The sequence below is a fragment of the Rhinopithecus roxellana genome, chromosome 12, assembly GCF_007565055.1.
Source record: "Rhinopithecus roxellana isolate Shanxi Qingling chromosome 12, ASM756505v1, whole genome shotgun sequence".
Lineage (NCBI taxonomy): Eukaryota > Metazoa > Chordata > Mammalia > Primates > Cercopithecidae > Rhinopithecus > Rhinopithecus roxellana.
Window position 1 is genome coordinate 22328239 of NC_044560.1, and position 117245 is coordinate 22445483.

The 117245-nt window shown below is 56.9% G+C and overlaps 3 protein-coding genes and 1 long non-coding RNA gene across 6 annotated transcripts; 2 read left to right on the top strand and 2 right to left on the bottom strand.

Annotated features, from left to right (window-relative positions):
* Positions 1 to 1881: 1881 nt before the first annotated feature.
* Positions 1882 to 88358, bottom strand: TP73 (tumor protein p73). Of its 2 annotated transcripts, none has more exons than XM_010361777.2 (14): positions 88112 to 88358; positions 58112 to 58209; positions 57398 to 57518; positions 26741 to 26983; positions 12154 to 12340; positions 11343 to 11458; positions 8156 to 8265; positions 7612 to 7754; positions 7112 to 7200; positions 5889 to 6010; positions 5186 to 5334; positions 4269 to 4407; positions 3790 to 3883; positions 1882 to 2649 (listed from the first exon to the last, which is right to left on the bottom strand). In XM_010361777.2, exons 2-14 carry the CDS (start codon positions 58174 to 58176, stop codon positions 2317 to 2319), a joined length of 1911 nt encoding a protein of 636 aa, XP_010360079.1. In that variant the 5' UTR covers positions 58177 to 58209; positions 88112 to 88358; the 3' UTR covers positions 1882 to 2316. The 2 variants fall into 2 exon arrangements, with proteins under 2 accessions (XP_010360079.1, XP_030797473.1); XM_030941613.1 differs by lacking the exon at positions 1882 to 2649 and adding an exon at positions 2687 to 3312.
* LOC115900661 lies at positions 76824 to 82243 on the top strand. Its single transcript, XR_004060313.1, has 3 exons — positions 76824 to 76965; positions 78110 to 78222; positions 81380 to 82243. It is a non-coding gene; the product is annotated as an uncharacterized LOC115900661 (long non-coding RNA).
* A 2265-nt stretch (positions 88359 to 90623) lies between the features above and the next one.
* On the top strand, positions 90624 to 111509 carry WRAP73 (WD repeat containing, antisense to TP73). 2 transcript variants are annotated; one of them, XM_010361812.2, is made up of 12 exons: positions 90625 to 90820; positions 93297 to 93449; positions 94001 to 94117; positions 101104 to 101176; positions 105359 to 105462; positions 106260 to 106346; positions 106992 to 107126; positions 107212 to 107289; positions 108839 to 108944; positions 109973 to 110098; positions 110632 to 110823; positions 111149 to 111509. In XM_010361812.2, the coding sequence occupies exons 1-12, from the start codon at positions 90752 to 90754 to the stop codon at positions 111289 to 111291; spliced, it is 1383 nt and encodes a 460-aa protein (XP_010360114.2). In that variant the 5' UTR covers positions 90625 to 90751; the 3' UTR covers positions 111292 to 111509. The 2 variants fall into 2 exon arrangements, with proteins under 2 accessions (XP_030797474.1, XP_010360114.2); XM_030941614.1 differs by lacking the exon at positions 110632 to 110823 and having other exon boundaries at positions 90624 to 90820; positions 111149 to 111508.
* Positions 111510 to 112138: 629 nt separating this feature from the next.
* On the bottom strand, positions 112139 to 117028 carry TPRG1L (tumor protein p63 regulated 1 like). The gene is made up of 5 exons (XM_030941616.1): positions 116739 to 117028; positions 116511 to 116602; positions 116139 to 116315; positions 114588 to 114741; positions 112139 to 113837 (listed from the first exon to the last, which is right to left on the bottom strand). Exons 1-5 carry the CDS (start codon positions 116937 to 116939, stop codon positions 113643 to 113645), a joined length of 819 nt encoding a protein of 272 aa, XP_030797476.1. The 5' UTR covers positions 116940 to 117028; the 3' UTR covers positions 112139 to 113642.
* Between the last annotated feature and the right edge of the window lie 217 nt (positions 117029 to 117245).

Below are 117245 nucleotides of genomic sequence, written 5' to 3' on the forward strand. Positions count from 1 at the left end.
TCGGGAACCCCGAGTGTTGGGATGGGCCCCTGCGGCTCTAGAAGTGGAGCATGGGGCAGAGTGGGGCTTCAGGAGGTGGACTCGGGTAGCAGTGCTCAGCCCCCAAGAGATGGGCGTGATGCCTGGGGCACGGGTCTTAGCCTTTCTGGCCTCAGCTTCCTCATCTACGAAATGGCAATAAGATGGAGAGTTGAGGTGACATGCAGCTGGGGTGGCTGCGCCACCCTGGGAAAGCCCTGAGTCCGCTGCTGTTGCCCCTACTGACGGATGCCCTGGGTGTGGGCACCTTTCTAGGGAGATGGAACCCTAGAAGCTGAGCAGCCAGAGCCTGCCCTTCGGCTAGAAGGAGCTAGAAGGAAGGGCCAGGCTCTCGCCCTGGCTGCAGCCAGATCCCCTGACAGCCAGCAGCCCCGTTCTTGCTGCCCCCACAAACATGCACCCAGGCAGCTGTGCTGTCAGTGGCCCCCGGGGAGGTGGACAGTGTGGGAGAGGGATGCCTGCGTCTTCGTAGACCAGGCACCTGTGGCAACACCAGTCACTGCTTTTAAATAAGGGGAGGCTGGTGACGGTGATGCCACTTAGCAAGATGGAGTCCTGATCTGGGGATGGGGGCTGTGTCTAACCTTGCCGTGCCCTGGGGGGCTTAACTGCTTCTGGGAGATGTTAGTGGGGGAAGCTCCTAGCTCTTAGGAACTGATGCCACACATACCCTAGGCAGGGGGTGTGGAGCTAGCTGTCTCAGAAGGGGCCAGGCAGCCTGCACTCTGGGTGGTGTCTCAGCTTACGTGAGTGAGGCGGTCCTGCAGAATACAGTGTGCTGGGAACAGAGGCCACTCCCAAGTCCAGCAGAGAGCGTCGCCAGCCCCCGGCACAGGCAAGGTGCAGTTAGGGACATTCCCTGAAAATACATGGTGTTTCAGACACAGTCACTTGGCTGCTCACTACTCTCCATTGGCCCACCTGCCTGGAATGAAGGGCGTTGTCACACCTGTGAGGCTCCCTGGGGGGCTCTGGTTCCTTGCCCTGGAACTGTGCTCCGGGACCGTCAAGCTCCAGCCACCAAGGCTCAGGCTGCTCCTCGTGGATGGAGGTGGCCCCAGTAGGGGCCTGTGCAGACACTGCCTCTCTGGGGCCCACTAACTCCCTGGGGTGCTCCACGAAGGCCTAGACCCCCCCCCCGCACCTACCTCTCAGTCTGTTCCCTGACTGCCGCTGCTTGGAAGAGAAAGTATTGCCCTCTGGACCTCGCAGTGGTAGAGAAGGTGGCAGCGGCAAGGGAGGAGCTGCTCCCACGGCAGAGCGTTCCTGTGAACTTGCCCTTCCCAGTGTTCCCTCTAGGCTTCCTCCCCACCCGGCCTTCCTGGGGACAAGTCCCGCCCACCTGGCTTCTCACTCAGCTTCGGCAGCCCGGCTCATGGGCGCTAGGTTGAGCTGGAAAGCGAATGTTGAGGAAGGAAGTTTTAAAAAAAAAAAAAAAAGCTGACCCACTGTGTAGAAAAGGGTATCATTTTATCAAATATTGACAATTTCCGGTCCTCTAAGGACAGGCTGTCCCTTTCTGCCCAGCGGTCCCCAAGGAGAGGCGACTGTGGCCAGGCTGAGGGGCACTGGCTGAGGCGGTACCAGATGCTTCCCACACCTGGGAGGGGTTGCGCCTTCCCCAGTTTTCTCCAATTTCAGCAACACTTTGGTTGTTGTTAGGGGCAGGAAGGAGGCAATCCTGCAGAATACAGTGTGCTGGGGCCAAAGGCCACTCCCAAGTCCAGCAGAGAGAGTCCCCAGCCCCCGGCACAGGCAAGAGGCAGTTAGGGACATTCCCTGAAAGTACGTGGTGTTTCAGACACAGTCGCTTGGCTGCCCACCACGCTCCAGAACCGAAGATGTGGCAAAATACTTTTTGGCAGTCCACCAGAGAAGAGGATTCTTTCCTCTGGAAGGACCTTCTTGGTCGGCAGGTGACAGCGTCTCTAGGATGAGGCCTGGAGGAGGTCAGAGCCGACACTGCGGTCCTCACCCACGCCTGCCATGGAGCACGCGCGGCAGTGGCAGGGCTGAGAGTGGGCCGGCCCCTGCCCCGCAAGCCCAGCGCTAGGGCAGCTCCAGAAGGTTCTGCAGGTGACTCAGGCTGTCCGCAGGCGGCTCTGGTGGCTGGGCCTCTCCTGGGGCGGGTGAGGTGCCTGGGCATGGGCCGGACCTTGCCTTTCCCGGGGCACAGCCTGGAGGCCCTGCGCCCAGAGGCAGTTTTGGGCACAGAAAGGAGAGCGGAGGCGGCCTGGGTCTCTGGGCGGTGGCACAAGCCCTGGCCGGGCCGGGCCCTCAGTGGATCTCGGCCTCCGTGAACTCCTCCTTGATGGGCTGCTTGCGGGCCTTGCAGTCGGGCAGGTCGAAGCCGAAGTCCGCCCACTCGTCGGGGCCGGCGCCGGGGCCGCCGCGGTTGGGGATGGTGATGGTGTGGCGCACGCGGAAGTGCACGGCCTCCATGACCCGCTGGCGCTGCAGCTCCCCGGAGCCGCCGATGGAGATGGCGGCCGCGTTGCTGGAGCGGAGCAGCTGCTGCGCGGCGCCGCAGTCGTGGCCCTGCTTCAGGTCCTGCAGGCCCCGCCAGATGGTCATGCGGTACTGCTCGGGGATCTTCAGGGCCCCCAGGTCCTGCGAGAGGCCTGCGCGTTAGGGGCAGGGGGCAGTGGGAACAGGGAGAGCAGGGAGGGCCGCCCTGGGCCTGGAGGTCTGGCCACACCACACCCTGGCCCCACACCCCCAACCAGAGTAGGCAGGAGAGGGGCACGGGGGAGGGGAGAGCCCACCAGGGCTCCGAGCGTTAGACATGGAGCTCCCTGAGCATCTATCTACCTGGCCCTGGGGGAGGAACTGCCTCCCTGCCTCAGGGCAGAGCCTTCCTTGGGCTCCATGTCCCAGCCCCCCGGAGCAGACCCCCAGCTCATCCATGAGCTCCCAGCACCCTCTAGGCACCACACGAAGCACACACATGCAGGGGAGGCAAGGGTTAACATGTGACCTGGAGCTGGCTCAGCGTACTGGGGACAGGCTGCAGGGAGGGCGGTTAGTGGACACAGATGAGGCCACCCTCTGCACGAGGGACAGTTAGGCTGAGCAGCTGGCCCCAGCTCGCACTGACCCTCATCTCTGTCTGCAGCCCCAGGCTGGGGATGGTCTGGGACGGTCCTTGGACCTGGGCCGTGGCACTGGTTGGGGGCGGGTTTCCGGCAGAGGGCTTGCTCTTCCTTGCCTGACAGTGTCTTGTGGTTCACACTGTCCTAGGCTAGGAGCAGGCTTTGTGCACCGCTGGTCTCACTTAACCCAAAGACAAGTCGTGGCTGTTTAATCATGGTGCCTGCGATCAGCTCCCACAGGTGCCAAGAGCTGTGTGGCCTTGGGTCAGGCGCTTGGCTTCCCCGGGTCCCCTTTCCTCCGGGTGTAAATGGCGCTGAACTGGACTGACTCCCTCAGGGCCTTACATTCTTCTGTTCTTTGTGCCTTGGAAACAGCCCATCCCCTAAAATCAAAGGCACACTGGCTGCTGGGAGCCCGAAAAGGCCCAAATGACCAATTCAGCATCTGGAGGCCTGGGCCTGTGTCCTGCGCCACCAGCCGCCTGCCTGGCTGTGCCTGCCTGAGCTCTCAAGAGTCAAGTCATCACATCTGCTTGCCCGTGGGAGAGGGTTTCCAAGTTTCCCAGCCACGAGAGCAAGGAAGAGAAGGCTCTTTGCCCTCTGTTCAGGGGCCCCTCCAGCTACTGCCTGTGCGGAGCGGGGGTCGCCCGGGGGTTACCTCGATGGTCAGGTTCTGCAGGTGGTAAATGCTCTGTAACCCTTGGGACGTGAAATACTCGATGCAGTTTGGACACCCCAATCCTGTTAAAAAACTGCAGAGAGAATTTGAGAAAGGAAGCACCATTAGCTTCCCAGCACAGGGCTGTGCGAGCCCTCACCTCTGGGAGTGGCCTGGCTGGGGCGGAGACTGTCACTGTCTCCCTCCAGCCCACAGGTGGCCATGGCATCCCTCGGGGAGGGGACGGGCTCAGCTGGGGACAGGTCAGTGAAGACCCGGCTTTTTGTGTTTTTCCTCTAAGTGGACCATTTCCCCAGCATCTTCGATGCTCCTAGCCTGACTGTCCCCACCCGCCTGTCTGATCTGGGGTTGCGAGTGGTGAGCACACAGGGTGGGGCAGGGCAGCTGACATGGCCAGAAGGACAGAGGGGAACGGACAGGGTGACAGCGCATGCTTAGGCCCTCGGCAGCCCACACACCTGACGAGGCTGGGGTCGGCGTGGTAGGGGGGTGGCGGAGTGCAGTGGGACCCCGAGACCATGGACTGGGCGCCGTGGCTGCTGCTCATCTCGCCGTTGGCTGGCACTGCGTGGCCATGGTTGTTGAGCATCCCAGGGCCTGGGTGAGAAGCAGGTGGGGCATTCAGGGCAGCCAGGCCAGGCATCCCGGTGCAGGCTCCACCCAGGCTCCAGACACCTCTGGACACCAGGGGAGCCACCCCAAGGCCTGGCGATGTGATCCTTGGCATCACTCCAGCCAGCTGGAGGCTTGAGCAAGGGCTGAACACCTGGGGCCCTGTGTCCTCGCCCCGCCTAGTAGGGACGGCGATGACTGTGCCCACAAGGCACGGGGTCGTAAGAGCAATCACAGCTGGCACTGGAGTGCTCGCCGCATCCCGGGGCCTCAAGAAACACCTGGGGGTGCTTGCTGGCAGCACTGGGATCATGCCTGGTCCTGCCCACATGAGGACCTTCCAGGGGAAGGGGGCCCAAACTCTATCCAATGGAGCCCCCAGCTTGTGCTGGGGTCCCTGAGGAGGTCTTGCACCATTTAATCCTCACAAGGAGTGAGCCTGGTACTTCTGTGGCCATTTGCTGATGGGGAAACAGGCTGTGTAATGTTAAGAGCCTTCCGCAAGCTTCCTTGCCTGCCAAGAGGTGGTGTAGGTGTGTGGGTTCCACGCTCTTAACCATGCCCCCTCCACCGCCCACAGCCAGGAGTGGGCAGAGAGGGCTGTCCGTGGCTGCGCCTCCTGCCCAGAGGGTAGAACCGCTGGAAGGAGCCAGCCACAGAGACACCTGCCCTGGGTCCCGAGCTGGGTGGAGTACCCTGAGCCAGGCGCCCCCAGTGGGCCTCCCCGCCCTGCCCATGGGCCCCCACTGCCCAAGGGACTCACCCACAGGCCCCAGGTTGGGTGTAGCTGCCGAGCTGTGCGGGGGAGGCTGGCCCACCAGCTGATTGACGGAGGGCAGCTTGTTCATGCCCCCGTGCACCTTGTTCATGGGCGAGAGGACCGGCCCGTAGGATGGGGACTGTAGGTGACTCCTGCTCAGAAGCAATGGCTTGCATGGGTGGGAAGCAAGGCAGCCTCGTGCCCACCAACCACCCACACCCGCGATGCCCCCATGCTGCGAATGGGTGGAGACTCTGAGGTCAGAGAGTGGCTTTGTCCTCCTCTGATGTCAGAGCGTGGCTGGAGGATGGCCATGCACAGCCACTGGGCCTGCTCCTGAGAAGGACACTGGCCATGGCGGGGCCGGTAGGCAGGGGGATGACCTGTGCCACTGGAATTGGCCTCTGGTCTTAGTGGGTCATGGTCACTCTGGCCACCCCTCCTGGCCTTTCCACCCAGCAGACATTTACAAGACCCCTCAGTGGCAGAGGCATAGCAAGGGCCATGACCTAGGGTCCCAGGGCAGCCCCAAGTCCCACAAGGCTTCCTGGAGGAGGAGATGTGGGGTGGGCCCCTGAGCTCTGGACCCTGCTGCCTGTCCCTGGCAGATGATGCCTTCTGGAGGGGTTGCTGGTCCTCCTGGCCTTCTCCTGCGGGGTTGAGCCATGAGCTTCCCCACACCGATGGTGGGCTGGGATTGACTCACGGCCTCTGTAGGAGCTGCTGCTGCTGCCGATAGGAGTCCACCAGCGGCTGCGGCACCAACTCCATCAGCTCCAGGCTCTCCTTCAGCTTCATCAGGATCTCGAAGTTCTCCCGGCCTCGCACCTGAGCACAGAGGAGCAGATGCTCTGCCCACATGCCCCAGACCCCCGTGGGAGGGAGGCGGGCGGCCGCAGCCTCAGGAGGACCTGGGCTTGGCAAAGCATCTGTCCTTTGTGGGGGTTCCCCGGCACCCCAGAGGCTCAGGATCCCTTGACCTTCTTTCCTCTTCCCAAGAAGCAGGTCTAACCAGAGCCCATGACTCAGTGGGCAGGTCTGTCCCCAAGAACCATGCCTGCTCCTTGTGGTCCCTAAGCCTCCCTTTTCCTCCCCCACCAACAGATACTGTTTTTTTTTTTTTTTTTTTAGACCAAGTATCTCTCTCCTTCCTTTCTTTAAACAGAGTCTTGCTCTGTTGCCCAGGCTAGAGTGCAGTGCAGTGGCATCATCATAGCTCACTGCAGCCTTGGACTCCTGGACTCAAGCAATCCTCTTGCCCTCAGGTGATCCTTCTGCCTCAGTCTTCTGAGTAGCTGGGACTACAGGTGCATGCCACCACCACACTCAGCTAATTTTTGTAGAGATGGGGTTCTCGCTATGTTGCCCACTTTGGTCTCAAACTCCTGGGCTCAAGTGATCCACCCACCTTGGCCTCCCAAAATGCTGGGATTACAGGCATGAGCCACCGGCCCCAGCTGGGGCTCATTCTGGAGCTCAAAAAACTGAAAGCTTACATCATGGAAGACGAATCCTAGCCAAGCCTGTGCCGATTCAATTCACCTGTTGGAGGCCACATGTGAGAGGCACACTCAGGGGGTCCATGGCCACGGGTCCTGGCCAACGTTAGGGTCCTGGATTCCTGCTGAACTTCTACCCCGGTGGACTCCGCACCACCCCACCTGTGCTATGTACACATGGCTTCATTGTAAATGGCATGACACTGGGTTTTTGGGGCTGAGGGGACTCTCAGGGATGCCCTGCAGTTGGGCCCTGCTGGTCTGGCTCTTGCAAGCAGGTTCTGCCCTCTGGACCCTCTCACTCAGGGCTGGGTGCCTCCCGCCCCCTCCACCATGGTCTCCAGGGTCTCTCCCCATGGCCCAGCCTGGGCTCAGCAGACGACAGAGGCGAGGCAGGTCTCCCGGCCGCTGTACGGGAGCACACACTCACCTGCAGGTAGTACGTGTCCTCGTCTCCGTGCCGCCGCTTCTTCACGCCGGGACCCAGGGCGGGGACGGCAGGGGGGCTCTGCTTGAAGGCTGGAAGGCCAGGCAGGGCAGGTGGGGTGAAGCCACCCTCCGGGAGGAGGGAGACCTGCCCCACCCTTGGGGCCAATAGATTCTTCAGGTGGGTCCAGTGGTGAGCAGCCCACAGGGATGGGCAAACCTGCAGTGCCACCCAGGCCTTTGAGGTGCCCTTGGCCACCTCAGGACAAGCGACTTACTTGGGGGCTGCCCTCAGGCTCTGTCAGGGAGGATTCTGGGTCTGGGGGGCCGTTCAGGGGCTGGCCCTGTCCCTGGGGCATGGGCTCGCACTGTGTCCTGCCAGCGTGTCCCCTTCCCCTCCCACAGCATCTAGTTCCCCCCGGCTGGCTGCTCACCACGCTTGCTGGCAGCCCCGTGTCCCCTTCCCCTCCCACAGCATCCAGTTCCCCCTGGCCGGCTGCTCACCGCGCTTGCTGGCAGCCCCGTTCTTGGTAGAGCTCTCATTCAAGGCCTGCTGCTCCCGGTAGTGGTCCTCATCGGCTTTTCGGTCGCGGCCAGGACAGGCGCAGATGCGGCCCTCAAAGGACCGGCGGCCCAGCACCTGCCCACTGTCGGGTGGGCACAGCCAGAATTGTGAGCTCAATCCTGCCCACCCTCAACCTGCCCACCTTCCCTGCCCACCTCGGACCCTGCAGGACCGGCCTTGAGAGTCCTGAGTCACCGTGGAGCACCCAGTGCCGGCAGCGAGTGTTCCCACCAGAGGGAGCCAGAGGCTCAAAGCTGGGAGGCTGCCCTGAGACCTCGCCCAGGACTCCCGCCTCCCTCCAAAGGCCCAGCTCCTGCCCAGGCAGGCCCTTCAGGCCAGAGGGCAGTCCCTTCCTCCAGCAGCACAGCCCAGTCTCTTCCCCAAGCTGGCCTCGGCATGCAGGTCTCCATGACAGCTCCCCTTCTCCCCCAGCCGTGCCTGCCCAGCCCTGTCCCACCTCCACCCCGTGTGCCCGGGACTCACTCCCGCGTCTCCAGGGTGATGATGATGAGGATGGGCCGTCGGTTCATGCCCCCCACACAGCTGCTGTTACACATGAAGTTGTACAGGATGGTGGTGAATTCTGTCCCCACCTGCACACGGGGGAGCAGGGAGAGGGGGTCTAGCATCAGCACGCATCCCCAATCCACTAAGGTGGCAGCCCCCAGCTCCATGTCTGGTTCTGGCTCAAGGTAGGCAGGGGGTGCCCTGCTCTATAGTTTTTGCCATCTGTATATCTGTCCACTCATCCATCTATCCACCCACCCACCCCATCCATCCATCCATCCATCCACCCACCCACCCCATCCATCCACCAACCCCATCCACCCACCCACCCCATTAATCCATCCATCCGTCCATCCACCCATCCATCCATCCATCCATCCATCAACCCCATCCATCCACCAACCCCATCCATCCACCCATCCATCCATTTACCCATCTATCTATTGATTCATCCATCCATCCATCCATCCATCCATCCATCCATCCACCCACCCACTCCATCCATCCATCCATCCACTCCCCAGCATTTATTATCTATCCATCTATCCAACCATCCATCCACCCACCCATCCATTCAATATCAGTCCATCCACCCACCCACCCACTCCATCCATCCATCCATCCATCCATCCATCCATCCATCCATCCACGCATCTATCCATCCATCCACTCCCTCCATTTATTATCTATCCATCCACCCACCCCATCCATCCATCCACTCCCCCGCATTTATTATCTATCCATCTATCCAACCATCCATCCACCCACCCATCCATTCAATATCAATCCATCTATCCACCCACCCACCCACTCCATCCATCCATCCACCACCCACTCCCATCCATCCATCCATCCATCCACTCCCCCATTTATTATCTATCCATCCATCCAACCATCCATCCACCCACTCATCCATTCAATATCAATCTATACATCCATCCAGCCACCCACCCCATCTACCCATCCCTCTACCCACCCATCCATTCAACATCCCTCTACCCAACCATCCATTCACTCACCCACCCACCCACCCCATCCATCCATCTACCCACCCCATCCATCCACCCACCCACCCACCCCATTCATCCATCCGTTCACCCATCCATTCACCCGTTCACCACCCCATCCATCCATCCACCCACTCGTCCACCCGCTTACCTACCCATCCATCCATCCATCCATCCATCCATCCATCCATCCATCCACCCCAACCACCCCCATCCATCCACCCATCCACCCACTCACCCCATCCACCCACCCATTCATGAAGATCACTGAACACCAAGCACTGGGCTGGTTCTGGGTTCTGGGAGGGCTCAGACCTGGTCTCTGCTCTCAGAGCAGCACAGAGTCCTGCGGTCTGTTTGCCCCAACCTTCTCCCCTGACACAGGCTGGAGGTCAAGCCCAGATGCTGGGTGTGAGTGTGTGTGCCTGCACAGATTTTGGGGGCGTATGTGTGTGTTGCATGCTGTGGGCTCATCTGGGCAGAAAGAGGAACCAGAGCTGTCCCTAGCGAACCCACCCCCAGCACACTCCCGTTTCCCAGGGATTTTGCAGTACAGCTGCGACATGAACCAAAAATCTGTTTTTTTTTTTTGGTTTTTTTTTTTTTTTTTTTTTTTTTTTTTGAGACGGAGTCTCGTTCCGTTGCCCAGGCTGGAGTGCGGTGGCACGATCTAGGCTCACTGCAAGCTCCACCTCCCAGGTTCACACCATTCTCCTGCCTCAGCCTCCCGAGTAGCTGGGACTACAGGTGCCTGCCACCACGCCTGGCTAATTTTTTGTGTTTTTTAGTAGAGATGGGGTTTTACCATGTTAGCCAGGATGGTCTCGATCTCCTGACCTTGTGAACCGCCCACCTCGGCCTCCCAAAATGCTGGGATTACAGGCGTGAGCCACCGCGCCCAGCCGTGAACCAAAACTCTTGATCAATGAGTATCCCCAGACCACAATGTGGGCAGTTTTCACATCACCCTGGAGACAAATACAAAAGCCATTCGGGGTTTGGGAAAATCTTGGCCTTTCTCAGAACTGCTGTCACATGGCAGCCACCAGGGGGCGAGAGAGCTCTGCCTTCCTGGCAGGCCGGGGCAGGTGAGGGTGGGACATGGGTTTCAGGGAGCCCTCCTGGGCCCTGGTTCTGCTGACATAAGGGGCTGCTCTTAGAGGATGGTGGGATGGGGACCTCGAAGGGGGCCTGGGTACAGGGTAGAGGGTTGTGGAGGACCTGGAGACTGGGCACAGGGACAGGAGCCTGGGGTGTCCTGGGGGCCTGGTACAGGGATGGGACCTGGTGAGGGAGGCTGGGGCTGGGTACAGCATGGAGCCTGGTCTCAGAACCAGGTACAGGGAAGGTAGAGGCCTGCCATTGCCTGCTTTTCCCTGGGGGCCTGGTACCCACTCCTCACCTGTTCTGCCTCTGCCCCACCACCCTGCAGCAGCTTCAAACCCTCTGTTTCCTCTACCCCAGCCTTTCACACCAGTTGGGCCCCACATCAGCTCCAGAATGGTGTCCCGGAAACTTCTGCTGCCTTTGTGTCAAAGGTCAAACCCCCCAGCCTCTCCATGTCCCCTTCCCTCCAGCCTGCATGCCCCCCAGTTCCCTGCAGCCCCCACCCACGTGGTGTCCAGCGGGGCCTCCCGGCTCTCCGCCCTGCTGACCAGCCTCAGCCTCCTGCAGGCCGCCTCTTCTGGGCCCCTGGCCTGGCCTAGGAGTCTTTTCACCATCCCTCAACCCCCTTCATAGAATCTGCCACCTCTTCAGGCACTGTTGCTGGTTCGGTTCTGTCCCAGCCAGTCCAGGGTCTAAATGGGCAGGGAACTCCCATCTCCTGAATCCGTGTCTGGGAGCCCCAAGCCAGAAGCAGTGTTGGGCACCAACGGAGGGCAAGGCTGAAGACCCACTCCCCACTATGGAGCGGGGCACACTGAGGCCCTGAGAGGGCCTGAGGCGGATGTGGGGCCAGAGCACCAGTGTGCACAGTGGGCCTGTGTGGGTGAGGGAGTCCCTGACGCACACTTAACACAGAGCAGGGAGCCCCGGACAGACGCCGCGGGATGGGCAGATCAGCCAACTGAGGAGGGACGGGGGCTGCCTCAGGGGACCCCACACCCCGTACGGCTGACTGCAGGGCCCTGGGCACAGCCTGGCTCCCGGCCTACCTGTGGTGGCTCATAGGGCACCACGACGCTCTGCCTGCCGGTGACAGGGTCGTCCACATACTGCGAGAGATTATTGCCTTCCACACGGATGAGGTGGCTGGCTGGGGCAGACTGTCCTGCCGGGAGGGGGCAACACTTCAGAGAGGTGCACAGAGGTGCCCACCCCATGCCAGGTGCAGAGAGGTGCCCAGCCCTGTACCAGGCAGAGAGGTGCCCACCCCTGTCAGGTGCAGAGAGGTGCCCAGCCCGGTGCCAGGTTCAAAGAGGTGCCCAGCCCCTGCCAGGTTCAAAGAGGTGCCTGGCCCCATGCCAGGCACAGAGAGGTGCCCAGCTCTGTCAGGTGCAGAGAGGTGCACAGCACTGTGCCAGGTGCATCGCAGCAGAACTGAGACCACCAGGCCCAGTCCGTGGGCTTCCAGATGAGGCTCAGGCCGGCTGGCAGCCCTTGTGCCTGGGGGTGCCTGCCCAGTGGCTCTGTTCCCTGATTCTCCTGCTAATCCATGGGCTAGCCCATAAGCCTTGCCAGGCACACTGGAGAGAGGGGCTATGGCACATAAGATCTCTGGGGCCCCAGAAGGCCGCTGCCCCTCAGACTCTGCCCAGACCACTTGCCCCTGCCCAGGAGCATGGGCCCCGCAGGCCCCAGTCAGAACTGGGAAAAAGGGGGCTGGGGGAGGCACTGAAAGCCCTCCCAGGGGAATGCTAAGCCCATGCCATCAGCCCCACTCTCTCCCAGTTAGGCACCCCCCTGCTGTGCTGTGCAGGATGCTGGGCAAAGTGTCACCGGAGGGGAGGAGCTGGGGGCCCTCACCTTCGTTGAAGTCTCTCCCGAGCTCGTGGTTGGGGCAGCGCTTCACGATGTCGGTCACGTGCTCCGCCTTCTTGTAGACAGGCATGGCCCGGATGGCGGTGCCCGGGGGTGGTGGGGTGGACACCTTGATCTGGATGGGGCACGTCTTGGCGATCTGGCAGTAGAGTTTCTTCAAGAGTGGAGAGTACTGGGGTGGGGGAGAGGGAGCAGGTAAGACCGGTGGTCCCAACTGCACCCCTGTCCAGGCCACCCCCCATCGGGAGCCACGTTCTCCCCACGGGAGCCCCTCCACAAGCCCCAGATGAAGACTGCCCCGAGCAGCCCCTCTGTGAATCCCTCCAGGTGTCTGTCCTTCGAGGTGCGAATCCAGGCACGGCTGCCCTGGCACCCACTCCACAGCCATCAGGTCATTTGGGCCCCATGACAGCAGGGGTGTGAGTGCCGGTGGCAGCCAGGTGGAGAGGCTTTAGGTTTATGGATGGGGACAAGAAAGGCCAGGAGAGCAAGAAGGGGCTGCTGGAGAGTGAGGGCGGGAATGGGGACTGGGAGCCAGGCCTGCGGAAACCATGTCCCCCACTGCAGTGCTTTGAAGAGGTAGATTTGCAGCATTGAATCTGTTTTTAAGACCAGAGCTAGGCTTCTCTGGCATTTGCACAGAGCAAGTGTGATGGGCTGGGTGCCCACGATGCATTCAAGTTTCCATAGAGAGCTCTCTGGGTTGGTGTGTGTGTGAAGGCCTGTGAAGGTGTGAAGGCCTCTTATGCCCTCAGCAGCCCTGGTGACTCTGACACCCTCTCCTGCTGGGGCCACCAAGTCTGAGCAGCCGAGCCAAGCCTCAGTATCCCCAGCTTGGGACTCAAGGAGCTAAGAGGTCTGTCCAGGGCCAACATGGGCCCTGCTATGGGAGGACTGGATGACATCCTTCCTGATCCAGCCCCTGCAGAGGCCTCCAGCATCGTTGCCCCACAGGGCCTGGCTGCCCATCTGAGGACCCAGGCCGGCTCTCATGAGTTCTAAAAGGGATCCCGCTGAGGCTGCTGCAGGGGCGTCCACTCACTTCCAAGCTGGCTGATTTCCCAAGTGTCTGGCTCCTGGGCACCTGCTGGGAGTCCTCATGCCCTCTCCCCACAGGGCCATCAGGAATGATCCCTGGTCTCAGGTTCAGAGAATGACTTCTGCTCCCACCCCATGCCCTCTGCGCCCCTCACCAGCCCCCGATGACTCCGAATCACAAGTCACTGCAGCCGCAAATGCCCTGGAGGATGTCCCATCGCACTCCACCATGGAACAGTTGGGGAAACTGAGATCAGACACAGGGAGCTACTGGCAGAACCAGGGAAGCCCTTTGCCAAGGAAGATAGGGAGCCCTGACCCCCTGACCCCCACTGGCCACCTGTGCTGCCTCTCTGGCCATCAAGGGACACGAGGGGCTCTCAGGAGCCACACAGGTCCTTGGCAGGTGCAGGCACACGAAAAGCGAGGAAGGAAAAAGGAGGAAAGAGACAGGGGAGATGGAGCTGATGGAGCCTATGAGCCATGGTGGGTGGGGCCTGGGTCTGCAGCACCCTCAGTGCCCCTGTCTCTGCGCAGTAGGATCAGTCCCCTCTTTGATGAGTTACTTGGGCTCCCCGAATGGGACCCAGCCAGGAACGCTGGCCTGTCCCTGCCGTGGGTGTGAGGGGACTGGAGGGACAAGTGGAAGGGGGTCTTTCAGTGGCCTCCTCAGGATGGGAATTGGATACCAAAGGGCTGGCCCCTCCTAGATCCTCCATCCATCTGGAGCCCCTGGAGCTAGAGTGTCTCCATTACCCCTGCCTGCGACCCCCACTTTGGGCACAGGGCCTTAGGCAGGAAGCTGCCCATCCCCAGTCCTGTAAAAAATGCAGAAAGGAATCATCATGCACAACCCTGCAGGCGAGGCTGGGCGCTGTTTAGAAAAGCAGGAAACAGGTCGGGTGCAGTGGCTTACGCCTGTAATCCCAGCACTTTGGGAGGCCAAGGCAGGCAGCTGAGGTCAGGAGTTCGAGACCAGCCTGGCCAATACGATGAAACCCTGTCTCTACCAAAAATACAAGTATTAGCCAGGCAAGGTGGTGGTGGGCGCCTGCAGTCCCAGCTACTCAGGAAGCTGAGGCAGGAGAATTGCTTGAACCCGGGAGGTGGAGGTTGCAATGGGCCAAGATCTCACCATTGCACTCCAACCTGGGTGACAAAGAGACTCCATCACAAAAAAAAAAAAAAAAAAAAAAAAATGAAAGAAAGAAAAGGAAAGCAGAATCAACCTTGCAGAGCCAGCAACCCTCAGCCTCAGCCCTGTGTGGGCAACTGCCCTGAACAATTGGAGCTGCAGCCTTGGGCACGGCAGGAAGGACGGCAGTCCCCTTGCTGTGGGGTCAGTCTGGCTTCCCTGGAGGTGACCGCTGACATACAGTGTCCCCACCATTACAAATGCCCCCTTTGCTCCCCACAGCATCACTTGGGAGGATAAGCAGGTAGCCCTGTCCCCAGGGCACATGGGAACAGCTCACAGTTCAGATCCTCTGAGACTTAGACCCACAGGAGACTCAGGCAGGGCTCTCAGCCCAACCTTGGAGTGGACTGTGTCCAGACACTGGTCTCTTGGACAAAGGCCCTGCCTGAAGCCACACACCATGCATGGTCTCCATCTGTGCTGGGTGGGGACAGAAAGAGGAGGGGCCAGGTGGTGGCAGGCTTTTGTCTGCCAGTGTCCCAAGCAGGGGAGAGGAACACAGGGCCTGCAGCTGTGTCGCCAGGCTTCTCTGAGGCCAGGCCACCTGCAGGGCAAGCTGCCCATCGCTGAGCATTTATGGAGCACCTCTTGTGTGCAGAGAACACAGACCCCTGGAGTTCAGGCACCTGGCTCTGTCCCCCTTGTCTCTCCTCAGTAACGTGTAGCAGCTGGAGGTATGCAGTTGGTACTCAATAAATGCCATCCATCCTAGCCGCTCCCTAGGGAAACCACAGAGCAGGGAGGGGGCGACAGACCCCCCCTTGAAGCAGACCCTGGCCGGGGTGGCTCAGGTTAGAGTCTCAGGGGCATCAAAGGAGAAGGGCCTCTGAGATCTGGCCTTGCGGGTGGCAGTTTTGGCTCTGTGCCCTCCTGCTAGGACGCCTCTCCGCCTGCATCTGTGACTCACTGCGTGTCCCCTGGGAACACAGTGGCCTGCAGGTGTCAGTGGCTACTGCACCCTTGTCATTCTCAGCACCAGGTGAGGAGATGTTGGTTGCCAGGGGCTGGAGCTACACACGCCCCACTCCCCTGCAGTTCCCTCTCTGGGGCTGAGTCCCCCGAGGCGTCTTCCACCCTGGTGCCCCAGTCCACGGCCTGAGGTGGGGGGCATTAGATCCACCAAGGAGCCCCAGACACTCAGGGGGAGGGGAGGCCGCCTGGGCTCCTCAGTCGGTTGGACACAGATGGAGTAAGGCTCTGGGTGCAACCAAGCCTGAGGGCTGCCCCGGCAGCCCCCACTCCCTGACAGCCCCATGGAGTCTTAACGGCTGTTAAGGGGGTTTCACAGCTCCTGCCTGGCCCCTGCAGCCCTTCCCCTAGGCCCCTGCCCCACCACCCCCAGCCATAGTCCTCTGCAGAGCCTTAGCTCCCGCCCGCCCGGGCCTCAGGGTCAGCCGTGCTCCCATTTCGCAGACCTACGCAGCAGCGGCCTCTTGGCAGCGCCCTGCTGAGCCCGCCCCGCTCCCTCTGGGGCTCCTGGCAGGGTGAAGTTGCGATTCCTGCTCTGGAAGCTGCGTGGTGGGGCGTCCCAGGGCCAGGGCGCACGAAGTGGGTGCAGGGCCCAGTGCGTGCTTCTGTCTGCACTGTCGGAGGGACTCCCGTCTGCATGAGGTCTTGGGGGCCCAGGCGCGGGGAGCGCTATGGATGCCCCGCCCCGCCCCGGGGAGGGGCTTGGGCGCGCCGGGAGCTGTCCCTGGTACCTGGTGCAGGCGGCGGCCGGACCACTCACCCGGGGAAGTGGGGGCTGGGATTGGAGTGTGGAGTGACCTAGGGCGGGCAGGTCTTCGACCTGGGCCAGTGGTGGAGGGAGGCCCAGGCCTCAGGGTGGACAACAAGGAGGCCGCTGCCCTCAGGCGATGTGAGCACCTTTCCTCCCGTCTGGCCGGTAAGGCCACCAAGGTCCTGGGCTTGGCTCTCCTCCCCACAGGGGTGTCCCCAGTGCAGTGCTCACATGGCCTTCGGGGCACACATGCCTGGCAGACCTCACCCTGGCACCAACTGGACCCCAGGTGCCCAGCCTGGCCAGAGTTGGGTGACCTCGGGGAGGGATGTCTGTGATGTCCCTGCCCTGGCAGCATCTGGGGGTGGGACACAGGTGGCCACGGGAAGGAAGGGAGCCCTGAGAGATCCAGGTCCTTCCAGGGGGTGGCTGAGCCAGGACGGCTTGAGCGCTTCCCCAGCTCCTTCCTCCTATCTCCCCAGCAGGACTCTGGGCTTCAGGCCTGGGATTGGCCCTGTGGAAAACGGGCAGGAGGAGGAGGACTCCGGTGGAGCCTATTCTATAGGAAAGGTCACGTGGAGACGCTCCCTCTCTGCCGCCCCCCTCCTACCTTCTCCTTCCCTAGAACCGCTAGATGGATGTGTTTCAACAGATTCTGAGCTGATAAAATCGTATTTATCTTCGGCTGTTGACACGGAGCCGCCTGGACATGCCTGCCCAGGGTGCATGCGCCGTCCTGCTTGCAGGAAAGGGTTTGCCCAAACGCCACTGCACCCGTCCCTCCCCACGCTGCCGGCTCCTCTCCGACCCTCCTCTCCTTCCCCTCCTCCCCCGCCCCAGTCCAACGTGGGCCCAGCCTGGCTGGGAGCCCTGGGCCTGGCAGGGCTGGTGCGGGGGTGGGCGAGGGGCGGGTGCGGCGCGGGGCTGCTAATTTCCTCATGCCCGCTCCTCGCTCCCCGGCAGCTGGGTGCCTGGCACGGGCAGGTTTGGGCAGGAGGACAGCGGAGAGGTGATAATAACTTGTCTGTCATTTTCCCGGGACGTGTAGCATCTTGCAAACCGCAAATACCGTTAACCAGTGTGGGTGAATCTGTTGCGACAGATTCTGGAAGATGGGGCCTGCGGTGGGGGCTTTTATTTTCTAAATTATTTTTTTTGTTGCCCACTTTTATCCACTTTCGTTGCTTGTGTGTGCATGTGTGTGTTTAGGGGCGCGTCGCTCTCCTCTCTAGGGTTACGGGCCTCTTTGAGCCCACCCTCTGCTAAGGCCATGGACCCTTCCTCTCCCTAGAAAATCTCCTGGGGCTAAGCCACAGAACCCTTGCCATTAAATTCATGGGTTCACAGATGGACCCCCCAAAACACGTGCACGAGCCAGGGTCAACAGCCTGTGGATTAGGGTCCTCCTGGGTCCCTTTCTCCTTCTGAGAGAGGAAGGGTATCCTCAGGTGGCAGCCACAGGGCCCCCTCGGTGACAGCCCCCTTCATGGGAGGCTGTGGCCTTCACTGGTGCACAATGTCACTGTCACCCTCAGAGAGCTGATGGGAGCACAGGCTGGGCTCTGACAGATGTCAGGGAGGCCTGGCCGGATGTCACAGGGCTGGTCCCTCCCTGCCCCCAAGGAAGCCAGCAGCCTGGGGAGGGGGAAAGGACACATGTGGCAATCGCCCCTGTTTCAGGACACCCTGGTGTTAAGCGGGGGCTCCCATGGTCAAGGCAGTGACAGCTCACTCACCAGGACACCCACAGCCCACAGGCCAGGCAGATGAGAGGCTCAAGCTAGCTTCAGAATCCCTGTGAGGCCACAGCCAGTGCCAGGCCCAGCACTGCCCAAGAAAGCAGGCTGCTGTGAAAGAGCTCCTGGCTGGGGGGCTGCTGGGGACAGATGTGTCTGCTGCCAGCCGGGGCTCCCAGGCCAAGAGCTCTGTGGAGGATGAACCAGAGGCAGAAACATCCTCTGCAGATGCCAAGTGATCCTCAGCCATGACGGAGGCCTGGTAGAGCCCCAGAGGCTGTGGACAAGAAATCACTCCCTGGGGAGGGCGGGCCAGGGGCTAGAGGGACGCTCCGGAGCTGGCAGCCTGCCCCACCGTGACCTTGAGCCATGTCCTAAACAGGTGAGCAGCAGCCACACGGGGGACTCTCACAGCCTGGAAGCACGGCTCCCTGGGAGACACTGAGTACACCCCCTTCAGCCAAGGCCCAGAGGCCACGAGCCCCCAGACCACAGGAGCTGGAGCCAGCTCGGCCCTCGTCCCATGCACAGCTGCCTCTAGAGATCTCTGTCCTGGGCTGTGATCAGGGGAGGGGAGGGAAGCAGGTATGTGCTGAGCCCAGGACAGACTTGGTGGCTTTGTCTCCAGCGCATAGTGAAGGCCCAGGGGTCCGGTAGGAGACGAGGGCCACAGCCAGAGGAGATAAGAGGGGTCTAGTGTCGGGGGAGGCTGGAGGCAGCATTTGCCCGAGGTGTCTGCCTCTGCTGGTGTGGAGACCTGGGGAGACAGTGAGCGCTATCCACCTGCTGGGGAATGGGGCACAGCTATGCTGCCTTCTCCATGGGGCACCCAGGTCTACCCTCATGGCCACATCCACTGCCCATTGGTGACTGCCCTGTGCGGGGCCCTCATCCGACCTTGGCCCTGGGAGGTCAGGCACTGTCACTCCATTTAGCGACCCAAACCTGCCTGCTAAGCTGGGGTGAACCAGCACCCAGACCAGAGCTGTCTGACCTCCAGGCTCTATCTCCCAGCCCTTTGTCACTGCCGGGCTTGACTTGGGGCCTGGGGTCGGGATCTGGGCAGAGCACCCCTCGGTTCCAGGAAGACTGGGCACTGCAGAGGTGTCAGGTGGGACACAGGCTTCATACCCCGTGGCTGGGCTTAAGCTCGTCAGGGGTAAGGGGAACAACAGCCAGGGGCCTCACTTGTCCTGGTCCTGCTGGGGAGGAGTCTCCATGGACAACAGAGACTGAGACTCACACAGACTTCCTTGTGTCTGGCTGGGATTGGGTGGCCCAGCCTGGACAGCTCCAGCCTCTGCTTTGCTGCCGAGATGCTGTGTGAGGAGCTCAGGGCCCAGTCCACACCCGCTCGCTGCTGTCCTGATTCCCAGCGGCGGGTGCCCGGGTAGGTGCTATTATCACTATCACTCTGCCCAAGCCCAGGAAGGAATGAGCTGTCCAGGCAGGGTGAGGAACTCCATCTGCTCTTATTCCAGGACCCAGGTACCCCCTCTGGGGCCTTGGGGACAGAGGGGGTGGCAGGACAGTGCCCTGGGTCCGTGGAGACAAAAGCTGGGTTTGCAGAGGGCCCCGGAACGCCCACCAGCAGCTGCCCCTCCACTCTGAAGACACGGAGTGTTCAAAGCACCGCACTCAGCCTCTGCCCCCAGCTGGGACCAAGCACAGGGTCCTCTGCCCACAACTTGCTTTTTGACAGCGCCATCCTGTTGCCTGGCCTCTGGCAAGGACCTAGCTAGCGGGGCTGTGGGCCAGGCCCTGGAGCTGTCCCGCACTGTCCCACAAGAGGCCCAGCAGGCTGGCAGCAGACCTACTCTGCTCACTGCACAGAGGGCCCCTTAACTGCTGGGGAGGAAACCCCGCCATCCTCGCCCCCGCCATCCTCGCCCCCACCATCCTCGCCCCCGCCATCCTCACCCCCGCCATCCTCGCCCCCGCCATCCTCACCCCCACCCTGACTTGTGGCTTTGAGGAGAAGCCAGGATTAACCCAGCCTTTTGAGGCCCGGCTTTGTCAGCCGTGGGGATTGGAAGGGTGCCCCAGGGTCAGTGGGTGTCCTCTGCTCACAGGACACCCACTCTGGTCGTAGCTTCCTGGGATAGCCTTGGGGGCTGGAATTGGCAGCAGCTGGAGGTGGCCGGGGACAGTGGAAGGAGGGAGTAAGCTGTGGACATGGTGGTAGGGTCCCTCTTCAGTTTTAAGATAATAGTTGGCTAGAATCTAGGTTTTGCCGGGGACAGTGGAGGGAGGGAGTAAGCTGTGGACATGGTGGTAGGGGTCCCTCTTCAGTTTTAAGGTAATAGTTGGCTAGAATCTAGGTTTTGCCGGGGACAGTGGAGGGAGGGAGTAAGCTGTGGACATGGTGGTAGGGTCCCTCTTCAGTTTTAAGGTAATAGTTGGCTAGAATCTAGGTTTTGCCGGGGACAGTGGAGGGAGGGAGTAAGCTGTGGACATGGTGGTAGGGGTCCCTCTTCAGTTTTAAGGTAATAGTTGGCTAGAATCTAGGTTTTGCTAAACTTGTAGCTCTTCAGTGAAATGCCTGGGGGAAGGAGAACTTTGGCCTCTAAATCTCTGACCCCCTGCAGAGAGTGGGGTCTTCCCAGTGCCAGGTGCAAGGAGTTGGGTGCCTCGCTCCAGTGGCATGGCTGGGGGAGGGGTGGGTTTTCAACCCTTGGGGTGGTCCTGGGCTTTAGGGAACTCCCCTGTGCGGTTTCCCCATGGGGTCTGACTTCTGCTTCACTGAAGCCTGGAGTGCTGTTCACTTCTCCACAAGAGTGTTTCTGCCCTAAAATGCGCTGCACCGCTCACAGCCTCTGCAGCCCCATCACAGCCCCCAGCTGTGGACACCAGCCTCGGCCGCCACCTCGTCTCTGCACCTCACGCTGTCTGCCTGGAGTGCAGAGAAGATGCTTTTCTTTCCAGCCAGGACACCCTGGAATTGTCTGACCCCCTCTTCCTGGGGCTCCTTGGAAAAGGGACAGAAGGTCTGGAGGTGGCTCAGGGGCTTCTCGACCCAGAGGCAGGGGCTGGGCTTCCAGGGTCCATCCAGATACCTTGAGTGTAGCTTCTACTTTTGGAATCTCAGAAAATCCCAGAAGTGACCACTGGCCTGGGGTAGCAGAAACCCACCAGACCGGGAAGCAAAACTTTAACTCACTGCCCAGCTGAGCCTCTCACCTTGCCCAGAGTCCCACGCGGCCCAAGGTCCAGGTCACCCAGGACCGCATCTTGGCGTCAGCACTAGGTCCAGGAGAAGCCGGGGACAGTCCTCCCCTGCGGGCCTCTCTTTCCCCTGTCAACGGGAGCTAGTGGTACTGAGGCCAGGCCTGGGAGGGGCGAAGGAAGAGGGGGCAGGGAGGCACCAGGAGAGGCGGGTCCCCAAGCCTAGCTGCCTGGCTTCTCGCCCGTGAGGCTGGCCAGCCTCAGAGCAGTCCAGTGATAGAGTGTTCCCGAGGGATTTTCCTTTGTCACTAAAACCAAGCAGTGAAAGCAGACAGGGATGGACTCTCCACCCCTAGTCCCAGTTTGATTCACTGGCAGACAGCAGTGGAAGGCTCACAGAGGCCGAGGCACAGCCTGGGCTGCCCCCACACCCTGCTTGGTCCAAAACTTTCTCCCCTAGGGACAGGCAGGTCCCTCTGAGAGGCCAGCACCTCACTATCACTGGTTCCCCTGGGGGCCCTGGCGGTCATAGGGACCTGCCTGTGGTCCCTCGGGTAGCAGAGGGTTGGGCAGGGGGCAGGGGCTGCTCATGGGGACCTGTCCAGGGACATGCAAGGGCCGGGGGAGCCACCACATGGGCTGCAAGGGCAAGGTTAGGGGTCTGGCTGCTGGGGCCAGGCCCAGCTCTGCCCTCTGCTGACAGGTGACCTTGGTGTGCCCTCTGGGAGCCTCAGTTTCCTCATCTGTAAAGTGGGGAGCATGGGAGGCTCTGCACACAGGGGCAATGTTGCTGCCAATGCTACTAATCAGACATGCTGGGTCCACAGGGCTGTGGACTGGAGTCCTAGAAAATAGATGATGATTCTTCCTAAAACGTACATTGGATCATGCCTCTCCCACAACAGTCTCACGCCTATGGAAGGGAATCCTGTCCCCTGAGGGGTTCTCTCTCCTGTCTCCTCCAAGAAGCAGGCAGTGTGGGGTGGGGCAGCAGGACCCAGGGTCTCAGAGCTGGGGCCTCCGCAGCCTCACTCGGGGACTCCAAGGCTAAGTTCTGTGCCCTCCAGGGCCCAGGAGTGAGTTCCTCTGACTGCTCCAGAAAGTGGAGAGAGAAGAGCCGACCTGCCCCGGAGGCACCGACCGCAGCCGGAGCAGGCCTGCTGGAAGCTCCGTCCCTGCCGCAGATCCCTGCGCCGCACGATGTGAACAATTGCTGCAATCTCACCCTAAATACTCTTGTTTCCCCTAATAATCCATGTTTCATCTCCACAATAAACATTGTTAGAACTCTTCCCTCAGCTTTACGCACATATAATTGCTTCTGGTGCCAGTAAAAGGTATTAATTCCACTCATGCATTCCATAAACTTTTAGGATAACGCAATTGATACCACGATCGTGTTGGGACACCTCCGCTATTATTCTCCTGCTTGCAAGCCTCCGAGGCGCTGGGAAGGTTGCTCCAGACCCATTAGTGTTGACTCAGCCTCATTCTCCCCAAGAATCCCGAGCAAAGCCCTTTGTGCTTCCCTGACCATCCTTCCATATGTCCCTCCTGGAGGGGCTTTCCTAGACGTGGAGTCACCTCTCCCTTAAGACGAACATGTGCATTCGCGCACACACACACACGCGCACACACACACGCTGAGTCTGAGAGCAGCTGGAGGGCACTTAGGGGGCTGTGTCCAGCCCCCTGTGTCCATCTGTCTGTCTGGAGGGATACTGGGGCAGCCGGCCATCGCACCTGTGTGTGTCCTCATCCTCCTGCCATGGCAGCCTGCCTCGTGGGCTGTGGGTGGTGTCACTCAGCCTGCCCTGAGGTGCCCATAGATGCTGTGCTGGGCCAGGGCTTCCAACCCCACAATGCTTTCTTGCCTGACCTCAGAACCCTGTCCCCAAACTTCCCAAACACCAAGGACAGCCACCTTCCCCAATGAGGCTGAGCTGGGGGCAGAACGGCTGAGCCGGGGTGTCACAGCATCCGATGCCCATCGTCTTGGGCTGTTCCAACAGCTAGAGGAACTCCTGTTCATTCTCCTCCCCGAGGGCCTCCTGGAACCAGCTGTCTGAGCCACTGCCAACCTGCAGGGCTCCCAGGACAGGAGTGGCCAGCAGGGCTCAGAGGCCGGGCCATGCCCTGCAGAGAGCTCTGCCCATGCTCTGACCCCACACTGTCCCACAGGGGGTGTCGAACTGGGAGAAGGGTACTGGTGTCACCATCAGCCCTGCACTCACAAAGAGCACACGTGTGTGGAGCGCTCCCCAGGCACCCTGCCCTGCCCTAAGAAGTCCCAAGAGCCAGCTCCTTTGTCCCTACCATGGCTGGCAGGCCACACTCTCTCTGCAGGTGAGGATGCCAGGGCAGAGGGGCGAAGGAGCAGGTGCTCCCAGGCAGACCTGGGATCAGGACCCCAGCAGGTGCCAGCTCCACCCCTCTCACCATGCAGGGTCCCTCTCACCAAACGCCAGCCTTGCCCTGTCACTGGTCACTGGTTACACTCTCGTGGCTAAACACAAATCCTTCCTCTGGCTCTCGGTTACCCATGACCCGCCTCCTCCTCCTCCTGGCTTTCCATGGGTGGGAGCTCTAGAACCCTGGGCAGCGACGGGGGGAGGCCTGTGCAGGTACATGCACGGCTGTGTGTTTCCATGTGCCTGCGTGTGCATAATGGACTTGTGTATCCATGCGTGTGCATGCATGTGGGAGGGTGCCATGTCTGTGTGTGTATACACACATATGCACAGGCCTGTGAACCGCAGCCTCCAGACCCCTCAGTGCCCAAGGAGATCTGAAGTCTGAGGGAAGCTGCTTAGGACAGATGGACACCCCCGGGCCTGGGGAGACCCATCGTGGGCCTCAGCAAAGCAGAGGTCAAAGACCCCAGTAGCAGCTGTGGTCACCTGGGGACTGGCGAGGGTGTTTTTCCTGACTGGGGAGAAAGGAGGGCGGCAGCCAATGTGGAACTGTACTCGAGAAAAATAAGAATTATCCATCAGTTACCAGTCGGCTGGTGTGCCGGGAGCCCAGGGAGCCACGGTGCAGAGGCCGGACGCAAGTCCAGGCAGCAGGTCCGGGCAGTGCCCGCACGGTGGGACCCCAGAGCTGGGAGCAAGTGGGCTGCCTGGAGGCCCTGTCCCACACTGTGAGCCAACCACCTGCCTGCCCCTCCCTGGGCAAGGGAAGAAGCCCTGGTGGAAGGGGGTTCTGCTCCCAGAGAGCTGAGGTGCCAAAAATCTCATTATCAATGTTTGTTCCACCTCCACCCCCTGGATCCACAGGGCTTCGGAGGAGGAGTCCTGGGTGCAGGCGACAGCATCTCCTTCCCCAGCTCGCGCCCCAACCCCCAGCCCCAGCATCCACAAAGCCCAGCAGGGAGGGAGCGAGGAAGTGGAGGCATCGCTGCTCCTCTCCTGGGCACCAGGCACAGCCTTCCCCTCCCCCGGGTGCAGCTGACCAGCCCGTCCTGCAGAACAAGGCAATTGAGACAAAACCATGAAGTCCCTTGAACCTGATGCCACACACCTGGCAGGAGGTGGGGGTGGCAGACACCCCAGGTGGGGGAAGTCAGCCAGCAGAGGGCTTTGCTCCTGTCCTTCCAGGAAGATCAGCTCAGACCACATGCAGTGCATCCCAAGCACAGTGGAGACCCCAGCAGCATCCCCAGACCATGGGAGGAAGGGAGGCAGAGCTCCCAGAGCTGCCTGCCAGGACTTCAAGGGGACACTCTCTGGAAACCACCAGCATCATAAACCCCAGGGCAGGAGGTCAGTGTCCTTAGAGGGGAGAGAGTGGACTTAGGCAACAAGCCTGAGCGTGGGAGAGAAGCAGTGGAAAGGCTCCCGCTGCTGGAGTGTGCAGGTGAGGATGCCTTGGGGCGTTCTGACCTGGCTTCAGGTGGCCTCACCGGATCTTCAAGTGGGGTAGAGGGATAGTCCGGGTCTCCCTTGCCCCACAGGCAGGTGCAGCTGCCACAGAACCACTCATTTGGGAGGCCCAGGCCAGCATGCCCACCACCACCACAATTAAGACAACACATGGGCCTCCTGCTGCAAGCTAAGCGCTGTGGTGACCACGGCCCCAGCACGGTCTTCCCATCCTTATCTCCACCGTGTAGTAAGGAGCGTGGAGGGTAATTTCCAAATGGAGAAAACGGGGCGTTAGGGCTGGGGTCGGCATTCCCTGCCAGATGGGGATGGGAGGCCCTGGAGGAGGTGCCGGGTCCTCTGCCCCTCGGCCCAACAGCCCACGGACCCCCTTCCCATCAAGCCCAGGGAGTCTGGGCTGAGCCTTCTCTTAGCCCGGAGCCAGCAGTTGGGGGAGCCCATGGCTGGAATGAGAATCAGAAACAACCGCAGGTGGGGGCGGGCGGGGCCTGGAACCCAGACCCCAGACCAGCCCGGCAGGACTGTCCGGCTTCCTGCAGAGCCTGACAGGCTACCTTAGGCTCCGCCCTGCCCCTCAGCCCTCCAGGAGCGTGGGAAAACCGCAGCTATGGCCGGCAGCATAGTGGGACCCGGTTCTTAAAGTGGAAAAACCCGAGGGGCCCTTTCTCAGCACCCCCCACAGTGGGTGGGAATGCAGCCGCCCTGTGTGGACTTCAGGGAGCCAGCATTGAGCTATGCCCAGGGGAGGCGGGGCCTCGTGGGGGAGGGGCGCTGCCCAGTGGGCCAGACCAACCATGTGTCCCATAGAGCCCCTCCTGCAGCCACGGCCCAGGTGTCCGGGCAGGGCTCACTTGCCCCCTCCTCGGTGCAGAAGGGGAAACCCGGAGAGCTCTTGGGGCTGCTCTTCCCGCCCAACCCCTGCGTGCCCTCCACTCCTGGCTGGGGTCATGCAGCCTTCACCTTGCCCCTCCTGACAGACCCCCGCCCCGGAAGCCATCTGGGCAAGGCAGCTCAGTGGGTAGGAATACAGATGCAGAGGTGGTTGCCCCCACTTACTATGAGCAGAACTCTGGGCGAACCACTTCCCTCCCCAAGCCTCAGCCTCCTTGGCTGTAAAAGGGAGCAGTGATGGAGTCAGCCCTGTGCGTTGTTGGTGGGTGCAGGAGTTAGCTCAACTCAAAGCCCTGAGCACGGTGCCCCGCTCGAGGAGAGTGGCCGTGTGCACAGGTGATGTTATCAGAGTGAGCAAGATCCCCACCGCGGGCCAGGCTGTCCCCAGGGGCACCGCAGTGAGGACCTGAGTCCTCGGCATGGTGGTTCCACCCCATCTCCTCGGCGCATGCCAATTCCTGGAAATGCCACCCCAGAGACAGTGCTGGCAAAGCCCGAATCCACCCACCCGCAGATGCGTCTCGCTGCCTGGAGGAGGCAGGTTCTGCAGACCCTGGGCTGTGGGCCTGTCTTGGACAGACAACTCTTGGCAGCAGAGCCCCTGCCTCTGCCCAGGAGAGGATTTCAAACCAAAGTCCCTACCTGAGCATGGGGAAGCCGCGGGCCAGTCTTGGCGGAGACCTCATCAGCCGGGCCAAGTCCGTCCCCTCTGTGGCCCTTTGGAGGCTGACTTTCTCTGGCCACTCACGTCCAGAGGGGTGGGCACACCCAGACTGCCCGGCCCTGAGACCCGCCTCCTGCCCGAAGCTCCTCCCGGCCCGGGCCAGGTGGGAACCCCGAGCAGACAGTGGGGCGAGCTCGGACCTCTTGAGATGCGGGGAAGGTGGCCACCTCCTTTCCAGCCCGCAGCCCACAGCCCGCAGGGAGCAGGGGGACTCACCGTCCAGGTGGCTGACTTGGCCGTGCTGGACTGCTGGAAAGTGACCTCGAAGTGGTGGGGTCCGGGATAGTCGGTGTTGGAGGGAATGACAGGCGCGGGCGACATGGTGTCGAAGGTGGAGCTGGGCTGCGCGTAGGGTGAGTGGGTGGGCACGCTGGCGGTGTGCTCTGGGGTGTACGGGCTGGCCGAGGCCGCGCGGCTGCTCATCTGGTCCATGGTGCTGCTCAGCAAATTGAACTGGGCCTGGCGCGGGAAAGGGGAGGAGGAAGGGGGAAACACACACAGTCAGTCGTCCTGTCCCGTCTAGGAGGTGTCCTGTTACAGGAGCCTTAAAGGGCCAGCGGCTCCAGTCATCCCAAATATTTCCCCGGGTCTCTCCCCCATCCCAACAGGCCACTACTTGCGTTGGGATAAACTGACATATTCACCTCGCCCTCCCCTCCATCAGCCTCCCGGTGCCAGGGTTTCTGGGGATCCACCCAGCCGTTGATGAGGCGGAATAGACTCTCTGCACACCTGGAGGGGAGGCGTTGGGTGGGGGAGGCTCCCAGGCCCTGATGCCCACACGGGCTTCGCTGCACGCTCTGGGCAGCATCGGGGTCTGGACCTCACAGCTCAAAGTGGGGAGATCCAGCCCCAGGGAGCCAGGCAGTGGGTGAGGTGGGCCAGGCACAAGTGGGCCCTGAGTGCAGGGTGCACACACCTGGGCTTGGGTGCGTGGGTGCCTCTGAGGTGCTGGAGACCAGATTCGGGCCCTCACTAGGTCTGGCCCTCTAGGTGGTGGGATAGGGTGGGGGCTGCTGTTCAATGGCTGAGCCCAGTTTTTCCAGGTGGGTGGCCTCATCTCCCGGTGAACGGCCTTACCCCCGCTGGAAAGGCCGCTCCACGCTCAGGGGCCGGCGAAGCCCCACCCCTGCTGCCCCTGGCCCGGGGTTCTCTCGCTGGGCCCCTACCCGCAGCTCCCCCGCCAGGACCACACACCAAGGAACAGGAACCCCTGTGAGTGCGTCCCCTGCGCCACCCTCTGTGGGCCCCGGGGACCCCAGCACGGATCAGCCTCTGCCAGGAGCTTAAGGGAGGCCCCAGCTGAGGGAGGGGGTGCTGGCCCGGCCTCGGTGTCTCAGATCCAGGGCAGGGCAGACCTCACTTGGTGGGCCGCCGAGGAAGACCCTCCTTCCAAATCCAGAGGCGGGTACTGGAGGAAGACTGCAGACGCATAAACAGCTTTCCCGTGACCCCCGAGGTTCAACGCAAACAAACTCCTTTACCCCTCTCCCCGGGCCTACGGTGGGCCCCGTGACTGTCCCCATTTTACAGATGAGGAACCTGAGCTATGGGGCTGGAGACACGATTGGCCCCAGGGATCCAGCGGCCCCAGCTGATGGCACAAAGGTCACCAGTAGCCAGCAAGGTGCAGGCTGAGACCCCCAGACCGTGAACTAGGATTGCAGAGCAGGAAGGGGCAGAGCCAGGCGTAGGCGGGGGGGGGGGGTTCTTCTGCCCTGTGCCCCTCTTTAGAGAAGCTGTGGCGTGCTGTGAGCGCACTCCCCCGTCCCACCAGCCTGCCCCCTCCAAGCCAAAAAATAAAAGGTGCATCCCCCGCACACGAGGGTTTAGGGGCCTGGCCGGGACTCCCAGGCTCAGCCCCTTCCTGCACCTCAGCCTTCTCCATCAGAGGCGGTTAGGTTTAGTGACCCAGAGGCCCTCGGCTCTGCAGGTCCTAGGACACACATCCGCTGAGGTCCCTGATGAGGGCCACAGCCCCCGGCCCCTCCAGCATCCGATGGAGAAGGATACCGGGCAAGTCCAGAGTTTGCGTCCTCTCTGAGTCCTCTACTGAGTCCTCCACTGAGTGCTGTCCAACGTGGAGGCAGCTCAGCCTGGGATGCTGGAGGGGCAGGAGACAGGGGACTGGTGCTCACCAGAGCCATCACCACTGTTCCCAGGGCCACCAAAGCCCAGGCAGGCACTTTCCCTGGGTGCTCCAGCCCAGGACAGCTAACAGCCCCCAGTAGGCCTGAGCCGCCAGGTCCGACCCGTGTCCTAGCTCCAATGCAAGGGTCTTGGCACGAGGCCTCGGCTGAAGCCATCATCTGGCACCATTAAGCTGGCTGTGAGCTGTCAACCTGGGGAGCCCACCCACCAATGGAACGAACGGGGACCCCTGCAGCACGGGCCCTGCCCACCTCTCCAGCACCAGTGCAGCCTCCTTCCTGGTCTGTCGCACTCCCCACAGCCTTCCTAACTTCCTGCACCACAGGTCCTTCCCGGGAGCCCAGGGTCCACCGAATGGCAAATGGATAAAGAAACAGTGTGTCGCGCGCGGTGGCTCAAGCCTGTAATCCCAGCACTTCGGGAGGCCGAGACGGGCGGATCGCGAGGTCGGGAGATGGAGACCATCCTGGCTAACACGGTGAAACCCCGTCTCTACTAAAAAATACAAAAAACTAGCCGGGCGAGGTGGCGGGCGCCTGTAGTCCCAGCTACTCGGGAGGCTGAGGCAGGAGAATGGCGTAGACCCGGGAGGCGGAGCTTGCAGTGAGCTGAGATCCGACCACTGCACTCCAGCTTGGGTGACAGAGCCAGACTCCGTCTCAAAAAAAAAAAAAAAAAAAAAAAAGAAACAGTGTGTCTGGACAGTGGCCTCTTCCTCGGCCATCAAGACAGAAGGAAGCTCCCACAGGCTGCCACGTGGACGAGCCTTGGAAACATGGTGTCAGGTTAAAACTGTCACGGGGGGACGCCTGTAATCCCAGCACTCTGAGGGCCGAGGTGGGAGGATCTCTTGAGCCCAGGAGTCTGAGGCTGCAGAGAGCCAAGATCACGCCACTGCCCTCCAGCCTGGGAGACAGGGCAAGACTTTGTCTCAAAAAACAAAACAAAACATAATATCCCAGGGAAGGGTGACCCTCACCTCTCCCGGCTCCTGGGCTATTGTGAGGGGGTCTGGGGAAGCAGCCACTGCCCTGCTCAGAGAAAGGTGTAGAAAGGCCACTCCTGCTCCTCCTGGTGTCTGGCTTGGGGAGAACCTGCCACCCTGGGCACCAGCGAGCTGCCAGTAGGCTCCTGGCAGAGAGGATGGACCCCTGCCTCAGCCCCACACATGGGAGGTTGGGTGATGGTGGGGATGACACAGGGCAGTGCCAAGCTCTGGCTGCACAGCACAGGCTCCGTCCCAGAGTCCCCGGTTCCCAGACTCCTCACCAAGGCCCAAGAGGTCTCCGAGGTGTCTGAGACCTGCTCCTGACCACAGGCCCAGGCCCTGCCTGGAAGCCTCCACTTGTGGTCTGCACACGAATCCTCACCAGCCTTGTCTGGGCTCAGAGGTCCCTGTTCTGAGGGGTCATCCCTGGCCACACTGGCAGGAGCAGCCCCCAGGCCTCGGGTGCTCTCTCTCGTCACCCAGTTTGAGCATCTTAACAGCCACTCTCTGGAAGGCCAGGCTCGCATGTCCCCCAAGGCTTCTGTCTCCCCTACTTGAGCGTGAACCCACGAGGACCCTGGATACAGTGGCCACTGGCCACACAGGGTTGGGGTGTGTGAAATGTGGATGGAGCCGAGCCCAGTGTGTGAGCGCACCCCGATTCCAAGGGCTCAGGGCTACGGAAAGAATGGAAAACTCCTCACTCACCATTTCCTATTGATTACAAGCTGAAACCATCACAGTTAGGGGTGAATACAGGAAACAATTAAATGACTTCTGTCAGTTCCTTTCCATCTTTTTGAATGCGGCTACTAGAAAAAGCAGAATTACACACGTGGCTCCGAGCCAACACCGTCAATCAGTGCTCCATTAGAGCGGCTGCTGGAGAGGCTGGCTAACAAGTGAGCTGGTAGAACAAACGAACGAATGCTTGCAGGACGGCTCCCCCAGTCCAGCTGCCTAGGAGTGAGTACGGGACATGAGCCGGCCCCTCCCACCACTGGGTACCGGGTGCCAGCCTTCCCAACCCCCCCTCCGTGGTGCCCTCTCTCTTCCAAGCAACCAGAGGTGGCCTTCCTGGAAGGGTCTTCCCTGTTTTGGGCCTTGGGATGGCCTCAGGGATGCAGGACCTCCCCACTCCTGACTCATCTGAGTCCCCTGGGCAAGAACATCCCGGGACTTGAGGGGTGCCCAGCTGAGGCTGCTCAGGTCAGGAAGGCAGGCAAGGGCAGGCCCCAGGGTCCCCCCCAACTGCCGACTCCCATTCCTGCTCCATCCCTGAGAACAGGACAGCCAGTGGGGCAAAGAGCCCGCGCCTCCCTTGTTTGGGAGAAGCAGGACGCAGACCCACGGCAACGTGGTTCATATTTTAACTTGTCCACATTCTTGAATGATCTGAGGAAGGTGCCAAGGAATTAGTCATTGAGGCAAGAGGAGAAGAGCTGATAGGATCTCTGCACCTCGCACAGCCCAGCGGGAGTGAGCCGGGCCCTTGCAGCAGGCAGCCCCACGCGGGAATTCTAATTAGTGGATAAGTGTCCGGACAGCAGGCCTGAAGCCCTCTCGGCGCCGTTCTCTGGCCCGGAGCCCCAGGCAGGCTCCCTTAGCAGGGCTTCTCCAGGCAGGGCCCCGATATCGGTCTCTCTCTCTTGTCCTCTCTGATCCTCAGGCTCAGTGACACGGGTGGGGGCCTCTGAAGCCCCCTCCTCCCCAGGGTTACTGGGCCTGTCCTCGTGCCCAGGGGACACTGTCCTCTCCTGCTTCCAGGGGACCTCTCTCCCTGCATGCTGGCCCTGCCTGTAGTCACCGCCCCTGTCGCGTCCCCAGTGGGTGGCAGAGGCTTTGCAGCTGCAGCTTTGAGTGCAGCTGGGAACGCAGCGTCTGGGGAGTGTGGGTAGCTTTCTGGGTCACTGACCTCCCCAGGCATCCTCCACAGGCCCCTCCGCCTGGCTCGGAGGACTCGGGTTTTCCCTTCTGCTTCCTGCCTGGCAGCAAGGAGCTTTGCCTGGGGCCTGGCTCCTGCCCGGGGTCAAGCTGCTGAAACGGGGAACCCTGACCCTAACACAGGCCTGCACGGGAGCCCAGGGTCTCCCAAAACCAGAGGGCCCCCCGGAAACCGCAGGGAGGAACCCGGGCAAAAGCAGGACTTTTTTGGTTTGTTTTGCTTTCAACAAGAGCTCCCAAGATAGTGGGCTAATTAGGACACGCCCGGCCCGCGGCGGCCACAAGTGCCTACATGTGTGTGCAGGGCTCCTGGGCCTGACCCAAGGAGTGCGCGGGAGCCAGGGAGCCAGCGGGTGGCCTTCCCGCCTGCCTCCAGGCCACGGACGCTCCAGGCCCTGCTGGGGCCCCAGGGCCTTGTTGCGGGGCAGGAGTGCTCTGCCAGGGCAAATCCAGCAGCCCCCACCCACCCACCCGGGGGCCTCGTCTCTCCTCCCTGCACATGGGCTGGGGACCTCCCTGGGTGCACCTGCGCTCGAGATGAGCTCTGGGCTGGGGCTGGGGGCCGGGGCCGGGGCGTGGGCAGCAGGCAGTGGTGAACGGAGCTGCTCTCCAGCCTTGGCCAGTCACAGGCATCAACACAGTTCCCAGACCTCAATGGTTTGATCCACCCATGCCCCTGGGGTGGCAGCAGGCTGGTGACCTTGCTCCAAAATGAGGCATCAGACAGTAAGGCCACCCAGTAGCTGGGCCCCCTCCAGGAGGAATGTGGAGGGTCCCACTTGCCCCCTGGCCTGCCTGTCTGAGAGCAGAGAGGAGCAGTGTGGGGGAGGCCAGAGCTCAGCCCAGCCCTGAAGCCCCTGTCCCGCTGGCTGGACACCCCAATCCAAGCCCCGGCACCTACCGTCAGCCAAGCTGGGGATGGCGATGGCTGAAGTCTGGGGGTTCTCACAAGGTGGGCAGGAAGTGGTGGCCAGGGCTGCCCATCCCAGAACAGCAGGTTCTTCTGGGTCTACTGATGCCCCCGTGCCACCACCCTGGGAACCAGGCTTCTCTGTCCATCCAAGAGAGGGACAGGAGAGACCTCCCAGGGACCCAAGGGGGCCAAGCAGGGCTCTGAGGTCAGGAGTCCCGGGGCCAAGTCTCAGCTCCACCTGTGTGACCTGGCCTATCACTCCACCTCCCTAGGACTTCGTTTTCTCATCTGCAAAGTGGGGATGAAATCAACGTGTACTGGCCAGGTGCAGTAGCTCATGCCTATCATCCCAGCACTTTGGAAGGCTGAAGTGGGCGGATCACCTGAGGTGAGGAGTTTGAGACTGGCCTGGCCAACATGGTGAAACCCTGTTTCTACTAAAAATACAAAAAAAAATTTTAACTGGGCGTGGTGGTGTGTGCCTGTAATCCCAGCTACTTGGGAGGATAAGCAAGGAGAATTGCTTGAATCCAGGAGGCAGAGGTTGCAGTGAGCCGAGATCATGCCACTGCACTCCAGCCTGGGTGACATAGCAAGACTCTGTCTTGAAAAAAAACCAAGAAGAAATCAACGTGGACTTCGTAGGATGGTTGTGGGAATCAAGAGCGTCCAGAAACACAGTAACCTGAGACTTTTCATCAGGAGTGACTCTCACCCGGGAGGCCTCCTGGGACCAGCGTCCAGGAAGCTCCCATGCACGAGGCATGACCTTTACACCTTGGCACAAAAATCCAGCTAGGAGGAACTGCGGTTGGGCAGGCTCCACTGAGGAACAGGGACGGAAATCCAGATTCACTACTCAGAGGACAGTCGCTAAGCCCCGGGCACAGGGATGGATGGGGGAGAGCAGGTGCTCTCAGGGGTCAGGGTCTCTCCTGTTCCCTGAGGTGTCCGGGCAGCCAGCACCGAGAGGACGCCCAGAAACTGTTGGTCGGATGAAACAAACCCTGAAATCCACGCGGGCCGTGCAACTGGGGAAGTGGCCACGGTGTGCTACTGGCCGCCATGTCAGCCAGACCCCCAAGCCCAGACAGTGCCCAGGGTCCAGGCTGCCTTCCCCAGAATGTGGAGGGTGGGGACAGCCCCTTGAAAGACTCATTGTCTTTGCAGGCCAGGAGCTGGAGGGGAGCTGGGCCCCATCGTCACCCTCCCGCCCCATGGGTTCCATCCTATTTCAGATTAAGTTGGATTTTGTGGTTTTGTTACAAGATTCCCATTGCACCTGTTGACTGTTTAAAATGTGTAAACCGTCTCAAGTGATTTTTTTTTTTGAGACAGAGTCTCGCTGTGTCACCCAGGCTGGAGTGCAGTGGTGCGATCTCGGGCTCACTGCAACTTCCACCTCCTGGATTCAAGAGATTACCTTGCCTCAGCTTCCCCAGTAGCTGGGATTACAGGTGTTAATTTTTATATTTTTAGTAGAGACGGGGTTTCACCATGTTGGCCAGGCTGGTTTCGACCTCCTGACCTCAGGTGATCCGCCCACCTCAGCCTTCCAAAGTGCTGGGATTACAGGCATGGGGCACTTGAGTGATTTTATTTACATGTAGATGGGAAATACATTTTTTTCAAGTTTGTGTCCCTGTTCCCCGCTAGTCCGCTCCTCTCGCTTCCCGGTATCCACAGTGCCTTTTATTAGGGCCCGGGATATTAAGACAGAATGCAAAGCAAGAGCATGGGCGGTCATGGCTGTGCCGTGGGATGACAAAGGACAGATATGGTACTGTCCAGAATGGAACGTATTTTTTAGTGGAAATGATAACAGAGAAACCTGCCAGCAAAATTCACAATGACTCTGGCCATGTCTCCAAAGGCCATGATTTCAGCTGACTCCTCTGGCGGAGATGTGGGGCGAAGGCACCTCCAACCTGGTCCCTGCACTGGGTCCAGCAGGGGTGGTGGGGAGGGCGGGGCACAAATGCTCATTCGGAAACCATTGTCTCTGCCACAAGTGCAGAGGCACGAAAGATAGAGCTCCTGCCCCTCAGAAAATATCAGCTTCCCGAGGGATCCCATCCTGGGGGCAACCGAGGCAAGAGCTGCCAAGGATGGGGCCGCTTCCTGGGGCCCTGGGCTTGGCGGGAATCAGGAGACTGGGACCTGAGCCCACGGTCTGGCCATGCAGTCTCCCTTCTCTGTGGAAGTGGAGATTCCTCTGATCCTAATCAGTTAGGATCGCAGTCAGAGAGGGAGGCACGTGCAAAAGCATAGTAGGGACGTCAGCTGAAATCCTGACGCCCCGCTGGCCCCTCCCCACCTCCACCTCTGCCTCCCTCGCTTCTGTCACCTCTCTAGCTCCTGCACCAGCGCGAGCAGCCCTGCTCCCCGCCCAGCATTTATCCCGCACACTCTTGGTCCATTCTGTTCAACTGGGATGGGAGCTCCAGACAGGGCAGACATGCTCTGCTTCATCCACCCCTGGCAGCCACAGCGTGGTGCATGGTGGGCCCGCAACAGACATTTCCAGAAGGCAGCATGTTTGAGGGCTGGAGTCTGGCATGGGGGTCTGCCTGGAGTCTCCTGAGGGGTCAGCTGGCCTCCCTCTGGCCTCTTGGCCTTCTCCCTCCAGCTTGGATGGGGCTCTGAGCTGTGACCCCAGCCCTTGTAGAACAAGGAGGTCCGTGTCCCCACTCCCTGAAGAATATTGAGACCAGACTGTTGTGGTTTTTTGAGATTATGCAGCTCCTCAAACTCCCCGATCTCTCGCGGGCATGTCTGAACTTGGGCCCCAACCTCGCCCAGGGGTGAGTGACTGACAAGCAGCCCGGGCTCCGGAGGGAGAGAGCCCATCCCAGCGAGGCAAGACCTCCATCCTGCCGGTACTTCCCACAGCATCTCCCGGAGCCCGTGATTAAACGGATGGAAATGCCAACAAGATTCGACATGCGCCTGGGGGGAGGCTCCCTCTCCCGACAGTGCACACAGCACCCTCTGCTCTCACCCGGGGCTGAGGTAAGGCCTTGCCCAATCCCGTGCCAGGCCCATGTGGAACTTTCCACACCTCACACCGGAGAAACGCGCCCCCAGAAGCCCCGCACGGCTGCCCAGACGTGTGTCTGCAGGACTGCGAGGCCCAGAGCCACCGCTGCTATCCTGCCTGCACCTGCCTGCAGCGGCCGAGCCCGTCTGCAGCACCCACTCTGTGTTTAGCGCCACACGGGGGCCTTGCAGACGCGTCTCCCTCCACACCCCCAGGTGACTTCAGATGACTCCAGGGTAGCCTGGTGCCCCCTGGGCCTCCAGGGACTCACATTTGAGCCTCCCACTGTGGCCTGGTGCAAGGGCCTCGCCCCACCCTCTCCTCAACCCTCACTGCCTTCCACCTGCTAACCACCCTGGAGTCCCCTCACGGTGCCTCCACCTCCTCCCCCAGACCCTTCTCCACACCCCTCAGCTTCTGCCCCCTGCCTCCCAGATCCCACTCAGAGCCCACCTCCCCTGAGAAGCCTCCTCCAGAGGCCTAGCTTAGCAGCCCCTCCCTTCCAGGCCACAGTGAGGGGCAGCCTGGACCCTGAGTGTCTGTAGGAAGCCCCAGTGGGGTATGCAGGCCACACCTGCTTAAGGCCCTGTGCTGCTGCCTATGCGAGGCAGGCGGCCCACAGGATGCACAGACTTTATTTAACCACCTGGAAATGGGCTGGTCCAGGCCCTCCCACCCAGAGTGCCGAGTGCCTGGGAAGACAAGGGGGAAGGTACAGCTCACACAGGCTTCTCTCCCCTCTCCAAACCCTGCTGCCAGCACCCCAGAGCCCAACCCAGGTGTCAGCCTTGACATCCTATGTCCTTGAACACATGCCCCTGCCCATCCACCTGTCCATCCATCCAACCATCCTGCAGCTGTGAATCAGGCCCCACCTGTAACAGCCTCCTGCCTTGCTGGAGACGCTGACAGGTGCTTAGCAGGGCTTCCTGGACCCCTCCCAGCACACATTAGTGGTTGAGCTGAGAATTTGAATTGTGATAAGTACAGTGCAGGGCACTGGGAGGGGAGGCAGTTACGGGGCGCACTGCAGGGCGCCGGGAGGGGAGGCAGTTACGGGGCGCACTGCAGGGCGCCGGGAGGGGAGGCAGTTACGGGGCGCACTGCAGGGCGCCGGGAGGGGAGGCAGTTACGGGGCGCAGTGCAGGGCGCCGGGAGGGGAGGCAGTTACGGGGCGCAGTGCAGGGCGCCGGGAGGGGAGGCAGTTACGGGGCGCAGTGCAGGGCGCCGGGAGGGGAGGCAGTTACGGGGCGCAGTGCAGGGCGCCGGGAGGGGAGGTAGTTACGGGGCGCAGTGCAGGGCGCAGGGAGGGGAGGTAGTTACGGGGCGCACTGCAGGGCGCAGGGAGGGGAGGCAGTTACGGGGCGCACTGCAGGGCGCCGGGAGGGGAGGCAGTTACGGGGCGCAGTGCAGGGCGCCGGGAGGGGAGGCAGTTACGGGGCACACTGCAGGGCGCCGGGAGGGGAGGCAGTTACGGGGCACACTGCAGGGCGCCGGGAGGGGAGGTAGTTACGGGGCGCAGTGCAGGGCGCCGGGAGGGGAGGTAGTTACGGGGCACACTGCAGGGCGCAGGGAGGGGAGGCAGTTACGGGGCGCAGTGCAGGGCGCAGGGAGGGGAGGCAGTTACGGGGTGCAGTGCAGGGTGCAGGGAGGGGAGGCAGTTATGGGGCGCAGTGCAGGGCACAGGGAGGGGAGGCAGTTACGGGGCGCAGTGCAGGGCGCAGGGAGGAGGAGGCACTTACGGGGCGTGCCACCTCCGATGGCCCTAGGTGACAAGGGGACATTGGAGCAGGAGCCCAAAGGTGGAGAAGACAGTCCAGGACGGCTGTGGGGGGCCATCGAGGAAGAGGGCAGAGGCCCCGGAGCCAGAGGGACAGCAGCATGCTTGCTCAGGAATCTCCCAGCCCTGCTCTGCCTGTCCCCTCCCCAGTTAGTAGGCTCAGGAGTGACAGATGGTCCCACCCAGTGTGCTGGCCTCGGTCAGCTCTCACAAAGGCAGGTCAGCTCTTCACACCCATTTCCTAGGCTTGACATCCTGGCACCCTCGCAGGTGCAGGGAGACGGCAGCTGACACGAGACACGGCCCCGGCCCTCCATGCTGACAACAATAAATAAACCAGGCAGCAAACGTGCAGGGGCTCAGGATCAAAAGTGGTCTTGGAAACACAGAGCTGGCCACAGGGGCCAGGGCTGGCGTCCAGGCAAGGACGGGCTCAGGAAAAGGTGAAGGCCGCCCTGCAGGAAGGGAAAGATCTGCCCCAGGTACTGAGTGGGCCTGGGAGTGTTTCCAGGCTGGGGACCAGCAGGGCAGAGAGCCTGCAGCCAGAGGAAGGGCCGAGGGCCCGTGCAGGGAGAGACGGAGCCCTGGGGGACAGCGGGAGAGGCAGTCGGAACTGAGCAGAGACGTGCGGGTCTGCAAAGGGCTCCCTCTGGCTCCGGTGTTGAGAACACAGGGCGGGCGTCAGCAAAGGCAGCAACTGTGAGATGTGTCTGAGCAGCAGGTGTGAGGTGGGCTGTGGGTGCGTGGTGGGCTGTGGGTGTGAGGTGGGCTGTGGGTGCATGGTGGGCCGCGGGTGTGAGGTGGGGTACACGGTGGGCCGCGCAGGGGCCCCGGCTACGTTTGCAGGCAGGATTCACAGGACTTCAGGTGTGCCGAGAGTGCCTCCAGGGCTCTGGCCTGAGCAAAGGGGAGAATGGATTTCCAGCTAGCTGAGATGTGGCACCGTCCCCTATCAGGGGAAGATAAGGAGTTCAGTTTGGTCTAGCAAGTTGAGGTCCAACTAGGCTGGTGACTGGGGGGAGGCCCAATGGGGTACAGAACAAGGGAGACAGAAATAGCAGCTGGAGGAGGGTGGCGGGGGGGCCGGAGGCAGGCGTGCACTAGGCACAGCTGGCAGGTGAGCCAGGTGGCTCCTCTGATCCCTGGATCTCCAGCTAGGACAACTGGTCCCTCCCCTAGCCCCAGATAGCCCGAGCCCCACCACTGCTTGGGGTCTTCCAGGACACAAGTCCTGGGGAGGATGCTGGGGGCTCCCTGGGCCATGCTCAGCTCTCTCCTGGGAGGACGCCGGGGGCCGCTGAGGCTGCACTCAGTGATCCCATGAGCCGTTCCCAGCTGGGCCCTGCCCTCTCCAAACCACGGGAACTCAGCAGCCTCTGGGTTGCCAAGCCCCAGTCCCTTTTCTGTTCTCCCAGCCGGCCCCTCGTGCCTAGTCTCTCCTGGCCTTCCAGGCTGCCCCTCTGCATCTCCCCCTCTGCTCAGTGTCTCGGATGTTGGAGTGTCCAGTGCTTGGCTCCAGCCGCTGTCTCTCCCTGCCTCCGTGCAGATCCCCCAGAGCCCTGACTGTAAGCACCCATGCCCAGGACTCCCTGGAGGTCGTCTCCACAGCCTGCCTGCCCACAACAGCAACTGAGTGTACACGTGGCCGCTCCTGCAAGTGTGGCCCCAACTCCTTACCCACCTCCTATCTGGACCCTGCCAGCCTTTCCTGCCTCGGGGAGCAGCAGAGCGCCCTGCAAGGCTGCAAACAGAACCTCAGCATCTTTCTGGAATCCTCCCCTGTTCTTCCTCTAAGGTCACCTTCAAATACGACCCTACACCTGACCACCACCCACCACCTGCTCTGACACACACAGGTCTGAGCCACCAGGTGGTCACACTTCTCAGGCCCCAGGACCACTGGATACCCCTCCCTCATGGGGCTTTGGGAACTGCTCGCTCGTCGTCCTCCTCCCTGCATGCAGCTCTTTCTCAGCTGTGCAATGGCTGCCGGGCGTCTCCAGCACAGCCAAGGCCACGGCCACGGCCATGGCCACAGTCAATGGCCAACTATGGCGTTTTCACCCCTGCCCTGCTGCAGTTCTGCCCATCTCAGGGCAGAAAAGTGGGGGTCCCCCCACCCCTCCCCTCATATCCAGCCCATCAGCAAATCTTGCCCAGTATCCCACAGCGTTGCACCACCTGGCCAGTGGGCTGACCCCTCCTCTGGATGGCCCCAGCTTGTGAGCGGCTCCTGGCCTCGGCCCTGCCCCCCTGTGGTCTATCCCCAGCACTGCAGCCAGGGGCCCTCCCAGAACGTCTGCCAGCTGCATCCCTCCACTCCATAGCCCCATGTACACAGTAGGCGCCTAGTAACTGCAGCTTGCTGCACTGATTGGCTTCCCCCGGCCCCAGGGCCCTGTCCTGCCCCGAGGCTTCACTTTCTGCAGGAACAGAGCGGGCACCAGCTCCATGGGGCGCACAGGGGGTCGAAAGCTCTGGACCCGTCCATGCTGCTCCTTGGCACAGGGGTGGCCACGTTCCCGCAACGGATGGATGCCCGCCATGCGGAGGGGCAGGGTGAGAACAGGCCAAGCCCAAGGGTGGACAGCCCAGGCGCTGCAGTGAGACAGGCTGGAGCCCCTCCATACAGAGGGTGCAGGAAAGCCAGGGGTGTCTCCCATCACCCCGGCTAACCTCCTGAGACCCTAAAGCGGAAGAACAGCAGCCCCAGGTGGAAGTGGGGGGCAAGGGGCCATGAGTTGGAAATCTGGGAAGTCAGGGAGACTCCCAGGTGTGGGTGGACAGCGCCCAGCTCCGACGTCTCCAGCGCTCAGCCTCCTCTAGAGGGGCCCCACTCGTCCAGCTGTTGGCTCCTTCCTTGCTATAGACAGGAGAAGTGGGCAACGTCTCTGTGTCTACCTCAGGGTTGGGCATTGATCAACCCCAGTGTGTGGGAGCCGCAGACTCAGAACGTGGCCTTGTTTGGCCAGAGCCACCATGGGGTTATCCAGTCCCCCGTGCGGAAGGACAGTGTGGAAAGCAAGTGAAGAGCATGGCTGGGATTGCTGGAGGAGGGGCTGAGGCTGCATGACTGGGATTGCAGGAGGAGGGACTGAGGCTGCCTGGCTGGGATTGTGGGAGGAGGGACTGAGGTTGCATGGCTGGGATTGTGGGAGGAGGGGCTGAGGCTGCATGGCTGGGATTGCAGGAGGAGGGGCTGAGGCTGCAGCTCTCCAGGCCAGGCCTCCCTGCATCCCCATCTGCAGCAAGTAACCAGTGGCTCCCATTGGTCCCCACAGCTGAGCGGCTACAGTCAACTCTGTCCCCATCACAGAGGAGATTGAGGCTAGAGAGAGGTGTCACTGTCCAAAGACTCAGCTTGCAGGTGCCAGAGAGACAGACTCCGAGCCCACACCTGGAATCCTGTGCCAGGCTGGGGGCAATCGGTGGGCCCAGTTGAGGGCTCAGACAGTGTCCTGCAACACAGACGCCTCTTCCCAGGGCCAGGCTGGCCCAGCGGGCTCCAGAGCAGCCGCTGTACTTCGATAGGAATGACCAGGGCCGTACAAAACCACCAACTCCAATACAGCTCTATCCGCTCACTGTGGGTTTAAAACCCTTTGGGCTGAATACCATTTTCTCTCTCAAAACATGTTCCTGCAGTACGATGAGGTCATGAATACTCTCTCTGGCACAGAAACAGGGAAACTGAGTCGCCACCCAGCCCATTAGGATGGCCCCGCCTAGCCCGCCTCCCCCGAGAAGGAAGAGGTGTTGGAGACACGGCTGGCTCTGGGTACTGCCTCTACCTGCTCCTGGCACTCAGCCTAACACACAAAGGTGCCCAGTTGACACTTGCTGATGGGACAGATCAACAAATGAACAAACGAACCACAGTAATCCTCGGTCTAAAAAGAAACACAGTGATAGCACAGCGGGCCGTTGCTGATGCCCAGGGCACCGGGCAGCAGCAGCCGAGTGGACACCAGCAGCTCCTGCAGGCAGAGAAGATCTGCAGACCAGGGCAGCAGGGCTCCACCTCCCCACCCCTCCCGGGAATGGAGTCTGCGTGGCCGCATACTCAACCTTGGTGGAGTCCCCCAGAGAGTCAGTCACATGGTGACATCTGCTCCATTCAAGGGAAAAGATTGCACCAGAGTCCCCCCAAGTCCCCAGGCTTCTCGGCTGGCCAGGCAGCGACACTGGCCTCTCCACCTGAGGCTTCTGGCTCCACCTTGGGTTCCAGGCAGTCCAGCAGCCAGGAGACAGCCCCTCCCAGCTCAGGCACCGCCTGAATCAAGAGTCTGGGGGTACAAGTCTGCCCCCCAGGAGCCCCAGGCCTGCTGTGTGTTTCTAATAGCAATGTGTTGGTGGATACACGCATCAGTGAACAAGCGGGTGACAGCCAGACAAGGGAGAGAGGGACACCCCATGCCCGATGTAGCCATTGCCTGCTCTGGGCTGCAGTCCCAGCACTGGGTTTCCGATAAAAAGATCACGCAGGCATGTGGAGAGGCCATGGTGCCACCAGACTCGTGTGCATGGAGCCAGCATCCAGGCATGCTGTGCAGCTGGGTCACCCACACCCTCACCCACCCTCTGGGCCACACACACTGCCTCCCTTCTCAAAGCCTTGCCTGGGAACACACAGCCACAGGCACGAACATACATGTACCCATCACAACACACACACGGAAACACATGAGCACCTACCCACTTAAATCACACAATCACCCCTGCAGTACCAATCCGCACACACGAACACACACCACAACACATATGCAAACATGTGTACACACACACACACCAGCCCTGTACACACACCCATAACACACACACATCTGCACATATCCTCATCTGCGTATTGCATGCACATCCACACTGAGGCACACACATGCACGCACACCAATACCCACCTGCCACATGCACACTGATGTGCACACTGGCGTGCACACTCACACACATCGCTGTCACACACACCCTGGTCACACTGCCCATAGCCCATGGCTCCAAAGGCCTCCATCCCTAGATCTTTGTGCCTCTGCATCCCGGTGCCAGCAGAGCTTGGGGGCACTTGGACTCTGCCTGCTGCCCGCTATCCCCCGCCCATGGCTGAGTTTCCCATGTGGCAGAGGTACCCACGGCCCCAGCTGTCTGCTTCCCTGGGAGGAGGAGCGGCCCTGCATGGAGCAGCTGTACCCAGCCTTCCACCTTCTCAATTAGTAGCTGGTGCCTGCCTGGCACCAGGGACTTGGCAAGTCTGGAAGTGAGGCCAGGTCCCCAGGACTCAGGTTGCAGGGGCCAACCACAAGCTGCAGGCCCTTCCCTCCCCTCTGCCAGGCCAGCTGCCCACTGCACAGGGGACGGCGCGCGAGAGGCCTCGAGCCCAGTTTGCTCCAGGTCCTGGCCCTGGAGCTCAGACCCACGCGGAGAAGAGCCCGTGAGGCTGACAAGAAGCCCGTCTGCCACTGCTGTCAAATGAGCACATTCCCAGGTGAGGGCGGGGCAGCTTCACACCCAAGCCCAGGAGCAAAGGTGACTTCCAGGGCGCACTGAGCTCCTGGCGGCTGCGGCAGAGCAGGGCAGCTCGGAAACTCTGAGCCTGGACCAAAGCCAAGGAGCATCAGAGACCCCCAAGCACAGGGCAGAAGCACCAGCAGCCCCATTGGCACAGACCCAGCCTCCTCTCCCTGGCTGCGGGTCCCTGCTCAGCAGGTGGGCACAGGCTGTTGGAGCCCGAATCTGCCCTGCCTCCATGCCCGGGACCTGCCTCTGGCCCCTCAACGCCTCCCTTCCTACCTCTGCTCACCCCAACCGGCAGCAGACACCGGGCCAGGAAGGCAGGCAGAAGGATGCCCCTCTGAACCCTCCACTGCAGCAAAATCCCCTGCAAAGTCCCCGAAGAGATCCTGCGAAGGGCGCGTCACACCTACCGTGGCCAGGTGCCGTGTGGGGTCACCGACGTACAGCATGGTAGGCGCCAGGGGGTCTGCACACGCCAGGGAACTGGTGTCCCGCGGGATGAGGCATGGGTCTGGGCGGCCCGGGGAGAAGGGTCAGGGTCGTGGCCACCTGGCAGCGTGGACCGAGGGGGAGAGACTAGGCAGCTAGGGAGGCGGGAGCCGAGGATGCTCGGGAACATGCGGGCCGTTTGTCGGCATTTTCGCTTTTCCCATCTCCTCAGTTCTGTCAACTGGCTGAATCCAACAACAAAACCCGCGGCCCACCCCTTTATTCCTCGTGAGTATTCATCCAAGTCCGGGGCAGGCCTCAGCTTGCCCAGTGATGTGTTGGACCGCACCAAGGAGGCTGCGCGGGGAGGGCGAGGACGCCGGTCAGTGCCGGCTCCATAATTAAACCCACCAGGGCTCCTTCCAAGATGCTGCCTGCCTGGGGAAGACTCGGGGGGCCCCAGGCCCTCACCCAGCAAAGCAGCCTCTGTTCCCAGGCATGAGGGCTGAGCCCTGGCCCTGGCGATCATGGTAGGCAAGGCTGGGCTACCCCAAGGGGGAGAGATGGTGTTGCCTCCCTTGGCAACCCAGGTGGGGCGCATCTTCCCCCTGCGTGGGGAACTCGGTGGTCTGCCGGGACCAGTCCAAGGCCTGCATGGAGAGGAGGGGCTCTCAGGAGGCTGCAACCCTAGACCCCGGAGGGAGACAGGTGACGGGAGTGAGCAGCCCTTGTGGGGCCTGCCTTCCACCGCCTGCCCAAAGCAGGGGTGAGTCCAAGAGCCCAGAGCCGTGTGTCTGGAGCCTACCCTGGCACTGGTCAAGCCCCTAGGAAACAGAGACAAGCCACTGCTGCCAAAGAAAAGCCCGGTTGTGGGGCCCACTGCAGGCGTGGACGGCCTTGGCACAGCCAGTGAGGTGCAGTGGCTCTGCAGTGGTGCCCACACCTGACTAGTGGGGCCTTTGAGGTGACTGTCACTCCCTGTCAGGCCGTCTGAATTTCCATTGTATTTCAACAGTCTTTGGTACAAAGTTGCCCCTGGCAGAGGGGCCCGAGTCCCCCTGGAGGCAGGCAGGGCATCCATGCCCAGAGAAACCCGGGGACTGGGGCCTGTGGACCCGCACTTCCAGTCCCCAGGGCGCCGTGGCTCCCACGAGGGCTGAGAAATCCATGCGGAGACTCTTTCCTTCCAACCTTTTCCTGCCAAATTCCCAAACCACCTGCCTCCTTTCTCTTGTCTCCATCTCCCCAGCTTCCTTCCTCCCTGTCGTCCCCACCGAGAGCCGCAGGGGCCTCCATCGCTCCCCACCCTCACCTCTAGGAGAGCGGGCAGAGCTGGAGGAGGGCAGGGGAGGCTTGGACTGCAGCTGCCTGAGGAGCCCCGAGGACCTGCCCTGCCCCACCAGCAGGCCGGACTGAGGACGAAAGGACGATTCCGGGTACTGTGCCCCAAGGGGCTGGGGGCTGGAGAGCCCAGCAGTGGGCGAGTCCTGGACGCCCACCTCTTCCTGTGGCCGAGGATCTCAGCCCCCAACAGGCAGGGCGGCGGCACTCAGGAGGAGAGAACTGAGAAAAAGACAGTTTTGTTTGGTAGACCACGTTCAGGAAGGGCATCTCTGGGAAGCCCCCTGCAGGGGATCGGCTGGGGCCCAGACTGGAGGTTCTGGGGAAAGCAGCAGCCTCCTTGCAGGAGAGCCCAGGGTGACCCCCGGAGACTCCTGCTGGGATGGGAGATGTCCTGGGGGTGGGAGTGTCTTCTGCTTCTGAGCCTGGGACCCTTCTTGGGTTCGGGGCAGGCTCCCCAGGGATGGAGAGACACTCAGAGCCAGGCGGAGGCGGGGCCTGGGTTCCGCTCCCCACTCCCACGGGGTACATTCCCAGCCTCTGCACGCAGTGCCCTCACCTGCCAAAGGGAACGAAGGATTGAAAAGGAGACTCAGGCCAGTCCCGTGCGCAGGGCCAGACGGATGGTTTTATAAACAGCCAAAAGGAGAGCGCCAAGGGGAAGGACATGAGGAGGGAAGACAGCCTGGCTGCCTTCAGCAGGAGCCCCACCCATGCCCAGGGCACTGTGCCTGAGACCCCGCATCTCTCCACCCTTACCGTCTGGGCTGCAGGGGTCACAGCGCGGCTGAGCTACATTTTTCCAACTCGAAAACACCCCAAACCACTGGCCTCTGCCCCAGAGGAGCACCCAGCTTTCTGCAAATGTTCCCAAGGCCCAGCCTTGCAGAGGACAGGGACAGGGGACCTGGGGCCACCCTCCCTTGGCTTGGCCCTTAGCGCCTCCTCTAGGTTCCCTCCCAGCTGGGTCCTCCATTCCACTTTCATTCTGCTTCTGACTCACTAGGGATTCCACCCCACTGTTTCCGCGGGACCCTGGGCCGCAGGACAGGTGGGGAACCACGCTGCGGCAGCCCATGGTACTCTCCAGGCACCACGTCCGTGGAAGGGGTTATGTGCCAGAAGGGATAGGGGGACTTTGTTTTCTGGTGCCTGAGATGTGTCAGTTCAAGGCCAAACTCGCAGAACAGGGTCCCCTGGGCAGCTGGCTTCATCCCACCCATGAAAGAGGCCGCAGAAGCTGCAAGGCTCTGAGACCCCGGTGTGGGTGGGGCTCACTTCTGCACAGCCCCAAAGTGCTTTGTCACGAAAGCTCACCGAAGGAAAGGCCGAGTGGGGGCTCTCTGTGAGGGGGTAATGGGTGGGCTGGGGTCTCAGAGCTGACCATGGCGAGCTGAGCCCCCTCCCTACTCCCACGCCTGACCCTACCCTTCCTCCGGCTACAGATCCCCCTTGGCAGGGAGGGGTGTCCTTCACCCTCTGTCCGCCTGCTCCTTCCTGGGGGCCACACGCGCACAGGGCCCGCGCCCTTCCTTCTCCTGGGCATGAGGGGAATGCCTCTCCCTAAAGTCACCAAGGCCTATCTGGGGTGACCTCAAGCCCCCAAGTGTCCGAAGGGTCTGACCCAGGGCGTCTGTCCTACCGCTGGTTCCCGGGGCCCCCGGGGGTAGATCAGCCCGCCTTCTGCCCCACCAGCTATAGACCCTGCTCTGTGGCCCACCTGCCCACAACAGCTGTCGACAGAGAAAGGCGCCAGGAGAGGCGGGAAGGGGCACGGGGGAGGGGCCAGGCCTGGAGGAGGCTCTAGGGAGGTGAGGGGAGGGGAGGGGAGCAGAGTGAAGGGGAGGGGAGGGAGAAGACACCTGCCTCCCTCCTCTTTTCTCCCCTCCTGTGTCCTCCCTCCTTGCGGAGCATCCTGAGAGCCAGCAGGGGCCACAGGTCTCTCATTGCCCTGCGCTGGTTTTGTCCGAGGAGACACTGGTGCTCAGAGGGGCAGGGATTCGCCCCCAAGCCCAGGCCCAGCACTGCAGAGACTCCTCGGGTGGGTCCAGGTGAGGATCAGGACCCCCACCCCCACCGTCACGCCCACACTGCCTCCTCCCACCCTGTGAGCACATGAAAGAGCTTCATCCTCTGCAGCTCTTCCCAGATGGTGTGGGGGTGGCCGGGGGGGCGCCACCCACGTGGCATCCAGAACCCCATCAAGCCTTCCTCATGCAGGGAACCAGCCGGGGCACTGAGAGGGCAGGGGCTGGGCCAGTTTTAGCTGTGGCTCCTCGGCCCACCCTCCCCAGCCCACGGGGAGGCCAGAGCCACCGGCTTCCCCCTGCTCTCCTCTTGCAGAAGGGGGGCCTGTTTTAGAGTGAGGTCCCTGTGAGCCACGTAGGGTCTTCAGGGACAGCCAGAGCCTAAGGCACGGGGCAGCTCAGGCAGGAACTGTGCCGGGCAAGGGCAGCAGGCCCTGGTCCCAGATCCTATCCTAGGCCCTCCTGGCTCTGCTGTTCTGGTCTCCGAGGGAGTAGCTTTCTTAAGCACAGGGCCTCCCCTGCCCTCACCCTCACACCTAGCGTTTGTCACATGCTCCCGATGGGCCTGGCACTACTGGACATCCTCAAACCAGTGGGTGACTTGGAGCCTCTCAGTAGCACCATTTATAGACAGGAAACTGAGGCCCAGGGGGCTACATAATTCTTTAAGGGTTGCCCAGCTCAGAAGGGAAGGGGTGGGTCCTGAGCTCAGCGAATCTGGCCTCGGAGCCCCCAGTCACACCCACCTCAGCCTGCTGGACTTTCTGGGGCATCTTAGTCAGATGGCCACAGTGACCACGGGGTCTGCTTCCTGCTGTGGCCACACAGAGCTCACAGTCTCCCCAATAAGTCTGTGGCCTGGGACTCCTCTAAGGCCCACTGAGGGTTTGACTGCTCTTGTCCACTCCCCACTCTCCTGAACTGCCTAAACTCAGCCTCCTCTGCAGGGGCCAGTGTGGCAGGAGGGTTGTCCGAGGCCCACAGGGTTGGGCAGAGCCGGCATCCAGCACCTGGCACCCCAGAGGCTATGCCACCTCCCGAAGGACTCTCTGCTCTGGGCTCCTACTGAGAGAAGAGAGACAGACCCTCTCATATTGTTTTACACTCAGTAAAAATAAAGAAAACTAAAAATAAAGAAACTAAAGTCAGGTAGCCCAGCGCCTGGGAACCAGACCCGAAACCAAGGAACCAGACCGGAAACCAGGCCTGGGCCTGCCTGACCTAAGCCTGGTAGTTAAAATTCGACCCCTGACCTAGCAACTGATATTATCTACAGATTATAGAAAGACATTGTAAAACTTCCCGGTCTGTTCTGTTTCACTCTGACCACCGGTGCATGCAGCCCCTGTCACGTACTCACTGCTTGCTCAATCGATCACAACCCTGTCACGCAGACCCCCTCAGAGTTGTGAGCTCTTAAAAGGGACAGAAATTGCTCCCTCGAGGAGCTCTGCTCTTGAGACAGGAGTCCTGCCGATGCTCCCAGTTGAATAAACCTCCTCCTTCTTTAACTTGGTGTCTGAGGAGTTTTGTCTGTGGCTTGTCCTGCTACATTTCTTGGTTCCCTGACCGGGAAGTGAGGTGATTGGCGGATGGTCGAGGCAGCTCCTTAGGCAGCTTAAGTCTGCCCTGTGGAACATCCCTGCAGGGGACGCCGACCAGCCCGAGTGATGCAGATCCTGAGAGTGCTCCCGGGTAGGCATTTGTCCTGGCGGGACACCTCCCCAGAGCAGTGTGTGGCAGGCCCCCGTGGAGGATCAACGCAGTGGCTGAACACTGGGAAGGAACGGGTACTTGGAATCTGGACATCTGAAATATGGTAAGGCTAGTCTTGGGAAGTTGCCCACTCCATTTGAGTGGAAGCATGGCCTGATCACCCACGGCGTGCCTTTATCGGCACTTTGGTTTTGGTTTTGGTTTTGACTTGGTTTGAATTGCTTGACAGGATTGGTCTTGGGAACTTGCCTACTCCATTTGAGTGGAGTGTGGCCTGATTGCACACGGCGTGCCTGTACCGGCACTCTGGTTTTTGTTTTTGACTTGACTTGGATTGTTTGATGCTTTGGTTTTGGTTTTGACCTGGTTTGGATTTCTGGATATTCTGATTTTGGTTTTGATTTTGGTTTAGTATAAACTGCAAAAGTGTGCATGTGCCCTTTTCACCTGTTCCTTGTTCTGCAGTGTGTGTGTGTGGTGTGAGCGTCATGTTTTGTCTTGAAGAAGCATGGGTCAGGCACACATAAGCCCACCCTACTAGGAACTACGCTGAACAATTTCAAAAACGGATTTAAGAGACTATGGAGTACTACGACACCAAGAAAACTTAAACCTTTGTGTAAGATAGACTGGCCAGCATTAGAGGTAGGTTGGTCATTAGAAGGAAACCTGGACAGGTCCCTTGTTTGAAAGGTATGGCACAAGGTAACCTGCAAGTCAGGACACCCAGGCCAGCTCCTGTATATAGACACTTGGTTACAGCTGGTTTTCGACCCACCGCCCCCAACACAGAGTGGTTGAGAGAACAGCAGCATAAGCAGCTGGCAAAGGCAAGGAAAGACCAGCAGAGAGAGAGCAAAGAAAGAGACAGAGAGAAAAAGAGGCGAAGAGAAAAAGAAAGAGACAGAGAGGAAGAGACAGACAAAGAAGGAGTCAAGGAGAGAGAGAGAGAAAGAGAGAGGCAGAGAGAGAGAGGAAGAGACAGAGGCAAAAGGGAAGTCAAAGAGAGAGAGACAAAACCAAAGAGAAGAAGAAGACAGAAAGAGATATACAAGTAGTGAAGAAAAAAAAAGTCATCTATACCAATTCTAAGTTAATTTGGACAAAATAAGGTCTTACTAATAGCAAAGGATAATTAAAATCCCAGACTTACAAAGCTTTCAACAAAAGTAAAGTTTGTTAAAAGTTAACAGTGTAACATGTATTATAGTAACTTCTATTTTTGTGGCCTTAGTCTAGTCCACAGACATAAAAAAAAGTTCACTTTGGAAAAGAACAGTTATCGTCTTCAAAAAAAAAGGGGGGAGGGTGGAACTTATATAAAAAGAGTGTTATGTGGTAAATTCTTGTACTGAAATAAATTAACTGATTGTTTAAAGAAAGAAATGTTTGTAATAAGTCAGAAAGGTAAGGCATGTCGAAAAATTGCCTGTAAAAGTCGTGAAACAAAAACAAAAGTTATAAAAAAGTATGTTAAAAAAGAATTTATGCAAGAAATGTTGCATAATTTAAAAGTAACTAGGCCTCCTGAATGTAAAACTTAAAAAAAAAAACCAGTTTATGTGCAAGATGTGTAAGAAAAGTAAAATATACCTTTGATAAAAGAATTATAAGGAGGCATAAGAATATAAATTTTTACCTACATTGAAAGGTTAAAAATATGTATATTTTGTTTTAAAGGTTTAATCAAGTTTTAAAATGTTAATTGAAAAGAAAATTATGTGTGTAAACATTGGCTAAAATTAAAGAGGTGTCATCCAGTTTTTCTGTAAACTGGACATTAAAATAAAAGCATAGCAGGTTTTTCTTAAAGCACCAACCTGCTCTTTAGCAAAAATTATAAAAGGTTAAAAAGGGTCTATAAAATCTTACCTTATGGTCAGACATTAAAAATTAGATAAATATGTCTACAAGGTTTTATTAAAATTAAGTTTAACATTAATAACACACTAATATAAAGATAAAATGTATCTGGCATAAAAATTAAACAAAAAGCATTATTAAATATAAAATAGTGTTTAGCTTTCTTTGGTCTAAAAATTAATAAAAATAGGTGCTAAAGGAGATTTCTCAGTAAAAAGGCACTAAGGATTATAAAGTCCAGTCCATTGCCAAGGTCCCCACATTTAAAACAAAAAGTCAATTTCTTAGAAATTATATAGTTGGTTTATCTTCCACTTTCCTTTCCCTCAAAACAAAGTCTTTTAGCACATGTACCACTCCTAGAATTTCCGGTAAACCAGCATGAGCCTGAAGATCACATTCTTATTGAAAGGTAGAAAGAAAAACTCGAGCCAGCCTGGGAAGGACCCTACCTGGTGCTGCTAACCACCAAGACTGCTGTTCATACAGCACGAAAGGATGGACTCGTCACACCCGAGTCAAGAAAGCGCCACCCCCTCCAGAGTCGTGGGCCATAGTCCCAGGGGAAAACCGTACCAAACTAAAGCTAAGAAAAATCTAACTCTTTTCATCTAGTCTATCACTCTTTCTTCTTTCCTCGTTCTATTGCTGACCATCTAGTTATTAACATAACCAAGTCAATTTTCCCTCAAACTATTGCATGTAATGCTTGCCTTGTTATACCCTGTAAGGACTTGCCAAGTCAAAGATAGCTTTCTACTTCAGAAAAGTACTTCTGTCCCTCCTGACTCTTCAGACTAGGCATTAGCAAACTAGGACCATTTAATCCGGGGAGATTTCGATAAAGACCCCAGTGCCAACCAGGAGTCTTGCCCCCCAACATAGAGCTTTCATGCCATAGTTGGTACAACACTCTGTGGACCACTAAAGAGCAAGGATGGACTGCCCCAACTGTGTTTTGTAATTTCCTAAAACCATACATTCATTTTACTAGAGGATCATAGAAGTTAAAGACTTAAAACAAACTTTAGCAACTAAGACAGGATACCAAGATGCAAATGCCTGGTTAAAATGGATCAAATATTCCATCTGCACGTTAAACAAAAGCAATTGTTATGCTTGTGCATATGGCAGGCCAGAGGCCCAGATTGTCCCCTTTTCACTAAGGTGGTCCTTCAGTCGACCAGGTATAGGCTGCATGGTAGCTCTTTTCCAAGATTCTACAGCCTGGAGTAATAAGTCATGCCAAGCTCTCTCTGCTATATCCCGAAGTCCAGCACCCTGTGGGTCAGCCCCTGAAGGCCATCCAGCCTCCGTTTCCCAACACTAAGTTCACTTCATGTCTCTCACAACAGGGAGGAGACTTAGCACTCCTTGGAGACCTGAAAGGATGCAGTGAGTTTAAGAATTTTCAAGAGCTTATGAATCAGTCAGCAAGGGTTCATCCCCGAGCGGATGTGTGGTGGTATTGTGGTGGACCTTTACTGGGCACTCTGCCGAATAGCTGGGGTGGCACTTGTGCTTTAGTCCATTTGGCGATCCCTTTCACCCTGGCATTTCATCAACCAGAGGGAGAAAAAAATAAGACATTGTAAAGCGAGAGAAGCTCCTTATGGGTCTTTCAACTCTCACATCTATTTAGATGCAATTGGAGCCCGGCAAGGAACACCAGACCATTTTAAAGCTTGAAATCAAATAGCTACAGGATTTAAGTCAATATTTTAGTGGGTTACAGTTAATAAAAATGAAATTAGATAAACTACATCTATTACAACCAACAGCAACAAGCTTTTCATGAGTTAAAGAAAAACTCATGTTGGCCCCAGCCCTGGGGCTACCTGACCTGACAAAACCCTTTACATCCCATGTGTCAAAAAAAAAAAAAAAAAAATGGCAGTTGGAGTTTTAACCCAGACTGTAGGGCCCTGACCAAGGCCAGTGGCCTATCTCTCAAAACAACTAGATGGGGTTTCCAAAGGCTGGCCCCCATGTCTAAAGACCCTGGCAGCAACGGCCCTGTTAGCACAAGAAGCAGATAAGCTAACTCTTGGGCAAAACCTAAGCATAAAGTGCCCCCATGCTGTGATGACTTTAATAAATACCAAAGGACATCATTAGCTAATGAATGCTAGACTAACTAGATACCAAAGCTTGCTCTGTGAAAAATCCCTCCATAACCATTGGAGTTCACAACAACCTAAACCCCGCCACCTTGCTCCCGATATCAGAGAGCCCAGTTAAACATAACTGTGTAGAGGTGTTGGACTCAGTTTAAACTAGTGGGCCCAACCTCCGAGACCATTCTGAAACATCAGTAGACTGGGAACTGTACGTGGATAGAAGCAGCTTTTCCAACTCCTGCAAAGTGACTCTGAAGAAGACGACAAGCCCTTCCCCAGTCACACCCGGAAGCCGACTGTTCCATGCACGGCTGAAGCATGAGGAAACTCGTTGCGGGACTCGTTTTCCTTAAAATTTGGACTTGTAGAGTAAGGACTTCAACTGACTTTCCTCAGACAGAGGGCTGCTCACAGTGTATACATCAAGTCACTGAAGTAGGACAAAAAGTTGCTATGGTCCTATTATTTTATGGTTATTATAAGTGTACTAGAACTCTAAAAAGAACTTGTTTGTATAATGTTATTCTATACAAGGTATGTAGCCCAGGAAATGACCAACCCGATATGTGTTATGCCCCATCTGAGCCTCCCATGATCAGTTTTTAAAATAAGATTAAGAACTGAAGACTGGTGGGGCCTCATGAATGCTACGATTAATGTGTTAGCCAAAACAAAACAAAAAAAGTAGGTGCCCAAACAAGTCACCTTAAAATTTGATGCCTGTGCTGTCATTAATAATAATAAATTAAAAATAGGATGTGGTTCTCTTAATTAAAAAAGAGACTATATGGCCAAAAATAAGTACATTTATCATGAATTAAGACTATGTGAAAATAAATGTAGATACTGGTCTTGTGTCATTTAGGCCACTTGAATAAAAAAAAAAAAGAAAAAATCCTGTCTACCTTCAGCAAGGGAAAAGTGGCCGTTCTTATACCAGTGGTCCGTGTAACACCTCAGAACTAGTAATAACCAACCCCCTTAATCCTCGCTAGAAAAAAGAGAATGTATAACCCTAAAAATTGATGGAGCTGGGCTAGATATTCAGGTAAACATTGTGGTTTGAGAAAACACACAAACACTCTCCTGAGCCAGTATGTCAAACCTTCTATGATGAATTGAATGTGCCAGTACCAGAAATTCCAGGAAAAACAAGAAATTTGTTTTTGCAATTAGCTGAGCACATAACCCAGTACTCAATGTCACTGCATGTTACGTATCAGCACAAGTGTACTATATGAATCAGTATCAATCTGCACATTATCAATATTGCACAGGAAGACAAAAGTAGCGAAAATAAGAGTGAGAACTCCCGCTAATAAAAGTGAGAGTCTCAAAGGGGGGAAATGAAGGAAGAGAGACAGACCCTCTCATATTGTTTTATACTCAGAAAAAAAAAAAAAAAGTGCAACTAAAGGCAGGTAGCCCAGCGCTTAGGAACCAGACCCAAAACCAGGCCTGGTAGTTAAAATTCTGCCTGACGTAAGCCTGGTAGTTAAAATTCGACCCCTGACCTAGCAACTGATATTATCTATAGATTATAGAAAGACATTGTAAAACTTCCCGGTCTATTCTGTTTCACTCTGACCACTGATGCTCGCAGCCCCTGTCACATACCCCCTGCTTACTCAATAGATCACGACCCTCTCACACACACCCCCTTAGAGTTGTGAGCTCTTAAAAGGGACAGGAATTGCTCACTCGAGGAGCTCAGCTCTTGAGACAGGAGTCCTGCCGATGCTCCCGGCCAAATAAACCTCTTCCTTCTTTAACTTGGTGTCTGAGGAGTTTTGTCTGCAGCTCGTCCTGCTACACTCCCCTCTGTCACCCCAACTTCACCAGCAAGGACATGGAGGCTCAGAGAATTGTGGGAGCTTGAAACCACCCACTCTGCCTGTCTCCCACAGCTGCTAAGCAGGTGGCTAAGGCAACCCTCAGGCACCCTGTGTACAGTGGGAACCAATCTGCCCACTTGTGGTGTGGGGAGACCCACGTCCCCCAGATGGGGAAAGCACACCCCACTGCAGAGGACAGGCGTTCCGTACTCAAGCACTGTGCCTGCCCGAGCTGAGGCCCCTTTGCTGACCCACCCCCGAGTATGGGAGCGGCCAGATGTCACCAATACCCAGAGACAAGTGGCCAGAGGGAGCCGCCAGGGGCAGGTGGGGGCCGGTGCGCATGCAGCCACTTCCATAAGCAGGCCCCCCACCTGAGCCACGAACTCAGGACTGTCGGAAGCCCCAGAAACATCCAGCACCAGAACCATCTGTCTGGCCCCATGCTGGGCCTGTGTGGTGTTTCTTGTTCAAGGTCACCAGCCTCGTGGTGGGGCTAGAACTGGGCCCCTGAGCTGCAGATGGTAGTTTTCTGGGGGGCACTCAGAGAGTCCCACATGCCTGCATCCGCACTGAGCCAGGTCCAGGTCCCCGGCCCTGGCAGCACAGCAGCTTCCCTGAGCTCCCAGGCTGAACTTTAAAACAATGCCTCCCAGTTCAGCTCCAGCCCCACTCTGGGATCCCTGGACTCAGCGGGCCAGGGGCCATTCTTAGGGCAGCTAAGCCCTGGGCTCTGTGCCAGGCTGCCCGAGCTGGCCAGTTGGCACCCCTTGGAGTCACCCTGTTCTTTGCACCTGGCGCTCCCATGGGAGTCAGGGGTAGGGGACAGCATGCTCTTGGCCCAGCAGCCGCTGTTGTGAGGGGGCTGGGCCCTGGGGTCAGAATGAGGCTTGGCTCTCCCCACGCAGGCCTGGGCCAGCCTTTGTTCCAGGGAATCCCCCATCTCCGTGAGCCGAGCTGTGGCTTTGGGAGGAGGAATTTCATACGTGGCTTTGGGAGGAGGCGTGTCACTGCCCGACAGATCCGGCCACCTTGCTGTTTGTGGAGATTCGAGGCCCATCGTCACCCCGTGGCTGGGGAGTAGCACGTTCCAGCAGGTGGGGGCTCGGACCAGATCCTGATGTGGAGCTCAGGGAACCCTCCGGGGCTCCGGGGGGGACAAGCATTTCCCACCCACAGGAATGCGGAACTGCTCCTTCTGCCTCCCTGAGCCCAGGTCCTCCTCCTGACACAGCGTGGGTCTGTGCCATCTTAGGCACCTTCTGCCCTCTGCAGGGGGAGTGGGGGCTGAGCAACCTGGGGTCGGGAGGCTTCCGGATCTCAGGGGACAATCTTATGGGTCTTCCTCCCTCCCTCCCTGGGATCCAGCGGCCAGTTCCTGCCCCTCCCCAGATTGGAGGACACGGATGTCCAGAAGGGGACCTGGAGGGGGTGGGGTCAGGACCCTTGTCCCCAGAGATCAGCTGACAGAATTGTTCCAAAGGGAGAGAGGGGAGAGGTCGCAGTCTCACTTTCTTGCACTACCCAGCCCCATCCCTAGCCCACCCTTTCCCAGCATCTGCCTCGGTTTCCTCGCCCATAAGGGACTAGAACACGTGCGGAACACTGTCGGGCGTTTCCACTGGGACGGTTTCCTGAGCAGGGGTGGGAGGGCAGGGGTGGGTGGTTGAACCCTCAGATCCAGGCTGAGCAGGGGTGGGAGGGCAGGGGCGGGTGGTCGAACCCTCAGATCCAGGCTGAGGGGCTCCTCGGAGGAATGGACCCCCCTGGCGCTGTTGCCTTCCAGACGCCCCCCACCCTGGGACTGCGACTGCCCAAGGAGGTGACTTCTCTGGCCCCACATGGCTCTGTGCCAGCCCAGCATCTGCAATGGAGACACAACGGGCAATATGGCACCTCCACCTTCCCCACCCCACTTCACTCTGCTCCTTCCGACTGGAGCCCCACGGCCCCCACTCCCTCCAGTGCTCAGGGTGGCTGGGCCGCCCACCCCTGTGCCTCAGACAGTCATGCGCAGGGGCAAGGGAGGGGCTCCAGCTCCTGGAATGGGGACTTGAGGGAGGAGGAGGGCCAGGCTGGGTGCCCTCAGGCCCCCAGAGGACCAGCACTGCCTCCCTCCCTTGCGGGCTGAGCGCAAGTGAGGGAGGACCGACCCTGCCCCAGAGGCGCTGTTCCAAGTGTGTGTGTCTCCCCGTAGTTCACGTAGTTCGGGTTGTTTTTCCCGTAGCCGCACACAACTTCCCTACCTAGGAATCCCTGGGCCGGGGGCAGCCAGCCTACGGGCGGGGCCGAGCAGCTGACGAGTCCAGCGGGGTAGGCCCGGGGTCAGGATCTTTGCCCTCTCCTCGTGCGTGGTGCCCGCCTGCCATCCACCTCCTGGCAGAGTCGATGCCTTGCTATGGGTGGCCGGAGAGATAGGCAGGAGCGTGGCTCCCACCAGCTCCCACAGCCTGGCCTTTTCCCCCAGAGGAGCAGCCAATGGGGCAGGGCTTGAGACTCCCAGGAATGGGGGAGCCTGCCAAGATGGGGTGCCAGAGGCCTCACTGACCCTGTCTGCCCCCTGTCCAGTCCTCTTCGACTGGAAATAGCACCTCCATCTACCTTTGGGGGTTCCTGTGTGGGAGGCCCGCCCCACTCCATTCCATCCTCACCCTGTTCCAGGAATGGTGGAGCCCAGGCCAATCAGAGGCACAGAGCTGGCTCAGAGATGGGCCCTGTGACCACATTCAGATCAACCAGAGGCAGGACTGCTAGACTATGGGAAAAGAGGGATCTCCTCTCCACAGGGATAGGGCATGCTGGAGCAGCCTGGTCCTCTTCACCATGAGTGGAGAGGCTGCCTAAAAACAAAGCCACTGCAGGGGAAAGCAGGCCAAGAGACTGAGGGAGGCAGCTGTGAAGCACCTGGACCCAGTCGTGCCCGAAGTCTTTTCTATACCTGGATCCAGCTGTAGAAGCCCTTCCTACACCTGGACCCACCCATGTCCAAAGTCCTTCCTACACCTGGATCCAGCCATGCCTGAATCCATTCCTATCTCTGGATTGACAGTTACATGAGCGGATACATTTTCTCCTTTGCAATTTGAAGCATTCTGAGTAACCCACAGGGGAAGCTGTACAACCAAGAGGCTATCTCCTGGTTCTGCCAGGCTCCCAAGACAGGACAGGCCACATTTGCTGCCCCCACTCCAGTCCTCTACAGAGGGCAGTCCCCCACTCACCATGACAGATGTGGTCATGCCCTCTAGGTGGAAGACGTCCATGCTGGAATCCGTGCCGCCCACCACCTCATTATTCCCCCGGCTTGACTGGGGAAGGTCGAAGTAGGTGCTATCTGGTTCCCTGGGGCAGGGAGAGGAAAATAGAAGCTGTCAGTCCCCAGTCTGGGCGTCACCCCCATACCTCCCAGGCCCAGAGCTCAAGGATAGCTTGAGATTCCTGGTGAGGCCTATGTCTCCTGCTCTTCCTACTCCCTCTCATGCCATCTCTGTCCTCCACCTGCTCCTCCAGGGCTGCTGTGAGTGCCAGAGAGGCAGAGCCAGTCATGGCCTCTGTTATTCTGGGCCTCTGCTAGCCATGGGTCCTTTCCAAACCTGGGAAAAGAGTCTGAATTTTGGTCCTGCGTCCCCAGGGAAGGCCTAGGGCAGTGGTCTCCCTTCCCTGACCCTCTGACCCAGCCCTGTCCCCAAGTTGATGAGGGTGGCCAAGGTTAGCTGAAGACCAGTGTGGAGCCACCTCTTCTGCTCTGGTCCAGTCAGCCCAGCGAGGGTGGTCAAGGCTAGCCCAGAATCCCAGTGAGGGTGGCTGGGGCTAGCCCAGAGTCCTCCCGGGGCCACCCCTCCTGCTCTGGCCCAGTTAGCCCAGCGAGGGTGGCTGAGGCTAGCCCAGAGTGCCTCCCAGGGGAGCCCCAGGTCTGGCCAGCCGAGCACACTCACAGAGAGCTCCAGAGGTGCTCAAACGTGGTGCCTCCATCGGGGGAGGTGGCGGTGGACTGGGCCATCTTCCTCACGCCGGCCTCTGAGGGCAGCTCACTCTGCAGGAAGGAAGGAGTGACACCTGAGTGCCCCGGGAACTTGTGTTCTGTCCTCCTGTGACAGCCTCGGCGGGGGCGAGGGTGGGGTGGGCGGCAGGCAGGTGGGCCTGCCTGGGACGTCCCTTGAGCACTGGCAGGTGCCCCGCCTCACCCTCCCTGTGCCCTCTCCACTGTCATTTCGTCCACCCTGCTCCCTGCGGCTGGAAACCGAGGGCCAGGTGGGCGGCTCTGCCTTGGAGGTGGTGGGGCTGGATTAGACCTATCCGCGGGGGCACCCTGGGCAGGCAGGTGCTTCTCAGAGCCGCCACCTCAGAAGAGGGGGTGAGAGCAGCACCCCCTCCTGGGGCTGCCTTGAGGGCCTTCAGGAGAGCAGACTCTTTGAGATGCTTGGGCTGGGACAAGCGTGTGAGGCCTGTGGTCTGTTATGATCCACTGTGTCTAGGTTTGGCCTGGAGGATGCAGCCAGGTTTGGGGTCTCCCTGATGCCTGGGACCTGGAGGTGGTTCAGGTCCCAATCGCCCCATCTGGGGAACAGTGTGTGTGACGGATGCCCTGGAGGCTGCAGCCGAGCCCCAGGCCAGAGCTTTGCTGTGCCAACTGCTGGGGGACACAGACGTCCCCTCACCGTCTGAGCCAGGGCTCCTCCCTGCACCCCAGCCCCGCAGGGAAGCCTGGCAAGGCTGGGAACGTGAAGCTGCCCTGTCCTGGAGCCGGCCATCGCCTGGGTGGTCACACCTTGAGAAGGAGACACCCAGGGAATGGGGAGCCCTGACCCAGCACCCATCCGCTGGTCTTCATCTCCACCACTGCTCCCCGAGAGTCCCTGTGCCCAGCTCCCAGTGGCCCTGGACACCCATGAGGAGGTAGCAGTGTCCAGGGGGGGCACAGCTGGGGTCCCTTTTCTATGCTGGGGGGCAGGGGACAGGGAAACCCTAGCCCGCCCTGCCCACAGCCCCCAGCCCTGGCTCAGGTGACTTCTGCCCTGGGCCAGCCTCCTAGGTTCTCGGTGAGGTGCCATGGGACAGGCTTGGCCACTGCCCTGCAGTGCTCAGGCAGGCAGGCCTGGACCTGCCCACGGCCAGCGGGGTGCAGGCCACGGCCTGGAACCTGTCGCTTTTGTCCTTCCCCGGCAGGTGGGAGCTGATAGAAGCCCATGGCACACTCCTGGGCCACCACATGCCAGGCCCTGGAGAAATGGCACGGGCCAGGCTGGGGTGTGGCCAGTGAGCCATGATGGCCTGGGACAAGCAGCTTAGAGGGTGCTGGCCCAAGCCACCTCCCCCAGGTGGGCGTGACCACGCCACCCACTTTTCAGGAGCCCCAAGGCTCAGAGGGGTTAAGTGACTTGCCTGAGGTCACACAGTTGGTGATGAATGTCCCAGGGGCTCTTTCTCAGAATTGGAAGTTAATGTGGTTGCCCTGCCCCATGCCATTTCACCATCACGTGGCCAGGCAGGGATGCCCTTGCAGGCCTCCGATCCTGGGCTGGGCTGGGCTGTCTAACACCCCAGTGGAGCTGAGGGTAGGCATGGGGACTGCATCATCCTGTTCATTTAAAATGAGAGGGCGTGACAGGAAGCAGAACCGCAGGCTCAGTTGAGGCTGGCACAGGGCCCTGGGGGAGGGCAGAACCTGCCCGTGCCCCATGGTGGGTCCGTTTGGGCTGAGCAGTATGAGTGGGGTAGTCTCTTGGTGCAGGTGTGTGGGCCAAGGCTGGGTGGGAACGAGTGAGGGGCCCCAGGCACATGTCCTGAAGGACAGGAGCACTGGAGGGGCTGGACTGGGAGGAAAGAAATTCCCTCAGATCCAAGAGGACAAGCCTGGGAAGGTTTTGCTGCCAGAGGCCACTGGGTTGCATCCCCTTCATTTTGCAGATGGGCCACCTGAGCCCAGACATGGAAATGGACTTGCCATCCACAGTAGGTGGGTGACAAAATCCCAGCTCCCTTCACAGCAGCACCATTCCCGGTAGCTGAAAGGTGCACATAGCCCAGATGCCCATCAGCAGAGGGCGGGCCACGTGAGACATGGTGCCAGCAAACAATGGAACACTGAAAAGGAACAAAGCTCTGACATGCTACAGCGTGGGTGAGACCTGAAAACCTCATGCTCAGGACACACGACCTCATCTGTCAGCCTGTGAGCTGTCCCCTCCCAAAGGCTAAGGTGGGACAAAGACAGAGAGAGACAGAGACAGAGAGACAGAGAGAAGCAAGGACAAAGAAAGACAGGAACTGGTCAGTGAAACATTATTTGTGATCTTATGCCTGGGACATGGGCGTTGGCTGTATTTTCAAGTCGGCATCATTTGAACTCCCACTGAAGCCACACCCTCTCTTCCCACTGAACCCTGAATGAGGAACAGCAACCCTTCCTGTTGGCGCGTCCCTGCCTGCTGGAGACCCAGCTTCCACACCCCCGACCAGCATCCACTGTGCACTGCAGGACACCAGCTCGGCCTCTCGTCCCTGCCTGCTGGAGACCCAGCTTCCACACCCCCGACCAGCATCCACTGTGCACTGCAGGACACCAGCTTGGCCTCTTGTCCCTGCCTGGGCACAGGACAGAGGCCAGCGAGCGTGGTCATGGGTCCCCGGTCCCACCCGCCCAGCCCTCCAGGCCCACAGGACAGGCCACCACCAGGAGCGTGTGGGGTGGGAAAGGGGCTTTCTCTGCACCAGGAGTTGGGTCCCCAAACATCCCCCAGGCCTATCTGCCTGAGATGTGGGCAGTGGGCCTCCAGGTGCAGGCGTGTGGACCGGCCAGAAGCCCTGGGCAGATGCATCTTCCAGGACACCCCTCCCCATGGTGGGGCTGGGGCAGGGCCCAGGAATCTGCACTTTTAAGAAGCCCCCAGGGGAGTCATGAAGAGCCTGGGACAGGCCCCCCGAGGAGGACACTGTCATGAAGGCTGGCCTTGCCACTGCCTGGGGTCCTGCTGCAGCCACCGGCCTCCCCCATGGGAGTCACATTCCTCATCAGTCAAAACCAGGACCTGGAAACCTGCCCAGACTTAAAGCACATAGAGGAACTGGAACCAGAAGCCACCAGATGCCTGATTCCCAACTTCCTGGGAAAATGCCAACGCTGGTAGCATTGGCCCCAGGGCCCCACAGGAACACTGGTCACAGGCACAGAAGCCAGGCAGGGGCTCCCCCAGTCGGCCTCACACACCTGAGCTGGTGACCGGCTCTGTGGGCGTCTGGGAGTACCGGGCACGAGGAACAGGAAGCGCTGTTGCGGGTGCAGGGAGGCTGAGTCCCCCTCTGCGCTGGGGCAGGGGGAGTGTGTGCCCTCTGCCCACAGCCGCCTTTCAGGCAAGGATCCCAGTGGCAAGAAAAATAAATCAATTCTAAAACAACGGCCTTTAAATTAAGTCCGGTTTTCCTAACCATGTGCCTTTTAATTTGAAAATTCGTTCACAAGGGGAACCCAGTTCTGGGGCAAAATGGAAATTGCTTTTGAAACATTGCCAGTCATGTTAAACATCATGTGTGTCAATGGGGAAAAAACACCAGTTTCATAAGACATCTTTAGGAAGTTTTATTGACATTGTAAAATGCAAATACATTATTGGAAGTGTAAGTTTTTCTTTTCTTTTTTTTTTTTTGAGACGGAGTCTCGCTCTGTCGCCCAGGCTGGAGTGCAGTGGCCGGATCTCAGCTCACTGCAAGCTCCGCCTCCCGGGTCCACGCCATTCTCCTGCCTCAGCCTCCCGAGTAGCTGGGACTACAGGCGCCCGAGGCCACCTCGCCCGGCTAGTTTTTTGTATTTTTTAGTAGAGACGGGGTTTCACTGTGTTAGCCAGGATGGTCTCGATCTCCTGACCTCGTGATCTGCCCGTCTCGGCCTCCCAAAGTGCTGGGATTACAGGCTTGAGCCACCGCGCCCAGCCGGAAGTGTAAGTTTTTCTATGAAGATTTAGTCTAGGAGGAATGGGCTGGGTGGAGTGGTTCATAACTGTAATCCCAACACTTTAGGAGGCCAAGGAGGGAGGATCTCTTGAGCCCAGGGGTTTGAGACCAGCCTAGGCAACATAGGGATACCTCAGCTCTCCAAAAACTTAAAAAAAAAAAAAAAAAAGGCCGGGCATGGTGGCTCACGCCTGTAATCCCAGCACTTTAGGAGGCCAAGGTGGGCGGATCACGAGGTCAGGAGATCGAGACCATCCTGGCTAACACAGTGAAACCCCATCTCTACTAAAAATACAAAAAATTAGCCGGGCGTGGTGGTGGGCGCCTGTAGTCCCAGCTACTCAGGAGGCTGAGACAGGAGAATGGCGTGAACCCGGGAGGCAGAGCTTGCAGTGAGCGGAGATCGCGCCACTGCACTCCAGCCTGGGCGACAGAGCAAGACTCCGTCTCGGAAAAAAAAAATTAGCTAGGCATGATGGCATGTGCCGGTGGTCCAAGCTACTTAGGGTGCTGAGGATGGAGAGTCACTTGAGCCCAGGGGAGTGAGGCTGCAGTGAGCCATGATTGCACCACTGCACTCCAGTCTGGGCAACAGAGCTAGACCCCAGCTCTAAAAAAAAAAAAAAAGAGAGAGGAAGGAAGGAAATTAAATAAGTGAGTTCTCAGTTGTAAAGGGGGCATCCAGTGTGTATTTGCACAGGTCTTGCAGTGGAAGGCTTTTCCAGTTTAAGAAATGTGTGGCCACAACATTTGGGGGTGGCCACTGGGGAACTGCTGGCCGGCAACCCCCGGCCCCAGCACCATCAAGTCAGGGCACAGAACTGCAAAGGACAGTTGTGCTGGGTGTTCTTGGTTACGCTGTAGCCAGGCCATAGGCTGCTGGTACCCCCAGGAAGCAGGGCACCTTGTCCCTGCCCCAGCCCTACCCCAGTTTCCGTGAGGCCTCAGACAAGTCCCCTCCCCTTGCCAGGCTGTAAAGATGACCAGCGTTCCAGGTCCTACAGTGACCACAGCAGTGGGAGCAGGACAAAGACCAGCCACCGAGGGCCCTCCAGCAAACCCAGACCTCAGCCTGCTTGGATCCTCAACACTAGGGTCCGCTGCACCGGCTGCACCCCAGGGAGAGCCCCCACACACGTGTGACTCCGAACAGGAAGAGGCTCACACCAGCAGTTACGTCCCCAGAGACCACAGGTGGGCTGGTGAGCGGACTGTGTGGCCCAGAAAACCAGCCTGCCCAAGCTCCCTGGAGCTGAAAAACAGGCTCTCTGCTGACTCCTTGGTTTGACTCAACCTAGTAGTTCTCACCAGGGACAACTCCACCCCCAGGGGATGTTCCCATCTGGGGACATTTTCAACGGGGCCAGAGGGTGCTGGGGAATCTAGTGTGTGAGACAGGGATGCTGCTCAGCAGCCTATGTTGCTCAGGGCAGCTGCCCACAGCAGAACGCACACCCAGGTGTCGGGGCCACGGTGGAGAGGGGGTGCTGCGCCATCGCTCCGAGCTGAGGCTGGCCGGGCACTTTGCAGGGCCCCAGGCTCACACAGCAACCCTGCCCCAGTTCAGGGATGAGCAGGTGGAGGCTGGGAGGCCCAGTGGCTCGCCCAAAGCTACCAAGGGCTGAGGAACTGGGACTCCAGCCAAGCCCGGGTCCTCTGATGGCCTGGCCGCACCCGAATGGTCCCCTCTGCCCTGTGGGGAGGAGTCCGCAGCCCATGAGGGGCTCTCAGGCTCTCTCATCTTACCCTGCCCAACACCTCTGGCCTTGTCTTCCATAGCTTCCCATGAAAACCACAGCCCCCTGTCCCCATGCCCTGTCCCAAGCATCCCCTCCCTGTCCCCCATTCCTCTGTCCTCTCTCTGCTCCCCTGTCCCCATAGGTTCTTTCCCTGTCCCCTTTCCCTTTGTCCCCTAGCTCCCCATCCTCTGTCCCCTCCCTGTCTCCGTCCCTCTGTCCCCTCCCTGTCCCTTGTCCCCATAAGTCCCTGCCCTATCCCCATGGGTTCCCTCCCTATCCCTGTCCCTTTGACCTCTCCTTCTCCCATCCTTCATCCCCTTCCTAGTTCCTGTTTCTGTGTCCCCTCCCTGTCCCCCATCCTCTGTCCCTCCCCATCTCCTGTCCCTCTGTCCTCTCCCTATCTCTGTCCCCATGGGTCCCCTCCCCATCCCCTGTCCTCAGTCCCCACATGCCTGGCTATGTACTCTCTGTGTTCAGCCTTTGTCCACCACCTCCTCCCCACCCTGCCCATCTCAGCCCTATCCCTCCAGGCCAGGCCAGGACCCGGCTTCCTCAAGGAATCCCGTCTCCGGTTGACAACCCATCCTCTCCCCTCACCACCTGACAGGAGGTGGGAGCACAGACACCTCCTGGGCCATGGGCCCACAGGTAAGGCCTAGTCAGTTCTCCCACCCCTTCCACCTCTGCCCAGGCCCAGGGCAGACAGGGCTCCACGACCACCTCAGATAAGTCAGGACACCCCACCCTGGCTGAGCCCACTCTGGAAGAGGCGCTCCCCATGGGGACACCCAGTCCTGCCTGCAGGGGAACTGGCCGCAGGGCTGCTGTTACCCACCCTCCCCTCAGTGGAGCTCTGAGATCGAGCCGTCCGCACTCAGGCTGGGCAGGAGCCGTCTGCCCCATCTGGCCCGGCAGTCCCGGACACTGGCTCTTAAGGGGTATCATAGGAGGGGTGCAGGGTGTCCTCCTCCATCCAGGGAAGAGGGAAAAGCCCCCAGGAACTCCACCCGCTCCGGGCCACCCCTAAAGCAAACATCTCAATGCACTTTGGATTCCGGTGGTTCCCCATCCACCAATGATTTCACCTGTTATTTCAGCAAATCAATGGATTCCAATCTGAAGTGGCAAAGAAACCTGAGGCCATTGTGGGAGGAGACGGTCTCAATCCCCTTGTGCCCTTTACCCAGGGATTCAGGCAGAAGGTCCCAGGACCCAGAACCCAGAAGAGCCCCCGCCTGGGCAGAGGGGTCGGGCGGTCAGCGCTGGCCCTGTGTGAGACAGCGGCTCTCCCAGGCAGCGGCCCGGCGGAATTCCTGCAGGGCGGCGTCAGAGTCCAGTCTCCTGGGGTCCTCTGTGCAGAGGGGCCTCACTCTCCCTTCCCACTACCCCGAGAAGAGGGGCCACTCTCACTTGGTGGGCTGGGGCCAAGGACAGGGGTCCCCCGGAGTGAGGGCCAGGAGGGCCTCCCTCTCAGGGGCGAGGCCCTCTACCAGCATTGCCTGCCCCTCCCAACAGAGGCCAAGGACCATGTGGCCTCCCTCTGTCGGGAGTGGGTGGGATGGGGCCAGACCCTTCCGCCAGGGTTGCCAGGATGGCTTCGTCAGCAGGTCAGGGGCAGGGATGAAGACCTGTCCGCAGGGCCTGGTGAGGAGGGTGCGGCTGAGAGCCCCCCTCACTGCCACAGATGGCACGCCTGCTAGTCTGGGGGAGCCGAGCATGGGGATGAGAGACAAACACAGCCTCCCATGGTGGGGTAGTGTGCACCGTGTGAAATACGCAGACAACTGGAAGTGCCTGAGCAAGCTGCCCTCTCCCTCCTGGGCCATGGCCCACGGGAAGCCGGAGGAGAGGGGACTGTCTGGGGGAATACCTGAGCCTCACCGCAGAAGCTTGAGGCCATGACCAAACCAAAATGCCCGAAGCCCCATGGGTGGGGGTGCCCCGACCAGCTTCCCAGGTCAGTTCACACGCAGCCAAGTGAAACGAAGAAATGCCAAAGCATGGCTGATTCCCGGGGACTCCGGCCACCCCACAACGGCCCAGTGAGGCTGCGCACCACATGCCATGCCACCAGCCAGGAGACACGCAGAGAGGGAAGGCCAGCCCTCCACCGGCACACAGCTGGTCAGCGTGGAGGTAGAACCCAGCAGCCTGGCTCTACCCTGGCCTGGCCTGGAGCTGAGCATGGGAGGCGCAGGCCCAGCTGCAATCCCCTCCCCAGTCCGTGTTCCCACCGCACAGCCCCACCCCGCACCCAGCCTGGGAAGCCCCTTTCCGGAAAGCCCCCGCCTGTCCATCTTTCTTTGCCGGTACATTGAGGCCCAAGCCACACCCAGACATCCAAGGGGCCCACCCTGTCCTCTGCTGCCTGCCCAGGCCTTCTTGCTGTCATAAATGTGTTTGGGTCGTACCAGGACACACGATTCCTGCCCCACCGCTACCTGCCCTGAAGCCCAGCACTGCCGGGCACACACTCCAGTTCCCTCTCCTGCTCTGCCCACGCAGCCCCCCTCTGCCGCTCTCCAGCTGTGTGACCTCAGACAGATGTCTTGGCCATTCTGAGCCTCTGTTGCCTTGTCTGTACAATAGAGATAATTGTAGTGCCTCCCAGAAGCGCTGGGTGGAGTGAAGGAACTCTACGCACACAAAAAGCATAAAGCACTCCTTTACCTGGGCAGGCCACGGCAGATGCCCCACGAACAGTATCGAGCTGCAGTTGACCGACGGCTACTTAGTATCAGGTGGTGGCAGTGGAGAAAGCACCAATGAGGCCCGGGTCCCAAGGGCACCAGGCTGAGGAACAGAACTGCACACACAAGGGCCAAAAGGTGGGGTCTGGAGGCTGCTGGGTCCCTGGCTCCTGAGTGCCTCTCCATTGCACGGTTAGCTGGTGTGTCTCACCCCCTTTACAGCGGCCACCACGCCCTTTTGCAGGGCACTAGCCTATCCTCGGTCTCTCAGGGAATGAGGCACCTTTGAAACGGGTAGTGCCCAGTTGCAGTGGCAGCCCGGTGCCAGCTCCATGCCCGGAGACGTGCATCGTGGTAAACAGACACCGCTGGCCCACTGGAGGCAAATCATGTATGTCTGTGAGGCCCTCAGAGGCTGGGTATGAGGAGTGCGGCTGGTGGAAGAGGAGTCTCCACCCCAGCCCCAGCTTGCTTGCACCTCGGAGTGAGCGGTGCTCCTGGGGGTAAGCGGGTCAGGAGAGTTTGGAGGTGGGGGTCAGAGGCATGAGCGGCCTGATGGGCTGAGCATCCTCTAAGAAAGGGGCGGAAGGAGTGGGCAGGGACATGGCCCTTGGGGGGACGAGGTTGGCGGCGGGAGGGAACTGAGCAGGGCCAAGTCAGGGCACTGGAGCTGTGAACTTGGCGATGCTTCCTGCCAGGAGCCCACCTGTTAGAGGAAGGGCCACCCCGGTGGGGGCAGTGAGAGCAGAGCTGTCACAGGGAGGTTCAGACCAGCACGGTGAGCACAGGAAGAAGACCCAAGGGACCGACTGCCAAGGACGGGGAGTGGGAGGTCCAGGGCTGGGACAGAGCGGAGCTTATGGCCAGAGTGAGTGTCTGAGTCGATACCTGTGTTCACAGGTGGTGACTACAGCGCTGCCCTCAGCAGGGCAGGTGGCTGACGGGGCCGCAGCCGCCTTCGCTGGAGCTGCCACAGCCTTGCTCTGCTCAGACACATCCCTGTCCCCTGCCCCCTCCAATCCTCCTCTCCCACTCCCTTTCTACCCCAAGGATCACACCGGGGGTCACCAGCCCTTGTGTGGCCAGTGGCCATGTTGGAAGGGCCTGTGTTGTCCTCCAGAATCTTCTTTCTCTCCCCGGACAAGCACTTCCGCTCCTCCAACCAAGCGAGGATGACCCTTCCCAAGCTGCTGTCCCCACCTGGCCACTCTCCTCTGGACACCCCTCGGCGGGGATGCTCCACTCTGAGACGTCCCCACCCTGCACAGACCCCTCACCCCTGGCTCTGGGCTTTTCTCTAAGGGATCTGGGATGCGCCCACCACACCCATGGCCTTGTCTCCCTGCTGACCACTCCCCACCCTGCGGTCCGAGCGGACGTGCCCTTCCAGACAACTGTCAACCCCCTGAACTTGTCATGCATCCCGCTGAGTCCCACCCTGACTCAATGCGCAACACTCCCTCCTGGCGTGCTCCCTTCCTATTCTGGAGTCAGCTGCTCAGCCCTGTGACCTCCCTGGCGCGGCAGTGACGGGGTCCACCTGCCCCTCACTCCTTCCAGAGGCAGCCTCTACTCTTCCTCAGAGTGGCTGTCCGCTGGCCCTCAGGGTTGCCTTTCTGATACTGCCTCCCAGCATCCCCTGGGCCCTCACCCTGTGCCAAACCCTCCATATTTTCAAGCTCATTCAATCCTCAGAGGAACTCAGGAGGAGGTCTCCAGGTGTTCCCAGAGGCCCGAGAGGGCGAGCAGCCTGCCCAAGGCTACACAGCTCGGAAGCGCCCAGGCTGGCTTGGACTGGGCTCTGGTGAGCTCCACCTTCCCGCCAGGCAGCCCGTCCTCTGGAGGCCCCGGGTCCTGCAGGGCAGACAACAGCCCAGCCTTCGACCCTGGCGTGAAGGGGGCTCCGGACGATGGCCAGGTTAGCCCAAGAGCCGCCAAGGCCCTGGGCAGGGCTGTGATCTTGTGGGACTCACAAGCGAACGGAAGGGCGCTGGCCACGGTGGAGCTCGGCCAAGGGGCAGCCTGGGCAGCCCGTAGGTCAGGGAGAGGCAGGAACAGCAAGCTGGGGCTGGACAGGGTACAGGGCCACCTAGGTCACATGGCTCGTAGCCTCCATGCTACTCCAGGTCTCAGGGGGCTGCCTCCTGCCGCACTCCCGGCTCTCATACCCCACGCCTCTCCAGGGACAGGCCCACTCCTGGCCATCCCTGAGGCAGTTCCAGCTGGAGCCCTGGAACCCTGAAACCTGCATAGGTGCCAGCCGACCTGTGCTCTCAGCCCAGCCCTGAGGAAGGCTGTGCAGCCAGACCCCACTCTGACCAACACGGCACCCACGAGGGACGGCTGTCAGGAAGCCTCACTTCTCAGGGCCCCTGCAACCCCATTTAAGAGACGCTGGTCTCCCTCGGACCTGCCAGGCCTCCTCTCTCTCAGTACTCACCGCATGGGGAGACATTAGCTTGCTGACTCTTTGCGGGCCAGACCACCAAGCCCTGCCTGCTGTGCTCTGCACTGCAGCCCCAGCACCCACCTGGCACACAGTAGGTGCTCCGTGAAGAAGCGATGACAGAATCAATGAGTTGGTTTGAGCTGCTGGAGCCCAGCAGGTCAGGTCAGGACAGGACCAGGGTAACTGCTGGAGAAGCACCATGTGGGGTTAAACTGCTTGACTTCCTCCTCATTCCTCTTCACTTTTCTTTTTCTTTTCTTTTTTTTTCTTTTTTTTGAGATAGCATCTCACTCTATCCCCCAGGCTGGAGTGCAATGGTACGATCTCAGCTCACTGCAACCTCCGCCCTCTGGGTTCAAATGATTCTCCTGACTCGGTCTCCCCAGTAGCTGGGATTACAACTGGGCGCCATCACGCCCAGCAAATTTTTGTATTTTTAGTAGAAACAGGGTTTCACCATGTTGGCCAGGTTGCTCTCGAACTCCTGACCTCAGGTGATCCGCCCACCTCGGCCTCCCAGAGTGCTAGGATTACCGATGTGAGCCACCGCACCTGGCCTTCTTAAGGGGCTCCTGTATATCCCCCACCTGGACATGGGGCTCTTGAGTAAGTTCAGTCTGCGGGACCCCAGGGAGATGACACCGACATTCTAGAAGCCTGTGCCCGTGTGGTCCCCCTGGTCCCATCATCCCTGCTTCAGGATGGGCAGAGAGATCCTCAGAGCGGAGTGGAACGCACCCAGAGCGACACAGCAAGCCAGGAAGAGTCCACGGTCTCGCCCTCTGAGCCACATGTCCATCCAGGAGGTCAGGCTGGAGTCTTTGCTAAGAACCAAGGGAACAGGATCCAGAGGCCCTGGCCCCTCGGATATTTCCCCAAGACTTCAGGGAGGAGCCGGTCACTCAGTTTCCCTACCCACCGTCTCACCTCCAGCATCACACTTGCACACACGGGCACGCGCACACACCTATTCACATATGCGCACACGTATGTGTCCATAGGCATTGCCACGTACACACTCTGCCCTCCTCACAGCAGATGCCCACAAGCCCCTTCCCTGTCCTCCAGTTTGATGGGTCCCTGAGGATTCCCCAGCCTGGGAGTCCAGCCCTGGAAGCAGGACCCAGGCAGAAGGTACAGGACAAGCCCAGCCCCTTCCTGCCATCCAGGTCTGGGTCAGGCTTGGGAGTAGCTGCGTGAGTGCCAGGGAGGCCAGGGCATGGCTTGCTGTTGCTGGGAGAGGCTCCGGGGCCACAAGAGAGTGGGGGGCTGGGGAGAACTGGGAGGCTCTGGATCGGCTGTGTGAGGCTGAGGATGGCGGCCCCCAGCCGGGAAGCCCCTGGATGTGCCAGGCTGGGGCAGTCACTCTGCGCCTCCTTGGCAGGAAGTGGAAAGAGCTCCTGGCAGGTCCAAGGGGTGGAGGTGGCAGTACCAGAGCCACTTCTGCCCCCCAGCCCAGGGTCACACGAGGAGCCCTAATGTGCCACTTGGGGCAGATGGCTCCCCAGAGCTGTGGCATGTCCCATCAGGAGAACCATGGGCAAGGCCTCCCAACCCTGGCCTGAACAGGACTGTTTCCTGGCTGCCTCCTGGGAGGCCGTAGGAAGGGGCTCTGTGCACCCCAGGGTGGGCCCCTGGAGCCAGTGCACCCACGGTGGCAAGGAGACTCCCCCCGACTCAGGCTGAGAGGAGGGCGAGCCAAGCCCAAGCCTACCTTGGCTAAGCCTGGGCCCCGGAGGGTCGGTGGGGCCAGGTGGAAGTGGCCCTCGGCTGGCTCCTGGCTCCCGCAGGCAGGCGGTGGCAGCAGCGTCCCCGTCGCCTAGGTGATGACATTGGAGCTGCGAAACTAGGCGGCAGCGTGGCTGGCCTGGAGCTGCAGGGCAGCTGGGGGCGGAGCATGGCCTGGAGCTCTGGGGCTGGAGAGGGGCCTGGTGCTGCCGGCCACCCGGCATGCACGCGCCACCCTGCACCCCTGCTCCCCCCGACCCTCCTCAAGGCGACCGACGGGGCAGAGCTCAGGGCAGCCAGGACAGGGCTGTCTGCACCCAGATTTGCACTGGTTTCTACTCCTCATTGTGGACACTTCCAAGCACACTCAGAACTAAAGGGAACGGCCCAGGAACTCATCCACCCGTCCCCAGTTCTCGTCACTCTGACCTGCGGCTTTTTGTTTCCTGGGGCATTTCACAGCAAATTCCACCTATGAGACCATCTCATCTATAATATGCCAGTACATGCTTCCAGCAGGTAAGAACCTCTCTGAAAATATTAGGTAAAACCATGAAATTGCTGATAATCAACTGTTTTGGTCCTACCAACAACAACACACACACACGTGCAGCAAGTTCAGATAATTCAACATTATATGCAGCCATAACACCAAATTCTGAATCTTTAACGCTAGTCAGAGGATTTTGAGGAGCCCTGCCCCAATTCTGGAGAAAGGAATGTGTGTCGCTGCCCCGTGCCACCTTCCTCCCCCGCCCACTGCAGCAGCACGGAGCGGACAGGACGAAAGGGACTTGGCCGACAGGATGAAGGTGAGGATCTCAAGATGGAGAGATGACTCGGGATCTTCCACATGGCCCGATGTAACCACCGTATCCGTATAAGAGGGAGGAGCAAGGACAGGGAGGAGCGAAGGCGCCACGTTGCTGGCTTCAAAGAGGGAGGAAGGGCCCAAAAGTGAGGGATGCAGGTGGCCTCTAAGCCTAGAGAAAGCAAGGAAACAGGCTCTCCCCAGGGCCTCCAGAGGGAGTGCAGGCAGCTCCACCACACTTTGATCTCAGCCCAACGAGCCTGACCTCAGGTATCTAAGCTCCAGAACCAAAAGAAGATAAACCTTGATCACTATAAGCCACTAAGTGTGTGTAATTGGTCATAGCAGCCATAGGAGACTAATCAAATGCCACAAAACTCCAGCTTGGGAAACCTCTCTTGCAAGGATGTCCCCATTGCCTGGGGGCCCTGGAACAGGCCTAGAACCAAATTCCGTCTGAGCAGAAACCCTGCAGGTGCAGGAGGCTTTGCTGGGTAATGTGCACAGCTCACACCGCCCTGCCCAGGGACCAAGGGGCTGGCGTCTCTTGTTGGCACAGTCCCGAGGGATGCCTGGTGCTTTTCTCCGCTTCCTGGGCAGGCAGGGGAGGGCCCGCATCTGTGCCCCACACACAGCAGGAACACAGCAGGCTGTGCACTTGGGAAAGTGGCTCTCAGATCAGTGGCTGTTCCAGGTGAAGTGGCAGCGTGGCAGCTGAGGCTCCCCCACTCCCACTGCCCTGGGGGACACGTGCTGAATGCAGGCACACTGCTGCGGAGCGGTGTGTCTGTGTGCAGTGTGTGCGTCCGTGAGATATAGCGCAACGGCGGATGTATGAGTCATGGAAAGTCAGTGCATTTCTGCCTACGTGCCGCACGGATGTGTGTGTGACCGCTACTCATGGGTGTTGGCTCCCGTTGGGGAGATGGCCCCTCATTGCAGCCCGGTGACTCACTGGAAAGTGTGCCCATGGTTCATTCTCGAGTGCACCAATCTGGGTTCCTTGGCTGCGGTGACCTCCTAGCACGCACCCCTCCTCCCCCACCCCCAGTTCATAGGAAAGTGAGGGGAAAGACCCACACCCAGTGAGGTTGGTGCCTGGCTCCTCTCAACATCCTTGTTGGGGACAGAAGATGGGTGGGTGACAGGAGGAGTGATAGCAGCTGGACCCTGGCCACAGCCACGGCCAAGTTTGTTCCCTGGTCTGAAGAGCAACTAACACAGAGTGACAGTGGCCATGGGCTCTGGGGGAACACTCAAGGGGGAGTTCAAGGAGAATTTTTGCATACCTGTGCACCGTAACACAAGGGTTGAAAAGCTATTCCCTAACTCTCCTACCCTATTTTAAGCTGGGTGGTCCAGATGTGAACTACAGGGCAAGTCCTTGTTTATTTCTCTCTCTGTCTCTTTTTTTTTTTTTTTTTTTTTTTTTTGTTTGAGACAGAGTCTTACTCAGTCACCAGGCTGGAGTGCAGTGGCGCGATCTCGGCTCACTGCAACCTCTGCCTCCCAGCTTCAAGTGATTCTCCTGCCTCAGCCTCCCGAGTAGCTGGGAATACCGGCAGGCACCACCACGCCCGGCTAATTCTTTGTATTTTTAGTAGAGACGGGGTTTCACCATTTGGGCCAGGATGGTCTCGATCTTCTGACCTCATGATCCACCCGCCTCGGCCTCCCAAAGTGCTGGGATTACAGGTGTGAGCCACTGTGCCCTGGCCGCCCTTGTTTATTCCTGTCAGGCAAGAGCTGGAGAGGGGACTGTGCAGATGTGAGCACTGTCTGTTTTCCGCGGCTGCCGTAACCAGTGACCACACAGTGAGCAGCATAGAACGAGACAAATTTACTCTCTTACAGTTCTGTAGGTCAGAGTCCGAGATGGGTCCCAGGGAACTAAAACCAAGCTGTGGGCAGGGCTGGCTGCTTCTGGAGACCCCGGGAGAATACACTTTCCCCTCTTCCTGTCTTTGGGGGCCCTAGGAGAATCCCTACTTCCCCGTCTTCTCCCGGTTCTGGAGGCCCTGGGACAATCCCTACCTCCCCGTCCTCTCCGGCTTCAGGAGGTTGCTGGCATTCCTTGGCACGTGACCCTTTCCTCCATCTCTGAAATGCATCCCTCCAATCTCTGCCTCCATCATCAGCTCCTTCTCTGACGCGTCTTGTGGGGCCCCCTGATACACTGGACCCACCTGGATCCTGCCAGATGGCCTCCCCATCTCAAAATAGCTGAATCACGGTCCCCCTCTTTGCCGTGGGAAATAACATAGACACGGTTCTGGGGATTAGGACATGAAGACCTTTGGGGAGCCACTTTTTTCACCAGCCATAAATGTCCGTCATTGAAAAACATGTGGCCGGGCGCGGTGGCTCAAGCCTGTAATCCCAGCACTTTGGGAGGCCGAGATGGGCAGATCACAAGGTCAGGAGATGGAGACCATCCTGGCTAACGCAGTGAAACCCCATCTCTACTAAAAATACAAAAAATTAGCTGGGCGAGGTGGCAGGGCGCCTGTAGTCCTGCTACTCGGGAGGCTGAGGCAGGAGAACAGCGTAAACCCGGGAAGCGGAGCTTGCAGTGAGCTGAGATCCGGCCACTGCGCTCCAGCCTGGGCAACAGAGCGAGACTCCTTCTCAAAAAAAAAAAAAAAAAAAAAAGGAAAACATGTTTTCTGAGCCCTCTGTTTGGGGGTCAGTCTCAAAGCTGCCCCGGGAGAGACACCCACACTGGCACCGAGTTGCGTCTGCTCAGATGGGGCACCATCCCTACCACCAATGCTTACTCATTTCTGAGCCGAAGGGCTCCTGGGACGGTTTGTTCCTGCTCAGTGAGACACACAGGACAGGCCTCTCTGAGGTCAAAGGGCACCGTAGCCTGCAGCCAAGGCCAGGGAGGTGGGCAGGTGGTGGCGGGGAGGGAGCCAGCAGAGGGGCATTAAAAGTCCCCTGCCCATGCACCCACCTTCACCGTCAGACCCCTACCTTTCTCCCCACAACTCTTCAGTATTTGCCAGCAGCCGCCTATGTGCAACAATGAGTTCTTGAGGGCATGCACAGAAGTGAAACTGTCACTGTGACCCGTAAGTTATGCCCCACCCAACACCCAGCTTACTCTGCACCAGGCATCATTTAAGATTTTACATTCGTTAGTGTGGCAGACACAGCCAGACCCTGTCTCTAAAAGTAAGAAACAACAAAAGAACTGGATGTGGTGGTGTGCGCCTGTGGTCACAGCTACTCAGGACACAGGCAAGAGGATGGTGGCCCGGGCCCAGCAGTCGGAGGCTGTGGTGGTCGCTGTGACTGCGCTGCTGCACACCAGCTGAGGCTGCACATGCAGATTCTGTGTCTTTTTTTTTTTTTGAGATGGAGTTTTGCTCTTGTTGCCCAGGCTGGAGTGCAATGGCATGATCTCAGCCCACTGCAACCTCTGCCTCCTAGGTTCAAAAGTGATTCTCTCACTTCAGCCTCCCAAGCAGCTGGGATTATAGGCATCTGCCACCACACCCAGCTAATTTTTGTATTTTTAGTAGAGACGGAGTTTCACCATATGTTGGCCAGGTTGGTCTCGAACCCTTGACCTGGTGATCCAAAGTGATCCTTGGCCTCCCAAAGTGCTGGGATTACAGGTGTGAGCCACCACGCCTGGTGATTCTGTCTCTTAAAAAAAAAAAAAAATGGCTGGGCATGGTGGTTCACACCTGTAGTCCTAGCCACTCAGGAGGCTGAGGCAGGAGAATTGCTTGAACCTGGAGGTGGAGGTTTCCGTGAGCCGAAATCACACCACTGCACTCCAGCCTGGTGACAGAGTGAGACTCTGTCTAAAAAAAGAGAGGCCGGGCGCGGTGGCTCACGCCTGTAATCTCAGCACTTTGGGCGGCTGAGGCGGGCAGATCACGAGGTCAGGAGATCGAGACCATCCTGGCTAACACGGTGAAACCCCGTCTCTACTAAAAAATACCAAAAAACTAGCCGGGCGAGGTGGCGGGCGCCTGTAGTCCCAGCTACTCGGGAGGCTGAGGCAGGAGAATGGCATGAACCTGGGAGGCGGAGCTTGCCATGAGCCGAGATCACGCCACTGCACTCCAGCCCGGGTGAAAGAGCGAGACTCCGTCTCAAAAAAAAAAAAGAGAGAGACAAACCAAAGAGAGACAAACCAAAGGATCCAGAGGGGGTCAGAGAGTTATGAAACTTCAGAATATGAATAATTTACATAATCCCACTCATGTCGAGTCCTTCTGGTTTTAAAGTTCTGTTTTGCATAAATCTTGTACACTTCATTGCCAAGAATAGACTCTTCCTGTTATTCTAATACTTTCAAATATCAAATCAACCAGCGGAACATTAGACAATGTTCTTGGAGTTCTATTGGCCTCAATCTTACAATGGTGTATTTTGCTATTTTTATCAGAATTCATCATTTTCATATTAATCCAATTAGCATCCTGTTTACCAATACCTCGTGTTTTAATTTGCAGCTTCCTTCTAAAAGCTTGGGGGGGACTTTCACAATTCGACTGTCCTCCCTCATTACTGCCAAATAATTAGTCAAGGAGCTGTCCCTGATCAAAAATTAAGAACCCAGAAGCAAGTTGGAGCATGCCTCACTCCAGAAGAAAACATGACAGGAGACTCGTGCAAGCATGAGGGGACTGGTTGGTAGTCATGATGGCAGCTGGCAAAGACTGTGATAGCAGGAAGGAGAGACATGCACCAAATCGTGAGCATGGCAGACCGCAGCTCATTAACTAGCTCGGAGTTTGCATCTCCTGTTTAACTGACAATGACCGCAGAGCCTTTCGCCTGTAATTTGCGGGCTGACTCCACCCTGCATTGCGCATGGTGCAAACTGCAAGGACCACAAAGAGAAGATGGTGAGTTGCCTTACCTGCTAAATCGTGCACCTTATCTGGGTCATTGGATTCACAGGAATCACCTGCCTTTAAAGAGGGAGCACAGCTTCCCTTTGTAGCCTGACTGCATCTGGCAAGAGTGGCTGGGTTTTCTGCAGAAGACAGACCCCTCTCTTTGGCCCAGCCAAGGCCTCCCGCAGACTCAACAACCCCTGTTCCCCAACCGTCTCACAGTCAGGGAGGACCCACACTGGAGCAAGGCTGCTCCCCTGTCCCCCAAACAACCAGGCCCCGGTCCGACCGGTGGGCACCAGCCAGGTGGACCCTGAGGCCAGGAGGCTGTGGAAGAGAAAGCTGCAGGTCTGGCTTATGTGTTCAGGCTGGTGGAGAAAATGGAGCCAGGAAGTCATTGCTAAAATCACAGGAAATGGTGCAGTACAGGCGAGCGGGAGCTTCCCTGCCCTCTCCAAAGGACCCAGTGAAACATGGCACTTCTTCTGCAGGAGGGGCAGCCTGCCCCCTCAGCCCAGGCTTCCCCAGGTGCCATCCCCACCCTGCCTGACACCTCGGAGCAGCAGGTGAGCAATTAGAGCCCCCACCCCTCCTCACAGGCACCCTGAGCCACGGGGGGCCTGCCAGCTGGTACTGGGCAGGGAAACAGGTGGGTCCTTTCTGTCCAGTGCAGTGGCCCTGGCAGGGGGATACACCCTGGGCTGGGTGGGAGCCCTGCTGGCTCAGGTCCCGCATCTGGGCTGGTAGGAGGGTAGGAGTCGCAATGCCTAGGTGCCTGTGCCCGGGCTGGCAGGGCAGAGGGGCTGCACCAGCCTCACCTGGGCACTTCGAGTCTGCCAGTGGCACCCTTGGGGGTTCTCAGGTCCCACAGGCAGCTCAAATCGAGCTCACAGTGGGGACACAGCAGTGGCCTCCCCAGAGAGCCCGTGGCATGGAGGCAGGTGGGCCCGCCACTGACTGAGGTCAGGACATACCACTACCCCAAAATCTGGCATGGTGGCATCTGAGAAGCCAGGGAAAGCAGAGATAAGTTTCTCTTACAAAAGAAAACTTCATTTTTCTCTGAGAGCCCTCAGAGCGGCTGGAAGAGGCAGCCCCATGTTGTCCTCACACCAGGGACGCCTCCCTGCACTCCCCAGCCAGGTCTGTCCTGAGGCCTTGCGGGGAGCTGATTCCATCTCCAAGGCCTGTTGAGGCCCCTCTAGGCCCCCTTGTGACGTCCCCTCCACAGCCCTGACACCTGCGTTGGGGCTCAGGACACACCACCCCACCCCAAAACATGGCTGGAGAGGGCAGAATGTGCCACCCCAAACATGCCTTGGGCATATCGATTATTTCGAGAAACTGCAGACATAGGAGTGGCTCTGTCCAGCTGCCCGTCTGGGAGAGAAATGAAAGACATTTCCATTCATAAAGGTCGCTATGTCGGGAGGAGAGCGGCTCCAGGCAACTCTGATCACCTGAGAGACGCATGTCCGCATGACGAGCACCTTCATTCACCAGGCAACTCCCCTGCTATAGCTGGTCCACACCAGCCTGCAGCAGCCCCACGCCCCTGTATCTTCCTGCAGCTCAGGATGACACAGATGCCTCTGCCATGTGGCCCCTTCCCCCAGTTTCATCTTCGTGTGGGACTTGCATTTGTGTACATATCATTAAAATGGGTTTTCTCCTGTTAATCTGTCTGATGTCACTTTTCCTCCCCTGCAGCTTGGTGACATGAAAGGATCTCCGTGGCTGGCCTTACTCCCTGTGGATGCCACAGCTGCAGGATACTGGTGCCCCAACAGAAGCCAGTGAAGGAAGAATTCCTGCTCCAGCAGGTGCCTGGTCTCCACCTTCAGGGGCTGCTCAAGGAGAGTGGTGATTTGGGGCAGCAGGAGGAAACATGGGTGTGAACTAGTTCTTTTTTTTTTTTTTTTTGAGACAGGGTCTCACTCTGTTACCCAGGCTAGAGTGCAGTGGTACAATCATAGTTCATCGCAGCCTCGACTCCTCAGCCTCCTGAGTAGCTGGGAGACAGGCGAGCACCACCACACCCAGCTAAGTAGAAAAAAATATATATATACACACACACACACACACAGAGTGTGTGTGTGTATATAATACACATATGTATTATGTGTGTATATATATAAAATGTGTGTGTGTATTTACACTTTGTTGCTTAGGCTAGAGGATAGTGGTGCGACCTCAGCTCACTGAGGCATGAATCTCCCTGGGCTCAAGGGATCCTCCTATCTCAGCTTCCTGAGTGGCTGAGATTACAGGCATGCGCCACCATGCCTGGCTAATTTTTGTATTTTTTGTAGAGACAGGGTTTTACCATGTTGCCCAGGCTGGTCTCGAACTCCTGGGCTCAAGCCATCCCATCTGCTGGCGTCAGCCTCTCAAAGTGCTGGAATTACAGGCGTGACCCATCGCGCCCGGCCAGATCTAAGATTATTTTAAACTATCTAACTTTCTGCATTTCTCTTTGAAGATTTCATTGTTACTTTGATTAAATGAGAATTAAGTATTATTTCATAATGACCTGGGATTCCATTTAATCAAGTGCTTTAAACCTTTTGACATTTTGACAACTTTCCAAAATCACACTCTCAATGAAGTCTTTTTGACCCCGAATTAACGTTTGGGATTTCCCTGGAATATCTCAAAAGGATTCTTTTCTCTCCTTATAAAAAGATAGATTATTTTGCCAATGTTAAAGGGAAAATTTTGTTAAATAAAATAAAAAGATATTAAATAAATTGGGCTTATTTGATCAACTAAATTTGCATAGAAGCACTGTAAAATATGAGGTGATGATTAAGCTTCTCTGAGTGAGTTATATTTGCATGGATATATATTAATATAAGAGTTTCAGACATTTTATGAAATTCTTAGAAATCTGATACTTTCTATACTAGTTGTAATTGCAGTTATTATCTAAAAGTATACACCACAGGAATACCCAAACTTCCTCATCAGTTACATTATAATGATCCCATCATATCTTTAGCCAAGGCCATTTTAAGCCTTTCTGTCATACACAGTTAATTGTTTCACTCTGATGGTTTCCTGAAAGCTTTTGCAAGCAACTGTAATCCTAAAGTCTTGTGTCTTCAAGAAGATTTCATGGGGAAGACTTTGACCAGTACAGGTTTCTGATGCATTAAGATCACACCACTGCATCGCAAGAATTTCCAGAATGTAAGTGAAGAAACTATTTATAACTTACAGCATTCAGGTACATTATACCTTTGTAAGCAAAATTGAAACGATGACTTTTCTCCCTACCTGATCTCTCTAGAATTTGGAAACTATTAGCAATTTTGTTGTCATGGCCATAGAGTTATTTGCTTAAGTTCAATATGAATCTGCTCCCTTGTAATAGGAAACAATTGGAAATATTGGTTAGCTTACCAAGTGTTTGACTGGAATATCATATTTGAGAGTGATGTGCATAAAATCAGATGTGAGTAGCTTTAAGGAACTAAGGTTGACTTTATGGAGCCAATGAAACTCCTTGGAGGAAAACAAAATTGTCCTTATACCTGAATTAAAGGGCTTCTGTGACCTCACAGGTTGAGGAAAGACTGTCATTTTTTGGCAGTATTTCTCAAGAATATATTGGGAACCTTGAGAAAGAGGAATCCACCCAAATCTATAGTATTCCAGGTAAAGTCTGATATCAAGTCCTTGGCTTGACTTCTTAGCTTCAAGAGGCTTTTGAAAGCCTAACCTGAGATTTCTTATTAAAAGTTTCAGCAGCCGGGTGCGGTGGCTCATGCCTGTGATCCCAGCACTTTGGGAGGCCGAGGCGGGTGGATCACGAGGTCAGGAGATCGAGACCATCCTGGCTAACACGGTGAAACCCCGTCTCTACTAAAAAAAATACAAAAGACTAGCCGGGCGAGGTGGCGGGCGCCTGTAGTCCCAGCTACTCAGGAGGCTGAGGCAGGAGAATGGCGTAAACCCGGGAGGCGGAGCTTGCAGTGAGCTGAGATCCGGCCACTGCATTCCAGCCTGGGCGACAGAGCGAGACTCCGTCTCAAAAAAAAAAAAAAAAAAAAAAAAAGAGAGACCATCCTGGCTAACATGGTGAAACATGGTGAAACCCCATCTCTACTAAAAATGCAAAAAATTAGCCGGGCGTGGTGGTGGGTGCCTGTAGTCCCAGCTACTTGGGAGGAGAATGGCGTGAACCTGGGAGGTGGAGCTTGCAGTGAGCCGAGATCGCGCCACTGCACTCCAGCCTGGGCGACTGAGTGAGACTCTGTCTCAAAAAAAAAAAAAAAAAAAAAAAAGTTCCAGCAAAGCTGATCTAAAGAGAGCCTAGCTGGCCACTTACTATTCTTGCTGCACTTGTGCAAATAATTGGGCCAACTTTAACGAGGCTAGACTTATTTTACAAACAAACTAATTTTACTAGGCTAGGCACAGTGGCTCACGTCTGTAATCTTAGCACTTTGGGAGGCCAAGGTGGGTGGATCCTGTGAGGTCAGGAGTTCAAGACCAGCCTGGTCAACATGTCAAAACCCTGTCTCTACTTAAAAAAATAATAAAAATACAAACATTAGCTGGCCGTGGTGGTGCGTGCCTGTAACCCCAGCTACTCGGGAGGTTGAGGCAGGAGAATCACTTAAACCTGGGAGGCAGAGGTTGCAGTGAGCCGAGATCGTGCCACTACACTCTAGCCTTGAGCGACAGAGTGAAACTCCATCTCAATAATAATAATAATAACAATAATAATCTTACTGAGATTATTTTTAGTAGAAAGAGAGGTGATGTAGAGAGAACATATATTTCAGTAGAAAGCCATATTGTGTGCCCCATATTAGATTCTCATCCTGTTTAATTTCCTTGAGGTTTTGTTATCTATTGATGTCTATAAACTGGACTGGTTCCTGATGTTTCTAGTTTCCTTCAGTATCTTGCTGCAACTCTCCAAATTAACACTTTCAATTTTCTCCCACCCTTCTTACTGGAATCACGAAGAATAAAACTGCCCTTTGCCCAGAAATCCTGCAAACTGAAGCTGGACGACTTGAAATAAACATCAGCGAGATGAGCACGGAGGCCAGGTGTGAAGGGCCTCACGCCTGTTGCTGTGTGGGCCTCCCAGACATCACCAGAGACCAAACCGCAGAAGACGCTCGGAGCCCAGGATCTACAAACCGGCCCCGCCACAGCCCGCACGCCCAGAAACGAGTTTTTCGTCAGCTCCAATGATTAGCTTTTTTTTTCCTTTTGTTTCTAAGAAACACCTCTTCAAAGCATTACGAGACAACACACCAACCCAGTTTCTGTACCATGGAGCTTCTTGGGGAAGTTTCTGACTAGGAAACAACGGGGCTCAGGACATATCACCCCAAAATATGACTGTAAGAGGCCAGAATATGCCACACCAAAATGTGACTGTAGGAGACCAGAATACATCACCCCAAAAAATGACTGTAGGAGACCAGAATATGTCACCCCAAAATATGCCATGTTGACATGTTGATTACTTTGAGCTAAAAGAAACTGAGAACCAGCCAACAGATAAAAGCTCTTCGACTCCCTAAAATAAAGCAGTAAAACTCTCTTTTCTAAAGGAAATTGATATCTATAAAGTACATTTTCATTAGTAATGATATGTGCGCCAGGAAGAGAGCCGCGCCAGGACACATTTTCTCACCAAGAGACTGATAGCTTCACCACGAGGCAGCCTTTATACCCAGATGTTTCCTCCCTCACCCTCTCCTCGTTTGTCTCCACCGCTCCCCAGAAGCCCAGGCCCCCTTTCCTTTCTGTCACTGAGGACAGATATCTGCACTGCTCCCATCTGGCTACTGCTGAGTCTCCTGTTTTTATGGCACTTCCAGGCGTAGGTACAGCCTTAAAACTGTTGTCTCTTGTGAGTCTGTCTTTTGTCAATCGTTTATTGGCAGTCTAAGAATCCAGTTGGGAAGAGGGAGGCAACTTTCCCCCCTCCACAGCTTGCTCTTTGGGGAACCTGATTTAATCTCCAAGGCCCACGGAATCTTCCGGCCACTGTCCATCTAGTGTCCCCCATGTCCCCTCCATGGTCCCTGCTCCATGAGACCTGCCTTCTGTGCCCTCACTCTGGCCCCAGCAAGGCCCTTCCTGCCATCTGGTCTCTCCAGGCCTCACTGGAGGTCACCACTGGGATGGCGTCTCCTCTCTGTCCCAACTCCCTGAGAGGTGCCTCTCCAGACCCTTCAGTGCAGGCCGATGCCCCCCGACCCTCTGTAGAACCCACGGCCAGGTCCAGGGCTGGGGCCCAGGTCTCGCCTCTCCTGGTGGGGCTTCTTGTTCAATATGTGTCTGGTTTCTCTCCCTGACTGGGGGCTATATGGCCCAAGCAGTTCCCAGGTAGAGGAGCTGCTGGAGTGTGTGGAACGGCCTGTTTTCCAGGATGCAGGGGCTGTGGAGGAGGCGCCAGGCAGGAGGTGCTGGGGGAGAGGCGGGCTGCCCAACCCTGACCTTCAGTGTCCGGGTTCCTGATCCTCTTCCTAAAAAGACGGGCGTGGCTTAGACTCAGCTTCTTCCCTATTTGCACCACGGCCCCTCTGCCAGCCTGGGGAATCTCAGACGCCTTGGCTGGGAGAATGTTTTAAATACACGAAACAAAATACACAAGATGGTGAGTTACTGAAATGCAGCCGCTCCAGTGGGTTGGATGCAGGCTCCCGGAACGAGCCTCAGAATGTGATGTTATTTGGAATCAGGGTCTTTGCAGATGCCACTTAGGTAAAGGTCTCAAGATCAGATCATTCTGCATTTTCCAGGTAGGCCCCCAATCCAAGGACAGGTGTTCATCTAAGGGACAGAAAAGGAGAGATACACAGGGACACAGAGGAGGAGGCCATGGGAAGACGGTGGCAGAGACTGGGTGGTACATCTGCACACCCAGGAACCACAGGATGGCCGGCAGCCCCCCAGATCCTAGGAGGGAGACAGCCCCCTGTCAAAGCCTCCCAGGGAACCCGACCCTGCCCCCACCTGGCTTCAGATTTCCTGCCTCCACAACTGGGAGACAAACACTCTCTATTGTTTCCAGCCACTTACTTTGTGGTCATTTATAACAGCAGCCTGAGAAAACTGAAAAAGCGACCCTAATATTTAAAAAGCAGAATTGGGAGGTGATCGTATGTGCGTTTCTTTGTTCATACATTAAGCCAGAAGCCTGAGAGCAGATCTAATCACCGCGGTAATTGCTACCGAGCAACAAGCACGAACCACTTTTTAGGATGTTGCAGCAGTTACTGGACACCATGAAATATCAGTGGTTCCCATTGGGGAGGTCACAGGTACTGCTATGATTGTAGTTTGCTGCTTACATTCAAAACTGGAGGAAATGCTGAAATTTGAAGTTAATACAAGGTGCCGTTTTTCCCCATCCAGGCTCACAGCACCCTGGACTCTCTACCCTGGCTTAGATGGTCTGGAAGGGCCCTTCTGGGATGAATATTCCACGCTCCTAGGTGTCTGGGGTCTGTGTCTTGTATTTGCAGCGGGCCTGAGCCAATGGCAGACTCAGGGAAAGGATGGCTTGGCAGCCCCAGGCCCAGTTTCGTGGTCATAGCTGGAGTCCCCACTCCCGTCCTTTGCAGCTGTGTGATCTTGTGCAAGTAGAATAGCCCATTGAAGTCTCAGTTTCCTCATCTGTAAATGGGCATAATTATAGTATCTACCTCAATGGGCTATTGTGGGGATTACAGGGAAAAAATGTAAACTTTTTAGCCAAGTACCAGCTCACAGCCACCATGGGCTAAATGTGAGTTGTTACAGACATTCAAAAACAAGAGATGGGCTGGATTATCATTTTCTTCTTTGGGTCTCTGATGTGCAGCTTGTCCAGGAAAAGAAAGCACTTTGGATGAGCGAGTGTTCAGCCTGCAAAGAAATACTGAGCACAGAGTGGTCAGGCAGAGGGCAGGCAGGAAGTCTGTGAACACATGCATAGGTCCATCCGAGCCCACTTTGGTATAAGCTGTCTTACACTCAAACGCCAATGAGCAGAGGGATTTTTTTTTTTTTTTTTTTTTTTTTTTGAGACGGAGCCTCACTCTGTCGCCCAGGCTGGAGTGCAGTATGCGATCTCGGCCCACTGCAAGCTCTGCTTCCCGAGTTCATGCCATTCTCCTGCCTCAGCCTCCCAAGCAGCTGGGACTACAGGCACCCGCCACCGCACCCGGCTAATTTTTTTGTATTTTTAGTAGAGACGGGGTTTCATGGTGTTAGCCAGGATGGTCTTGATCTCCTGACCTCGTGATCCACCCACCTCGGCCTCCCAAAGTGCTGGGATTCCAGGTGTGGGCCACCGCGCCCGGTCTTAAAGGATGTTTTGAAGACTTTTTCTGACTTTTTGCAAACCCAAGGTTCACCGTGTTGCGATGTTACTTTGGTGTGCTCGGAATCTCAGGGTTAACACCGCTGTTGGGCAAGGGCAGGGCCTCGTCCAGGTTCTGGAGTGGGTGTGTGGCTCCTCTCTCGGACCTCAGCCTCTTCTCTCTACTTTAGCTGTGCCTTTCACATGTACCCAGTGTTATCAATCCATTCTTGGACCTGGGTGGGGCATGCCCTATAAATAAATACTAAACCAGGCATCCTTGCCCCAGTGCATACTTCTGACAGATGCCATCGGCCTCCACCCATGCCTTAGGCAGATGCCTGCCTCGCTGCCATCCCTCCTGCCCTGGAGATAGCTACCAGCTACTAAAGAGCCGGGTCTCTCCCCAGGGCTCCTAGCTCTCCCAGCTCTGGAACAGAGCTTGGGACCCAAAGCCATTATGTGTAGGGACACCGAGCGGGTGCCAGGCACTCTCCCGAGCCCTTCGGATGGCACCTCACTGACTGTTCTCCAAGCCTCTGAGGCAGGAACTATTACCCTACTCTGCAGATGGGTAACCTAAGGCTCCAAGTGGTTAAGTGACTTGCTGGAGTAAATGGGGAAGGGGAGATTTGAACCCCAGCATTCTGACTTCCACACTACTACCTTAACCACTGTGCCAGACCAGCTTCTCCATGGGACTGGCCTTCGGGATTCGGAGACAGCTATCTGTTTGCCGTAGCCTTCACGAGAATGACCGCAAGGCAGGGCTCACATCCCTGGCCATTCTCGAGCCACTGCGGTGCACGGACAAGCCCTGCTCAGCCCCGCCTTCTACTTCTACTCACCCCAGGCAACCCCTGACTGACAACAGGCAGCTGCCACACTGCAGCCTCTGGCACCAACTTTTTATCTTATTTTATCTTTTTTTTTTTTTTTTTTTTTTTTTTTTTTTTTTTTTTTTTTTTTTTTTTTTTTTGAGGCGGAGTCTCGCTCTGTCGCCCGGACTGGAGTGCAGTGGCCCGATCTCAGCTCACTGCAAGCTCTGCCTCCCGGGTTTGCGCCATTCTCCCGCCTCAGCCTCCCGAGTAGCTGGGACTACAGGCGCCCGCCACCTCGCCCGGCTAGTTTTTGTATTTTTAGTAGAGACGGGGTTTCACTGTGTTAGCCAGGATGGTCTCGATCTCCTGACCTCGTGATCCGCCCGTCTCGGCCTCCCAAAGTGCTGGGATTACAGGCTTGAGCCACCGCGCCCGGCCTTTTTTTTTTTTGAGATGGCATCTCGTTCTGTCGCCCAGGCTAGAGTGCAGTGGCGGGATCTTGGCTCACCGCAAGCTTTCTCCTGACTCAGCCTCCCGAGTAGCTGGGACTACAGGCGCCCCCACACCCGGCTAATTTTTTGTATTTTTAATAGAGGCGGGGTTTCACCATGTTTGCCAGGATGGTCTCGATCTCCTGACCTCGTGATCCACCCGCCTCGACCTCCCAAAGTGCTGGGATTACAGGCATGAGCCACCACGCCTGGCCATTTTATCTTTTTTTTTTTTTTTTTTTTTTTTTGAGACGGAGTCTCGCTCTGTCGCCCAGGCTGGAGTGCAGTGGCCAGATCTCAGCTCACTGCAATCTCCGCCTCGTGGTTTCACGCCATTCTCCTGCCTCAGCCTCCCGAGCAGCTGGAACTATAGGCGCCTGCCACCTCGCCTGGCTAGTTTTTTTGTATTTTTTAGTAGAGACGGGGTTTCACCGTGTTAGCCAGGATGATCTCGATCTCCTGACCTTGTGATCCACCCGTCTCGGCCTCCCAAAGTGCTGGGATTACAGTCTTGAGCCACCGCGCCCGGCCCATTTTATCTTATTTTTTGAGACAGAGTCTTGCTCTGTTGCCCAGGCTGGAGTGCAGTGGCGTGATATCAGCTCGCTGCAACCTCTCCATCCCAGGTTGAAGCAATTCTTGTGCCTCAGCCTCCCGAGTAGCTGGGAGTACAGGTGCCTGCCACCACGCTCAGCTAATTTTTGTATTTTAAGTAGAGACTGGGTTTCACCATGTTGGCCAGGCTGGTCTCGAACTCCTGACCTCAGGTGATCCACCCACCTCAGCCTCCCAAAGTGCAGGGATGACAGGTATGAGCCACTGTGCCCAGCCAACTTTTTATCTTATTTTAAAAACTACATACGTAATGCATACATTCATATACGGCAACATTTCAAACACCATGTCCTGTTCTTAATGCAATGCTCTTTAATCTTTTCCCGAATAAATCCAAAGAGGGGTGGCTCAGCGCTCAGTAAGCGCCAGAGGCCGTGTGTTTTGTTTTCTCCTCCCCCAGGGCTAAGCCTGAACAAATAAACAGCAACGACAGCAACAAAAAACAAAACAACAAAAACCAAAGCATTGTGTTAATGAGCCTGAACCATTTCCAAATGTCCAGACAGTGGATAAACAGATGGCAGCACCTTTGGAAGCAAATGACCTCTGGCCAGAAGTTTGGGGTGCAATGCTTTTCCCTGCACCCTTGCTAGTTGAAGATGGTCTACCTGTCCCCTGTTTATGTAGCAGAGATATGCATACTACGTGGGCTCATTTCCTAGTGTCCAGACCAAAATACAAGCTGAATGAAGGTAATCATCGCTCCCCCAGTCCAAGCAGCAGCGGGAAAGGCAGGGGCTGCAGGAGGAGGCGGCCCAGGAGCTAAGGGGGCGGGAGGTGTCTCCCTCCAGGCCGGCCCGGGCCATTTCTTCCCGGGCTTTCTCTACCTGGGACCGCTCCCGCGACAGGCCAGGAGCCCTCAACTGACAAACTCAGAGCCACGGGGAGCTGTCCCTCGGGAAACCATCGAAGCCGCTTAGTAACCAACTGCCTGGGTCAAGGCCCCCGCCCAGATCCTTCTCCCTGTCCAGGGAGGGCCTGGCTCTGGCTCCTCGGGGGAACTAAGGCCTCGGGATTGGCACAGCCCTGCAGGTCGGAGGGAGCGCGCGGGCGGGGAGGAGCTTGCTGGCGATTTCCACCTGCACCCGCGCCCCGCACCCCTGTCTCTTCCCGGGGTTACCCTGCCAACGGCCCTCGGAGCCCGGGGTGGAGAGGGGACAGCAGGAGGAGGGCCCTCCCGGAACCCCTGCGGGGCTGTCTTTGGCGCCAAAGGCGGCCGGAGCTGAGGGCAGGACCCGCATCTCCTCGCAGTCTCGACTCTGGCCGCTCCAGCCCCTCGCGAGCGCCAAGTCCCAGAGGCCCATCCAACTCCGAGGGGGCCCCTGTGTCGCCTTGTCCCAGCTCGCCCGCGATCGCCCTCCCCTCACCTCCCAGCTTCGGAGCCGCGAGCCCAGGTGCCTGCCCAGCGCTGCGCTCCAGCTCCCGCCTGCGGAGCCGAACCGCGCCCCGGCCCCGGCCCTCCTACCTGCAGCCGTCGCAGCCCCGGGCATCGGCGTCCGTCCCGACCGGCCTGGCGCGGGCCCCGGCTTCGCTGCGTCCCCTTCGCGGGCGCGCAGACCTCCGGGCGGGTGCGCGGGCGGGGAGGCAGGGCGGGCGGCCCGGCCCCTAGGCGGGTTATATGGGCGCGGGGAGGGGAGGCGCCGCGGGGAGTAGGCGGCCGCCGGCGTTAGCGCCTTTTTAGCCCGGCGCGCGGGAAGGCAGCGCGGGCCACCGAGTCGCGGCGGGGCCAAGGTCTCCTCCCGGCGCTCCGCCTCCCCAGATGGCCGCGTCCGAGTCGGGGTCCCGGGCGCACTCTGCCCCGCCTCCTTCCCGCCGCCGTTTGGCGCGCGTCTCCCCTTCCCAGGCCGGCGAGGCCGCCCACTCAGGGCCGAAGCAGGTCGGGCGCTAGGGCCCCTCCCGCGGGCCAGACCCGACCGCGACCTTCGGCTGGGCTGGGGACGCCGGTGCCGACTCTGCGCCCGACGCCTGCGTTTCCCCCGGACTCCCTGCTGTCCCCCAGACGGCCCATCTTTCCCGACACCCGGGTCTCTCCGGGCCGCCGCCACTGGCGCTGGGCCCCTCGGCGCGCGGGGCGCTTGGAATCCAGGGGGCAGGGGATGTGGCCGGCGGGGAACAGGGGTGAGCGGCGCCGCCCCAGGGCCGGGAGGAGGGGAACGGCTGCAGTCCGCCAAGCGGGGCTTGCCACCCACTCCGCCTGTGAAGCCGCGGCCCCGCCCGGCAGGGGATCCCGCGGAGACCCTCTGGGGGCTGCTCTCCCAACCCCAGCCGGGGTTTGGGCCCCATGTCCTTCCAGGGGTCACTCAGGACGCGAACACTCCCGGGCGGCGGCCAGCACCCTGCTCCCTCCCCCGGCCGCCGCCTGTGGGCTCGGGATCCCCTCCGGTGTTTGGAAGGAGCTCGCGGGCGTCGGTGCGCTTGGAGTTGCTCTCTGCGCGCAGCCAGACCCGCGCTAGGTCAGGCCGAGACTCCCTTCCGGCCGGCGGCACCCGCGGTCCCGCTTGCCTGCTCCTCCTAGGCCACTGGGGCCTCCAGGGCCCCAGACCACGCACACCAGGCCCTGGCTAGGGGACCGGACATGCTGGGCGAGTTCCGAGCGGCTGTCAGTGGCGGCGCTGTTTATGGTCTGATGCTTATGGGGCCCGTGATGTGGCTCCGAACCGATGCCCTCTGCCCATGGTTACCCCCACGTCTTGGAAGGTAGCGTCAGTGAAGCCCTAGGCGTCGCGAGCGAGCCGGGCTGGTGCAGACTGGGTTCTCTGGCCGCAGCGGGTCCGCGCCTGACCGGAGGGTCCGGCTGACTTCCGCACATCTTTGTGGCTCACCCACTGTTTGCTGGGCGCACGGGGTGGGGACACAAAGACGAATCCCATGCAGGGGTTTGGGTCCAGTTGGGAATAGAAAAGGCCGGCACCGCCAGAGTAGGACGCGCGCGCACCATCATCCATTCCCCCGGGGAGGTTGGGGCGTCCGCGGGGAGCAGACCCGAGGCTGGGCGCCCGGAGGTGCGAGCAAGACCCTGGCCGGCTCTCAGCTCCCAGAACCCAGGGCCAGGCGGGGATGTCAGGGTCTGTGCGTCTGGGGGGCCCTAGAGGCGCCCGCGGGGCCTGGCGCGGACTACTAGCGGCCTGCGGGAGCCAGGGGTGGCGGGGGCCGCTGTCTAGGGAAGAGCACCGGGGTCCGGAGTAGGGGAGAGGACGAGGCACGGCCTTGAGCCTGCGAGACCTGCGGACCGCTCGCTCGCGCAGGCGCTCGCTCTCCGGTGCCTGGGGCGGCTGCAGCTGGGCCCCCAGGTCCCGGACCCGCACAATTCTTCGCCCAGTGCCAGCCCAGATGCGCGCGGGTGAGGCACCGGCGGTGCCCGCGATCCACGCCCTCGCTCCGCCCAGTCAGCGGCAAATTCGTTTTCTCCTTGATCTCAGTGGCACTGGAGAGTGAGGCAAGGGCCAGGCGGCAGGTAGCGGGGCCGGACTCAGCAAAAGCAAACAAAACCCCAAGCAAACGAAATAAATACTTATACATTACATACACGATATAATATATGTGCGACAGACACCGTATTACTACATATTAAAGATATATTTGTATGCAAACATATATTTACATGTAAACATACATTTACATATAAATATAAATATATATGCATGTGTATACACACGCAGACACACAGGTCGCCCAATTAAATTTGAATTTCAGATTAGCGAGTAATTTTTCCGTATTAGCATGTTCCGTGCAATATTTGGGAACATACCTATAACTAGAAAACGATTTATTGTTAATCTGAAATTCAAATTTTACTATGCTTTCTACATTTTTATCCGCAGCCCTAGCTGGAGAGGACCCCAAGGCCTCCCGGCCTTGAGGTAAGGTTCTGGGGTCAGAAATCCCTGGTCGGAAGAAACGTGGGCGTTTCCTTTACAGCCCTGCGGCAAAAGAACTACAAGCCCCACAATGCTGCGCGGCCCCCTGCGGCGCTGATAGGCTGCAGCTCACTTCCACTTTCTGACTTCCGGCCTCGGAGGCCGGCGGAGGCGGTTGCGGACTCCAGCGCGCCCGGGGGTCCCGCGGGTTTTCGGGCGCAGGGTGGCGCCCGCGGCAGGCGGCGGCCATGAACTTCTCCGAGGCGTTCAAGCTCTCCAGCTTGCTCTGCAAGTTCTCCCCGGACGGCAAGTACCTGGTGAGCGGCGGGGACCTGGGCTGCGGGCAGGACATCCTCGGTGCCAGCGTCCCTGGCGGGTAGGGCCGGGGGCGGCCGCGTGGCCCAGGGGATGGAGGCAGCTCGGGGGATCCTGCAGGTGCGGTGCCCGGACAGGTGCGGGGCCCGGGCAGGTACCCGGGGCAGGTTGCAGGGCCTGAGCAAGTGCCCCAGACAGGTGCGGGACCCAGGAAGCTACCCTAGGCAGGTGGGGGGTCTGGGGAGGTGCCCTTGGAAAGGTGGTTATCTGCAGGGCCCACTGCACACAGGTGAGGGTATAGGAGATGTCGGCTCTTTGTTGTTATTTTGTCACAAAAGGCAAATTGATCATTCTGTTGCCTGTAAACTGGTAAGTGGTGTGGCTACTTTGTCATCTCTACTTCTCCTCAAATTCTCTTCTCTTCTACCACATGCCGAATAAATGATTTAAATACTAGTATTCCATCCCCAGGTAGGGAAACAGTTGTCCTCATGGCTGGGATTTGAAGTCTTCGTTCCATGGGTGGCAGAAAGGTGCTTAAATCACAGAGCTATAACTTTTAAGCTTCAAAACATACAGTGCATGTACCTGGATGCTTAGTAGTGTATATCCTCAGAAGAGGGGGATAACCCAGATTCCGAGTACATATGTCCTCAGAAGGGGGATAATTGGCATTGGAAAGCCACTAAGAAAAAACATGCCTCCTAAAAAGTGGGCTTCGTTTTCTTTACCCACCACCTCTGCTAACTTGACTGATGCGTCAGGATGCTTTTTCAGGTTTTGCCTCCCCTGACAGTCCTGTGCTCTGTCTAGCCTTTGAGAGTTTAACTCTCAAATTACGTTTTTACCTCTTCATGGAGGTTTTATTCCAAATCACATAAAATATCATCAGCTACAAAACAGAAAACCTCATTAGTTTAAATGGCACCTCAGCCTTGGTATATTTTTCAACGTGCCCCCTCCCCAATTAAATTAGAGGGTTGTTTTTTGTTTTTACCACTTGTGAAAATTTCAGTGAATTATAAGGAAAAAGAGTACATTTGCTTGCCTAGCTTGGGTGTTTTTTCCGGCTCCTACGCTCTGGTCAAAATACCCTGAAACACTTGGTAATGATCTGTTACTGGAATCTTCTTGAAAGCCCTGAGGACTGGGGACAGCAGGTCCATGCTTCTCGTTTTAGTATCTTGCAGTAGAGTTTATATGGTTCCTCAAGGTGTTGGTAAAAATATTCCATGTCATAAGGAATTTACTGTAACTGATCACAGTTTTCAAAGCTACAGTGTGAGAAAGTAAGGGCTGTGATAGCTGCTCGTTCCAATCTGCAATCACCCGCCCGTCTCTCTTCTTTCCGATGGAAAACGAATGTGGCTTTCTCTTTTGGTATCAGTTCATAAAACACAAACTAGTTTGACCTTGATAAGTAAAACTAATGAAGCAGTTAACATTTGAAAATCAGTTCTTGATCTTTAAACTGTAGTATAATATACAATCAGCAGGTGAGTACTCAGGTGTTATTTATACTTGAAATTGTTTGCTTAGATAGGGACATAATCAACAAATACGGACATGAAGAAACTATCTTTAAGAAAATAGTGCTAACACTTAAACATTTCCTGTTTTGTATTAGGAATAGGTTAACGGAGATAAATGAGCATTATATGAAGTGTCTTTACTTGTGCAGAAGTGAAAGCCTGTCTTTTGATCTTCTGTTGTTTTGGCTCTGAGTTCGGCACTGCATAAGAGGATTGTGGCATTCCTTGCCATTTTCCTTGTGAACTGGGAAGCCTTGATTCTTATCCTTGATAAATTTGAGGAAATTGTCTAAAAGTGTTTATAAAACTAGGAGAGGATTTTGGTTATTAGTTCACAGAAGAGCTTTTTCTCAATGCTACTTCCCATATAAGTTTAGTTTTTGACATACAGTTAAAAATGTCTTAAAGCTTTAAGTGGCAAGTTAAAACATACTTTTGGCCAGACGCGGTGGCTCACGCCTGTAATCCCAGCACTTTGGGAGGCCGAGGCGGGCGGATCACAAGGTCAGGAGATCGAGACCATCCTGGCAAACATGGTGAAACCCCGTCTCTACTAAAAATACAAAAAAAAATTAGCCGGGCGTGGTGGCGGGCACCTGTAGTCCCATCTGCTCGGGAGTCTGAGGCAGGAGAATGGCGTGAACCCGGGCGGCGGCGGAGCTTGCAGTGAGCGGAGATTGCGCCACTGCACTCCAGCCTGGGCGACAGAGTGAGAAAAAAAAACTCCGTCTCAAAAAAAAAAACAAAACAATACCTGGTTTGTATATTTCAACATTACCCTTGTAGGAACTGATCTTTAGGGGCTGGGGATGTCACTGATGATCTAGATGTGAAACCTCTGGCAGGAGACAAGGCCACAGTCACTGAAGGCCGGGGCAGTAGCATTCCAAAGCCCCCCTCTTTTGGAGTGGAGAATGTCAGGTGCCTGCTTTCTCGTATTTTTTAGGCTTCCTGTGTCCAGTACCGATTAGTGGTCCGGGATGTGAACACCCTTCAGATCCTTCAGCTGTACACGTGCCTAGACCAGATCCAGCACATCGAGTGGTCGGCCGACTCACTCTTCATCCTATGCGCCATGTACAAGCGAGGGCTGGTGCAGGTGTGTGCTGCTGCGTCGCCTAGAATCTGGACACCTTCTGAGTGCCACTTGGAAGGAGGGGTTTTGTTCTGTGCCTTTCTAGTTTGGAAAAAAAAGTCAGTGCAGCTCAAAGCCAGTTTGCTTTTAAAATTATAATGTTCTCTGAAGTTCAAGAACATTTAAACTAAGGAAACTAATGTAGTCTTAATTTCTAAGCAACATAGTTGAGAAACAGGAGGTGTTGACAGACAGCAGTCTAGCCACTTGGACATGGTGTGTTTCAGGAAGTCCTAAGAAGTCATGTTTTCTTATGTGTCCAAAGCTTCACTAAATGAGGTCTTAGGAATGACCATGTGAATAAACTGTTTTAAAACGACAACGAAATGAAATCACCAAGAAGCGTGGCTTACTTTTACAGTGGAACCCAGTACCAGCCCTTCATCATGAAAGGTTGTAAGACACCCTGTGCGATTGGGTCTCCACTGGTTTTAAGCCAGCTGTCTGTCGGCGAGGCCTCGCTGTCGAGTGCTGATGAGTTCCCACTTGTGTGTTTCTTTCTTCTCTCAATCCAGGTCTGGTCTTTAGAGCAGCCCGAATGGCACTGCAAAATAGACGAGGGCTCGGCCGGGCTGGTGGCCTCGTGCTGGAGCCCGGACGGGCGCCACATTCTCAACACCACGGAATTCCATGTAAGTGTCAGCCTCAGGGCACCTCATTGGCTGTGTAATCCTGTCCTCTGCTCCCAAAACAGCTGGGGAGTGTGAGGGGGATGTTTGGAGTGTGCTAGTCTCTGCTTATCCCCAGGGGATGCATTCTAAGACCACCAGGGGATTCAGATCATACCAAACCCTGTATTTCCTATGTTTTTTCCTATACAGCATACCTGTGATACATTTAATTTATAAATTAGATAAAGTTAGAGATTAGCAGCAATAATCATATAGAACAAGGATAACAATATACTGTTTATAATTGCATGGATAGAAGATTTGGTCTTACTGAAGATCTTAGCAACAACCTCAGTATAGGATTGTTTTTTTCTTTCCTTGTTGTGTCAAGAACTTTCAGCTTCTCATTTAAAGGAAGCACCTTGCGGCTTTTCCTTGGCATATCCAGATTGCCAGCACCACTGCCCATGCTTTAGGCTGTTACTGAGTCAGATAAGGGTGTCGTGAACACAGGCACTGTCTGCTGCCCTGGGTCTGATGACCGAGGTGGCTCCTGAGTGGCCGATAGATTGAGGGGGGTGGAGGGGGGCTGGGAGCGTATATAGTGGTGTGTATATTTTAGGTCAGAACATTACAAGCCACTAAGTATTATTGTCTGATCTTTTGTCCAGTTTTAAAGAAAAAAACATTTTTAAAATCTTAATTTAGATTTTTTAGGATTTTGGTAGTCCCTGTTCAGCGATAGAAAATGCCCTGTGATATGAGCCGGCTCACACTTTCCCTTCAGGAGCTGGGTCTTGGGGGTGGCTCTGGGCGTCGGCAGCTGCTGATTCACCTGCTGTAGGTACCGCACACCAGCCTCCGTGCAGAGGGGAATGTTGACATCCGAGAGTAAATCAGAGGGATCTGGGATAGGAAACTGCATTTTAAGTTAAAATTAGGCATATGTCAAGTGTTTAGATACCAGGTCTTTGGTGCCTGCGGTGTCTTTTTAAGATACAGAAAAATGCACGAATCTCTTTAATAATGTGCTTTTCTGATGGGGTTAGATCCCAGTGTTTGGGCCCAAGTCCACTGAGTGCTCATAGCCATCTGGGCTGCTGGCTGCACCTCGGCAACTCTCCGTCCCGCTGCCCCGCGCACACCGGGCGGAAACCCGCCGTCCCAATGCGGGGCGCACACCACGTAGCTGATGGCACGTGGGAGGATTTCTCCCAGCGTGAGGCTGCAGATGCCCTGTAGGGTTTCATTCGACTTTTTTCAAGCTGGCATCGGCTGGGGTAAAGTTTTATCTGGCCATGAGGGGTTGCTGAATCAGCTGCTTCAGATGGCTGGATGGGTTTACATCTTTTTCAGTTTAAATTTTAAAAAACAGTCTAAATCTAATGTCTGCTATTGTGGGCTGTCAGAGAATAAGACAGGAAACAAAGGCCCACACATGTCCGCACTATGTATTGACATTGGAAGACACTTTCAGCCCAAGTGTTTCAGAGAGGATAATCTGAGCTTTTCATGCAGCTGAGTCGAACAGTCTTCAGGCCTGTAATGCTTTGGGCCCAAATCTGTCCTCCAGAAGGCTCACGGGATGGGGTCAGCCTTGTTGTATTCTCTTATTAAATGGCCCAGAAGGAAAACTACCATCTATAGAGTTTAGAAACGTTAAAAGATGTATGAAAACCTGGTTTTGTTGAGCCTCCCATATCACACACACCAATATTGAAAACACCTTTGCTACAGACAAACTGATTTTTCATAGAGTACGTTTAGATGACATTGTTCAACCTAAGACTAAGGTCATGACCACATTGTTGGTGGCCTTAGAGGAAACGTCAAGACCAGGTGGTGGACGAGGACTGGTAACCTCATGGCACGGGGCATCTTGACCAAGATATCAAAATGTGTCTCCAACTTTGCATGCAAACTTAAACGACTGCAAGTGAGGAAACAAAACCGGAATTCCAGACGTGCCTGCTGGCCAGGAAGTGAGCCTGCAGGCACCATCCATCAGTCTCATTCACAAGAGCGAGGACCAGGCCCGTTCTCTGAGGATTAGCGGGGCCACTGAGTCCCCTTCCGAAGGCACCACCCCATGTCTGGGGCTTAGTGGGGACACTGGGTTCTCTTCCGAAGGCACCACCCCACATGAGGGTGCTGTGGAGCATGAGAGACGTCCCTGCCTCTTGCTTGCACGTGAAAAGGCAAGCTTGCGCCCTTTAGACAAGGCTCAGTGAGTCATCAAAAGCAGCTCACCCCTAGGCCTGCAGTGGAACACCGCCATGCTTTCAGAGCTCTGCTCTCCCTCGTAGTAATGCCCTCCCCACCCGAGGGCACCCTTGCCCCTCATCTTGCATGAATCACATCCTCACTGTTCTTGAGTCTCACTGTATAGATGTGTCTAAACACCACATTGCTTGGTGTGCAGTGGAAAGTTGATTTATAGGGCTCGTACTTTGCAGTCTCTGCTGCTGCTTTTTCACGTCACTGTTTTCAGACTCCTCCGTGTTGACAGGCATCGCTGGGCCTTCCCTTCCTTGTGAGGAATGCCATTCAGTCCTTCCCTGCCGGACGTGTGCGTCTCCACGGACTGTGTGGCTGGGAATGTGTTGTCCACGTCTCCTGGGCAGATACCCAGAGAGCCTCTCTAGGAGAGCCTTGCTTGGCCGTAGCAGATGGAGAGGTTTCATTTGCCAAGGCTTCTGTGGCAGGATGACAATGATTCCATCCAGGTGACTAAATGATACTGCAGTTTGGATTTAGTTTGCGTTTCCCTAATTATTGGTGAGGTTGAGTGCTTTCCTATCTTGTTTCATTACACACATGCTCACGTGCTCACACACGCACTCACACACGTGCTCACTTTCACATGTGCGCTCACACGCGCTCACACATGCACTCACACACACGCTCACTCACGTGCACTCACATACGTGCTCACACATGCGCTCATACACGTGCTCACTCTCACATGTGCGCTCACACGCGCTCACACATGCACTCACACACACGCTCACTCACATGTGCACTCACATACGTGCTCACACATGCGCTCATACACGTGCTCACTCACGTGTGCTCATACGCTCACACAGGCTCACTCACACGTGCGCTGACACGCTCACACGTGCTCATGATCACACATGCGCTCACGCACGCTCACACGCGCTCACTCACACGTGTGCTCACACACTCACGTGCTCACACATGCGCTCACACGCACACATGCTCCATTTAAATGAAGCAGGTTCACATGGAGTTTATGGTGGGGCATGGTATGGGGTCTGAATCCATTTCTACCTTTTCCCAGCAGCATTTTTTTTTTTTTGAGACGGAGTTTTGTTCTTGTACCCCAGGCTGGAGTGCAGTGGTGCAATCCAGGCTCACTGCAACCTCCGCCTCCCAGGTTCAAGCAATTTTCCTGTCTCAGCCTCCCAAGTAGCTGGGACTACAGGTGTGCGCCACCACGCCCAGCTAATTTTATGTTTTTAGTAGAGATGGGGTTTCTCATGTTGGTCAGGCTGGTCTCAAACTCTCAACCTCAGTTGATCTGCCCACCTCGGCCTCCCAAGGTGCTGGGATTACAGGTGTGAGCCACCGAGCCCAGCTCCCAGCAGCATTTATTTAGAAGGCTATCTTCACCAGCTATAGCAGGAACTCAATTCCGTTATACCTGCAGGATCGTTTCTGGTTTTCCATTCCGGTCCACTGTTGGTCCACATATGTGCCAACGCCGCACTGTCTACGTTATTGAGGTTCTGTAGTATGTTTGAATATCTGCTAGGACTGATTTCTCTTCATTGCTCTTGTAGTCTGTCAGGTTTAAAAAAAATTTTTTTTTGTTTCCCAGGCTGGTCTTGAACTCCTAAACTCAAGCAATCCTTCTTTCCCAGCCTCCTGTATAGCTGGGTTACAGGTGCACAACAGGAGGCCCAGCTCTGCCAGATTTGTAAATGTATTTTTGAGACTTTCTTGTTAGCTGCATACAAACTTTTAACGGTTTGTAAAGAGATTTCCTAGCGAAGCATTCTCATGATTTCACGGCGGCCAGGCCTTCTGTTGTAAAGTGTTCCTCTTTCTGCCTCATGGTTCTTTTTCTTTCAGAGTCTGATTTATCCGGTAGGAACGCGGCAGTGCCGCCTTTCTCTTGGTTAGGATTTTCATGAAATGTCTTTTTCTATCCTTTTACCTTTTTCTACATTTCTACATCCTTAAACTTGAGTGTCTTGTAAATAGCCTATAGTTAGCTTTAAAAATACATCCAGGCCGGGCGCGGTGACTCAAGCCTGTAATCCCAGCATTTTGGGAGGCCGAGACGGGCGGATCACGAGGTCAGGAGATCAAGACCATCCTGGCTAACACGGTGAAACCCCGTCTCTACTAAAAATTACAAAAAAAACTAGCCGGGCGAGGCGGCGGGCGCCTGTAGTCCCAGCTACTCGGGAGGCTGAGGCAGGAGAATGGCGTGAACCCGGGAGGCGGAGCTTGCAGTGAGCTGAGATCCGGCCATTGCACTCCAGCCTGGGCGACAGAGTGAGACTCCGTCTCAAAAAAAAAAAAACATCCAGACTGAAAACTTTTTCTTATATCTGAATAAAGGCAATTAAAACAATTTATAAGCAATAAAATTCACCCACTTTAAGAGTACAGCTGAGTGAGTCACTTTGCACATTGTTGCCATCACGATCAGGACCGAGGCTGTTTACCCCATGGTGCGGGGCTGCTCGTGCGCCTTGTGCTCAGTCCGTCTCCCCCCTGTGCCCGGCAGCAGGTACCTGCTGCGGGGCAAGCAGCACTGCCTCCTCGGAATCCCATCTGCACAGAGCCGTGGTGCGTGGAGCTGTGCGTCTGCTTCCTTTCCCCTGGCGCCTGGCTGGTTTTGAGTGTGCTGGGTCATGGCGTGGATCGGTGGCGCATTCCTCTATCTTGAGAGTGCTGGGTCGTGGCATGGATCAGTGGCCTGTTCCTTCCATCCTGAGTGTGCTGGGTCGTGGCCTGGATCCGTAGCCCATTCCTCTCACCCCCAGCATGCTGAGTTGTGGTGTGGATCAGTGGCCCGTTCCCTCTGTCTTCAGCACACTGGGTCGTAGCGTAGATCAGCAGCCCATTCCTTCCCTCCTGAGCACACTGGGTCGTGGTGTGGATCCCTGGTTCTTTCTTCCTGCTGCTGGGTGCTGTGGAGCCCATCCCATGAGTCTCTGCTGGCTTCTCCAGTGCTCAGTGGAAGGTAACAGCGCTGATGAAGGTGTATATTTAACCACCTTTTTTTCTTACTGGGTTTTTAAAAGTTGCAAACAGTTATCTGTGAAAGGTTTTTTGTTTGTTTGTTTTTGTGGGAGATGAAGGTAAAAATGAGGCTTAAAGTGCTCCATGCATTTCCTAAGATGTGCCTGAGTGGGCAGCCTCGGCCAGGTGCACCCCACGGGGATGCAGGGCCATGGGTGAGAGATGTGCTTTTCTCCTGTGACTCTGCAGTGGGCTCTGGAGGCAGGTCTCTGCCCTGGGTGGCACAAGGACGCTCCTGATGCCCAGAGGCTCGGGCACTCCACCCCGCCCTGCTGATGCTGAGAGGCTCGGGCAGGGTTTTAGCCTCAGACACGCTGGTGGGAAGTAGCACGCTTCCTCACTCAGGCCCCAGCGCCCTCCTTGGCCTCAGCTTGCGGAGCTGTTAGAGGAGCAAGCGCTCTGTCCAGCTGGAGTTCCGAGGCGCCAGTCCCCAGAAGGGCCAGTGTGTTTCGGGTTCAGCATCAGCACTGGAGCCCGGCCGTGCTGCCACGGTGACCCCTGGAGCTCGTTGATCCACTACCTGTGTGTTCAGGACTTTTCTCCTGAACGCTGTGTATGTTGTTTGGAGACACAGTTACACACATCGGATTTTCTTTTCTCTTGTAAGAAGAGATGATGCGTAGACATTTAAATTAATTCATTTGTTAATATCCTGTACTGAAAACCTGGCAGCGTTTGGAGGAGTGACATTGTGGACACGCGATGCTACACGCTGCGTGCGGCTCCACTTACGCTGCTGGAGGCGGTCCCCACCCTGGGGCTCATCCTCAGTGAGGGCCCCTGCCTTACACACACGGAGCTGGCAGTCAGCACCCCACCCCGCACGGAGCCGCGCAGCCCTGTGTCCCTGCACCTTGTGTCCCCACACCTTGTGTCCCCACACCTGGGCCACATTTCAGTTAACTACCAGATTCATCAGTGGGCTGGGTATGTGGGAAGCTTGATGATTCCCTGGTGGGCTCCACAGCGTCTCAGTGGGAAATGCAGGTGGAGGGATGTGGCAGCCCTGTAAGTCCCGCGGCGCCGCCACGGGGAGGGCGGGACCACCCACTGCGGTGCCTCTCCCCCAGCAGACACGGCCTCGTCGGCCTGGTTAGGAAATCATCTTTTGGCCTCACCGTGCCAGCCTAGTCGGCTCTCAGCTCCCTGAGTCAGGGAAGGGGGTGGAAAGGTGGACAGTCCAGCAGCGCATGTTCTAGAACCCTCTGCAGATGCAGCCGGGCCAGCGAGCACGCGCAGGAGGTAGGCAGCCACCTTCTCGGGCGTTGAGTGGCTGCTCCTGCCTCAGGGCTGCAGATGCAGGCTCACAGCCCCCTGGTGGGCCCCGGAGCGGCGGCATCCGATTTCCAGATCCTCTGTCTTCCCTTAAAGAGACCTAACGTGGTGGTTTCTAGATCAAGATTTTCCTCTAATTAACTTAGGGTTATTTTAACCTGCAACCTGTGGTCACTTTGAAAAAGCTAACGAAAACGCACTTAGATGTAACTTTGTGTCACTCAGTATTGGTATAAAACAACAACAGAAAACCAAGAGCACTAAATTTACCTTAACCACAGTAAAATATATATTTGAATATTCCCGTAGGAGGGTAGGGATCCCCCAGGTCCTGACAGATCCACTCCAGCAGTCAGGCCTGTACTTGGGGATGCTTGGGCGGGTTGAGGATTGAGACAGTCTCTAAGGATGCTAAAGAAGTGTTTCCTTTCTCTCTCCCTTTCCCCCAACAGCTGCGGATAACCGTCTGGTCCTTGTGCACAAAATCCGTATCTTACATCAAATACCCAAAAGCTTGTCTGCAGGGTGAGTCAACTGGAGCTACGCAAAAGCCATTTCTTTGCAGCTGTTTGACTTTTTTGTCACGGGAAGTTTCAAAGAGGCAGAATTAGCGTCAACAGCGTATCAACGCATAGCCCGTCTATTCATACCCACCCCACCCACAGCATATCAACGCATAGCCCGTCTATTCATACCCACCCCACCCACAGCGTATCAACGCATAGCCCGTCTATTCATACCCACCCCACCCACAGCGTATCAACGCATAGCCCGTCTCTTCATACCCACCCCACCCACAGCGTATCAACGCATAGCCCGTCTATTCATACCCACCCCACCCACAGCGTATCAACGCATAGCCCGTCTATTCATACCCACCCCACCCACAGCGTGTCAACGCATAGCCCGTCTATTCATACCCACCCCACCCACAGCGTGTCAACGCATAGCCCGTCTATTCATACCCACCCCACCCACAGCATATCAACGCATAGCCCGTCTGTTTCTCTCTACCCACCCCAACAGCATATCAACGCATGGCCCGTCTATTCATACCCACCCCACCCACAGCGTATCAACGCATAGCCCGTCTATTCATACCCACCCCACCCACAGCATATCAACACATAGCCCGTCTATTCATACCCACCCCACCCACAGCATATCAACACATAGCCCGTCTATTCATACCCACCCCACCCACAGCATATCAACGCATAGCCCGTCTGTTTCTCTCTCTACCCACCCCACCAACAGCGTATCAACACATAGCCCGTCTGTTTCTCTCTACCCACCCCAACAGCATATCAACACATAGCCCGTCTGTTTCTCTCTCTACCCACCCCACCAACAGCGTATCAACGCATAGCCCGTCTATTCATACCCACCCCACCCACAGCATATCAACGCATAGCCCGTCTGTTTCTCTCTACCCACGCCAACAGCATATCAACGCATAGCCCGTCTGTTTCTCTCTCTACCCACCCCACCAACTGCGTATCAACGCATAGCCCGTCTGTTTCTCTCTCTACCCACCCCACCAACGGCGTATCAACGCATAGCCCGTCTGTTTCTCTCTCTACCCACCCCACCAACGGCGTATCAACGCATAGCCCGTCTGTTTCTCTCTCTACCCACCCCACCAACGGCGTATCAACGCATAGCCCGTCTGTTTCTCTCTCTACCCACCCCACCAACGGCGTATCAACGCATAGCCCGTCTGTTTCTCTCTCTACCCACCCCACCAACTGCGTATCAACGCATAGCCCGTCTGTTTCTCTCTCTACCCACCCCACCAACTGCGTATCAACGCATAGCCCGTCTGTTTCTCTCTCTACCCACCCCACCAACGGCGTATCAACGCATAGCCCGTCTGTTTCTCTCTCTACCCACCCCACCAACGGCGTATCAACGCATAGCCCGTCTGTTTCTCTCTCTACCCACCCCACCAACTGCGTATCAACGCATAGCCCGTCTGTTTTCTCTCTCTACCCACCCCACCAACTGCGTATCAACGCATAGCCCGTCTGTTTCTCTCTCTACCACCCACCAACGGCGTATCAACCGCATCGCCCGTCTGTTTCTCTCTCTACCCACCCCACCAACTGCCTTATCAACGGCATAGCCCGTCTGTTTCTCTCTCTACCAACCACCAACGGGTATCAAGGCCATAGCCGTCTTGTTCTCTCTCTACCCACACCAACACCGGCGTATCAACGCATTAGGCCAGTTGTTTCCTCTCTCTTACCCACCCACAACCGGCGTATACCGATAGCCCGTCTGTTTCTCTCTCTACCCACCCCCAACGGCGTACCAACGCATCGCCGTCTGTTTCTCTCTCTACCCACCCCACCACCGGCGTATCAACGCATTAGCCCGTCTGTTTCTATCTCTACCCACCCCAAACAGCCAGATTCAACGCATAGCCCGTCTGTTTCTCTCTCTACCCACCCCACAACGGCGCTATACAACGCATAGCCCGTCTGTTTCTCTCTACCCACCCCACCAACGGCGTATCAACGCATAGCCCGTCTGTTTCTCTCTCTACCCACCCCACCAAACGGCGTATCAACGCATAGCCCGTCTGTTTCTCTCTCTACCCACCCCACCAACGGCGTATCAACGCATAGCCGTCTGTTTCTCTCTCTTACCACCCCACCAACGGGTATCAACGCATAGCCCGTCTGTTTCTCTCTCTACCCACCCCAACAGCATATTCAACGCATAGCCCGTCTGTTTCTTCTCTTCTACCCACCTCACCAACGGCCGTATCAACGCATAGCCCGTCTGTTTCTCTTCTCTACCCCACCTCACCAACTGCGTATCAACGCATAGGCCCCGTCTGTTTCTCTCTCTACCCACCTCACCAATGGCATATCAACGCATAACCCGTCTGTTTCTCTCTCTACCCACCTCACCAACGGCATATCAACGCATAACCCGTCTGTCTCTCTCTCTACCCACCCCACCAATAGCGTATCAACGCATAGCCCGTCTGTTTCTCTCTCTACTCACCCCACCAACAGCGTATCAACGCATAACCCGTCTGTTTCTCTCTCTACCCACCTCACCAACAGCATATCAACGCATAGCCCGTCTGTTTCTCCCTATATCCACCCACCCCTTAGGCTCTTTTGAAGTAGGTCTTAGGTCTCCTCATGCTTCATCTGTAAATATTTCCATGCGTGTCTCAGAAAGGCAGGAGTCCCCTTTTAAAACATGACCACAGTGACTCAAGAGAACGTGGCCTAAGACGTGGAAGAACAGTGGTGTTGATGCTGGTCCCCTTGACCTTGGTGGCAGAGCTGGACGTTCAGACCCCTTCCAGCCGATGCCTGTCGAGAGGCCCACCTCAGACATCCAGTTCTGAGCTTTCTCTCTTCTGTGGACTAAATATGATCTCTGCGAAAGGGGGAGGTCTTGCCGTCATCTCTGGGCATCCCGGAGGGATATGTGACCAGTTCCCTTCCTTGTGGAAGTCTGTGAGCCATCTGGAAGAAAGGGGGCTGGCTCAGGGTGGCCCACCACCAGCGCGTCTAACTGGACAGTGCAGAGCTAGTGGGAGGCGCCACTCCTGAGTCCTGAACAACACGCAGTGTCTTTCACGGGATGAAACGCTACATGGTTGGAATGATGCTTTCATTCTTCTCTGTTGCTGCCAGTGGTTTAGAAATTGCATTTGAATGAAATGCAATCGCACTCTTGTTTTTCGTTTTTATAGTTGGAATATTAGCGTCCCTCCAGATGAGACACACATTTCTTGAGTGGACACCATATTAGCACCCCTCCAGATGAGACACACACATTTCTTGAGTGGATACCACGGTTTTGTCATTTGAGGTATTCTCTTCACTCATGAATGATGAATTCTGGCCTGGGCTTTTTAAGCTAATACAGAACTGGCAAATAGAGTCTAACATTTTCAACTACAGTTTCTTCCACATTTTCGTCTTAAGATTATTTTTTTGAGACAGGGTCTTGCTCTGTCACCCAGGCTGGAGTGCAGTGACGCAATCATAGCTCAGTGCCGCCTTGACCTCCTGGGCTTAAGTGATCCTCTCACCTCAGCCTCCTGAGTAGCTGGGACTACAGGCACACACCACCACACCCGGCTGATATTTTGTAGAGACAGGGTTTCGCCAAGTTGTCCAGGCTCCTTTCAAACTCCTGGGTTCAAGCGATGCACCTGCTCCAGCCTCCCAAAGTGCTGGGATTATGGGTGTGAGCCTCCGCGCCCGGCCACATATTTTCATCTTTCGTTTACTTCTTCCAAATAATTAAATTCAAAGGTAAAATAAACATGGCAGGAACCAGCCGCCTTTTGCCTAGCTGGAGGTACCCCTGGGTGTCCCGCAGCTTAGCCATGGGGGAATTCAAAGGCCTTGTGTTTCTCAGTCACATTGGGTGATTGATCAGAGGTCACATCACTTGGTATTTTTCACAGAGTCTTGCAAACCAGTTCCTGTGTGTGTACAACCCTCCCCCAGCACACACTGTGTTGTGAGGGGTGAAGCCATAGTGCCTCGGGGTTTCTCCTCTGCTCTAGAATGTTCTTGTGTGTCTGAGGAGCAGTGCTCGGCATTGTGCCATTTCCCTTCTTTTCACCTCTGCTTTCTCTTCCTCCTCCTTCCTTCTGAAGTACTATTGTGGTTTCTCTTGCTTGATTTTGTGGCCGCTTGATTTCAGTGCATCTTCCTCTTCCCGCAGGGATCACCTTCACGAGGGACGGCCGCTACATGGCGCTGGCAGAACGGCGCGACTGCAAAGATTACGTGAGCATCTTCGTCTGCAGTGATTGGCAGCTCCTGCGGGTAAGGCGTCCCCCAGACTGGAATAAAGTTGTCCTGGTTGACTGCGGAGGGACTGAGTGAAGTAGATCCTTTTCCAGATTCCAGGGGATCTTTGGTAGGATATGGAGCAAGGTGACGTTGTATTAACAAAGGGCAGGTGCACTGTGAATCGCTTCCAGTGGCACCTGGTTGTGTGTCCAGGAGACTTGGTGAAAAGGACACATGCCCAGGTGTTTTAAAAGTGAAGATGCTGTCACATTTGAGCCCTTTTCCTTGTCCTGTGTGATGGTGTTTGCGCATGTGTGTGCCATGTCGGGAGTGGGGGGGACATAGAAGTTCACCTTGACTGAGGGCCTGCGTTAGGCAGGGTGCTCTGCCAGGTGCCCAGGTGCCCCCACAGCAGACATGTGAACATGATTCCAGCACAATCCATCATTAAGGTACAGCAACCTCTGGAATGCTGTCAGAGCACAGAACCCAGGACCCAGGCAGTGCTCTGGAAGGGACTTGTCTGAGCTGGGTCTAAAGGAGTGAGCCTGGCCAGGCAAGGAAAGGTGAGCGGGGAGAGTGCACGTGAATGCAGGTGCGGGGAGACCAAGCCGCCCTCGTGGGCTGGCCAGGCACTGATGCTGGCACCTGTGGGGGGTGCAGCCCTAGCAGCAGCCCCACAGGGATTTCCTGCATTTCCAGGATAGAGCTGTTGAGATTTTGTCCATTTCTATATAAGAAAATTAAGTGTGTTAAGAACATAAGTTATAAATGCAATTATTTACGAAAATATTTTCCAAATTTAATGTTGCCTCCACTTCCTTTGGAAGCATTTTGATACGGACACCCAGGATCTCACAGGGATCGAGTGGGCCCCAAACGGCTGTGTGCTGGCAGTGTGGGACACCTGCTTGGAGGTATGAAGATGGCCAGGTGACATGTTTGCTTTCGAGAGCTTTTCCCGGAATTTCATGCTTTCTGACTGCTGCAATATAGCTTTATCTTATTTCAGATAACGAGTTGAGCTTTGTTTTAAAAGATAGGGTTTTGCTCTGTCACCCAGGCTGGAGTGCAGTGGTGTGGTCACAGCCCACTGCAGCCTTGACCTCCTGGGCTCAAGTGATCCTCCCACCTCAGCCTCCCAAGTAGCTGGGACCACAAGCATGCACCACCATGCCCGGCTAATTTTTGTATTCTTTGTAGAGATGGGGTTTCACCATGTTGCCCAGACTGCTCTTGAACTTCTGTGTTCAAGTGATCTGCCAGCTTCAGCCTCCCGAAGTGCTGGGATTATAGGCGTGAGCCATGGTGCCCAGCAGAGTTGAACTTTTATCAGCGAGCCATTAGGTTGACCTCCCAATTTCCCCTTTTTCTCATGCTCTCACTGCCTCTCCGGTGACTGTCTCAGTTCTAGCTGGCAGTTCCAGCTTTTCCGCGGCCATGCGGACAGTCCTGCCAGCTTTGTGCTGTCTGCACCAGTGTCACTCTGCAGCACCCGCCTCTGTGGCGTGTTCCCGGCGAATGGGACGTATTCATCATTAACGGAAATGTCTCGTCTGCAGTACAAGATTCTGCTGTACTCACTGGACGGCCGGTTGTTGTCCGCGTACAGCGCTTACGAGTGGTCCCTGGGCATCAAGTCTGTGGCCTGGAGCCCCAGCAGTCAGTTCCTGGCGGTTGGGAGCTACGATGGAAAGGTGGGAACCAGTGCAGGGCCCTCAGGAAGTCCGACCGCCCAGCCGGCCGGGCCCTGCCTCACCTGTGCGTGGCTTCTTTCCTCAGGTGCGCATCCTTAATCACGTGACTTGGAAAATGATCACGGAGTTTGGGCATCCTACAACCATTAATAATCCCAAGACGGTAAGTCTGGAACGCGTGTTTCTGCCGGAGCAGGCTGCTGGGGAGGGCGGCGGGAAACCGCTCCTTCGCTTTGGCTTTCTTGATTGTGGTTTATTATTTAAACCGGGCACTTCCATCGCCGTGAACTTGCTACTGTGACATTTCACGTGTCTGGCCCGCCCTGGCCTTTGGTCTTCCTCCTCCACACTGTCCAAAGGGTCTGACGTGGGCCTTGCCCTGGCCTGTCCTCTGCCTCTGCCACCGCCACCCCAGCCCAGGTATCTCCTTCGTGGTCTGTCTGGATGCAGATCCCTGTGCTGTACAGAGTGGTCGGGGTCTCCTGCCCTCAAACACTGAGCATCTGCTGTCGTGCCAGGCACTGTGCTCTGGGCTGCAGCCAGAGGAGAACAGACAGACACCTGCACCTGCAGAGTGCGGCTGGAGAGACAGGGAAGGGCTGGAGAGCTGGGTGTCTCCATGGGGTGGCAGGGAGTGGCCACCAGCGAGGGATCAGGCACAGATGCTGAACCAATGTTCAGGGGTTCGGGGAGGGAAAGTTCCAGGCCAAGGGAATAGGAAGTGCAAGGGCCCCGAGGAGTGGGCCACGCATCCATGTGTGCAGTGGGCACTTGCCGCGCCTCTGTGTGCGGTGGGCACTGCCCTGGAAGACAGTCGGGAGCCAGAGACAAACGCTGCCCTCCTGGTGTTGACCTGTAACCGGCAGAGCTGAGTGAAAGGCGGCTTGGATTCGATGAAGAGGCCAGTGAGTGGCTGGGGCTGGGCGTTCCAGATCAACCACTGCCGGGGACGCATCCCAGAGGGTGTTTAAGTGCAGACCAGGAGGAGGAGCTGAGGAGCCGCGCGGTGTCCGGGCAGAAAGGGTGTTTCAGGCAGAGGGGCCTCCTGACGTGGCCAGTGGTTTGTGTGGCTGGAGGCCTGGGCATCTGGACAGATGAGCCAGAGCAGAGCTGGCCACACAGGTCCTGAAGGTTTGCCTGCGATTCTGGCATTCTCCAAATCCCTTCGCCACACAGCAGCACAGCACGCCAAGCTTTAAAGGCACGAACCAGGCCAGGTGACTCCCTTACCTGGGGCTCGTTAGGGGCACGGGGGCTGCCCGCCTTCCACTGAGCCTGGGCCGCTGTCCTGTGCTTGCCAGGCTCTCGGGCACAGATGCCCCCACCTCAGGTCTGTGTCTGCTGCTCCTGGGGCCTCCGCTGTCTTGGCGCAAGTGTTCTGTGTATCCCCTTATCACGGTGAGGTGGCCAAGCCTGTTCCCTCGCTGGATGATGGTGGCTGCAGTGGCCTCCCGTCTGTAATCACAGGGCAGACGTTTGCCGCCTGGGTCTCAGAGGGTGGGCTCCCCGGCAGGACGCGAGAGGGTGGCTGCTGATCTCAGCTCTCGGGACTGGGATTCGTGTTTCCGTCTCTTTCTCCCAGCGGCAGCAGGACCAGGTGTCATGGCAGGTGCACGCCTGTTGACCATGTGCCGTCACAGGCATTTGCCACATCTATCCTCGTCTTCCCGGTCCCTGTCCTGAGCTGGGCGTGGCCACCTTGTATCTTTCAGGTGGTGTATAAGGAGGCCCAGAAGAGCCCGCAGCTGGGGCTGGGCTGCCTCTCCTTCCTGCCCCCCGGGGCTGGGGCCGGCCCTCTCCCGAGCTCAGAGAGTAAATGTAAGTAGCACATGTGATGACATTGGTTTTCCTTTTTTAATGCAAGATTCCTCATTGTCCAGATAAACTTCGGATGTTATGTTTAAAAAAAAAATGTTTTTTCCTTTCCGTGCTTCCAGCCAGGGTGCCCCTCAGCCTGTTGGCTGGAGATTGACTGAGGTCTGAATTGCGTAGTGGGCCATGAAGGCGCGGCTTCTGTTACTGAATATGAGCCCCGGAGACCAGGATCTGACAGCGGGAGCTCCGAGGGGGATGGTTTTCAAAGAGACACGTTTCCGTGGGTGGTGCTCAGAGCAGGTCTGGAGGCCGGCGGTGCTCCCGAGCTGTCTCCGGCTTGAGGCCCGGTTCTGATGCAGCCTCTTGACTCTGGGCATTTCCTATGTGTCTGTTTCCGCATCACTGAAATGGGCACAGAAAAAGCACTCACCCCACAGGGGCACGAGGGCATCTGAAGGTTGCAGGTAGAGGGAACGGTGCCCCGAGGGCTGATGGGCCCTCCCCGGGGCTCGGTGTGTGCTCAGGACAGGGGTCAGGACAGGCGCAGCCTGGCACGCAGGAGGCACTCCCCAGGAGCCTAGGGGCATCCTTGTTCCACAGCCCCTGCCTCTGCTGTGATGATGGTTTTCCCACAGCCAGAAAGTCTAAGGGTACTGATGCTGAGGTGGAAGGGACTGTGAACTCAGATGCTGGCAGCTGACAGAAAAGTGCCGAGGAGTTGGAGCTGCTGACATTGCAGCTGGGACCTGTCCATGCTCCTCTCCAGTCAGCCCCCGGCACATGGGGTCCACCCCCGACCTAGTCGGGCCTGGCAGGTGATGGTGCCGCTCTTATCCGGGGCACTTGCGGGCAGGCCCCTCGCTGCGGCTGCCAGGCTCTGCGCAGCTCTTCCTGCCCTCGGGCCGCACTTTCCTCCCCTTTGAATAGAGGAGCTGGGTTCGCGATGCCCGACACAGGCACGGCAGCCTCTCAGCCGCGTGCGTACTTCCTGAAAGGGTGACGATGGCATGTTCTTCCTGTTGGTGTTCTAGATGAGATCGCCTCTGTCCCAGTCTCCTTACAGACGCTGAAACCTGTTACCGACAGAGCAAACCCAAAAATCGGCATAGGAATGCTGGCATTTAGTCCTGACAGCTACTTCCTGGCGACAAGGAATGGTCAGTTGTGCTGACGTGGGTGCTGTCTCACCCCTTACTGTGTCCTGTGGTCCCCGGTGTAGAAGCAACTGGAAAAGAAGATCTAAATGCAGGTCCCTACACAGCACCTCCTACCATGTTTCTGCAGTAGCCGAGGTGCTGGGCCTTCTGTCCTGCAGCAGCTGCAGGGCCACCCACACATGAGCCAGGAGGCCTCGGCCTCGCTCACTTGCTTTGCTCTGCTGAGTAGAAAGCAGGGCTGGGCACACCGCAGCCCGTCTTTTGTTAAGGGTTTCTCCATTTGTAAAGGGCTGAAAAAACAAACAGCAACAACAACAACAAAAAAACAAAGAAACCCATTTGGGCCCTTTACAGCCCGGGATGGCCATCCTGGCCCTGGCCAGGAGCCCCGCAGGGCCCAACTGAACCCAGACTGCAGGGCGGAGCCGCCCCACCCCACCGGTTCTTCCCCTCTCCTCCTGTGGTGTCAACAGCAGAGCAAAGGGGCAGAGCCGAGGGGCAGGGTGACACCGGCGCCGTCCTTCCTTCCTCAGACAACACCCCCAATGCCGTCTGGGTCTGGGACATTCAGAAGCTGAGGCTGTTCGCGGTGCTCGAGCAGCTGTCCCCAGTGCGCACGTTTCAGTGGGACCCACAGCAGCCGCGGCTGGCCATCTGCACGGGAGGCAGCAGGCTCTACCTGTGGTCCCCAGCAGGCTGCATGTCGGTGCAGGTACCTGGGGAAGGTGAGCACATCCCTGAGGCCACGGACATGGCAGGCTGGCTCTGTGCAGTCTGGCGTCACACGGGCTGAACTGTTGAAGCCCAGCTGCTGTCTCCAGCCCTGAGTCTGCACGAACCTCAAGGCTGGCACACAGGGGACCTGCTGCCCTCAGCTTTATGGGCTAGAAGCAGCCCCTCCCTGATTTGAGGCAGCTCTGGGGCTCCACCCTGGCTCTGCCTATGTGGGTCACTCCAGGCACTGTGCTGGCCTGCAGGACAAGGGGGTGCCCATCCCCCAGAATCTGGGCTTCTCCCGCTCTAATCCTCTGGCCACCTGTCTCTCTCTAGGTGACTTTGCAGTGCTTTCTCTGTGCTGGCATTTAAGCGGAGACTCGATGGCCCTCCTCAGCAAGGATCACGTCTGCCTCTGCTTCCTGGAGACGGAGGCAGTGGTCAGCACAGCCTGCAGACAGCTGGGCGGCCACACGTAGCAGTGGTGCAGTAACGTGTGTGCAGGAACAGGGGCTGCTCTGCATGTTTCCAGTGTGGGGAAAAAACACAAGAGCTTCACCAGGAAGTTCTCCACCTGTGATGGTCCAGATTCAGTGATTGAGTCTATTTTTCTAAAGCAAAGCATTTTTGTAAATATGTATGGTATAAAACTGTAGTTTTTATTATTTAAAGTAAATACTTGCTGATTCATACAACTGCTTCTCTTCTTGAAACGTTTAAGTCACAGGCAGGTTTTCTAGGTTCGAGTTTCTGGTCTTAGGGAAGATGGACAGCCCTACAATTACTGAGCCCTGGGCCACTGAGCTCCCACCAGACACTCAGCCTGCTCTGGGTTTTCTATTTGGATGTGTTAGGACAAGGGGGGATCTCTGTGGGGCACATCCAGCCTCCTCACGGTGGGTTTGCTTTGAAGTGTGGGAAGGGAGCCTTGGCACCTGAGCGCAGCGCCACCCCCAGGTCCAGTCCCCTCAGGACGGAGCTGCAGGTCCCTGACCGACTGAGTCAGTTCCTCAGGAAGTCTCATGTCTACTCTGGTTTGAGAACCAGTGCGCGTGGGTCTCCACTCTGGCTATTTGCAGGAAGTGCCTAGAACCACCCAGAACCATTCCATCAGTCTCTCCAGCTGGTGCTCGGCAGGCAGCCCCCCACAGGTGGGGGGCTCAGAGTTGCAAACCTAGGTAGTTGCGTACCGTCATCTCTTTCTGCAGAGAACCATACTCAGCACTGCTATGAGAGGCAGTCCTCGTGGTACAGGCAGAGTAGGCCCACATGCCCACAGAGCTGGCGGAAATGGGGCAGGCTTTCAAAGAGGGAAGAGACACTTTCTTGGTGGTTGCACCTACTTTAATACCAACTTCAAAAAAGGAAAAACATCCATCCACTTCTAAATGTCTTTATGAACATAGAGGCTGGAGTCCCCAGCCAGCTTCCGAGACAGCCCTGCACATCCCGCAAGTGGCCACACTCAACCCACACCACACCGTTCGCTTAAAGCTACAAGTCCTAGAGACGAAGAGCTGGCGAGCCAGCGCGTGAAACTTATCAACAGCACTTCCAGCCACATGAGCAAGCTGCGTAGATACAGGGAGGTGCGTGGGTCCCTGTGGGGAAATCCTCCAGGCACATCGAAGCTCAGGCATGTTTAGTGCGAGACTTGGACGAAGCCCTGAGTCTATGCCGGAGCTGTTGAGGAATCAAGGCAGGCATCAGCTGCTTCATAAGGATCTGATAGATGGAGTCTCGCTCTGTTGCCCGGGCTGGAATGCAGTCAGTGGCACCATCTCAGCTCACTGCAACCTCCGCCTCCTGGGCTCAAGCAATCCTCCTGGCTCAGCCTCCTGAGTAGCTGGGACCACAGACGCGCCACCACACCTGGCTGTGTTTTGTATATTTGGTAGAGACAGGGTGTCACCGTGTTGCCCAGGCTGCTCTGCAACTTCTAAGCTAGAGCGATCTGCCTGCCTCAGTCTCCCAAAATGCTGAGATTATAGGCATGAGCCACTGTGCTGGCCTGACACGGTTCCTTGTTTTAAAGTGCATTACTCAAAAAGCAAACTACCCAATTCCCTTTTAAATATGAATACAATCCAAACTCAGAATCCAGAGTTGTAAAACCTGTGTGCAAAGAACTGTCAAGGTGACTTTCTCAAATTAATAAATTGTCTTAAAATGATTTTCTGTAAAGCTTTCTGGGTCTGGGAAACAGACCTGAAGTATTAACACAACTTGGGTTAATTGTGGAAAAAGTGTGACTTCAGGTCACCCATTTCCAAAAGAGCAGCGGGTCACCAAGGGGCCTACAGGTACAGACTGGTCTTAGTCAACCGGTCTGCTGGCTGCTTTTAGATGAGCTGAAGTACAAATGGATTACATTTTAAAATACAAAATTGGACACCAAGTGTAAACATACTTGCAACTGCAGGCACTCGAGGTACCAGGTGCCTCCGTTTTCAGCAGCCTATGCAAGCGCTGAGGGGCGTGCTGTGGGTCCCGCGTGCTGGGCCAGCGGGGGTGGGAAAAACCGCAAGAAGCCACGTAGATACTCGAAAACACCAGAACTGAAGTTACAGAGGATGAAATACCAGCAGCACAGAGACAGCGACAGTCTTTTGGCTTTTGTCTGTAGCCTGTATTAGCAGAGTCCAATATCCAATTAAATAGATAGAATTCACTTTACTATTCTAATTGTGCTGAGATCCCTAAAGGTAAAAGACCCCCATCCTTCCAGCCGGCAGCAGGGCAGCATGAAGACTGCCAAGCCTCCCAGTCCCCCAGCCCCCACATCCCTTGGCCTTCTCGGGAGGGGGAGGAGCTCCCAGAATGCAGCCAGCTAAAAGCCTATTTTGCCCCTGGTCATGGAATAGCCTAGTTTAGCCTCGTTGTTAATGAAGGACATGAGTCCCACGTAGGTCTCGATGAGCAGAGGACGCTCCAGGATCAGCACGCCATTCGCCTGTCCTGGCAAAGGGCTTTCTTTTTGGGCTTTTTTGACAGCTTGAATTAACAGAGCCTTGAAGCTTTCCAACTTTAAAGAGAGAAAAACATGGAGCTTTAACTGGCAGGCAAGATAAAAGCGTCTATTACTTGAAAAAATTAGCATTCTGAGACACTTAAATCCCTCCAAATGCCACCTATCTCTTCATCCCTTCACTTGAAAGCGCTGCCTCTGCCACATCCTGGCAGTCCCTCAACTCTCGTCCCCATGGAGCTCTCTAGGTGTGTGGAAATCTTACCACCATGCTCTTCTGTAGCCAATGGCAGCCAGCACCTGCAGAACCCTTCCTGGATACAGGGCTGAGTGGCTTTGCCCTCACCCAACCTACCAGGTCAGTAACTAGGCCGAGGCACAGAGCTGGGGAAGTGCAGGACCCCCGCCAGGCTCTGGGCTCTGCTCTAACCCCAGCCCCGAGGCCTCCTCTCCTGGTGTGCATCCACACTGGTCATCTGGCATGGCTGGGTCTGCTGGCGCTCTCTGAAGCCCAGTGGGGGCCCTTCTCCACCCAGATCACCATCAGGAGGTCACATAACGGAGCTATGCTGACCAGCAGCCACTGGCCGCACACGGCTACTTTAACATAAATTAACCAGAATTTCTGAAAATGTAGGGAATAATCTCTAAAATGAGAGTTTCCTCTCTTACTGTTCCTAGCCTCATCTCAAGTGCCCAGCAGCTCCACGTGGCCGCCGGACAGTGCAGACCCAAGTGTCTCCTTGGCTGGGGGGGGGGGTGTCCGTCACTGCGGGGGGTGCGGCTATTACATGCCTGTCTTCTTACCTGGCACAGAGATGCTGTCTTCTCATCTGCGCCAGCCATTGGGTGTTCTGTGAAAGTGGCATAGGGCACGTTGGTAGACCAGGGATTCCATCTGTTGATGAAGGAAGGACGACTTTGCTTGTCCCACTGAATTCGAAGCCCAAAACCTTCTCGCCTGAAAAGTCAGAAGAAATAGCCAGACTTAGCATGGCAGGCCACAGTGCTCCCACGGACAACTGACAGTCTCATTAGTCAGGAGAGTATGATAGCAAAAAGCACTTTCACGTTTACAGAAAAGACCTATGACATATCACAATGGAAAATGGCTAGTGGTTTTTAATAGTAACTTCAATCTCAACAATTGCTTTAAATACTGTACTTATAAATATGACAAATTAAATATATTTTGGTTATTAAATGTATTATTTTAGTAATCTTTACATGATTAAAAATTAATAACAGGAATACCGGCTGGGCACACTGGCTGATGTCTATAATCCCAGCACTTTGGGAGGCCAAGATGGGCAGATCTCTTGAGCCCAGGAGTTTGAGACCAGCCGGGGCAACCTAGCAAAACTCTATCTCTACAAAAATTACAAAAATTAGCTGGGCTTGGTGGCAGGCACCTGTAGTCCTAGCTACTTTGGGAGGCTGAGGTGGGAGGATCACTTAAGCCTAGGAGGTGGAGGATACAGTGAGCCAAGACTGTACCACTGGTGCCTGGGTGACAGAGTGGGACTCTATCTCAAAAAAAAAAAAAAAAAGAGGGAATAATGATAGATAGGCTATCCAAATGAGTGAAAAGGAAGTGTAACCTTCTTTTCCCTTATGTCATATTAAATGTTCCTTAAAATAAAATTTTAAAATAAATAAAATTTTAACCAACATTTAATAAAAATAACATTTTATTTTTAAATATAAATTTATTTTTAATTTATTTTTAAAATAAAAATATTAACCAAAAACTAAAATTTTTATTTTAGCTTCCTGAATTCCCCACTCAAATCTCTCCATCAAAAATCTAAGTTCTACAGCTTAACTGACTGTAGTAATGTCTAGGTTCCTCACATTTCAGAAAATTATCCTACAGCGAAAAGATCAACTCCTTAAAGTTGGTCATTAAATATTTCCAAATGTGTCTAACTTTTAATGGTATCTATAAATTAAAATGGGATCCTCCTTTTCTCTTTAAAAAATTAGCCAGAGCAAGACTTGATGTGTCATGCATCTGTCCCTGGCTGAAGAAAAAATGCAGAGTTTGGCCTTTACATGAACATTCAAGTTCCTTTTTATCACGTTGGGCTCTACTTCAGCGCATCTTGAACTCATGTAAGTCTTTTTACTACAAGCCTAATAGCTGCCTTCTGTGCCAGATTTCCTTTTAATGCACTCAACTGCCCAGAAGTCGCTTCTTTTTAAGGAACTTTCCATTGATATTTGGAGCTGGGGCCTTTATGCTTATAGATAATGGCAGAGAAGATACGCCACTTGGGGGGCTGATTTAAAAGTGCTGAATTGTCAGGTCCATTCTGGCGCTTAGGTCCAGGGATACCGGACTCTGAACAGACTTACTTGTTGAGCGATTTCGGGGGAAACTGGAATTCTCCGTAGGAAATGGTATCTACTGCGTTGAGCGCTATCCGGACCACCTGCTGGCACTGGAGACTGATGAAGTCGTATTTACAGATAAGCAGTGACTGCTCCGTGACCAGCACCAGCCGCTCCTTCTCATTGTTCCAGTGATCCACCCTGCGGGCAGAGGAGGGGCTCAGTCCACACTGGACGCGGCGGTCTCGACTTAGGCAAAGCCAGCCCGCCTGGAAGGGCAGCAGGGGCGGCGCGGGGCGCCTGAGCGTGGCACGAGCACCCCGGGAGGTCCTCGCAAGGTGCTGCGCGGCGGCTCGGGGCGAGTCCCCCAGAGAGGAGCGCGCAGCCCCGGCTTACTCGGTCAGCAGCCACACTCCCTGGATCTCGCCGTCCTCCACGGGCCGCACCACCACGCGGATCTCCTCCACGGCCTGCTCGATGCTGCCGGGCTGGGCGGGCGGGCGGGCGGGGCGGGGGCAAAGATCACAGGTCACAGGTCGCTCCCTGCGGGACCGCCCGGCGCCCGCCTCCGCCACCACCCGCCGCCATCCCGCCCCGCGCCCTCGGCCCCGGCCCCCGCCTCACCCGGAACACGAAGTACTCCTTGACGCGGGCGCGGCGCGTGGGGTCGTGGATGCTGAGAGGCCAGAGTGTCTGGCGCAGCGGCGTCCCCGTCCCCGGCCGTCCCCCGCCCGGGCCGCCGCCTGCCCCCACCTCCTCGCCGGCCGCCAGCACCGCCGTAGGGCTAGTGCTGGCAGAGTCCACCGAGTCCCGCAGCTGCAGCATCGCCGCGCCTCTTACCGACCCCAACCCTGACGCCGACGCGGCCGCCGTCGCCGCAGCCACCGCCACCGCTACAGCCCGGCCGCGCCCTGGCCCCGCCCCGCGGATCCCTGCGATTGGCTTCGCCTTGCCTGCCCCGCTTCTGGCTCCGCCCCTTCCCGCGCCCGCCGACCCTCGGGATTGGTTCTTCTCCTGCCGTTTTCCGCGATTGGCTCCGCCCTGCCGCCGTTCACAATCGCACCCGCCCCTCCCCGCGCCGGAAGCGACCGTCACGCGCAGGCTCACTTCCTGTTTGCAGGACTAGAAGGG

Coding starts and splice junctions, on each gene's coding strand:
- TP73 (XM_010361777.2), bottom strand. CDS start 58,176: ATGGCCCAGTCCACCGCCACCTCCCCCGATGGAGGCACCACGTTTGAG. Junction 5,335..5,888: donor CAGCAGCTCCTACAGAGGCC/GTGAGTCAATCC, acceptor GCTTCTGAGCAG/GAGTCACCTACAGTCCCCAT. Junction 3,884..4,268: donor GCCGACCCCAGCCTCGTCAG/GTGTGTGGGCTG, acceptor TTCTCTCTGCAG/TTTTTTAACAGGATTGGGGT.
- WRAP73 (XM_010361812.2), top strand. CDS start 90,752: ATGAACTTCTCCGAGGCGTTCAAGCTCTCCAGCTTGCTCTGCAAGTTC. Junction 90,821..93,296: donor CCCCGGACGGCAAGTACCTG/GTGAGCGGCGGG, acceptor CGTATTTTTTAG/GCTTCCTGTGTCCAGTACCG. Junction 93,450..94,000: donor ACAAGCGAGGGCTGGTGCAG/GTGTGTGCTGCT, acceptor CTCTCAATCCAG/GTCTGGTCTTTAGAGCAGCC.
- TPRG1L (XM_030941616.1), bottom strand. CDS start 116,939: ATGCTGCAGCTGCGGGACTCGGTGGACTCTGCCAGCACTAGCCCTACG. Junction 114,742..116,138: donor CCCCCGAAATCGCTCAACAA/GTAAGTCTGTTC, acceptor CTGACTTTTCAG/GCGAGAAGGTTTTGGGCTTC. Junction 113,838..114,587: donor AGACAGCATCTCTGTGCCAG/GTAAGAAGACAG, acceptor CTCTCTTTAAAG/TTGGAAAGCTTCAAGGCTCT.